Source organism: Silurus meridionalis, chromosome 22, assembly GCF_014805685.1.
Source record: "Silurus meridionalis isolate SWU-2019-XX chromosome 22, ASM1480568v1, whole genome shotgun sequence".
Classification (NCBI taxonomy): domain Eukaryota; kingdom Metazoa; phylum Chordata; class Actinopteri; order Siluriformes; family Siluridae; genus Silurus; species Silurus meridionalis.
The window spans coordinates 15,066,624-15,180,114 of record NC_060905.1 but is presented as its reverse complement, the minus strand read 5'-3'; the positions used below and the strand labels follow the sequence as shown (position 1 = coordinate 15,180,114).

Here is a 113,491-nt window from a genome sequence, read left to right as displayed (position 1 = left end):
AAGGCAGCTGTTCATCGGTTTGTATAAACAGATCCTGCCCTGTGTATTCACTTCTGCGCTTTCCTGCTTTCCCAAAACAGTCATGGTGTTACAGTAGCTCCTTCCAGTTCAGACATACTACTGAAAGAGCTGCTCCAGGGATGTGATACGAATATCTTTTTCCACTCTGTTTTGTTGACTCATAGATGCATGAAGAACCCCAAGGTACCATGTCTCCCTCAGTTCCAGGACGGTCATATTTACAATGTTTTTTTTTCCGTGAGAGGTTGCAATTGTCACTCATGTTGACGTGTAAATACACCTCTAAATGATAACTATTCAGAGAAATACAATGAAGGTTCATTCCAAAATAGTGTCTGAATTTTTATTTTCTGTTTTATTACATAAATATAAAATACTATTAGGGTGGCATATTTTTAGTATGGCCAATTTGGGGGTCCCCACAGCGGATTATCTGTCTCCAAATCATGTTCTCTATGCCCCTCTCAAACCAATCACCTGTATGTCTTTCCTCACCACATCCATAAACCAATTATTTTCAACTGACCATCTAGGTAAAACACAAGTTTGGCTGTAACAAGATTACTTAGTGTAGTTGCATATTACTGTTAACATGTATGAGGACAGTGTGACAGCAGTGAAGTGTGCAGTAGGAACGACAAACTGGTTCAGGGTGGAGGTTGGAGTGCATCAAGGATCGGCTCTGAGCCCTTTCCTGTTTGCAGTGGTGATGGACAGGTTGAAGGACGAGGTCAGACAGGAGTCTCTATGGACTATGGTGTTTGCGGATAATATTGTGATTTGTGGTGAGAGTAGGGAGCAGGTTGAGAAGAGCCTGGAGGGATGGAGGTACACGATGGAGAGAAGGAATGAAAGTCAGTAGGAGTAAGACAGAGTACATGTGTGTGAATGAAAGGGGGGGCAGTGGAGTGGTGCGGTTGCAGGGAGAAGAGGTGGAGAAGTTCAGGTACCTGGGGTCAACAGTGACAAGAGAGAGACAGGAGAGTGTGTTAGAGAAGTGAAAAAAGAGTGCAGACAGGATGGAGTGGGTGGAGAAGAGTGATAGCAGGAGTGATTTGTGATAGGAGAGTATCTGCAAGAGTGAAAGGGAAAGTTTATAGGACTGTGGTGAGACCTGCGATGTTGTAGGTTTAGAGACAGTGGCGTTGAGTAAAATACAGGATGTGGAGCTGGAGGTAGCAGAGCTGAAGATTTTGAGGTTTTCGTTGGGAGTGACAACGATGGACAGGATTAGAAATGAGTTTATTAGAGGGACAGCGCATGTAGGACGTTTTGGAGACAAGGTGAGGGAGGTGAGATTGAGATGGTTTGTAGGAGAATACTGAGGATGGAGCCACCAGGAAGGAGGAGGTTAATGGATGTAGTGAGTGAAGACATGCAGGTAGTTGGTTTAAAAGAGGCAGGTGTAGAGGACAGGGGGGTATGGAGACGGATGATCCGCTGTAGCGACCCCTAATGGGAGAAGCCGAAAGAAGAAGCAGAAGCAGAGGCAGTGATGAAAAGTATCAGAGAAAAAACACACATGCTGTTTACTTGTGTTTAAATAATCGTTTACTGCCAGCACATTATTGGGATTTTAGTGGGGCACAAAATGACCTCATAATTGTGGAATTGTACCTTAAATAAAATAAATGTAGAAATACGGGAACATATGCAACATTTTTTTTTTTTAACTAGAACCTCTGTGAACTTCAGCAGTCCAGGTCACCACTGGTTGCTCCTGGTGCTTTCTACTTTTGTGTGTTCAGTGTGGTGACTGTCAGTGAGGTGATACAGATACAATAATTTATCAAGACCATAATATAATTCCAGGCAGTGGATTTTTTTATACTGTATTTCTAATCCCACTAATGTTGAACAGTGCTTTATGTTGGCTATCTCCTGCTACTCTATAAATAGTTAGAGGGTCTGTGGGTCTGACACTCTGCTCTGCCTGGCACTTGACTGTGCGGATCCGCTGACAGCATGAAGCCACGCTTTCTGTCCGCGCTGCAGCGCAACGACGCCGCTGAGGTGGACGAAATCTTCCGCACCAGCAACTTTGATATAGACACCGTGTTCGACGTGGAGGACAGGGGAAGAGTTCTGGCGTCCTATAAACAAGGTACCTTCTGTCTTTTTTCTTGTTCCCTTTTCCTTTCCCTTATCTTCTTTTTTTTTTTTTTTTTTTTTTTTTTTTTTTTTTGAGACGCAAGCAATGACCGAGTGCTGCCACAAGATGGCGACACCGTGCTGTAATTAAACACTATTCCAGTGGTTTTACTTGGCACCTCCTTCAGGGGCTGCAAGTTGTTTTTAACAAGCATAAACATATGCAATGTTGTCATGAACAACAAAACCAAAAAAAGCTAAGAAAATTGCAGGCCCCTTGCAATAAAGCTAATCAAACTAGGAGTACTTTTATAGACTAAAACAAAGTCAAAAATACATTTTCTATCCGAGTACAATATTATTCAAATATGGGCCATAGTACAGTATTTAGTCTATTTCGTAGAATCATGGTGATTTGATTTCCAGAACATGTATAGGTTTTTATATTTGCCAGGATTAGGCCTATGGGCTACATTGCCAGCTACTGCACTTCCTTGTTTGTCACATGTGACTGGTCTTTGACACCTGCTCCTTTTCACCTTGATTAGCACTTGTATCTATAGCTTTAACCTTCATCACACTCATTGTCTCTCGTGTGTCTTCCATCATAGTTGTTTTTGTCTACAGGCTTAGACTTATTGTTCAGGTTATGGTTGTTCTTTTCTTTGTCTCTTGATTGTTCTTTTAAATCCCTCTTATATTTAACCTAATAATTAAATAAAACTGTTGGTAAATCACTAAACATCTAGAATGACACCAAAATCCTAAGGGACCTGCATTTTTGAGAAACTCTGTGTCACAAGTCATGAATTTGGAGAAGTGTTGAATCCCACACAAGTGGATTGTTCACATGAACTACTGTTCTAAACACGATTCGGAAAGCGGTGACTTAATTTCACGCTTGTGTAGTCTAAAGAAGTTGTGCTGGAAGAAGCACAAGGCTTGTTAATGTTTTGAAGAAATTAAAAATGTGCTCCTGTAAAAGAATTGCTGGAGAACATTAGAGAGAAGGACTCATCTATTTCTATCTAACCAGGTGCTTGTTATAGCTCACTTCCAGCAGGTGTGCCTCAGAGCAACATTTAACCTCTAGAACTGATCAAGAATGCAGCTACGTGACTTGTTTTCAACCGTCCTGAAATCTCCCATGTCTAAAACTCCCTCCACTGGCTTCCTGTTGCTGCCTGCCTGCATGAGATTTAAAACACTGAGGAGAACTCACGAAGTCACAGCCCACTTACCTCAAAGCATGTACTACACCTTGTGTTGATCCACGCTCCCTTGGATCCTTTACCACTACTTGACAGGCACCTGGGTGGTGGAATCAACTTCTCCTTGATGTCACTTGCAGTTTTCAAACAATGTCTACAGGCTTTAAAATTCATTTCAATTAGCACTTAAATAAAAAAAAAGTTTTTTAAGACTGATTCTATCCCACTGTGAACAAGTATCAGGATGTATTTATTAATAAAGATTTGTCTTTAAGTTTCTTTTGATGTGGAAGCTCAAATGTTATGAGGAAGAAACCTTGAGAGGAACCAGACTCAAAAGGGGAACCCATCCTCATTTGGGTGACATCAAGACTGTGATTATAGTCTTTAAACAATACAGAACACTGGAGAGTGAGAACTAACATGAGCACTCCGAATGTGTGATTATGAGTAATGTTCATTCTACAGTCTTATACAGTTATTTAAGGTTGTGGAACCGGGAGCTACTGAGCAACTCATAAAATAGCTCAACATTTGAGATCATCAAAAATCCAATATCAGCTTCTCCGTGCCAGAGCCTTTAAACACTCAAAGAGGTCCAATGTCCAAACTCCACATGAAGTGGAATCCAATTGGCACTGGTACATCTCTAGATGGTAGATAAATAATATTAGACTATCAATTAAAGTGTTCACCTGACATTTATTGATGCTGTTTCAGAGTGGAATTAATGTAATTATTTGTGACTGTAGGTTAAAAAATGGATCCCACCACAAACACAGCATTTGTTGCTCATTTTCATAGAAAAAATATACCCTACAGCATGAGAAACTGCAAAACGGAGATGATTGAAGACACAAGTGTATGTGACGATCCTTTCTGCAGCATGATATGACATCGATTATGATATAATCGATGTTAGGGTGCATACATTATTAGTTAGGTTATTCCGCGTTCACTTCAAAAACAGAAGAATAAATAATTTAATCAAATTTTCTCTGAATTTTTTTTTTATATTCTCCTACTTCTGCTGTTAATTAAACTGGGATCAAGGATATATTTCATATATTTTGATAAATCTCAGTAGTCAAATATTTAAAAACTCTTGTTCTCTTGTGTATCATGTCTCTGTTTATTAGTTCTACCACCCAAACCTCCTTACAGTGTTCTTCAATTTTGTGTTTTCCTTTTTCACTGGATTGTTCACCACAGGCTACTGGCTACCAGAGCATAAGCTGGAGTCCTCCTGGGCAATGGGCATTCACATATGCATGATGAACAATGCGGTGGAGAGTGCCTTAGTGCTTCTGCAGAGAGGAGCAGCGGTGAATAAAAAGCCCAATGGAAAAACACCGCTTCATGTGGCATGTGAAGTATCTCATGCTGACTGTGTGAGTCTGCTGCTTAACTGGGGGGCAAAGATCAACAGTGTTTCTCTGAGTGGACACACCCCATTGCATTACTGCATCAAGGAAGAGTCAGTGGAATGTGCCAGACAGCTAATACTCAAAGGTTTGAAAATCCCAACATGCAGAACTCTAGATTCAAGCTTAATGTATATAAATTTAACAGTTAATGGAAAATTGGCATTTGAGTGCTGATATCGTTTAGATTGGAGTACCACTACTGGTGCATTAGAGAGCCAATTGCCTTAAGCTCTCAAAGTCCAATTCTCCTCGACCTCTAGCCTGTTTTTAAAGGATTTTGTAGTTTTTATATGAAAGGTTCATAATTTTCAGATGAACTATTTCTGATTTGGGCCATGTCCTCCTGGTAATATCTGGAAGTGGTAAGCATGATGAATGAACATTGCAACAGATGGCCTACATTCATGAAATTTGAAGTACAAAGTGACCGTTATGCAAAGTATATATAATAAAAAATGGGCAAAACATTACAGCTGATTCCCATCACATCCCTTTTACTACAGGAGCAGACATAAATAAGCCTAGCCAGAACCATGATGAAGATACTCCATTACATATAGCCGCACGCCTCGGTATCCCTGGGCTGGTTGGCCTTTACGCTTCGCACGGTGCTAAGGTGAATGCTCCCAATGCCCTTTTGGAGACCCCTTTAATCACTGCAGCATTCTGGGCGATGGATTCCCGTGAGCAGACTTACAGTGAGCAGCACCATCTTGTCTGCCGCATGCTTTTGGATTATGGAGCCAAACCAAACCTCCAGGAAGAAGACAAAAAAACAGCACTGCACAAAGCCTCATGGAACTGCGACGAAGCGCTAATGGAGATTCTGCTCGATGCTGGGGCCGATCCCACGATCATGGACATGAACGGCGCTGGAGCCCTTCAGTATGTGCTAAATGCGATACGGATGAGACCTTACTGTGTGCCATATCGCTGCTTCCAGCTCCTGCTTAACCACGGAGCAGCCAGAGTCTACCCAAAACACTTCCACAAGGTTACACAGTTACAGTACCTTTGCTTATTTACCAGTATATTTTCTTCCTTATTATTTGGTTGACTAACACTTTGTGTATTCTGTTCCTTAGGTGCTGCAGATTTGCCATGATGATCCCAAGACAGTGGAGGTGATGGCAAATTCCTACGAGCATCTTACAAGTACCACAAAATGGAAGAATGCTATTCCTGAGACAACATACAAGGTGTGTCAGTGAGGCATTAAATGTTTGGAAGAGGTGGAGAAGGTGAAGGAGTTCAGGTACCTGGGGTCAACAGTGAAAAGTAGAGAGTGTGTTAGTGAAGTGAAGAAAAGTGTGCAGGCAGGGGGGAGTGGGTGGAGAAGAATGACAGGAGTGATTTGTGATAGAAAGGTATCTGCAAGAGTAAAAGGAAAAGTTTCTAAGATAGTGGACTGACAAAAACACAGGAGGTGGAGCTGGAGGTGGCTGAGTTGAAGATGCTGCAATTTTCATTAGGAGTGAAATGAGTTTATTAGAGGGACTGTGCAGGTGGGACGTTTTTGAGACACATGAGGGAGGCGAGATTGAGATGGTTTGGACATGTGCAGAGGAGGGACATGGGGTATAACGGTAGGAGAATGCTGAGGATGGAGCCAACAGAAAGGAGGAAAAGAGGAGAAGGTTTATGGATGTGGTGAGGGAAGACATGCATGTAGTTGGTTTGAAAGAGGCAAATGTGGAGGACAAAATGATTTGGAGACAGATGATCTGCTGTGGCGTCCCCCCAACAAAAGAAGTCATCGTCCCCATCTATCACTTTTAAGCATTCTTTTAAGCACTCAACAGAGGATTTGCCATTTATAAAGGTTTTCTTGTAATCTTTGGAAGCTGAACCATTTAACCATCCAAATGAATTATAAATAACAATTTTAAAGCAGGTTTGCACTAATATTTAAACAATATCTTCTTCTTCTTCTTTCGGTTTCTCCTGTGAGGGGTCGCCACAGCGGATCATCCGTCTCCAAACCCTACATCTGCCTCTTTCAACCCAACTACCTGCATGTCTTCTTTCACCACATCCATAAACTTCCTCCTTGGTCTTCCTCTTTTCCTCCTTCCTGGTGGCTCCACCCTCAGCATTCTCCTACCGATATACCCCATGTCCCTCCTCTGCACATGTCCAAACCATCTCAATCTCGCCTCCCTCACCTTGTCTCCAAAATGTCCTACATGCGCTGTCCCTCTAATAAACTCATTTCTAATCCTGTCCATCTTCGTCACTCCCAATAAAAACCTCAACATCTTCAGCTCTGCTACCTCCAGCTCCAACTCCTCTCTTTTACTCAATGCCACTGTCTCTAATATTTGAACAATATACATGCACATGTACAGTATACTCATTATCAGTAATGAACTTTAAATTTCTCTCCTTCTTACATTAAGAGCCACAGGATGTTTTATGACTCGTTGTTTGCTGCCTGCACCAGTCCACGCTCTCTGCAACACCTGTCCAGATGTGCCATCCGCACGGCAATGTCTTGCCGCTGTCATACGGGTATTAAACAACTCCGACTGCCTCCACCGATCAAGCGATACATACTGCTCGAACCAATGGGAATTATATACTAGAGACTGCATTGGCCCAAAGGTGAATTTCCAATGTGCCAATCTCAAACTCTGGCCACATGAATTCCTTGTGGGATATAAGTGCTCTCAGGAAAATGCTTAGACTTTGCACAGCTAGTCAAACGTTTTACCAAGAACCTACATTAACAATAACAAATAACAGGGTGAGGAGAAATACCCAAGAACTGGCAAGTCTAGGTGTGATGTGTATATCTGAGGTGTGATAAGAATATAAGAATGTATGTATGTATGTATGTGTGTGTGTGTGTGTGTGCAGAGGTGGGAAGTACTTAAGTAGATTTTTCTGGTATCAGTATTTTACTCCACTAACTTTTTACTTTTACTCATTACATTTTTACACAAATATCCGTACTTTTTACTTCTTACATTTTCAAAACAGACTCGTTATTTTAGTTTTAATCCACTGATTTGGTGAAATATAATTATTTTATTTTCACTGCGTGCCGATTTCAGCCGAACAACCGATTTCCTGTTACTGCACGTCTTTTTCAATCCACTGGTGTATAAAGTCCTGACTCTCACTTACCACAGAAGGCAGTAAGAAGTTTGGGGTTAATGTGGATGAGACAGAGGGAGTCAGTGATGTAAACATGACTGAGAACAGAGACATTCCTGATCATCATCATCTTTTCTCTGCTTGTGTTCTATATGTGGATCTTCAGCCTGGACACATTCATTAGGTAACAACAGTTTTAATTAGTTTTGTATTTATATATTTATATATATTTTTGGCTGTCAAAATTAAAATTATTTTAAACGGCACGAAATTTTTTCCTTTCTTTACTTAGATATAAAATAAATAAATTAACTTCAGACAAAAATATTTTTAATCAGTAAACTTTTGTTTTATTTCTGAGTCTCAAATCAAACAGCAAAATCCGCCATGATTCTCACAATTAACCCTCCGGTATCACCTCATTAACTGTCCGTGTGGAAACATAGCAAAGGCTCTAAATGATGTCCACACGTCTCTGCACTGATATAGCCTTTATATTTAATCACATGCTGTAAATATGATACATGTTTAACACCTCCAAGCTACCAGTTTTGGGCACCTGAGCAAGCCTTTAACTCACTACTGCTCATTTAGTAAATGAGATCATTAAGAGTCGCTCGGGATAAACACTTCCAACAGGAAGTGGCTATATCTCGCTATCTTTGTCTCTCTATTTTCTTTATCTATTTGTCTCTGTGTCTCTTTTAGTAAATGTCTCTGTCTCACTGTATATGTCTCTCTCTTGCTGTCTCTCTATTTGTTTCTAAAGCTGTGTCTGTGTCTCTTTGTCTTTGTCTCTGTCTTTCCTGCTTATTTTCATGTCTAACAAAGTTTTGAGTTTTGAAGTAATGCCATTAGTGATCTATATGGAAAGACTTTCCTGGTTCGATTCTTACCTCTAGTTTCATATTGAACATTATAAGAAGTTTTTAAAAACAGAACAATGAAAGATCATTAAAATTGGTTGCTGGCAAATCATGGTATATCAGTGGTGCAGGTGTTGGAGATGTGGTTCTTGTAACTGAGTCACTTCTCATGGACTTCGAGTTACTGAGAGAATGTACAGGAAGGAGACGTTTTGACCCTCTACCATCATGATCTAAGAGAAAACAGTGGTCTCTTAACTATAGAAAAGCCAAGAGTCCAATAAGCAAAGGCTTGTTTACCTCTCCTGTGTTGGTGTAATGGTCAGTGAAGTGGTCTCTGCTGTCTGACTTACCTGGTTCGATTCCTATCCCTTAGCCTTCCTTTAAATTGTTTAAAAAGTTTTAATAAAGAACTATAAAAGGTCCTAAAAATCAGGTTCTTGCAGGAGATCCTGTGGCTCAATTGGAAGAGCTTTACCTCTGGGTTGAGAGGTTGCCGGTTCAAACCCCGGCCAGGGCTCAAAGTTAAGAATGTGGAAGGTTCTGGTGGTCGTAGTAAGGAAGGTGTCAGGAATGGCTGCGTGGAAGGTTGGATGTGGTTTCGGAGGGCGTATCCTGAAACAGGGGGGCAATATCCGGGCATCTGCCCCCCCAGCGTCTGAGAAGCTGAAAACAGGGGGTTATGAAGCAAAAATGTTCAAAAAATTATCGACTTAGTTTTGCATATATAGGGAAAAATTCTGCCAAAAACCTATCACCCTCACTTTTTCTGAGGCATTGAAGCAGCAGGTCTTCACAGCCTTTGTTTAGGGTCAACTACCTCATTGCTCACCAGACACTACTTTCCACACAGCTTACCCAGTGTGGGGACAAGCCAGATTCGAACCAGCAACCTCTGAGCTCAGAAGCAAGGCTTTTATCACAAAGCCATCAAGTCCCACAACACACGTTCTTTTTTTTTGGGGGGGTTTATCGTTTGTTTCAGGCTTCAACGCAAGAAATTCAGACCAAACAGAAACACAGAAAGCAGGATTCGAACCCTGAACCCCACCAACAGCAAAACACCAGTCTTAACCCACTGAACCATCGGGAAGGACCAGCTGCAACAATTGTTTAGAGCAGGTCTATCTTTTCTTTCATCAACACAAGAATATAATGCTAAAGACAGACATAGGAAGCAAACCCATAACGTGACTAGCAGGGACAAAGCAGGATTCGAACCCTGATTCACACCATTAGCAAGGCACCAGCATTAACCCACTGAACTATCAGGAAGGACAAGCTGAGAAGCTTGTTTAGAGCAGGTCTATCTTTCTTTTTAACCCATCAAAACAAGAATATGAAGATGTAGGAATCAGGAATTTAACCTACCTCATGACTAGCAGACAGAAAGCCAGGTTTGAACCCTGACCACCAACATTAGCAAAGTACCAGCCTTAACCCACTAAGCCATCAGAAAAAAACAGGATGGGAAGCTTGATTAGAGCAGGTCTATCATTCTTTTCAAACCATCAACACAAGAATTTAACGAAAGATGTAGCAAGCAAATACAGATGTAAGTAGCACAAGTTGAACCCACATTGTAAATAGCAGGAAGAAAGCAGGATTTGAACCATGAGCCCCACCACCAGCGAGCTACCAACCTTAACCCATTGAACCATTGGTAAGGACAGGCTAGGAAGCTTATTTAGAGCAGGTCTATCTTTCTTTTCAACCCATTAAAAACAAAAATATATCGCTAAAGAAAGATGTAGGAAGTGAATCCTGATCGTGACTGGCAGACAGAAAGCAGGATTCGAACCCTGAACCCCACCAAAAGCAAGAAACCTGATTTAACCCACTGAACCATCAGGGAAGACAGGCCAGGATGGTTGTTTAGAGCAGGTCTATCTACCTTTAAATCATCAACACAAGCATATAAAGCTAAAGAAAGATTTAGGAAGCAGGAACATAAATTACATCACAACTAGCAGGCAGAAAGCAGGATTCAAACCCTGATCTTCACCATCAGCGAGGAACCATCCTTAACCCACTGAACCATGGAAGAGACCAGACTGGGACGCATGTTTAGATGAGGCACAAGCCTTAAACCACTGAGCGACCACTGCTGAAAAGCATGTGTGCTTTTTGGAGGGTTCATACTTTGTTTCATGCCAGCGCAGTAAGAAAGAAGGCATGTAGGACTGGCTTTGAAACCTTATCACCAGCGTGGACTATATTAAGGACCATATTCAGGCACAAGCCTTAACCCACTGAGCTACCACAGAAGTGCCTTTTTTTTTGTGGAGTTATCTTTCATTAAAGACCAGGAAATCAAGAAATTAATCCAACACAGAAAGGACAGAATTGAAATGTTTTCAGAGTGGACAAGGTCCAGAAGTTTTATTTACCAACACAGCAACCATGAATCAAACTCTCAAACTCATCCTTGTGGGGACCCTGACAGTAACCCACTAGGCTATCACATCCATCCATCCATCCATCTATCCATCCATCTATCTATCTATCTATCTATCTATCTATCTATCTATCTATCTATCTATCTATCTATCTATCTATCTATCTATCTATCTATCTATCTATCCATCCATCCATCCATCCATCCATCCATCCATCCATCCATCCATCCATCCATCCATCTATCATGTGAGGTCCAGTTACAGCTAAAACAGGTAGAAGTAATAACTACTTTTTACTTAAGTACATGTGAGAGCCAAGACTTCTTTACTTTCACTTGAGTAAAAAAGTTTAATCAATACTTCAACTTTTACCCGAGTATTTTAAAACATGAGTATCTGTACTTCTACTTAAGTAAAGGATGTGTGTACTTTTGCCACCTCTGTGTGTGTGTGTGTGTGTGTGTGTATGTGTATAAAACGGTTAGGGTTAATCCAGGACAAGACAAATCCAGGTTTATGATTACTAACAGTCTGGAACTGATTAATCAAACAGGAGCACAGTCAATAATGAATAATAATAACCTTAAATAATTTCCTAAAATGTACCATTTTATTTATTTATTTATTTTTTAATACATTTGCAGAGTATCAGTGATAAAAATGCCATTTATCTAAGTCTCCAAACTCACATTGTACATTTATCAGATTTTAATGAAACAGGTATAAGCCATAGGATTACAGGACAGATTTCAGAAAGTAAATCATATCTGAGAGATTACTTCAAAATAACAGAATAAACATAAGGCATGCTGCCAGCAAAGCTTTATAGCTGGTACATGAATGGCAAGTGACTTTTAAGGCACTACCAACCCAGAAGTTTAGGAATAATCAGGGGAGTGATGATGTGCATTCATTCCTGAATAAACACAATGTAATGCAGCTTAGTTTATTTATATCCACTAGTTCCCATTAGTAAACACTGCTCAGACTGTCACTGACCTCAGCAAGCTCAAGGATTCCGATCAACCATTTACTCTGAGCCGATCCTGTTGTGAGTGTAAACTTGTGTCACCTCCTGCTGCTGACTCTCACTGCTCAGAGGTCAGAGGCCTGGGTATGTTTGCGTGTGATCTTAGGAGAGAACGTGTAATCGCCAACACAGTGTTATCTGTAAGTAATGACTTTCCTCAGGGCACTTTTTTCCATTCAGAGCAGAAAAAGCAGCTCATAACCCACCGTCATCCCAAAGATACAGACCACTGCAACAGAACAAAGACTGAATAGCATAAAATATATATAAATACTCAGCTATGTTGTTGCCACTGGATAAAGGTTTAGTCAGAGACGATGGCGTTTTTGAAAACAGCAGCTTGGTGTTGCTATGTGAAAGGTCAGGGAGTGATTACAGAATCAGAGTTAAATAAGATTGTCGTGTGGCCATGTGAGTGTTAGCTACTGGAGGAGAACTGAAGAAACAAATGAAGCCTGACAGAACACAATGTCTAAGGAATGTGGCTGAATTCCAGGACTACACTCCTTAACTCCATATGACAGAATGCTTGCTGTGCTTTTGAAACAGCTGTGAGTGGGAAGGATATGTGAAAGGATGACGAAGCAAAAAGTTTGGAACAAAATGAACACTGTTAATAACAGCAGGTAAAAAATAGCAGGATTTTAATAAAGCTGCTTTCCTCTTTAAACTTTCCACATTTGGTATTGTTGCATCCTGGAAAATAGGTCTAATTTGTATTATTAAATAGCATGGAGGCAAATCGATCGATTTTGCTAAATTATTAACAAATAAACCAAAGGAAAAAGCTGCCAGCTGCCATCCAATGTCACATAATTTACTGTGACCTAAATACACTCGTTCCTAGAACCCATTGGGATTTTTTTTAGAAAGCAAGCTAAAAAACGTCAAAAGTCCAGAACAAAGTTCTAAGAAAAGACAACATTTTGTATGCTGTTTGACCCCGCTCGAATGGTTTCTCTGTGTATTTTGTACCAAAAAAATAAAGTTCAACCAGGGTTCACTCTAACCAGTTAAAAATATATAAATGAGCAGAACCTGGGAATTTACCAGTGCTGAATACTTATTTCTGCAAAATACACCATATTAACAAAAGTATTGGTTTCCACCCGTGTTTTTTCCACACAATTGGGAGTCACACAATTTTTTAGGACCTCCTTGAATGTGGCAGAATTAAATTTTTTCCTTCAGTTCACCACAAACATTATATCTTATAACATTATTTCGGTGGGGGGAATTTTTTTGATGCTATGGGAACATTCATTTTATTTTTTCCTAATTAAAAAAAATTGTACTACGCTGCATTTATAATATATGAACAAAAGTATCTGGACACCTGACTTTTTCAGCTATATGTGACTCACAATATTTACTTGAACTAACAGACCCAAAACTGTTCCTGCACAAATGTATGGTTTACACTGGTTGGTGTGGAAGATCTGCTATAGAGCTCTGTCCTCAACTCTATTGAACACCTTTGGAATGAATTGGACTGCTGACTGCACCCCAGGCCTTCTCACCTCACTTACATCAGTACCTGACTTTACTAAATTTCCAAAAGCACACTCCAAAACCTAGTGAAACATTTTCCCAGAAGAGTGGTGCTTATTAGAACAGCAGATGGGGACTAAATGTGGATTTGGATGTTCACATACGATGGTCTTATGGTCAGCTGTCTGCAAACTTTTTTAAATAGTTACAATTATAATATAATTTGATTATATTGTGAATAAGATATAAACAACCCTCATCACTTCGGTATTATTATTACTTCTGTTCAGACACATAATCCGAATTATATCCATTTCAATTGCAAACATATCAAAGAAATCAGGAAAAGTTGAAGGGAAAGTCGAACACTACGTGCACGTATACTATTACTGACTGTAACCCATCTGTTGCTGTCCACAATATTTCAATGCCCTTTGCCCTGTACATCTAAAAGAGACCCATGTAAGATCACCACAGAGCAGTTGTTATTGGAGTTATGACATTGAAATGGTAGTGTGCGTCATGCTGGAACTATGGGAAGTACTACAGTGTTAGGCTTTTTAAGCAGTGGGTGCATGTAGTGGCCATTTAATCAAAATAATGCTGATTATTCCTATTTACATTGCGTTTTATTTGTGTTTATCGTCCTTTAGCTTTTACCAGCAGCATCCAGTGCAACAACAGACTTCCTCAGGCTTTATCAGCTGTGTGTTCAAAGTATAAAACAAGATCCTGCAGGAGGTAACACCAGGGTTAAAGCCCAATAATGAACTATTTTTTTGATTACATCATTAACAATTTCAACCATTGACTTCATCTGCTTCAGTTAACCCATACCAGTTAAATGCATACACACGCAATGAAACACACAAGAAATCCCAACAGTATTCTCTTCTTTTATTGTATGATTTCAATAAATTCAGTGGAAAAAGAAACGCTACCGTCAAAAAGCACGGCATGTGCAAAACAGTTAAGTGGTTTACAAAACAGGAAGTAAATCACACTGATGATTTGCCTCGACAGTTACGGTTCCTGGCCTGTGTCACGTCCACAGGACTATAAATAAAGATGGTGAGGTAAAAGTAACAACACGCTGTAGTGCACAAAAAGAAGAAAAGAAAGAAATTAACGTCAGATGCTGACGGCATCCACATCGTACAAAAAGGAAAAACGTGCAGCACGACAAAATAAGCTGAGCATTGGCACGTGGATACAAAGCAAAAAGTTTTTTTCCTGTTAATATCGTCGCCGGGTTTCAGCATTTACACTGGCTTGAAAACAAACAAACAAAAAACTCATCCCACAGTTTTTGGACAGTATTATAGTAGAATCCTGTTCAGGATGCATATACACACACGGCTTTTAGAATTCCAACACAAAAAAAGCATGGCATATTTTTCTTTATCCTGAGATCATGCAAATAAACAAAACAAATGCTTGTGATGATTAAAAAACCATATGGAAGTAAATACAATCTTGTTACTTCAGTGTTACGGTGTTAAAATCCACAAATTTGGTAAAAAGAAAATACAAACTTAGATTAGGGAAAGAAATTAGGTTTAAGGTATATACAGAATTTGGCCACAGTGACCACATCAGCCACGACATTTGAAAGACAACATACTGTATATTATTGCATGTTTCTACTGCAGCAATATAAATATTGAACATATTAAACCAGGCCCTTATACTGCATGTTTCTGCTCTCTGACTTGTTTAACACTGCTCATTTGATCACCATTCGGATGTTAGAAAAATAAAGGAACTTGTTTTTTCAGCGTGGTCAAAGCATTACATCCGTATACTGTTTTTCCGGGTTGTTTTAATTATTATTATTATTCTTTTTGCATTGCATACATATACAGCACTCATTACACCTACGACGACATTGTACACTACTCATGGAACTTCTTACATAATATTCACATTCACAGCAAGGCTACGTTCATATTACAAGTTTTATTGCTCAATTTCCTATTTTCCCAGATCGGCTCAGACCGGATCTCCCTGTCTATCTCCCTGTTTTTTCTACATGATGTATATCAGTTATCAGCATGAACAGGCTGGATGAATAATTTAATTAATTTAATGAAAAGAAAAAAAAAACATTTCTTTGGAGGTTTGCAGAAGGAAAGTCTGCGATTCCTGACCAGGTTAAAAAAAAAAAAGGCCGGAAATAAGAGAAGGAAGCAGTGCAATGTGCACTAATGTTGTTATACAAACAAAAACAAAAAAAGACTATTAAAGTTGTATGAATGTATATCAGAAATCTTGAAAGAATGTTTGTATTCACATAGAAGGACAAAGTACGCTACAGTTTATTTAACCTCAGATATGTACAAATGCAATGGAGCGATCATTCGACTGGGGGTCATCCACCTTGACCTTGATGTTACAACATTTTTATGAGCAAACCTGAACATACTGGATCTTAAAGATCATTTCTCGTTACTGATTGTGCACACATTAGTAACATTAGTAGCTAGCTACACAAATACGATTGCTCAAGATGTCCTTATTTTTCTGAGACGAAGTACCAGAAAATGGATTTGTGTCTTTGGACCGTAGTTGCTTTTGCTTGCATATTCAATTTGGTTGCTATAGTAACAGTGCATATACTGAATAATACTTGCTGGTAAGCTGAAACTGAAAGCTGGTAAATATCATGATCAAAGTTTAAATGAGAACTGTAGACCAAGGAGATGAGCTAGGACTGGTGGGATTGTATGGTCAAGAAAGAACAGAAATGCGAAGAAAAAAAAAAACCTTATATGAAATCGGGTTTGAATGATCAAACAGTGCCGAATTCGAGGTTGGATTTTGCCTGCATGCTTGCTGCTCAGAACGATAAGCCAAAACAATAAGATCTGCCCACCAAAAAAACAAAAAAAACGTTTCTACACATTAAACCTTGTAATGTGAACACAGCCAGAATGGAGTGTTGAACAGAATCTAAAATCTTGTGTACCTTTTGTCAATTCTTACTACCACTGCACACACTGCTTCCATTTCTTATTAAATAATAAAATCACATGCATTTTTTTCTTACAGTATGCAATGCTTGCATAATTTATTTGACTGTATTTGGCCATATATCCAAATTTTTATCATCTTGGGAGCTCATATAATTTGCCACATGTTCCAGTAGTTTCTACTGGCTGCATCTCACTGTTCAGCTTAAAGCAAATTTACTTATTAGAGGAAATACATATTTAATCTAATAATCAATATTTATTCACTGATTTAATCAATTTACATAAAAAAATTTCCTTTCTAATTTTGGGAAACCGACTCAAGTACACTTATACACTCCATAAATAGATTTTTAACATTAAAACTATTTTTACTGTTTGGTTTTTATGTCATTTAAAAAAATTTCAACAAGTTACAGGGAAATCCCTCTGGGTCTAGAGAGTCTAAAATATCTGAATATCAACATTTTATTCCTTTTGTTCTTGTCAGTTTCATTGGGGGAGTTAGACACAGGATAAACTTGGACCCACCTAAAACTTGATTTGAACTTCCTATTTTTTTTGTTAGTCATAATTCTGACTATTGTCTTACACCAATATATATATATATATATACCACATTAAGGGAGGGGAACATAAGAAAAAAAATCCTTATGCTGTTTTTGTTCATTACACTGAATTTGAAAGGAAATTAGCTTATATACTGAAAATACATGGATAAAGCAATACATATGGTGAAGTTCAAAACAAATGCCCACGCTCATGGTCACACCCTAATGTAAAGCCAGAATTTCAGAGACTGATAATGAATGAAAATGATAGTCTAAGGCATGGTTGCTTGTCCCTAAGTTTTTATCCCATTTTAATCCATTATTTCACCCTGCTCTTTGTTCTGGAACACTGTAATCATACTTTCCCAGCTTCTTGGGTTCACTGCTCGGGATGCTCCAGTCATCTGCTTCATTGCTCGTCAGGTAATGTCTTAAGGTTGACTTGTTAAAAACCGGTAGTCTCTCCACAGACTCGGAGGATAATGCCTGGAAGACGTGTAGCCAAGGACAGGGAGAAAGAAGCGCAGAAAACAAAACGATCACTTTCTTTTTTTCATGACAGTCATAATCACACAGGTACAACATTCTATACAACTAGACACAAACTATCTTTATGTGCACTGCTTTCACATTTTTTGTGTAATGATACACACAATTTATGGTTTGGTATGTACCTCGGATTTTAAGTTACGGTTCAGTTACAGCTCGGTACATTCAGGGCAAGAAATGCAAACCATAAAATTGCTTGTCATTTTTTATTAATGCAGTTGATTATTAACATATGTCAGCATCAACAGTTTACATTTTCAAAACAATTTTGAAGACAATTTTTATTGTATTTGTATATGTATTTATTTAACAAAATACATAAAAATAATCAAATTAATGCAATACACTTATTATATTGATTAAATAATCGATTCAATTGGCACAAATTAAATTGATTAAATAAAATGTAAGTAATGTGCGTGCATGTGAAATTTACATTTAATGTTTAGTTTTCTAAAGATATGATCTACTTAACTGTTCTACATATTTCAGGATACTTTAACAAATGTCTTCATTCCTTCCATCCTTCACTCATTCACTCCCTCAATATGCAAAATTGTCGCGATTTTCTCCTTTAAGAGAAATTCTTGAACCAAAACACTAAAGAATCCATAACTTTTGCACTGGCGATGACAGGAAGTGGCAGCAATTGAGCAAAATCGAGTTTTATAGCGCACTACTAATCGTATTTCCGGTACGGAGCGAGTTGCCACAGTGACACTGCGCTAACTCTAGTTTCTTTTTTTTTTACCCCTTGCATTGTTGCATATGTTTTCAAGTTCAACAATAATAAAAAAAAAAACCACAGTGACACTACACAACAGTGCAAGGCAGAGACCAAACAAACCTACGGCCTGCCACTTAATACGTTCCCGATATTCTAAAAATATCCTTTCCAGGGAACATCTTTGACCTTTGTTATCGACCTATAAAAAAATGTCTGTTCTATTCAGCAGTGTATACACGTAGAAAACACAACTGCTGTTCCAAAATAAACTTACTCAAGGTCAGGGTTCAACATGCACCAAAAATAGACCTTTTTATTTAAATGTGCACATATGTTAGCCCAATGGTACTAGATGCATTGGTCAAATTTTAGAATGTATGTAATAGTGATGTACCTTTAAGTAAATGACAGCTGATGTGCCATATCCCTCCATTGAGTAGAGCTGGAGGTCTCCCTGGAAGTACCTGGCGTAGAGGCGTGAGATAGGAAGGCCATAACCAAAGCCAGCCTGCACACACCCAGACATTGTACCCAGTGTAAATGACTGATTTAGTTGACAGTAACTCTGCCAAATTACAACCTTGTCACTGTAAATTACCACAGAGTTTACACAGTTTACACTCAGCGCTAGAAAACCATGAATCTGGTGGTTATACACTTCATAAATCATCAACTATGGCTGTTAAAACTGGTTAGGGAAATGAAAATCATTTGTAATGAACTGCTTTCTCAGATCATCAATGTGATAGAGTTTTTCTTATGTAAAATCTAAGCAAATAAATTCTTCATTATTAAAACGCGATGAAACAAAGCAGCTTCATCTCACCAGTGGTGCGTTTCGAGCATTGTCAATCACAGGGCTCGGAGCTGTAGAATACATGTAGCTAAAAAGACGTTCAATCTTCCTTAAAGGCACGCCTCCACCTCTGTCCGACATCTGTAATTATAACAATCATGTTTGTTACGTCATCAAAATGATGTAATTGCTAACAGCACTAACAGCACTGGCCGTATTCCTTGTGCTCAATCACAAGAAGTAAAACAGTGATGGGGAAACGTACTTTTATGGTCAGGTCTTCATGTCCGAGAGACACCCGAACCTTAATGGGTGGGAGATGCAAGCTGTTCTCGTGGGTTTCTACAGTCGCTCTCATTGCGTTCTGTTAAAGCAGATTCAGATTGTGGAAATTTAACATGCTTAAACATTGCTAAGGTTTAATACAATAAGTTGAAACAATTCAATGCTATTAGGTGAAGAGTAGTAGGTTCTGCATTAGATCTTTTTTTTTAACCATTTTCACAGGCAATACATGAGACACTTCTGCAATGATATTGGTCAGAACAAACAAAATAATATTATCCTATATTGAGAGAAAATATCTTGCATTCTTTTTTGTGCAGACAAAATATATCAATGCTGTTTGCATTAAGTCAGCTCTTCCTCTGATATATTCTTTTGTGATAAAGTTCCCGCTGGGATTTTAATATTACGACCTCTGCCTCTTCTTCTGCTTTTGGCTTCTCCCATTAGAGGTCATCACAGCGGATTGTCGGTCTCCACACTACTCTGTCCTCTACAGCTACCTCTTTCAAACCAACTACCTGCATGTCTCTCACCACATCCGTAAACCTGCTCTTTGGTCTTCCTATATTCCTCCTTCCCGGTGGCTCCATCCTCAGCATTCTTCTACCAATATACCCCATGTCCCTCCTATACACATGTCCAAACCATCTCAATTGTGCCTCTTTTACTTTGTCCCTAAAATGTCCTACATGTGTGGTCCCTCTAATAAACTAATTTCTAATCCTGTCAACATCTTCAGCTCTGCTACCTCCAGCTCCACCTCCTGTCTTTTACTCAATGCCACTGTCTCTACACCATACAACATCGCAGGTGTACACTGTCTTACTCCTACTGACTTTCATTCCCATTCTCTCCAACATATACCTCCACCTCTCCAGGATCTCCTCCACCTGCTCCCTACTCTCACCACAAATAACAATATCATCCGCAGATTTCATAGTCCATGAAGACTCCTGTCTGACCTCGTCCATCACCAGTGCAAACAAGAAAGGGCTCAGATCCTAAATGCAATCACGATTACGACCTCTGCCTTTACTTTTCTCAAATACTAATAATATTAAATATTAAAAAGAAGAACCTTACACCACCTTAAAGAGCTCAAAGAGCATGTGATAAAGATGAGATGGCACGTAGACAATATTAACAGGCTCGCTGGAGTCTTTAGCTGCAATAAAATAGATACAGGAAGGAAATGTCATCAAAAACATGTTCGATATAACTGCTTTGTGCAAACTCATCTGCATCTGAATTGTACACAATAAAGTATGGTGTCAGCACATGTGCATTTTCATTATATCTTGTGTATGGTGTCTAATTTGTAACCTATTATCAGTAATGCTGACTGACTGCTGGAAGCTCTGCCCTTTGAGCCTTAGCCTTCTCTAAAACTTATGCTGTTTATTCTGCATAACTGGGCATGAAGGCTGAACTCTACTGAAGGTAGATTGTCAATACACAATGAGCAAAGGTTATTATAGCTCTTCTTATCTAAGCTGCATGGCAGTAAGTAAAAGATTATGGCCTCATTAATAATATGATGGAAAGAAATTATATATACACACACACACACGTGCATATCATATATCATTTAAAAGTTTATTTATTTTAGTTATTCAATAAAAAAAAACTGTCTTCTGGACAACTGTCAAGTCAGCAGTCTTCCCCCATGATTGTGTAGCCTAAGCCAGACTGAGACAACATTTAAAGACTGAGGAAACCTTTGCAGTTGTTTGGATTTAATGAGCTGATTAGAGTGACACCACGAGTCTCCAATACTGAACTTTTCCACAATGTTATACTTTTCAGTATCTCAGAAAAGTATAACATTGTGGAAAAGTTCAGTATTGGAGACTCGTGGTGTCACTCTAATCAGCTCATTAAATCCAAACAACTGCAAAGGTTTCCTCAGTCTTTAAATGTTGATTTGTTGTTATTATAAGTGCATACAAATAAAAGTTTACAGATTTGACTGATGTATTGCTCTTATCTGTACAATCCAAAAAGTTTGTTTTGGCGTTATGAGGAAAAACGATGTCACAAAACGAAATGTTTGTCGACCCCAGAGGGTTAATTGGCAGATGTGGGCATCATGTTTAGTGTTTAAAAAATATACTACTCTGTGAATTTTTTTTAGATATATCTGAGTAAAAAAGGATGTTTTAAATAATAGTGTTGTGTAAACGTATAAAACTCTTTTAGAATTATTTATTTTAATTTTTTAATAAAGATGGTCAAACAGAAATGCATACTGCAATAATCACGCGTTAATAAAACGTTTGCTGTAAAGATTAATTTGCAATAACGTGCTATTAGCAATTTTGACATCCAACACACAAACTATACATAGCACCCTATATTGACAGAAAAACACAGAATTGTTGACAATGTTGCAGATTTATTAAAAAAGAAAAACTAATTTATCACATGGTCCTAAGTATTCAGACACTTTGCTGTGACACTCATATATTTAACTCAGGTGCTATCCATTTCTTCTGATCATCCTTGAGATGGTTCTACACCTTCATTTGAGACCAGCTGTGTTTGATCACTTAAGGTTCCTAAGAGCACAGTGGCCTCCATAATCCTTAAATGGAAGACGTTTGGGACGACCAGAACTAGAGCTAGCCGTCCCGCCAAACTAAGCTATCGGGGGAGAAGAGCCTTGGTGAGAGAGGCAAAGAAGAACCCAAAGATCACTGTGGCTGAGCTCCAGAGATGCAGTCGGGAGATGGGAGAAAGTTGTAGAAAGTCAAGCATCACTTCAGCCCTCCACCAGTTGGGGCTTTATGGCAGAGTGGCCCCACGGAAGCCTCTCCTCAGTGCAAGACACATGAAAGCCCGCATGGAGTTTGCTAAAAAAACACCTGAAGGACTCCAAGATGGTGAGAAATAACTGGGCCGAATGTTTACCTTCCAACAAGACAATGACCCTAAGCAACCAGCTAAAATAACGAATTAGTGGCTTCACAACAACTCCGTGACTGTTCTTGAATGGCCCAGCCAGAGCCCTGACTTAAACCCAATTGACCATCTCTGGAGAGACCTAAAAATGGCTGGCCACCAACATTTACCATCCAACCTGACAGAACTGGAGGATCTGCAAGGAGGAATAGCAGAGGATCCACAAATCCAGGTGTGAAAAACTTGTTGCATCTTTCCCAAAAAGACTCATGGCTATATTAGATCAAAAGGGTGCTTCTACTTAATGCTGAGCAAAGGGTCTGAATACTTAGGACCATGTGATATTTCAGTTTGTCTTTTTTTAATAAATCTGCAACAATGTCAACAATTCTGTGTTTTTCTGTCAATATGGGGTGCTATGTGTACATTAATGAGGAAGAAAAATGAACTTAAATGATTTTAGCAAATAGCTGCAATATAACAGAGTGAAAAATTTAACGGAGTCTGAATACTTTCCGTACCCACTGTGTGTGTGTGTGTATGTATATTATATATATATATATATATATATATATATATATATATATATATAAAATTAATAAATAATTTATAAATTTATAATAATTCTAATATTTTTCGGTACAGGGCTTTCAGTTCCTTTTTATGTGTTAAACATGGTTAAAATCTAAGTTCCCTCAAAAGTTTATTAAGTGTCGGATTTTGTGTTTAGTCTCTGCCTCGCACTTTGAGAAACCATATTACTAGCTGCTAGATACTTCCTATTTTTTTTATATATGTATATACAGTGAGGAAAATAAGTATTTAAACACCCTGCTATTTTGCAAGTTCTCCCACTTAGAAATCATGGAGGGATCTGCAATTGTCATCGTAGGTGCATGTCCACTGTGAGAGACATAATCTAAAAAAAAAAAATCCAGAAATGACAATATATGATTTTTAAACTATTTATTTGTATGATACAGCTGCAAATAAGTATTTGAACAACTGTCTATCAGCTAGAATTCTGACCCTCAAAGACCTGTTAGTCTGCCTTTAAAATGTCCACCTCCACTAGTTTATTATCCTAAATTAGATGCACCTGTTTAAGGTCGTTAGCTGCATAAAGACACCTGTCCACCTAATACAATCAGTAAGAATCCAACTACTAACATGGCCAAGACCAAAGAGCTGTCCAAAGACACTAGAGACAAAATTGTATACCTCCACAAGGCTGGAAAGGGCTACGGGGAAATTGCCAAGCAGCTTGGTGAAAAAAGGTCCACTGTTGGAGCAATCATTAGAAAATGGAAGAAGCTAAACATGACTGTCAATCTCCCTCGGACTGGGGCTCCATGCAAGATCCCACCTCGTGGAGTCTCAATGATCCTAAGGAGGGTAAGAAATCAGCCCAGAACTACACGGGAGGAGCTGGTCAATGACCTGGAAAGAGCTGGGACCACCGTTTCCAAGGTTACTGTTGGTAATACACTAAGACGTCATGGTTTGAAATCATGCATGGCACGGAAGGTTCCCCTGCTTAAACCAGCACATGTCCAGGCACGTCTTAAGTTTGCCAATGACCATTTGGATGATCCAGAGGAGTCATGGGAGAAAGTCATGTGGTCAGATGTGACCACAATAGAACTTTTGGGTCATAATTCCACTAAACGTGTTTGGAGGAAGAAGAATGATGAGTACCATCCCAAGAACACCATCCCTACTGTGAAGCATGGGGGTGGTAGCATCATGCTTTGGGGGTGTTTTTCTGCACATGGGACAGGGCGACTGCACTGTATTAAGGAGAGGATTACCAGGGCCATGTATTGCGAGATTTTGGGGAACAACCTCCTTCCCTCAGTTAGAGCATTGAAGATGGGTCGAGGCTGGGTCTTTCAACATGACAATGACCCGAAGCACACAGCCAGGATAACAAAGGAGTGGCTCTGTAAGAAGCATATCAAGGTTCTGGCGTGGCCTAGCCAGTCTCCAGACCTAAACCCAATAGAGAATCTTTGGAGGGAGCTTAAACTCAGTGTTTCTTAGCGACAGGCCAGAAACCTGACTGATCTAGAGAAGATCTGTGTGGAGGAGGGCCAAAATCCTCCTGCAGTGTGTGCAAACCTGGTGAAAACTACAGGAAACGTTTGACCTCGGTAATTGCAAACAAAGGCTACTGTACCAAATATTAACATTGACTTTCTCAGGTGTTCAAATACTTATTTGCCGCTGTATCATACAAATAAATAGTTTAAAAATCATATATTGTGATTTCTGGATTTTTATTTTTAGATTATGTCTCTCACAGTGGACATGCACCTACGATGACAATTTCAGACCATCCATGATTTCTAAGTGGCAGAACTTGCAAAATAGCAGGGTGTTCAAATACTTATTTTCCTCACTGTATGTGTGTGTTTATTTATATACACACACATACATACACACACACACACACACACACACACACACACACACACACACACACACACACACACACACACACATATATATTTACAGTACATATATCATGCATAGGACAAAGAGAGAAAACCTCTCTGGAAAAAAACTGGATGGAGAAAAAGGTCCACTTACAATTCACTTGTTCGAGTGTCACTTCTGGAGACGTCAGGTAATATTGATCACAGAGCATCCTGGCGCTCTCGTACGCATCTGTAGCGAAAAAAGGAAAAAAATATAAAACTATGTAAACATGTAAATGTTTGCAGACCCTAAAATAAAGATTACATTTAATTTACTGCAGTGTTTCTTTAGTAATAGTAATAGTAACTGTATAAAACAAACAAACCGACAATTTGCATTACTTTTGGATATGCATATATATATATATATATATATATATATATATATATATATATATATATATATATATATATATATATAAAATATTCACAGAAAAATATTCCTGGACAATTCGCGGGTTCTCATTTGGAACCTAACTAAGCAAGTTGCGGATTTTAAAACCGGATGTTTTTTTTCATACTCAAATAGATTCCACCTATTTTCTTTTTCTCATAGTTTTGATGATTTGTGTTTTTCCCCCCTTTTTTGTTTTACAATTTCATTTTTAACATTTTGATTTTTAACAAATTAATTTTTCCCTTTAGATTTTGGATTGCATCCTTTTTGCAAGATAGTCAAATCTCATTTTTATAATTTATTTATTTCTTTATTAAGTACACAAACTGTAATTATTTTTTTTATCGCAAAAGACAAAATAAACCTTTATTCTCACCACTGTGCTACAAGTTCTTATCAGAAAACCAACTATTGACACTGACAACATATAAACCCCATGGCTAGAACATCGAATCTGCTCTTCTCTTGATAACACAGAATGTAAATGTGGAACTCGTGTTTTTATGATTTTACTGCAGAATATACCTCATTACCTTTTACTACCTCCACTACATCACAGTTAGGGTCGATACTACCGATATGCTTCGGGTGAGCTGGATTTGTGCTCCCACTGAAGATCAGTGCTGTAAGTAAACACAAAAGATTACGTGTTTTGGTGACAAGGTCTTTAATATTTACAGATTCTAAGTAAACCAGTACAGAGCAAAGGGTGGATTAAACCCATGTGTGCCTACTACTATCCATATTGAGCTTGAAATCAAGAAATTATCATGTTAAAAAAACAACCAAAAGAGAAAATTTTATAAGCTCAATGATGATTAGTTGCACATAGTTTTCAGAGTGTCATGAAGCTCATCTTAAATACTCACTGTGCTGGTTCATAAGCATACGTGTGGAAATACGACTTGTGTAGAAGCGATCTAGAAAATACTGGACATTCTGATTGGTCACTGGATCCACGCCGAAAGCCTCCTTGTACTCCAGCACTCCCTGTGCCATTGTGGGGACCACATTATTGTGTCTATTCCTCACGTTGATCAGCGCCTCTGTGAAACTGAACGAGCACTCAAACTGTTAATGCACTAGTAAAGCAGAAACAGATACAGTGTGTCACAGGGTGCTTTCACTTCAACCCTCATCCATTCTCCTCATCGTTTGAATTAGGGATGGTAAGATTCAGCGATTAGCAGGTTTCTCTCAGCACCACTACTGCTACGTGAATATGACATATCACAACACTACGGAGACCGAGGCGTGTCCTGAGAGTCACATAAAAAACAGATCAACATGGCAGAGGTAGAGCTGCATCTTTCTGGAGGCACAACAGGAAAAACAAATCTACTAGTTGTAAACGTCTAGTTTTTTTTTGCACTACAAAGGCCTGTTTGTGAAAGGGTTTGTGAAAGGGTCATGCGTTAGAAGTCAGAAGGAACTTGAGTAAATTTATGATTTGCTGTCTGTCTGATCCCAAGACATAAAAGGTACCATATTCAATTGCATAGTATATTTTTCCCATTGCATCATATTGCATTGTGTTGAATCAAATCGGATCACACTGCATCGTAATAGTGGTGAATTGTATCACATTGAATATTGAATATTGCTGTTTCATATGTATCTTTAATGTATCATATCGTTGGCTATGCTTTGAGATGCGAAATCACATCGGCATCATTTATGGAGATGGACATCCCTATTGTGTATGTGGGAGAACACAGCAAACACAGTTAAGTGGACTTCAGAATAACTTGTCCGATATTGTCTGGAGAGGTGGTCTCAATCCAGTTCCATTCGGACTCATGGTTTGTTTGGAGTAGGGCTGCAACAATTAATTTCTTTATTGATTATTATAGATTTGTTGTCAACGAATGCCATTATCGATTAGTTGGCCTGCTCAAGTTACGGGTTAGCATGACGGCAAGATAACACATCCATAAAATACAGGGTCAATCGGCAGCTGAAAAAAGTTTGCATCCTAAATCACGGATGAAAGCGAAACCTCAGCACGGTAAGCAAAAACTGTATGTCCTCAATATGTGAAAATGGTACAGTTTAATGTAGTGCTTTTGTGTAAACTGTTTTTTTTTTTTTTGTTTTGTTTTTTTATTTCAGGCCAATACTTAGTTCATCATGGTCTGAGAATCCTTCAGGTGTCTCTCCTAAAACCTCCAGGCGAGCCGTCATGTGCTGTTTACTGAGGAGTGGCTTCAGTCTACCCAGATGGTTGTTCTTCTGGAAGGTTCTATCTCCACAGAGAAACGCTGGAGCTCTTTCAAAGTGATCATCCTGTTCTTGGTCACCTCCAAGAACAAGGCCGTTCTTCCCCGATCGCTCGATTTGACCAGGCGGCCCACTCTAGGAAGAGTCCTGGTGGTTCCAATGTTCTTCTGTTTTTGGATGATGGAATGATCTTGTTGGGACCTTCAATGCTGCAGAGATTTTTCTACAGACAAATCCTTGGACTTTATGGCATAGTTTGTACTCTGGCATGCACTAACTGTAGGACCTTCTATAGACAGGTGTGTGCCTTTCCAAATCATGTCCAATTAACTGAATTTACCACAGGTAGACTCAAGTTCAAGTTGTAGAAACATCTCAAGGATGATCAGTGGAAACAGGGTGCACCTGAGCTCAATTTTGAGTGTCATGGCAAACGCAGTGAATACGTATGTAGGTGATATTTTGATTGATTTATTTATTTTTGTATAAATTTGCAAAGATTTCAAACAAACTTCTTTCACCTTATCAGCATGTGGTATTGTTTAAAGAATTTTGAATCCATTTTTGGAATAAGGCTGTAAGATAACAGAATGTGGAAACGCTGTGAATACTTTCCGGATACACTGCAAATGTAGTTATTTAAATCTAACCATTTATGTAGCAGAAATTTGTGTGCTTTCTAAATGCACATGAAAAAGGTTTAGCTTTTTCTGTTATGACCAATTAATGAAAAGGATTTATGAACATATTTTCAGCCCTACAAGCCTTTTATCTGTTTTCTTTTTTGCACTTGGTTCGTTTAATTATGTGTAATGATTGGAACCAAAGCAAACATCAAACTAATGAAAGATACTGATTTCAGTCTAATTGAGAATCAATGAGCAAATGAACGAATAGGCGTGAAAGCACCCACAGGGCCTTATTAATAACGTTTAGTGAACACACAAACTCACTTCCTCAAAACACTTTTATCTTCAGGATCTTTTTCCAGGAAGTCCACAAGCTCCATGAGACTCTGTGTATACCTGGTTTAAAAGAAAAATTTCATTAGTAAGAGTGCACTGAACCCTGAAAAGAAACAACTGTAGAGATTACTCCAATAAGTTAAGTATTATATTATTAATTGTTGTTCAATATATTCATTTATTAATTCAATATTCAAAAGATTCATTCATCTTCAGAAAGCTCTTTTTATAATATAAAATAGCTACTTTTTTCCCACGTTTTGAACCCATGGCTTAAACAACGAAGTGGCTTATTTATTAATTTTTCCTGGGTTTTTCCCGGTTTCACAAACTTCAAGCCAAAACACTGAGCCCAATAACATTAGACCAATGAAATTTCCGAACTTCTGAGCTGCACGGCATTGGGAGAAAAAACGTTTTTTTTTTTTAAACGCACGACGATGCCAACAGATAAACTCCCGAGAGAAATAGTTGTGAAAGGAAGGAGGAACAATGACTTTCTTGGTAGGCTACTGTTTAGATACATGCCGTTGTAACGCGTTGAGTCTGGGTCATGGGAGAGCATGACCCAGTTGCAACAGAAATCATATAAGCACAGACAGGTTTCCAAAACTTGTGCTTTTTTATTTTTCTTGGCAACAGCGTTACAGATTAGTCAAAGAAACTTAGAAATGAGCATCAGAAAATAATAAGGACATATTCCTTGGTTTTGCACACATGCAGTAATACCGGAAAAATGCGGCAGCAGGCTATTCCCAAAATGCCGCTCTGCTCTTAAAGGAGCCACAACATATTTCACCCGTTACACCGTGTAACAGACACTGTCATTAAGGCCTGTGTAAAGTTCATTAGTTTCAGTGTAGACATTCAGTGTAGCAGCTTATAGACAGGTGCGGCTTATTTATGTTTAAAATAAAAATCTTTGTCAAATTCAGTGGGTGCGGCTTATATATGGGTGCGCTTAATAGTCCGGAAATTACGGTATAATGTTTCGAGATACCATCTAGAATCTAGAAGTACAACAAAATGAGCAAATTCTTGTTAATGTAAGAACAATTTTATACAAATAAAATGTATGTAAAACATTGTGCTTATTTAGCAAAGGAAAAATTACTCGTGATCAACAATATCCATGTTGCCAGTTTTACTGCTGAATTCTATCTGTCTGGTGAGAAGAAAAGCTATGGCTTATTATAGTTCGAGTAAATTCCAGTCATGGTTTCTGCCTGCATAACACACAAGCGGCTCAACGTACAGCAGAACTTTACTGTCTCCCTGTCTGTAAAAACATCACAACAAAATGATTTATTTGCTAGTGCTGTAAAATGTATTGCTCTCGTTAGACTAAATCTACAACACACCATAAACTGCTCATAAGTCTAGCACATTCATTCACTATAGCGAACAAAAGTATTAGACCACATGAATTTTCCAGCCATATGTGGTTCTTCCCCAAACAGTTACCACAAAGTTTTATAGTCTTTCGGTGTGGTAGCATTAAATTTTCCCTTTACATTAACTGAGACCCAAACCTGAACAAGAATATCAATGCCCCTGTGCAAAAAGCTAGCTACATGAAGATATGCTTTACATGGATTGGAATGGAAAGTTTTTAACTGACCTCTTATAGAGCTCTGACCTCAACACCCACTTTGGGCTGAATGGAATGCGAACTACACCTCAACCTACATCAGTACCCGACGTGACTAATATCCTTGTGGCTGAATGAGCACAAATCTCTACAAGCACACTCCAAAATCTAGTTCTTCCCAGAAGAATGTAACTTATTGTAACAGCAAATGGAGACTAAATGTGGAATGGGCTGTTTAAACAGCACATAGGAATCTAAAGGTCAGGTGTCCACAAACTTTTGTCCATAGAGTATATTGTCTATATAGTATTACCCACAATAATGGATAGAAAATGGCTTAAGAAGAACAGAAATGTCAACAGAAAGGACGGTTTGCATAACAAGCCTGTTTTTTATTTCAGACAGAGGAGAAGCGTTGACTCAATGAAACTTTTCACCAAACCACCAATTCCATTCTCAACTAAGTATTGCTCTTTCAGATCTGGGAACTCGAAACTGTCTTTTAATCTGAATTCATGCCATCTAAGCCACAAGCGTGTACTTTACCAAAGTAAAAGGCGAGTCCACACATCCTCAAACTTATAACAACCAATTCAAAATCTACAGCAGCAGCGTTTATGGTGGGAAGACTGCAAGTAGATATTTACACTAATCAAGCAAAGCAGTGTGAGAGCAATATATTCAGAAGGTAGATTATGTGAAGAAATTCATAACATAGATTAAAAGTCATGAAAAAAAATGTTTACAAAATGTTTAAACATTCAGTTTTAAACTTGAGTTGGTGTCTGTGCAGAGTTTTACATGTTGGTCCTATATTTAATCAGGTCTCTGGTTTCCTCCCACATCAATGAATCATGCTGGTAGGTGGACTGGCAATGATAAAAATCTGTAAATGAGTGTGTAAGTGTGCAGTATGAATGAGTATGCCTCCTGATGTGTATTTTCACCTCATACATTACACAATACATAATAATATGTTTAAGTTAGACTTAGGGTAGAATAAGGCAATGAAGATGAGTGACTGAACAAACTTCCGGCCTTCCTGTATAAAGCACCAAGTTTTCTGCAGTTGAAAATTTCATTATGAAAAATTCCTGCTGAAAACTGTTGGCAGCCACGTTTTTTTAATTAATCATCAGCAGATATTAACTTTAAAGGAAGTGTGTGCAGGTACACTATATGGACAAAGGTTTTTCCAGTACTGGACCTTGAAATTGTTTTGTTGAGCATCCTATTCCACATTTAGTCTCCATTTACAGTTATAATAGTCTCCACTCTTCTGGAAAGAGGTTTCACTAGATTTTTGGAGTGTGCATGAGGAGTTCTCATTCAGGACAAGGGTGATAGTAAAGTCAGGTACTGGTGTAGGTGCGGTGAGGAGGCCTGGGGCACTGTTCATCCAATTCCTGTTCAATAGGGTTGATATCAGAGCTCAAGAGCAGGCCACTCAAGATCTTGCACTCAAACCATGTACATGTATCTTCATGCAGCTGGTTTTATGCACAGGGGCATGGTCATGCTGAAGCAGGTTTGGGTCTCCTAGTCTAAGTGAAGGGAAAAGACATTTTTGTGGTAACATTTTTGAGGAAGAACCGCATGTGTGTCTGGATCGGGCAGGTGGGCCAGTACTTTTGTCCATATAGAGTCAGGTTAATTTGAATACATATTACTACTTGTTTATTGCTACTTTATATGCATTTTTTAAACAAATTTGCAGTGACAATATACCACATAACAAACCTTAGATTTTTTAATAATAGAATAAAAACAAGCAGAATATTACAACAGTGGCATGAACAGGTATCCTACGTCTACAAACAAGTCTGGTGTTTCTTGTTACTTAACTGGCAGAAATAATCCTTAGAGTATAGGCTACTTCAGACAGTAGGCAAGCTGGTAAAGAAAAATACTACTTTAGAGCATGTGTCCTCACTGCGACCTTGACCCTGTTTGGATGAATTCCAAAATGAAATCAGTTCATCTGCTGATTACACAAAACTCCATATAAATTCTACTTACTGTATATCACACTTGTGAGATATTGAACTTATTGCCAAACCGACAACTGAAAACACTAAAAACAAAAGATACACTCTGAACACTCCTATAATGGAAGCTATGACAGTTGCTGGCCCAAGTTGTAGGAAACTTTCCTATCAGCATGTCCTAGCAATATGTGTAGCAATGAACAGTGATAACAACAATACAGGCATGTGTACAAGACTGAAACAGAAAATAGACTGGAATGCTCTGAACTGTTCTCTAAATTCTACTTTCATAACCAGGAAAAAAATGTGGTGCAACAGGAAATTATGATTATTATTTCTTTGTAAACATACGGCTGAAAATCTAGGACTAGTTCACACAACATAAGCTTAATATTCACAAATCGGAACTTACATTTAAAGTTTAGTGGAAAAAATGCTGGCAAGTTTAAATATTAAAAATAAAGCAGAGTAGAGGCAAAAAAGTAGAAGTAGTAGATGAATCCTTATCTACATCAGTCTGTTCAGTGTGATGTGAAGTGCTGACTTTACAGTGAACTCAGGTTCAAGGTTTAAGCAGCTCAGCAATCAATAAAGAGGCCACATGAGACGAAACAAGACCTGGAGCATGGAACTATATTTCCAACAATGACAGAAAAAAGTTAAAAAAGAGGGACTTATTTGGGACCGATCCATCTTTGAAAAAACTTTCACACAATATAAAAGCTGAATTCTGGCATTCTGCATGTTCTTTGACCCTGAGTATCCACACAAAACATGCACCATTTAAAGTAGTCAGCATTAAGTGAAATGCTTCAGGATGCATATTTTAGCCTTTTTGTGGAAAGGTATCTACAACCTTAGCAAACTTAATCCTCTGCTACAGAAACTTGGACAAAAAAAACAAAAAAAAAAAACAAGTTGAGGTGTTTGTGATTAGCCTGATATTCTGCTGGATCAAGGTCTAGGATTGGTGACCTCCATACAAATAAAATGCAGGCCAGTATGGTTCATTTTTGTGACTACTTAATGACAGGAAAAACATAAACTTGTTCTGAAGTGCTAAAAAAGCCTGGAATTAAAAGTTACCTGTATGTTAATACACACAGAATATATTTGTTTAAAAATCAAACAGGTTACACGTAATATTCAATCCTAAGCGTAACCTATCATGTGCCATCCCAAATCTCTATCTCTACCTCGAGTATATCAAACTTGCATGAGCCCATATCAACCTGATCAAATGCTGAAGCAGAGTGAGGCTATAGCTCAATACCAGTCAGCTGACTTTGTTTATGTGGGTTAAATGACCAATACAAACATGACCGGAAAGGAATGGGATTTAGAAAAAAAGAAATATAAGCAAATACTCACTTCCCTAAAACAGTCTTATTTCCACTATTATTTGCCTGGGAATACTCTTCACATGATCAATTGTGGACATTATCGAACATATTCACATCAAATCCTTTTTTTTTTTTTTGCATAACTCTAGGTTACTGATCAGAAGGTCAAGGGTTCAAGCCCTGGCACTGCCAAGTTGTCACTGTTGTCATTTAACCCTCTCTTCCCAGGGGTGTCCTCTGATGATCTCAGTCTCATTACCTGAGGTAAAATTTACTCAGGTTATTTAAATGGAAGCCTCATCATTATCTGTTGAGGACTACTATTTTTCATGCTAACATGAGTGCTAAAAGAATTACATAAAGTCAATTAGTTTTGTTCTGTTGCCTAATTTTCTTGTCTTTTTTGTATTAGGCGATTTAAACACTTAAAAATTAAATTTTACATCATTATTGGCTGCTTTTTCCAAGATTATCTAAAAATACAACACCCAAATAATGTATATTTTTTTTTATTACAGATGTAAAGTTAGTATTCTTTTTACTCTCTGTGCTGCTGTAATTTGTGAATTTCCCTCTGGGATGAATAAAGTGATGTATCTTAAACCTGCCCACATAAATCACATGAACTTCATATCGTGTAGGTCACATGAACAAACCGATTGTAGGCGTCTCAACATTAAAGTAAATCAGGATGATTAATGGAGCGGGTTATGAAATCTGGACCTAATCACATCCACGATGTTGCAGGCCTCCTGTTGATTTCATTTCATTCGAGTATAATTGAACAGAAGTAGCAATGGGTACCTGAGAGCCACAAAAACAGGTGAACTGACCAACTGTGTAGCAGCTGAACGGACGGTGTCCTGATGAGCTTGTCAGGGAGCAAGTCGATCTCCTTCATGATGTTGGCCAGTCTGACAGGAAGCTCCTGACGAAGGAATATGAAAGAGGTCTTCTCACAGGCATTGGCAGAACCTGAGGGAACAAAAATAATGAACATACTGTGCTGGACACAAATATATAGCTTCTTATGGAGAATATGCAAAACACAATATCCTTATTAGTGAAGAATTTAAGTTTACTGCTTTATCGGTTACTCTAACAAAGCTATTACATTGTGGACTCTTTCTTCTGGGAAAGCATTCCACTAGATTTTGGTGGTAGCTGTGAGGATTTGTGTCTTTTCATCCACAAGAGCATTTGTGAGATCATTTGGGTGAGGAGGTCTGGGGTACAATCAACATTACATTCAAATTTAATGGCATTATCCAGAGCGACTTACATTCACCTCATTCATACAACTGAGCAGCTATGTGGTTAAGGGCCTTGTTCAGGGGCCCAGTAGTGACAGCTTGGTGGGACTGGGATTTGAACTCATGACTAGTGTATACAAAGTCTAATGCCTTAACCATTAGGCTACCACCTCCCCAGTTCTGCAGTTCTTCCCAAAGGTGTTAAGTGGGGTTGAGTTCAGGGCTCTGTGCAGGACACGCCAGTTCTTGAACACCATCAAAAACTCCTCAATTAGTGCACAGGAGGATTGTCATACTTGAATATGTTTGGACCACTTAGTTCCAGGAAGGAAACGTTAAAGTTACTAAATACAATGATAACCGTGTGCTTGAAACTTTGTGGAAACACATTCAAAAGTCTACAAATGTTTTTGCCATATATCGTGTTCCAATCTATGATCATGTCATGTTGACTGACATGACACAATTTATACACAGTATAGTCAGTTTGGTTAGTATTTATCAAAAGGTGGCTCAAGGAAGGTACAGTGGTGAACCGGTGACAGGGTCATGGGCGGCCAAGGTAAAATTACTGCTGAAATTAATGCTGTTAATGGTCGATGGGTCAGGACTGTTTAGGCAGCAAAAGGGGGACCAACACAATATCAGGCAGCTGGTCATAATGTAATGCCTAATCAGTGGCCACAAAGTTATACCAGGATCAAAAACGTAAATCGGATGACCGAAAGTTGGTAGCATAATGGGCACTGGTAGCTAAGTGGTTAAGAGGCTGGCCTTTTGTTTGGATAGATGTGAGAACAAATCCCAGCAACACCAAGCTACCATTACTGGAACCTTGTCCAAGGTCCTTCACAATCAACTGCCTTCAATTTAAATGCTGTAAATGTATTGATAATTCAGAAATGAAAAATTATTAGTTACTCTTCCTGGTGAGTCTAAATTAAAAGCACTAGATGTTAACATTAAGTTTTGAGTATGCTTATGAGTTCGGCGGAGAAAAATAAAACCTTTCAAATCAACCACAACACCCTGACATTGAAGGGTGTCTTCGAGAAGGACACTATCTGCTTTCACATGCATGTGCAAGTGGACAAATGATGCTGCATACCTGAGAGAGCAAACACTGAACTCATTTTTAATAATAAATATAGATTTCAAGCTTGCACAATAACTACAGCAGTTTTGCTGTTCTTTATAGTGTGCGTGCATGCGCGTGCGCAGACACGTGACCGCGCCTCTCTTCAAACACGTTGTACCGAACCGGATGTCACGTATTCCACATTTCCTCGCTCGCGCACGACAAACAACCCCTCTCCCCAGAAACAGCGACGCAGGCGCGCGCGCGCCCCCTGACTCCTCTCATTTGCGCTTTTCCCTTATTATTATTATTATTAAGCAACTTACCGAAGTCTATGAACTGTTTCATGGACAGAGGCGATGGTGAGAACTTCGAAAACCTGTCCACTTGCTTCGGTATATTGAACCTCGAAGCGTTCTTCAGCAAGACGTGCGCGAATTTCATGGTTGAAGTCAGGATGCGCGTGAACCTGATCGAGATGGACTGATGGCTGTTCCTCTAAACAGAGCGAGCTCGCGCGCGCTCTCGATCTCAGGCTCACACCTTTTCAAATAAAATAAAGAAGGAAAAAGAAGACTAACCTGCAACTATCATTGCCATATAACCACTATAATAAGTCAAAAACAATAAAACAATAGTCCTGGGTAGAAAACTCAGCAGCTTCTTCGCCATAGAAGTGCAAAAGGAAGAGTGTCGGGTGTGATGTTCAGCATCTGCTCTGTGCAAGCATGAACTGCACCTCCGTCTGCTTTTTCTTCTCTTCTCCAAGTGCTTTTGTTCACTTTGACATCGCTGTCCTCCAGCTGCTGGAAGGAGGGGTCTTCTCTGAAGCCCCCTGCTTCACATTTCTAAAAGTAAAGCCTCAAGTAAACGCATATCTTTAACGCTAGATAGGTCATGGTTTGAGGAGCACCACTACCAACCTCCCTGTTCTGATATCCCTGTTATTTGTCTTCACTATCTATGAAAACATGATGACCGCTAAGCTGCGCATGCGCACTTCCGAATTAGAGCAAAGGTTATGTGTTGGGCATGTGGAGCATGCACGTCCATGCATGGAAACGTAAATAACATCAGCGACACTAGTTTGCCACACTGGTGCCAGTACACCATGTTTTGGTGACCACGTCATTTGAACAGTTATATAGTGCATTATTTTGGTTACTGTTTTAAAGGTAGTGTGTTAGATTTCATGAAGGGGTTTAGTGTTTTCTTTTTCACTGAGGACTGCTCTCCCATCTAGTGGCCATTTGTGAAATCTGTTGCTTTGGTAAACCAAAATGTTTTGCAATTGATGATGATTTGCAATTTTAGGCATTTCAACAGTAACCTGATACCTGTGTATCAGAGAGGACACAATTAATATATACCTCCTGAAGTGCAGAAATGTTACTCTGTTGGTGCATTTTTAATATATCATATAATGGACATGAGTGAAATGCAACATGCATATGTAAGTAATCAGCAGCAGGGTGATGTAGTTGTGCTGTGATCCACCCTGGTACAAAGTGTCCTCCTGTTCCCATCTCACAGTCAATCATTTTCCACTAAAGGCAAATCCGGAAGCGTTTTACGCCTCATAGGTTACAGCAATTTCCCAATTGTTTCAACTGAATACTTTTTTTAATGACCCAAACAACACTTCACCTTTAAGTCGAATGTAGTCATTTTTTTTTATTAGAGTTCATTTTGTTTTTCTTTTGCCCAAGAGCAGTGGTGATTCCAAATGCTTCCTCAGTACACACTTTAATGAGATCACCATACACATGTACACAGATATACGCCGATCAGGCATGATATGACATTATAACATTATAATCGGTAAAGTAAATAACACTGATTATCTCTTCATCACTGCACCTGTTAGTGAGTGGGCTATATCGGGCAGCAAGTGAACATTCTGTCCTTGAGTTTGATGTGTTACTTAGAAGCAGGAAAAATAGGCAAAGGATTTGAGCGAGGGCCCAATTGTGATGGCTAGACGTCTGGGTCAGGGCATCTCCAAAACTGCATCTCTTGTGTTGTTATCCTGGTCTACAGTGGTCAGTAGCTATCAAAAATGGTCTGAGGAAAAAAACAGTGGTGAACAAAAGACAGGGTCATTACTGCACAAGAGGTGCGAAGGCTGGTCTGATCCTACATGCTACTATAGCTCAAGTTGCTGTGCAGTTAATGATGTTAATGTTTGATGGGTCAGGACTGTTTTGGCAGCAGAAGTTGGACCAACACAATATTAGGCAGGTGGTTATAATGTTATGCCTAATCAGTGGCTATAAAATTATGCCTGGTCTGTGTATGAATATTTATACACACAGTTGGAGCTTAAAATTGCCCCTTCCTCATGAACTTTCACATCACACAAAAAAGTTCGAATATTGAACCTTCTAAAGTGTTCGATATTGGACTTTAAGAATCCTGTCACTCTCATTTAGAAAATAATCAAAAATATTTAAATTAGTGACTATTAAATTAGTAGCTGTGTTGTTGATTGATTTGCTCCTAGTAATGGCTTCAACAGCTCCATTCCAGACCCTGTTACACTACTGAATCATGTCTCTCAAGACTGATTGGTGCAGATTATTATCATTAAGGCTCTGCTGAAAAAAATTACCTTGTTGAACCTTGAAACCCCTCATTGTAAGGTTAGATTCGTAGTGTCAGTATGAGAAACCAGAGAAAGCAGGTGTGTCACCCTTGACCACCCAGCTGCGAGCGCTAATATTTTACACAGGTTCACTGCAAAATGTTATATATGGAAAATAGATAATCAAGAATACCAAAAATGTTTGTCATATATATTTTCTTTTGTCAAAACAAGACTTTATTAATAGGTGAAAAAATGCAATACTAATGTAGCTAAGCCTACTTTGTTTTCATATACAGATATTTGTCTGACATTTGTTTAAATTCAAGTGAATTTAGTGCCTTAACAGGGTCCAGATTCACCTGTTAATATAATACACTACCTAAATTTATACTGTTGCATATCAAATGAGCTTGAACAACCACATGAGCATGCTGTGATTACACTCTACGGAGGTTAATGTTCTACTGGCAGTAAAACAGATGCAGCAGGTTGTAAAGGATTTACAGTTTCTACAATACAGGAACATAACAGACAAACCCAAGGCTCTGCGGCAAAGCAGGCAAACCCTCTGTTTTTTCTCTGATTTCTGTTACTGTAAATGGGAAACAGATTTTGCTCATGTATGTGTGTGTCACAGTTAAAAACGTACAAACTCACATTAAAGAGGGTTGATTTGAGCTTTAACACCTCCCTGTTATTTGTGGGAAAACTCTTGTTATAACCCTTTGGATTAGATTTGTTGGGGATTTCGGGATATGAAGTGCTTAACACAAAGTACACCGGGGTCACAACTAGAACATACTGTATGAAAGGACCTTTCTATTATGCATGATACATATGCTGCTAAATCAACTGTTGTGGAAGTTCTACAAACTATTTCTAAGTTAAATTATACTGAATTTTCCTAAAGATTTGCTAAAACAAACCTGGTCTTTAGATATTTATTGCAAAAGCTTACTGAGCGTGACTGCATGGAACATTTATTTCCAATGTAATGGTTCAGAGGTCTGCCCTTCAGTACACTTTCATTGATACTTTACATAGCAAATCTACTGAATGAATCTAAGGAACAAATTTCCATATAAAGATTTATTTCAGTATACAGTTATCTTAATCATTCATTTAAACAGTTTCACAGTTATAATCGGCTGCTATATTACTTGGTTATGATCATATTTTGTTAAATTTTGCTCAATCTCATCATGCCTTCTGGGATGAGCTGCACCATATTGACCTGCAAATAAAAGAAATTGTAAACACCTTGTCTTTTTGTTTTTTGGGACATGCATTCTGTCTCTTTTTTTATGTGCAAAAAGAAAGAAATCTCCAGCTAGCAAAGTGGCAAGTTTTACAAGAGGCATAGCATTTCATCTGAAGCACATGCCACAGCACATGCATTGTTTATCTATAAATGTGGTTTGAATAAAGCATTAAAGTATCAACATCCAAACTACCTGGAAGATTGCCACATTTATAGAACAATAATGTTTGAGAGTTAGCCATGCTGTTTGACTTTGGATCTCTGAGATTGAACATGTACACATGCTGAGAAAATCACAGGCTAATTATTTCAGTCTGGATATGTGTGGGTTTTCCCCTGCACCCAACACCTCTAATTCAACTTATTAACAAATCCATTATGTCCTTAAAAAGATGAATGGGTGCTATACCAGTAAAACCCTTTATACTTAAATGTTTTATATACATGTATATATAAATATACAGTGCCACTTCATTTTCTGAATGCATCACTAAACAAATGTTTGGTTTATCATTGTTTTCTTTTTGTATGTGGGAACTATTTAATAGCATTTTAGGTAATATTCTGGGTAACAAAGTCAGCACTGAAATGTTGTGAAATGTTCTGGAAAGTTTAAAACGGAATGATGTTAAACTGAACTTTTGCTATGTTTCACACGGACGTTTTAAATTGCCGGATGTGCGCATCAAGGCGGATTTTGGTGCTTGATTTGAGACTTGGTGTATCAGTAAAACAAATGTTTAGTGATAAAAAAGTATGTAAAGAAAGTAAAGAGCAAAGAAATGACATCGTAAATAAATGTTTAAATGTGATAATGATTTTGAGTTTTGCGTTTTTTTATATTTATTTGTTTTTTATAAAAAAACTGAAATGTGCACTGCATTAATTGTGCGTTACTAAAATTATTGCCTTAAAATTACTTATCATTAACACGCTATTAACGCATTCATTTTGACAGCCCTAATATATATTCTTTTGACTGCTCTCATTAGGGGTCTCCACAGTGGATCAGCCATCTCCATACCCCCCTGTCCTCTACATCTGCCTCTTACAAACCACCTACCTGCATGTCTTCATTCACCACATCCATAAACCTCCTCTTTGGTCTTTCTCTTTTCCTCCATCCTGGAGGCTCCATCCTCAGCATTCTCCTACTGATATACCCCATGTCCCTCCTCTGCACATGTCCAAACCATCTCAATTGTGCCTCTTTTACTTTGTCCCTAAAATGGCCTACAGGTGTGGTCCCTCTAATAAACTAATTTCTAATCCTGTCAACAGCTCTGCTACCTCCAGCTCCACCACCTGTCTTTAAGTCAATGCCACTGTCTTTAAATCATACAACATCGCAGGTCTCACCACAGTCCTATAAACTTTCCCTTTCACTCTTGCAGATACTCTTGTATCACAAATAACTCCTGCTATCACTCTTCTCCACCCACTCCACCCTGCCTGAACTCTTTTCTTCACTTCTGTAACTCTCCATTACTTTGCACTGTTGACCCCAGGTACCTAAACTCATCCACCTCCACCACCTCTGCAAACGCACCACTCCACTGCCCTCTCTCTAATTCACACACATGCACTTCATCCTACTCTCACCACAAATCATATTTCATCCACAAACATCATTGTCCACTTCTTTCTGACCTCGCCCTTCAAACTGTCCATCAGCACTGCAGACAGGAAAGGGATCAGAATCGATCCTTGATGCAACCTCCACCTTGAACCAGTCTGTCGTTCCTACTGCACACTTCAAAGCTGTCACACTGTCCTCATACATGTCCTGCACCACCCTCACATGCTTCTCTGACACACCAGACTTCCTCATTCAATATCACAACTCCTCTCTTGGCACCCTGTCGTACGCTTTCTCTTAATCCACAAACATGCAATGTAACCCCTTTTTGACCTTCTCTATACTTCTCCATCAACATTCTCAAAACAAATAATGCATCTGTGGTGCTCTTCCTCGGCATAAAACCATACTGTTGCTCACAGATGGGCACCTCTTCTGTCAGCCTGGCTTCCACTACTCTTTCCCATAACTTCATGGTGTGACTGATCAATTTTCCATCCTCTCACCTTTCAAGTTTTTCCACTGCCATCTCTTCTAAACATATCCATGTTTTTACCGGTATGTCATCTAGTATAACCGACTTTCCACTCTTCATCCTCTTAATCGCTCCTGTCACTTCCTCCTTACTAATCCTATCCACTTCCTGGTTCGCCATCTCCACAACATCCAACCTTCTCTCTCTCTCATTTTCCTCATTCATCAGCTACTCAAAATACTTCCTCCACCTTCTCAACACACTCTCCTCACCAGTCAAAACATTTCCCTCTCCATCCTTTATTTCTCTAACTTGCAGCACATCCTTCCCAGCTCGGTCCCTCTGCCTGGCCAATTGGTACAAAGGGGTACCTAACACAAATACACTTACATTTTCTCCATTTTTGAACTTGATGCTATTTGATGTTATTTATCATGTAGCATAAATAAATAAATAGAAGGCTTCAAATAGATGTGATTCTGTGAATTCTGTGAATCTATAATTGGCATCAGTATCAGACGATACAACCTCCAATGATCGGGGATCAGTGATCGGCCCCAAAAATCCTGATAGGAACACCCATACAAGGTACACATGACCAATTTAAATAACCAATAAGCCTCTGTTTAATATCCATATATAAACACTAATGGTGTTTTTTAACCATCCAACCATCTAGTTGTTTTTTTTTATTATTAAATTGTTCCTCTATATCTGATTAATCAAATTTATTGGTGTAAAATATATTTTGTTTACACTCATTCTTGTTTTTTTTCTTTATTATTATTTTTGATGAGAGGATACAGTTTTTGTTTTTTATATATAAATGTAACAGAAACTTTGATCAGGTCTAACAAGACCTAACAAGTGTTTCAGGTATACACCAGGTTTTGATAGGAATAGTTCACAAAATGTTTCTCTGAAACCTTCTCCAGACCAAACTGTATTAGGGCTATAGTTTGAGAGGTTAAAAAGATTTCAAAGTTTGTGAAAAATTATAGCAGATTAATGTGTCACTGCAAGTGGTGGCCTTCAGGTCGAGCAAGGCCTGAAACACCTGCTGCATGAGATACCTGTCTGTAATGCAGTGTTATGTTATACTGCCCTTCTGCATATTATTGAGAGTTTCTATATAGGTGGTCTTATAAATAGAGGAATTAATGGGTGAATTGATAGAGGTAGGATGCCACTAAAGGCCTAGGTGTGAAATGCATGGCCTGCCACTGAACCATGTGCAATGAAATTGTTATTTTCCATAAATAAATGCTGTTCTGGAAAAGAAAGGGTGCGAAATAAATATGCATTTAGAACGCTCTGGAACCAAAAACAAACGTTTTTTTTTTAATTAATGGAAATTAAAAGCATACATCTGGCAACCTTGAGTCTTGTGGGTCTCAAAGAAAAGGATTGGGCGACACTGCTGTGAAAATCCCCCGGATTTATGCTAGGGGGCAGTGTGAACAAGCCGACATTTACCAGCTAGTGATAGCGGATAGAGGTGGTGCTGCTTCCTGCCGTCTGGACCAGAGAAACGGCGCAAGATGCACATATGAAAGGAACAAAAAATAATAATTGAAAGCGAAATCCAGCGGGTTATCATGTAGCTTTTATTTGCATTTATAACCAAATATAATCAGCTCCAGGATGCTTTAAGGCCATCGGGTTGGATGCAAGATTGTATATAATAAGAGCAAGCAGTGATACAGCATCTTCAAAGAAAGCATCATCATCACCATCATCTATCCGGCCATCAGGTGAGCTGTAACATGCCTTCCAACGCCCTAGCACGAATACTGCTCTCAGATCATCAGCATGAATGGACTATTATATCTATTATTTTACAACGACATGATTGCGTTTTATTTATATTATAGATTATATTGCTGTATCTGGGTACCCTTGCATTTGACTATGGAGCATGACGTCATTGGCTGAATGAGCTGCCTACTTTTTGCATCTTTTTCACTCTGTAGAATAATAATGTCTAGGTTCTCAGTTTACACAGTGACAACAACAACAACAATAATAATAATAATCATAATAATAACTGGTCTGCTTTTACACCCATTTACAAATCCATAGGATGGAATAAAGATTTTATTAGAGAAACTGACACAGGTCTATTTTCCTTTCAGATAATCAAACTGCTAATTGTATTTACTAATTGTATATTTTTGTTATTAAAACATGTTTAAGAGCTGGTGTTTTTTGTAACCCTGCCCTGTTTTCTTTAAACATGTGCTCTTGTTGCTCCATTCGGCCATCATAAGGTGCCTAAAATGCTTTTTTATTGTTAATGCTTGTTAATATTTTATTTTTATTTTTATTTTCCGAGACCAGATCTACTGTGTTCTACCTACACTATTTGCTGTGTCATATATTAATGCTTATCTGAAATTATAAGGCCTAGCATTCAGACTTACTCACATTTATCACACAGCGATTTATCCCGATTACGGTCGAGGTTTGGTCCAGAGTCTTTTCCAGGAACACTGGGAGTGAGTTGAGAATACAGGCTGGTTGGAACATTTCATCCGAAAGAACCATGCACACATATTAATACTTAGCAGGGTTTTGGGAGGTGGGAGAAAATTTGAAAATGCTAAAAGAAACCAAAAGTACACTATATGGACAATTATTAAGACACCGGAAATTTCCAGCCATTTGTGGTTCTTTCCCAAACTGTTAGCACAAATATGGAGGTCCACAATTTTATATAATGTCTTTGGATGCACTTGAAAATTTTCCTTCACTTAAACTAGAAGACCCAAACCTGTTCAAGCATGACAGTGCCCCTGTGCACAAAGTGAGCAACATATGGTTTACATAGTTAGAGGTTTTAGGACAGCCTGCTATAGAGTTCTGACCTCATGTATTTTGCATCCCAACTATCCGTCCTAAATAGTATCCGAGATTCATCTGTCCCAAATCAGAGTATGTTACAATGAGCATTCCGAGGGTATCTGGAGTATTAACATTTTTACAGTTAATATAACCCATACCCACTGAGTTTACATCTAATAAATAAGTTGCAATCTTTAACATTTCTCATAAAAAATGAAGCAGGCAGTGAAATGCTTCAGAGCTAAAAGCATTGCCCATTGGGCAGTCACAATGTCATACCAGTGGTTCCTGAAGATGGTGGCACTTGGGGTAAAAACTTTCACCAGCAACTTTTTGGGGGTGCAGGGTCTGCTGAAAATTCCTGTTCTGTCACATGTAGTTTGTGCTCAGCTGGACAGTGGCATGAACAAAAGAGTAAGAAAGAGTACTTACTAAAACCCCTTCTCTGTGCGCATTAAAGTGTTTCAAACAGGCCACAAAATTCATAACATCATTGTGATGATTCATTTAAAATGCCAACAGCTCTTTAACTCCCACTCATGACACAGAATATTAAACTTCATCAGATATTGGGCATTTATAATTTTCTGCTGAAAATCTTTGAACTGTAAGAGTTAAGGCTTAAACTTGGGTTTTAAAGGTTTAAAAGTGGGGTATCCGTCTGTGCCTAAACCCTAAACGCCCTGTGTCCGTTTCTCAGTGAAAGGAATGAGCCTCTAACCAACCCTGCTCAACTCCTCTCAAGATTTAGTCTCCTGATACACTGTTTTAGAAAAGTCTGAGCTTGTGTATAGGGCTATTGATGTGATACCACTTAATACACTGAAATGGATTAATGGGATGTACTGAATCAGTGACTATTATCAATCAATATTTAGAAATGTGACACCTGAATTATTAAAAAATATGGCATAATGTGACATAAATGTATGGCAAATCCCATACAAGTAGAGCTTCATTTGTTAGGTTGGAAATCTATGTAAATAAGAAGCACCATGAGCTAGTCTCTTCTGTCTTTTCTGGTAACGTTTTAGATCAAAATGGCTGACAAGAGTGACCTAAAAGCTGAGCTGGAGCGCAAGAAACAGCGTCTAGCTCAAATCAGGGAGGAGAAAAAAAGAAAAGAGGAGGAGAAAAAGAAAAAAGAGGTAAGGTCTCTGAAGACAGTTGACTGGTTTTACAAAATATTATGCTAAATGTTAGTGAATAATTCATAACACTGATGTAGTAATACACATTATGAGGAATAAAATACTAAGATGGATTAAAAGGGTTGACGTACGGTATGATTCGACAAATTTATTTTGGATGTGTGTAAATCTGTGTGTGTGTCTGTGTGTGTGTGTGTATGTGTGTGTGTGCTTGTGTGTCTCCATTCACAGTCGGAAACACAACAGAAGGCAGAAGCTGCTCCTGAGGATTCAGATTTGGACCGTAAGCGCAGAGAGACTGAGGCGCTGCTTCAGAGTATTGGAATCTCCCCTGAACCACCATTAGGTACAATAATCACCACAAAACACTCACTTTTCATCTAATACACTTTGCAGGAAAGTCCATCCATTCATCCATCCATCCATTCATCCATCCATCCATCCATTCATCCATCCATCCATCCATCCATCCATTCAACCATCCATCTATTTATTAATTGATTGATTGATTCAGTCATTTACTGTATTATAGGTCATGATCTGGTCAATATCTGGTCATGAATTCCATTTCTGAAGGCTAGGACAGGATTTATTTTATTTTATTTGAATATTTTATTAAGTTTAACTAAATGCTTGTTAATAGGTTCCCTGGTGGTCTAGTGGTTATGATGCGGCGCTCTCACCGCTGCAGCCCGGGTTCGATCCCCGGTCAGGGAACCGACCCCAGCCATTAGGGTTGCACATGTCTTAGTGCCGGTCCCAAACCCAGATAAATTGGGGAGGGTTGCGTTAGGAAGGGCATCCAGCGTAAAAACATGTGCCAAATCAAACATGCAGATGATCCGCTGTGGCGACCCCTAATGGAAGAAGCCGAAAGAAAGTTTTTAACTAAATGCTTGTTAATAATATGTTACAGATGGTTAAAATGTTATTTTACATTAGGGCTATGGGATTTAGAGTCACTCTCATTTTCAGTATCAACTTGTTTTTATTGTTCTTTCTTTTGAAATTAGACCTGTCTCAGTCTTGGGCAGTTTTCTTACTAAATGTGATCTTTGTCTTTTCTATACACATCAGTAAAATAGTTTTTTTTGTGTCTTTTGTGTCTTTTGTGTATTTCTCTGGGTCAAGGAAAGACACAAATAAAACCATTGAGTTGGAGCTTGGACTTGGCAATGATTTGATTATTTTATGTCTTGATCTTTTAGACTTTGCCTTAACCACCTTAACACCTTAAGAGTCTTGTCTTAAACCTGCTTATCCCGCTCTTGGACTTGTCTTTACTTGACACTGGTGATCTTGTCTATTTCTCAACTTAACATGCATATTTGTTTACAAAATTGCAGGATTTAATGATGTAAGAAATTCAGCATATATCATGTCAGGACCTTTTCCACTCTCAAATTTCAATGAATAAAAATGACAAAATATAGAAACATTTAGAAACAAAAACAAAAAACTGCATACATGTGCACACCAATAAACTAACTGATTTTATTAAACCACTCATTCTTTTTGACTAAGAGCCTATCATGTGTCACATCATAACCTCTAGATCAATCAAATTGCAAGGACATCTGCGCAAAGCCAGCGTCAGGTCCACCTATAGATTTTTAGATGGATTCAGGTCTGGGCTCTGGCTGTGTCATTAAAAAACCTTTTTCTTATTTTGGTTTGATTTATTTTAATATTATTATCATTATTATTATTATTATTATTATTATTATTATTATTATTATTATATATTAGTATTTATAAAATAGTATGACTATAATAATTATATGCTTTATATATTAAATATTATTTACATTTTCTTACACTACATCATAAAAACCTGCTCTTCTATCTATCTATCTATCTATCTATCTATCTATCTATCTATCTATCTATCTATCTATCTATCTATCTATCTATCTATCTATCTATCTAAATTTGTTTATTTTGATTATCCAGTGGAAATGTAGAGCCACCTAGTGGACAGATTTGCTAATAACAAGAGTGATTATTGCCATGTGACTGTTGCCATGCTTACATGCATCTCAATGTGCAGCTGTTGTATGTTATCAATAACTGGTCAATATATTACACACAGTCATGTCTTATAATATGTGTGTTTTTAACTAACCTTTTCATTGTATGTGTTTTAGTCCCAACACAAATGTCTCCGTCGAAATCAATGAGCACACCGAGTGAGACCGGGAGTCAGGACTCAGTGGAAGGAGGCACTGTGGGCAGGTACGTCTCTCCTTTATGTCTCATATCTATTTTGCTTACTAATTCTTTTAACATTAACATAATTATTTGCTTGTATGATAATGTTATAATAATCTACATTTACCTTTCTAACCTTCATCTGCCTCATACTGCAACATCACAATACTACTAATTTTGCCACACTGCACTGACTTGTGTGACTGAGAGATCAGTCCGTATATCACATCGAGAAATTACTGTTGTTACATCATATCACCTTAACATGAATGAGAGATGCTATCTGAAAGAAGAATCTATTATTATTTTAACTCTATCTCTCCCTTTTTTTAACCGATTCCTCTGTTTTTCTTTTTTTTAATGGCATCAACAGATATAGGTAAGAACCAGTGTATGTGATTCTAAATGTGTTTCCTGTAGCTCCTAGATTTGTTTGTCATTTGTGACTTTCCATTTATAAATCTTCTCGAGTAGTCCAAAAAATAGCTCAGATTTTCATTTACTCAATGAACATATTAGGCAATAGTCACATTTTTTTTATCGGTTTAGAAAGAAAGTAAATTAAAATTCCACATTTAAACACAGTGGCTGGCAGTGCATTTCACACCCAAGCCTTTAGTGGTGTCCTACCTGAATCAATTTACCCCTTAATACAATCATTATGACACCTTTATTATGACACATTATGTAGAAACTATCAATGTTATAGAGAAACGCAGTATAACAGAGCGCCGCATCACAGACAGGAATCTCATACAGTGAAAATTAATGCAGTAATAAAGCAAGAAACCCAATAAACACAATTCACCAAGTCTCCTTTCACTGCAGCCACAACTGCACCACCTGCATACATTATCTTTAGCAGATAAATCAACACAGACCTGAAAAATGAGTTTTCTGTGGATTTTTGCACATTATTTTCCGTGCATATTGGTTTTCCGGATATTGTGTGTTTTTGTGCATATTCAACCGAAAAGAAATTGCAAAAGTATAAATGGTTCAAGAAAAAGATAAACAACTGTTGTGAACCATTTTAGCTGACTTTTCCTTATGATGTCCAGCTTTTCTTGAAAAGTCAAACAAATCAATTTCCTCTTCTCTGTCAGCCATTGTGAAATGGAAAAAACTGCTAATAAATCCACATATATTCGATCTTGTGCAGTTTGCAAGCTCTGTTTAGTGTGTTCTCTGACCATCCAATCAAACGATGTGAAAATGCTGACATGTATAGACACCTTCTAGGGGGCTTTGGGGTGACCAAATCGCAATCTGATTGGTTAAAGCAACAATTTAAAGCAGCATAGATTTGAATCATTAAGACACCTGTAGTGTTTACAGAGCTGGCCTTAGATTCGTGATGGCTGAAACCTGATTGGATAGAAACTCTAACCGAAATGAAAAAAATGAAGAGAATAGACTATTGTAAATAATTGAATACATATTCATAGATAACTTTTCTTTCGGCTTCTCCCGTTAGGGGTCGCCACAGCGGATCCTCCGCACGTCCTCCGCACGTTTATTCATAGATAAAAAACATTAATTAAAATAAAAATATATTAATATATTGATTCTAAGAAGGACTTGCTGGGTGTGACGGCCCACCACAGATCAACCCTACTTATGACCATTGTGGTCATGTAGTTTGCCCTCCAATTCAGGATCCTGTTAATCACCAAGCCATATGCTAATCTAGGTAATGATGCTAAATATATGGTTTTCTCTTGTGTCTGAGACAGTAGCTGTGATATGAGTCACAATGACCACTTATTCTTCTCATAGCATTCTCAACATACTGAGAATTCTTAATCATATGTAAGTATATGCATCATTATAAAGGATATTTGCACTATATATATTTAATTGACTATTTACATTTAAGAAGATTGAGTAAATCTGAAGTAATTCTGAATAATAAATATATATTGAACAGTTCTGTCAGTCCGTCAAAAATATTTAATGGTTTAAATTAAAAGTTAACTCATGATTAATTGCAACTTAATCGCACCTTTTTATACTAAATGTACCTTAAATAAATACTTTTCAAGTTTGTAATACTCTAATCAACATGGGCATGGACAAATATAGATGCTTTATGCATATGTATGTTTATTATTAGTGAAACCCAAATTCAACATAGAGCATGAAGACAAAATAATCTTGTTAAAAAATGTTTGAAAGTAACTATCGTGTTTTAAAATGATGTAAACCATCAGAACACCAAACAGAACTTTTGCTATGTTTCCACATGGACGGTTTTAATTGCCGTATGTGTGAATCATTATGGATTTTGGTGCTTGATTTTAAACTTGGCGCATTTACCCAATGTCCCTCCTCTGCACATGTCCAAACCATCTCAATCAGGCCTTTCTAACTTTGTCCCCAAAACGTCGGACAGTGCATGTAGGACAATTTGAGGACAAAGTGAGAGAGGCCTGATTGAGATGGTTTGGACATGTGCAGAGGAGGGACATGGGTTATATCAGTAGGAGAATGCTGAGAATGGAGCCACCAGGTAGAAGGAAAAGAGGCAGGCCAAGGAGGAGGTTTATGGATGTGGTGAGGGAAGACATGCAGGTAGTTGGGTTGAAAGAGGCAGATGTAGAGGACAGGGGAGTATGGAGATGGATGATCCGCTGTGGAGACCCCTAATGGGAGAAGTTGAAAGATGAAGAAGATTTGGGACTTGGCGCATCGTTAAAACAAATGTTTAGGGGTTAAAAAATATTTTCCTTGGAGTTATATATATGTCTCTTTTTTAAATTTATTAATTAGGATTTTTCATAAAAATGGTCAAAGAGAAATGTGCGCTGCATTAATCGCACGTTACTAAAATGAGTGAAAATAACGCGCAAATTGTGACAGCGCTAATTTTTTTTTATTGAACAGCACTGTGGAAATGTCAGCAATTCTTTTTGCATGGCTGATTTGGAACTAGTCAAATGATGTGCCAACATTTTGTTCTAGGTGTTTTTTTTATGCTGTCAGTATTATTGGGTCAGTATGAAAAGGTGTCATAGTTACAAACATTATTTTTCCAACAAAATAATGAAATAATACAGAAAACTTTTATATCAAAGTGCAACAGGCAAAGTGTCCATAACAACTGCAATAGATTTACCAGGGTAGTCAGCAAAACTTACCAGTTTCTTTCTTTATAAATATCCCAAATTGGCATTCTATAGTTTATTAATGTTGACTACGCTTTATATATATTTTTTTTAACATAGAAACATTCAATTACACTGTTTTTTTGTAAGAACACATTTTAAACTATTTTTTTAAAGTAAGTATCAAAAAGTGACTGAAGTAAATGAAAATTCCATTTTAGATTTTGGGGTGTAATACATTTTATTTATTCACCAGGTTTAGATTTAGCAGTTGATGGACTCATGAGTGACAGAGTGACTCAGGGGTAGAGTTGCCTGTGTGTAGCTTCTGTACATGTTTTTTCCATTTTCATGTGGGTTTTCACTGGGTTTGGCAAAAAAAAAAAATAAAAATACATGAAAGTGCATACAATAGCTAAGATAAATTGTGTTTGTGTACGTGTACGTGTGTGTGTGTGTGTGTGTGTGTGTGTGTGTGTGTGTGTTTGTGCATGGTGCCTTGTGATGAAGTGGCCTTTCATCCAGCATGTTCTTTTGTTTCATGTCCAGTGTTCCACTGTAACCCCGACCTGTATAAAGTGCATTAGAATAGTAAGTCCACCTGATAATGGGCATGTATATTTAGCAGACAGGCTAAACTCACTCTATGCTGAGTTTCTAACTGGTTAAGCGAACCAGCCGTGATAATGGACCAGAGAGCATCCTGAGGTAACAAACACAAGGAAATCTTCTCTGCAGCAGCAAAAGATGTTTCAGTATTCTGTTCTGTATTCTCACTTCACTGAAGTGTCTCTTAAGAGTTGTGTGGTGAAGTGAGGACTGATGTAGAGGGTGAACTGCTCGTACTGTATTCACCAGACAGGCCTGTAATTAAGCCTGCATGACACATGATGGCTGTGCTCAGCCCTGTCACTGCTCTCTGTAGGGATCCAGCTTGTACTCAGCATCGCTACACTGCACTGGTTGGATGGGAGTTTAAACCCATCTTTAGAGTACTTTGTACTTGTGAAGAGGCCGAAACATTGCAATCATATGGCCTCATATGTAGTGGAGTAGCGTATCTACTTGCCATGATGTGCATGCAGTAGGATGTAAGTGCAAACTTGTCATTCAAAACCAGATCGGCAGACAAAATTATAAAATCAGATGGGATATTGAAATAAATTGACAAACATGGTCTCTCTCTCTCTCTCTCTCTCTCTCTCTCTCTCTCTCTCTCTATATATATATATATATATATATATATATATAGAAAGATAGATAGATAGATAGATAGATAGATAGATAGATAGATAGATAGATAGACATACAAACAGTATATAAATCTGAAAGAATATAAATGTGAGCAGCTGTGTGCATCAAGCAGTGTCAAGGTGACATCTGCTTGATGCCTGCTGTAGACCGCCTCAATCCCTGACTTCAGCGATTTCTCTTGCATGGTTAGACTGGAGCCATTTAAAATAACGTGTATGACAATCCAGTGTCATCCCATAGAGCGTGTGTTTGACACTTCCTTTTGACTGGGCTTGTTGACATGAAGGAATAATCAGCATGCTCATGATTTGTACTGAAGGTTACTCGGAAGTTTAGAAGGTCAACACTCCCCTTTCACAACTTGTTCCTGTACAGGCTTTGTGTTATCTAGAAAGTCTGAAGGGTCTATAAGAGGTTGCTCCTTAATAACAGCCTGAGAAAACTTAAATTAAATAAAAAAAACACAAAATGGATCACATGATACAAAATGGACAACACAAAGCAGCTTCACACATTTAGATTTAGATCTTTAATTAGCAAGCCAGAGGTGACTGTGGCAAGAAAAAACTGACACAACACAAGCACGAAACTTTGCAAGAAAAACAGGGACTAAATAAAGAAACATTTTGTCATAGCCTGTGTGTGTGTGTGTGTGTGTGTGTGTGTGTGTGTGTGTGTGTATGTGTGCTTGTCTTCTTAAATAGTGTCAATTTACAATACAATTAAATTTTTTTATTTTAAATTAAATTACAATACACAAAAGTATATATTTAAAAATTGTATATTTTATAAAATTTATAAAACAGTTTGAGAAATTCAGATTTACAGATAATATACAATATATGGGCAAAATCTTGGGAGACTTTAAGATTCGTATGTTATTTTTGAACATCCAATTCCACATTTAGTCTCCATTTGCTGTTATAATAACCTCCACTTTTCTGGGAAGGTGTTTCACTAGACTTTGGAATGTGCTTGTGAAAACTTGGGCTCATTCAGCCACAAGAGTTTTAGTAAAGTCGGGTACTGATGTGGGGAGTTGAGGAGGCCTGGGGGTGCAGTCAGCATTCCAAATCATCCCAACATTTTCAATAGCGTTGAGAACAGAGATCTTTAGCAGGCAACTCAAGATCTGCCACTCCAAACCATGTTAACCATTTCTTTATGGAGCTTTGTGCACAGGGCCAGGTAATTATGATAACAGTTTGGGGAAGAACCACATATGGCTTGAAATGTCAGGTGTCCCAATACTTTTGTTATTATAATGTAGATGCCACCCATGCTTGTATACAGCTGCTGTCATATATAAATACTGCATTCATATATGCGCAGAATTGCTGTCAATTCATCTTTGATCTTTGAAGAATCGCATCAAAGTTTTAAAGATGACTTGCTCTTTTTTTTGTCATTTTATCTTTTGTTCTTTAGTTTGTTTTTTATTCTTTTTTATGCAAAACAGTATTTATATAGAAAACCAGAGGACTGTCCAGATGCCCATAGCTGTACATTCTATTAACACTGTCTAATCATCTTTCTTTTCACATTCATGCAGTCATGTTCCATTTAACTCAAATGCAATCACTTGTGTGTGTGTTCTGTCTGTCCTGTGTAAACTGTTTTGTACATAAAGTGATGTCCTGTGATTTAACTAGTTTTGGAATGGAGTAAACTACTTTTTCTACTTTTTCAGTAGTAATTGAATGTTTATTCAAAACCTGAATTATAATTTTATATAGCACAAATCCATAGTCGATATGCAGATAGGATATTTGCATGGGCATACAGTAGCAAGACTCTAGCCAGACCCAGACACTGGAATGGCCTAGTTAGACCCTGTAAATCTACAGTGCATACGGAAAGTATTCACAATGCTTCAATTCTAATAACAATACCCCATAATGACAACGTGAAAGAAGTTTGTTTGAAATCTTTGCAAATTTATTAAAAAAATTTATAAATATATCACATGCTCATAGGCATTCACAGCCTTAGCCATGACACTTAAGATTGAGCTCAGGTACATCCAGTTTCCACTATTCATCCTTGAGATCCAGAAAGGCAAACACCTGAGGTCCCACAGTTAACAGTGCATGTCGGAGCACAAACCAAGCCATGAAGTGCAAGGAATTGTCTGTAGACCGCTGAGACAGGATTGTATTGAGGAACAGATCTGGGGAAGGGTACAGAAAAATGTCTGCAGCATCTGGAGTTTGCCTAAAGGCACCTGAATTATCTATCTATCTATCTATCTATCTATCTATCTATCTATCTATCTATCTATCTATCTATCTATCTATCTATCTATCTATCTGTCTGTCTGTCTGTCTGTCTGTCTGTCTGTCTGTCTGTCTGTCTGTCTGTCTGTCTGTCTACAAAATACACATACAAGCAAGTGTAAAATATTACAAAAATTCAACTTCACAATTTGAATTGAACTGAAAGCACTGATTGCTCAGACAGCAGCAAGTCAGCAGTGAATAATAGCCATGTGGAGCCATTTCAAGGTTTCTATGACACATTAGACAAGCGATTTGGTAAGCGTGCACACTTGAACATGTGCAGTGTTAGGATTTTTAGCATTACTGTACCTGTGGGGCCACAAATTATTTTTATTCAGTATTAGCAGTTCTGGTGTTATCAAATGAAGTCATAGTTGCATATTTACTAATTAGACCATGAATTTGTGATTTAAAAACTACTAATATATCTCATTGTGGATTGATTTCTGATTACATTTCACAAATCAATTATTCCAGTAATATCCTTGTGACTGGTTTTCTGGTCTTGCATGTTGTGTGATGGTGTGCTTAGTGTGACAGTCTGTATTATTAGAAATGAGGCTAATCATGCATGTTCTCTCCATCTTTGATCCCTGTGTGGCGCCCCCTGCTGCTCATTCCAGGACCCTGCAGTGGGACACTGACCCTTCTGTTCTCCAGCTGCAGGCTGATTCCGAGCTCGGGTATTTCCACCCTCCTCTTTGTTATTTCTATTGCTTTCCCTTAATTATTTTTCCCGCTTGCTCATTTTCTCTTTTTTGTCTTTTTTTAAAGCTCAGTACGGCATCTTTCAATCTTTCCCTGTCTGGCCTTTTATTTACCTTCCTTTGTCTGTCCCCAACGTGGCCCTCCCATTCTCATTCTCCTTATTTTTTAATGTTTTTGTCTGGTTTAAATGCTTTCAGCTAGATACTCTCCAGCTGTTTGCCAGGGCCTGTGTATGACATTGATTGATTTACCCAAACCAGTACAGGTGCAGAGAGCTTTTTTCAGCCTATGTATAAGATTTTCTGTATGAATACAAAATACATATTTATTTGAATTTCACCAGACTTATTTGTTATATATGTAAATTATGCATTAATAGTTGACAGGGACACATTAGTATCATTTTATTCAAGCTGAGTATGAGTACATACATACTGTAGTGACTATGATAGGTTAGCTTTTAAACTCTTTTGTTAGCTAGCTGGTGTTTAGCCACACTGAGATTAAAAAGGTGAGTACTTTGGAAAAGTTCCGAACTCTATAAAGCTCTGAAAGTCCTCTTCATTTTGTCAGGAATGATTCATTGTGAAGAAAAATATCCTGGGATGTTCAACTGACTTGCAAGCAATGTGTAGACAGTTTTCTCACTGCTCTAGGTCTACACTTTCCACGATCGCTCATCCTGTTCGGCATACTTAAGCAACCTGCCCTCATTCTCTCTATCAATAATGAAGTCCAAATGGTTGCCGGTATTGTAGGAAGAGAATGTTATCACTTCCATTCCATATTTTCCATTATTTTCACGGAGCTCTATGAAATCTGCTTGCCATCTTTCAACATGATAACCTGTCCAAATCACTGAAATTTTATGCTGTCTGTTTGGTATCACAAGATATCAGATGAAGTCAGAGATGGTTATATTATGAGTAGTAAGGAAGTAGTGAGTGAGGTGATAGCTTAGTGGTTAAGAGACATTGGATCTAAAAGTCATGAGTTTAAATCCCATGCACACTAATCTGCCACTCTAGGGCCCCTGAGCAAGGCCCCTGAACCAATAGCTGATCCGTTGTATGAATAAGTTAAATGTAAGTTGCTCTTTATAAGGGAATCTGCCAAATGCCATAAATGTAAATGAGTAGGATGTAATAAAACAGTATGAGATAGATACTAATGCCAGTATCAGTAATGATACATCTCTTTGTATTTATAAATAGAAATGTATCCAATACCAAAATTGTTTTGGGTTTGTTTTTATGTTCCCAGCCGCCGGATGCACAGACTGGGGGCATCCAAGATAACCCAGGTGGATTTCTTGCCCAAAGAAGTGGTTTCCTACTCTAAAGAGACGCAAACTCCTGTAGCAGCACACCAGTCTGAAGGTACTCACTGGCTCATATTTATAAAATCTGCTCGCTACAACATGGACTGCTGTTATTGCTGGTCATAGCAGTCCACCAGTCTGTGGATTATTAGTGGTTCTATTTCGTCATCAGCTGCTATCACGGTTTAAAAATTCAATATTGTCTGCTTCATCCTGTCACTTATATTTAAGCTACCGTAAATCAGTGGCCATTCTATTCCTTTTGGGATTCACGTGAAACATGTTTTTATGTTAAACCTGTCTTGTGTGGCCCCGCTTTAAAAAAAAAAAGAGTAAGAAGAAAAGTGTCTGCCCAGGGAATCGCTTTGATTTTCATAACCGTCAGATTCGCTGTCATTTTGGCTGTCTGGTTTCATTGGGAAGCTCGAACCCGGGTGGATTAAGATTCATTTGACCAGCGGTGGCCTCCATTTCCTAAGAGGAAAGCCAGGCGAATGGCTCTTTGAAAGAGATGCCTGCCCATCAGTGGCTCTGCCTGGAATACAGAACAGTAAGGGCATTGAGACGGCCGTTAAGTGGATGCAGACTGGGGTAATTTCAGATGTCTTCTATCATCAGAGCATCACCTGAAATTGTGCTGGTGTCTCGAGGGAGGGCCACTGGTTTTACTTCCACATCTTGCAGAGATCATCCCTACGGTGTACTGTATATCAGTTAAGGAGCTCCAGAATGTCAAGGCTGTTGTATAATAAGCACTAAATATAGTGTGTAGAAAATCTGAAATGTGGTCAAATGCCTTATCAATGCCGACGCTCCTTTTTTAAAACATTGTTCTAAACAAGCATATAGCATATTCAAGCATTCTATTGTAATGGTATTTTTAAATGCATGACCTTGTTAAAATGAGGCACATATACGGCTCAACTAATTTGATTGCATCCTCCAGATTCGGGAGCCAGGCCTGGTATAAAACACAGATGGTTTCCAAAAAAGCGCCCTAAATATCTCCATATGGATGGTACCCCTTAACAAGCGCCGGCTGAGGTTTTTTTTCTTTTTTTTTTTACATACCAAGCTTGGTAGATAGAATGCAGAGGCATGCAGATTTGCTCTGCCGCTTTGCTCTCCCATTCCTTCTGTATTGTAATGCGATGATCAGTAAGCAGTGCACAATAAATAGGAATTTTGGCAAAAAGAAAGAAAGAAAGAAAGATAGAAATGAGTGCTATCTTCCTCTTCTTTCTCTTAGACTTATCTCTGTTTAGTTCCATCATGTCTGGATTCTACACCATCTTCTCATGGCTTCTTGATCCCTGTGTTGGCAACAGCTGCTTGCCATGTGATTGGAGACTTCCTGTCATTATAATTGATGTGTTTTTATTCTTTCCACTTCCTTGAAGCCTGATCAGAATTAAAATTGCTCGTGGAATTTCCTGTCAAGGCGAGCCATTTATTCAGCAAGTGCAACTACTGACAAGCCTTTGATTGGCCGCTGCCTTTATTGATGTTCATGTTTTGTGCAGTTTGTTTGTTTTGTCTTTTTTTTTTAACCTCCGTCCTCTGTCTGCTTTGGTCTGGATGCAGCGTCGGTTGTGGAGTCGAGACTGCCACCTGGTGAGAGCTGCATGACTGTCAGCAGGTGACCCTGCTTTGGACAAAAATGAGGAAAAATAGAGAGAGAGAGAGAGAGAGAGAGAGAGAGAAAGAGAGAGAGAGAGAGAGAGAGGGAGAGGGGGGTTGATGTATCACTTCGCCACCTGCTTGCACTCTGTTTGTTCAGGCCATTCAGGAAGTTTCTTTCACTTATTGTTGAACATAAACAGATCCTGCGTGTGTTTGTGTGTGTGTGTGTGTGTGTTGGTGGGGGTGTGGGTGTGGGTGTGGGTGTGGGTGGGGGGTTGGGGGGGTGTAGCAGATCCTCTATTTCTGGCAAATTCCAGTGAAAGCCAGGTGCAAAAATTCCCTGATATTGAAAACTCTCACGGTTATTAACAACAATACTAACAGTGACAGTTGTGCAAACCAGAGTTCACTTTCAGCTTGCCAACGGTTTATATACCTTAAAAAAAAATACTTCGATTTCTACCCAGCTTTTGGTCCTGTTGACATTGCAGTATGATGATGATGCGAGATGATTTCAAATCAGTTTTCCTATTGTACTATTTTTTTTTTTTAACTAGGAATAGATTCTATGGTAAATGTGGTTCCCACACAATTTGTTAGCTACAGTCCACATAAGCGCAAAATGTTTTTCTCTAAACTTTTTTCATTGGGTTGGATCCGCATTCCAACATTTTTCAAGTGCACCAAATTGTTTGCACGTGCACGCGTTACTTGATTGGTCAGGAATTTGGCAGGGTATGTTTCAATGGACACTTGATGTTGTTTCTCATCAAGGGTGTTTTACTTCTGTAGATTATGCATGTACTAATGCTTTAATTGATCATATATATAATAGAGGTCGACTGACAGTGTATTTTACCCAGTGGCGGGCCGTGCATTTGGTACCGGGGCCTTCAGTGGGGACTTACCCAACTTAATCCACCTCTTAATACCACCACTATCCTGTTGCAATTATAGAAAGCATCAATACAATACAAAAACGAGAGAGGAATTTCACATATGGAGGCTGAATACTATTTCACTAAAGCAAGAAACCCAGTTAGGACAACTCCAAAACTCTACAATACCACCACTGTGCACCTACATCATCTGAAGCAGTTCAGAACCAATATTTGTCTAATAACATAACAAAAACATAGAAATTAAAATAAATACTACCTACTCACAAGAGATGCAGACTCATAATTTGCACCACTCCTATCCTGGCCTGAGACACCCTAGCTAGCTTTGGGGTTGGCCGACCTCTCCTCATGATGTCTAGCTTTTCTTCAGAATGGATTTTTAAGTATGTTTGAGACCAAATCAATTTCTCCTCCTCCGTAGGTATAAAAAAGTCTAATTTAGATGTATTAATGTGTGTAGTGCTTCACACGTGTTTTGCCAGTCGAACTTGGCTGTAACAGTTGGAAGAAAAAATGCTGACGATATTCCGGGCCAGCTAGCTGCCTTGTGAGGCGAATATGAAATCTAATTGGTTAAAGAAACAGACCCGTTGGTAATATTCTCTATGGTAAAAGGGCCAGCAGTATTGACTTTGCAGGCCCTGGGCAGATTAGATTGACATGGCAGCACATAGAGGCTGAAATCTGATTGGACAAAAAATCACATACACGTACTGGAAGCAGTGCAGCCAAGAGAAACGCTACAAACTGAGAATAAACTGTTGGGAATAAATTAATACAATTTCATGACCGCCCGCCACTGATTTCACCGATACTGATAGCTAGGTTGGATTGTACTTGCTGATAACTGATAATCAACTGATAGTTTTTTTAAATAATACTGGAAAAAAAAAAAAAATCCCGATAACACTCTTTTAAAAATAGTACTGAGCCTTTTTACAAAAAAAGTTCTGAATCATGAAAATGTGCTAAATGAAGTAAATATTCATGCATTCAAACTGAAAAAAATTTAACACTTGAAATAAATAAAAAACATTTACACCCAAAATTTATAAAAAAAAAAGACAGAAATAAACAACAGTTGACATCAGTAACTCGCCTTTAAAAGGCTGTTCTTGCACTGTATAACGCAACCCGGAAAAACTGTCAGTGTGTATTTTTGCTGATAGCTGACAGTTCCAACTATCAGTGCTGAATAATCAGCAAGACCAATGAATCAGTAGACCTCTAACATCCAATTAATATAGGACAATTATTGCCATAGTTTAAATAGAAATTAATTGTGGAATTTATTGATAAAAATTTGACAGCTTCAGATATTTAGGTAAATCCCAGTTCAATTACTTATGGCTACTTAGATGTGCAAAAGTCTGCACCGAAATGCTATGGATCACAATAGTAAAGTTAATTAAATGGAAAATAACACTGTAATACCTTGTACAGGGTTACACACAGAGAATAATGCATGCCAACTGTTTTATAGTCTCAGTGACTGTCTGTTTGTCAGAATTTAAAAGCCACACCCCTTGTTTTATTGCTTCGCCCATATCAATGTACATGCATCTATTTCATGACTAAAAAATATCCGATCAAATGATTAATATACCTGCATAATGTCACAAAGTTTAATTCTTGTACATGATAGTTAAATTATGCTTTTAATCAATTTGTTTTTATATCAGATCTCATGTTACGCATGTGTAGAGCATATGCAGTGTTTCCCTTTCAGACCAGGCTCAAAGCCAATGTATAATTTATGAACAAAAAAAATGTGTGTAAATAATGTCATTGACTTTACCCTGTGCATTATACAGAATAATTCTGCCATTTTTATCTTTATGTTTTACAATTACAGAGATAAAATCAACCGTATGAGAAACCAAATGCCAAATCAAAGTCAAATAACACAAGCATGTACTGAACATGAACATGCACTTAGCATGACCCCCTCATAGTGTTCACGGGGTTATGCCAGTTTTAAGCTTTTGACTTTAAGCTATGGCTCTGTGTTTGCATGTTACTCTAATAATCTAATGCAATTGTTTGGAATTGATTTCCTGTCGCATCGTTGCTGTACTAAATATGAGTAGTGTGAGCTGTGACCAGGTTCCTGTTAGCTGGTAGCTTAGAGATAATTCTCTGCTTTCTATGCATTGTCTGTCTACAGTCAATCAAATTAGCCAACTTGGATTGGCTGTATAAACATGGATTCATTGTGGGGGAATTAATATGATCAAACTTATAATTGTGAAAGACATAGTAGAAGCAAAGCTAATCCAATAGATGCGAAGCGAGGGTCCGTTTTTTCCCAGCTGTATTTGTGTTTCAGGCTGGCTCACCTTACAGAAAATTTATCATTAACTGAGCTGAGTCTAAAAATGAATACGAAAAATGAATAAGGTCTGCTTTTTTTTACGGTAACAGCTGATAATTACGCATTTATGAAAGAGCTGAGGTTTCCTTTGAATAAAAACTTCCACATGGATTTTTCCAAACTCATGTTCTTCAGAGTTAAGTAGCCATATCACTGAAGCATGGCCAAAACCAGTGGACCTTAGCGTTGTGGGAGAGCCAGAACGCTGACATGGCATTGCTAGACCCTCCGTTTGATTTTCATCAGATATCAGAGATAAGTATCAGCCATTCTGCTGTAAAAATAAAAAAATTAATTCTCAAAAAAGAAGCTTTCAGCTGAGCAAGGATGTGTCGAGGCTCACTAAGTCTGGCAGAGGGTCAGGGTGGAAAGCGGGCCACCGTTGCTAGGCATGGGTTTCCAAAACGAGTCTCACTCAGAGAGAACCCCCCTCAATGAGCCGTGCTGGACATGGTCGAGGAGCTGCTGTTCTGCATGCAGGGGGATGGCTGCTGTGATATCGTAACTGTGATTACTGTTACTGAACCACAAACGCCACTTAACCATAGTTTTACAGTTTTCACATTTCCCCACCTTGGAATTCGACGCAAATAAGGTTAAGGGTTCACATGGTCACAGAAGCCATTTTTTTCTGTTAATCTCAGTGTGTGGTTTGTGTGTATGTGTGGGTGTATGTGTTTTCGAGCTCATTTCTGGATCATTAGCTGTAAAATCTCCACTGGGAGTATGTATAATTCACAGACCGACTTTTTATTTTTATTTTTTTTTCTCTCTCTGCTGTTTTAACTGGTGGTGGGCCTTAATGTTTCCTAATTACCAGCAAACTCAGTTTGAACTAGTTTGTCTGTAAGGCATTATGGAGCATTGACCGAGGGCATGTCATGCCACATAATAAAGTAGTTAGCAAACTTTAAAATGCAACTGGCCCCACATTAATTTTATTTTTTATTTGCAAACATTCTAAAAATGGTTAATGACCAGACTGGACTAATTCCTAACCTCTATAAGCATGTGTGAAGATTAAAGTCAACCATTACTTGAACCAGAAAACGTACGCAATATTGGCAAGAATACTGAGTTCTCAGTCATCAGTGAGCTGAATCCAGGTGCTACACGATCATGCCGTTTGCTCTTCTATGTGGCTTGTCATGTAGGTTCCCTGCGTTCTCCATAGCCAGCAGCGGCATATTGACCCTGGCTCTTGGTTTTTCTGGGAGCGCAGCTGAGCCATGCACCCGGGTCACATATGGAAGTGTTTGGTGCTGCCGTGTTGTTTCAGCTCTCTCATGCGAGCGAAAAGCTTTGGGTGTCAGCATTCACAAAACTAAAGGTTAGCGCCAAAATTCCCCCTCTCATGCTCATGGCTTGTTTCTCCTCCCAGAGCTCTGTCTGAGGGTGCAGCAAGAGTCATAGTGAATTGAAATGCCGTTACGTTTTTACTTTTTTTGATCTGTATTGTCAGAATTAATTGGTGACATCAGAGCCGGCAGTTACCTCTACGCCACATAGTGTACGTAGTGTGATTTTCATTCAGGGCTCCAGTTTCATGGCAAAAAGAACGTTTGAATTGAAACAGTATGCCAGTCAAATCCAGGAGAAAAAAATGATATCAGATGAAATGGTGTGTTTCAGAGTCAACAGAACATGCCAAGCAGGACCCAGATGCAATTTTTCTCTCATACCACCACATATAATAGGATACATGAAACGGTTCTCTGCCAAAAAGCGTCTGCTGTCCACCGATAATCATTTTTGCCGTCTGATGTGTGTTTCTGATCGAATGGAATGTATTTTCATTCCTATGAATACTCTTGCTGCAATCCTTTTTCTATGTACTGAATTGAACTTTTAAGGTTTCCATGGTCTTTTGGACTCCCTGAAGGATTGATGTTGAGTTTAAGAAAGGCAAAAAGCAGGCCACTGCACTTCTTTTATTTCAACGTCACTCATGCCATACGTCCGCAAATCAATATCTCCACATGGTTTGATCTTAATACAGAATATGTCCAACATTCCTCTGAAAATATCTTGTCCTTCAACAGAAGGAAAATTGTTCTGGATAGAGTAACACCAGAAACAGATTGACCTCTACACACACGGAACGCACACATTTAAAGGATATACACTACCGCACACGGCCATCAGAGAGCACTCTTAGCACACGAGACGTACGAGTCTAGTTCCAAAGGGAACAGTATAGAGACCTAAGAGAATAATGTACTAGACGTTTTTATTCATAAATCCTGGGGCCCAAATACTTTGTCACCTATGACTTGTATGAAATGCAAGAGCTTTTTAGTTGTTAAATGAATCTGCGCAGTGTTTATTTTCATGGCAGACCAGAAATTGATCCTATATGTGATAAATTTCTCTCTTTTTCCATTTTCTTTTTTCTTTTTTATAAAAACACATCCTGTCAGACACATTTCACACAGCGTTCTATTTGATATATCATCACTTCATGCCTTTTCCAAATTCTCAGCGAAACCGTCCTTTCTTAGGCGACTTGGTGAAAAGTGAGTTTAGCTCAATGCCCTGGTTGAGTGGCTCATTTTGACAGGCCAGTGTTTGGAAAGTTTGAAGTCATGAGGTTTAATCATGCTCTGTGGCCGGCCTGTGCATGGCGTGGCATGATGGCTCTCTTAAAGATGTGGTTCTGGGAGCACGCCAGCTCCACTGGCACCACGGTCGCAGGCCGCAGAACCAATGCAGCTTAGAGCCTCGGCAGTTCAAAGTGAAAAAGCTGAGCAATGGGAGAGCTCAGTGTTTCACTCAAAGTTTGTGTTGACTGTCATAGACTGTATTTCACGCATTAGTCCTTTCTTTTCTTTTTTTTTTTTTTACTTGTGTCTCATTCATTATTTGTCTTTGATTCATTTAAAAAAATTCTTTCTGATCCTTAAATAAATGCTATGGGTTGGCTGAGGTTATTCCTTAAATACCAGCTATCACTTGAACTGTAGACAGTTTCAGTCGTTTCTCTTTTGTATTAAATGATGTGGTTTTAGTTAAAAGAAGTGAAATTGCATTGGGACGTTGCATTACCTTGACTTGAGTAATTAAAATTAAGACGTATTTTATAACTTTAAAAAATAAAAATAAAAAACTGTCATAATTACCTGGAAAAAAAAGATGTTCTTAAAAGTGTTTTATGTTTGTGTTTTTTGGATCCATTATCAGTATTTAGATTTCTTAAAAATAAAAGTTAAAACAATGTTACATCTGTTGTTGAATCTGTTGTTATATGAAAAATTTGATTGAATATGTTTTTGCTAAATACAGGAAAATAAAAGCAAATGCTGCAGCTATTTATTTATCTATTTGTTTATTTAATGTATTTCTAGTATATGGCATTACAAATGCAGATTTACACTTATATTATATACAAAATCAAACTCATTTGTGAAGTAAGTACTTTAAAAAGTTTCATACTGAATATTCGAAAAAACACACATGCACACACACACACACACACACACACACACACACACACACACACACACACATTGTTCTGTGACATAAATGATGAGTGTATTTGTATTGTATTGTTATATTGTCTGGCCCTGCTCTTTAGATTTATAATACTTTTTAGTTATATATTATATTATTATATTATATAGTTAGTCTTTTAGAAGTAATTGTTTATTTATTATTAAATTTCACAATAAGAAATGATTTGTGCATATTTCATACAAATGTCATTATACCATGACAATACCACCTCTATTATTCTTAAAAAAATAACATTTTACTTTTAAAATATATGTTATAGTAGTATTTAATTAGCACAACAACAAAAAACTAGTAGTAGTGAAAATTGTTTTTTTGGTTATCCTTTAATTAGCCACATATATAAAACCTTTGCTTTAATAAAATATAAAACCTACTTCAATTCTGTTTTTTTTTCTCCCCTCCAAATCAGACAAGGCCTCAAAAATCACTCAATCTGGAGCATTTCCTGCATGCGTTAGTGGAGGTTCAGAGTAGTTATCTGTGTTCAAAGTGACTCGTTTGTTTATCTCTGTTGCACTGAATATTTCCAGACCCCAGAGCACTGAGTCGGAGGGAGAGGCAGATTTGTGCCAGCAGATAAAGGTTTGATAGTGCTGCTATAAAAGGCACAGCGGGTTTGATCTGAGACGTTTGTCATGATGACAAATGAAAATGAGGATGCAGAATGGCACCGAAAGGCCGAGCCCGAAATCTGTGCTTTCCAGTAAATAGTTTAGTTTTCCACAATGCCCCACTTCTAAAGAACTTTCGAAAAAGAGCAGATATGGAGGAGAGTGATTGATATGCATGCATTTGATAGCGTTTTGGTTCATTTAGAGATATTCTTTGTTGATTATTTGGAATCTTTTAATTGGTTGCATTTACAATGTAACAGTGTAGAATAGGAACACTCTATGGCACTAGATGTGTTTATGCTAGCTATAAAATCATGTTATAACTTGATTCAATTATTACTTACGCCTCTTAATTTACAGTATTGTGTGCCCCTTAATACCTTATAGAGACTTAAAATAAAGTTTATTGTTCTGGTAGAGTTCATGACTTTGCTTTGCCTGTCATTTATATGTAAAAAAAAATAGTAAAATAAAATACATTATTTAGTAACTACATTACAATCATTAGTTGTGAACATCTAGAAATCCCAGCATTCGAATCTTAAAGGATTAATAGTGACCAATTTTGCATATTTTATCTTTTAAGTTAGAAGGTCGTCTGATATTAGTCAGTCGCAGTATGCTGGCATTCTTGGTGGCTATGTGTATATGTATGGAGATGAGAGGGGGGCATAGGGCGCTTTTAGCCCACGAGTGCACAGCTGCAGGAGGCCTGAGGGGGAAGAGTGGCTGTGAGTCAATTAAAGGCTTGCCTTCTTTTTCTGAGCTCAGTGTATCTTTTCCTCACTCTACAGTACGCATTTGATGAGCACGGCCCAGAGAGAGGAAGCAGGCTTTGCCCCCACAGCTTGACTTCAGAAAATCTCACACGGAGTCCTAGTTGAAGTGTGAAGAAAAGAGAAAGATCTTTTGTTGTCTAGAAGTGGATGAGTCATGGTGCAGAGACTGCAGCAAAGCCATCAGCATGCTTTGCAGAAAGAGTTGAGGTAGTGTCAAGAAACAAGAATGAATGATCGATGCTGTCATTTGCCCATTTATGGTCAGCATTGGTAAAGGATAGCTGAATTTTCTTCATGAAAGCATTTAGAGATTTCAGATTTAATACATTAATATGAAGTAGCTTGTAAATTGTGGCAAGTGCTTCTCAGGTGTTAATGAGCTTTTCTAGAAGGGTTTAGAAGCTTGAACTGACTTTGTGTTCTGTGCAGTGATACAGTGTTTATGTCATGCTTGGGGTGGCGTGCCAGTGCCACATTAGAGACTTCTTTCATGTCCACATTTGCTGCCGCCTCCTCCTCCTCTGCTTTCTGCACTCTGCCTCTATTGTGGTCTGCAGACTGCTTGACACCCAACTTCTGAGGCGCAAATTGTGTCTGAATGTCAGTACTGGCTCACAGCAGAATAGATACACAGTATACGATGGACAGGCAGAAACAAGGTCTTCCCCCTCTTTCGCCATCTTTCACCCCACGTGGAAATACCCCTCATGCTCATGCTCATACTCAATTCCATTTTCCCTCTGTATTGAAGAAAAGACATGGTGAGGAACACCAGCCACCCCATTCTTGGCACTGCACATTAGAAGGAAAACTCCCTGCTTGTCAGATGACGGGGAATTTTTTGGATTGTGTAATGAGCTCCATATCCCAAATGGGAGGCCTGGAGTTGCACAGCTTGGCCCAATAAAAGGCTGGATGAAAAGCTGGGGCTCATCCTCCTGCCGTTTAATGGATGGATCCCATCCTGCGCGTGTGTATTTTTTTCACTAGCTGTGCCACTTTGCGCCATACCTTTGCGCCTTTTATGAAAATGCTTCGTGTCAACATCTATCTATCACCAACAGGACAGGCGTTGACCATTATACTGGATGCCCTCCAATTCACCCAAACAAAACCACAAGTTTAATATTTTCACCATCACACATGTTTCCTGTTTCACCTTTGTTTTAATGAGAGATTTGAAAGGCAAAAAAAACTTTCTTTCACATCATTGCAACAAATTTTATTTCTGGGGTGATTAGATACACTCGTCTATCTTTAACGGCTCAGTATTTACACCTTGGTTGATGATATAGAGACAAAGCCTGCATTCATCTGGTGTCCTGGCATACAAACTGATGGCCATCATCATGTCTGGCTGAATGATATATAAGCAAGCTGAGCTACTGGTTTAAGATCTTCATCCTGAGAACACTGTGACCCAGTGTGGATTTGAATTGACACTAGCAGCATGAGGAAGCTGAAGGAAGATTGAACAGCTATGAGATGCTGAGGATGTCATTACCATGCTATGTAGGCCCAGAGTTTCATCAAACTGGCAGGCAGGGAAGAGTGAGCTTAATACGCTGCCCCACAGAGCTGACTGGTATTACACGGCAGGTGGAAAGGAAAAGTATCTTGTGACTGAAGATTACATGCCCAGCGACTGTGTTAAAGCTGCCCCTTCGCATCTTATGTATCTCAGAGAGATCTTTTCTTAATACCCCAACACCCTGAAGGTAGTTCAGTGTAATTTCAGATGGCATGTAGAGATTAGCTCCTTTTAAACTGTCACAGCATTATGTTTTTTTTTTAATTTTCATAGTGCCTCAGCTCTTTGTCATTTTACGTTCTTCACCTCTATGAATGTCATGAATGTTGTGCAGACACTGATTTTATGATTGGCCTATTAAAAAGCATAGCTGTAGCTTAGACAGCAAACCACAACGACTTATGGTATGTTTCTGTCATGTTGTTTGTGAACCTATGGCCTCTCAGCCGCAATCCTGAATCAAGCCTAGTTTACGTTGTTCCAGTCTCTGTGGTTAGTGATTGTTCTTAGCCTGACCACTTCACATTGTCCAGCCTCTCAGCTTTCTCTTGTTTCCCTCGGCTTGTACCACATCATCCTCCCCCAAAAAACCTGGTCAAATCAGGTCAAGTTTAGCACAGATTTCTTGTTGTGCCACAGTGGGATCTCGGATCTTAGCCATGCAGTGCCTTTTAAACTCTCATTCATACATAATTTCTGTCCAAGTCTGGAGGAACAGTTGCAAAGTCTTCGAATGGAGAGAATGAGTCGTGTTGCTTATGCAAAGAGCATCACCTCCAAGCCCAGAAGAGTACAAGAGAAAAACAGATGGAGAAAGGATCTGGCCGAGTAGTGTGGTGTGGTGTTGTGTGGTATGGTCTGGGTTGCTTGGCTGGCTGCCCGTCTGGGCCTAAGGACTTCTTGGTTCCCCGCTGGTCTCTGGCTCAGAGGTCTGGTCACATTCAGCAGTGAAACCACATTTGTCTCAGGCCCAAATTGCACTCACATCACTGATCCGCATTCACCAGAAGCCTCTCGGGAAGAAACTCAGCACTGATATGAGCATATTAAACCTCAGAGTCAAGATTTCAATTTACCAAAGCTGTTTTGCCAGGAGCCACAGGAGTTTTAGGTTTCAGATTATTCACCACCACCTAGACTGCATCCCCACTGTTACGGAATCGGGGAGTACTTTGGTCTGATAAAGATAAACGCAAGAAAAATATTATCGAATAAGATAAAACTATAAATGCTTTAAACACAGCAAGTTTATTATAAGAGCAGACATTGGCCGGTAGTGTAAGAGGACTAATTCTTTAGGTCCAGACACTCAATTGTCGAGCAAAAGCCCTGAGGCACTACGTTCCGTCTCAGCGGGTGTGAACACAAACACGCTGGTGTTGAATGCGTGAGCCGTGCCACGTCTGGTGCAATGGGATCACTTCCTCCTCAGAACTGGGCGCCTACTGTCAGCATGACCCATGCCTGTTAACCTCTGCCACACAGGGTCAATGAGGAAACAATCCCACAGAGGCTTGTGTGTGTTAGATTGTGTCTGCGAGGGCACTCTGTTATGCACAGGTGTCCAGTGGGTGTTAAGCATCTTGGAGCGCCTTTGGCATGTGCAACCATGGGTCATAGGGGTGGGGAGGGTTAGGAACACATGCCCAGCATGCAGGGTTGAGCAGGGGGTGGGGTACAGAGGCAGGTGCCTGTGGGAGATGAGCACTAGGCTGCTTCTTTGACTGGGGTGATTGGGTTAATTGTGGGGTGAGTCGTCATAGCCCGGAGGCACAATGCAGCTGAGGGGGGTTAGGAGAGAGCACAGAGGAGGCATGCCACTCAACAGTCTTGTTTCCGGTTTGGGTATCTGTACTTCTCCTCCCAGCAGACATCTTGATTTACTCACAGACACATGTATAGCACACATGGTTATCAGAACTCACAAGGTTTTCTTTTATCTCACTATTTAACTTTGGCTCAAATTTGTGCAAACGCAGCTGCGCAAATCCGCATGAAATTCTTCACAAATAAGGCATGTTGATCCAAAACAAGTTAAGATTGTGATTATAATTGGAGGTCATGATTTGTGTGCTGTTATATTAGTGAAGAGTCTGGCCTGTTTGTAAGCTTGTACAAGAGATCTGTAAGCGATTAGTGTGAACGCAGCCAGGGCTTGGGTTCAATATGGGTCACTGGAAAGGTGGGGGTGAAGTTTTGGCAGATGACACAGAATTTTCTTTGTCTTTAAACAGAGGATGAAGAGGAAGATGAGGATAATACAGAACCCAAAGCAGGCTTGGAGTCCGATCAGACGGAGGATGAAGAAAGCAAGGATACAAAAGAAGGTAAAAAGAAAGGTTGTACATGTGTGTGGGGGGGATACACATTTTTTTGGTGAAAACGTTCTTTCTTTATAGAATGATTTTTCTAGTCAGTAAAATATGTCAAAGGAAAAGCTGCTTTTTTTATTTAAAGTACAGTAAAATTTGTTTTTCACCCCAGCAATCTTAGGAAGCTGGGGTCCAAAATAATACAGTGCGTTTGGAGCACAGAGGGTTAAGGGCCTTGCTCAAGGGCCCAAGACTGGCAGCCTGGCAATACTGGGGCTTGATCCCCGACATTCTGATCAGTACCTCAGAGCCTTAGCCACTGAGCTGCCACCTCTCAGCCGTGTTAACATTTGATACATTTGAGTGTCAGAGTATATTTATATATGCCTGATTATTTTATACATGCTCATGCTTTTCCTGTTTAAATAAACAAATAAACTAACAACAAAAAGAACATTTTAATCATTCATATGGAACATATAGAGGAAAATGGAAATTGACTAATGGTTTCCATCAGCTGGACCATACAACTATTAACACCCTGTGTGGCATTTATTTATCCTTTACTGAAGGAGTCTTTAGTGTGATGACTTTTCTCTCTAATGTGACCAGCTTGCATTTTTTGGTCTTATTCACATCAAAAAGAAGGACTGGTCAAAAAATTACTATTTCTTGTTGTTACTATGTAAATAACAGGAATACGTAAAGGGTTTTACTAATGTTTCACATTAAATGTACCTCTTAATGAATAAAAAGTAGATTGGCCTTTACTTTAAATGATAAAATTTTTAAATTGAAGTGTCTTTGTAAGCAAATTGCCGTGCTGTAATTTTTACTATGTATTGTTTTAATAGAATGGCCCCAAGGGGTGTAGACCTTAAACATTAAATATGAACAAAAGTATTATGACACCTTAATGTGATTCTTCCCCAAACTGTTACCACATCTCTGCACACTGTACTGTATATTGTACAGTAGGTTTACTGGTGGCACTATTTTGTCTTTTGTGTATTTGTCCTACACTGTTTTGTGTTGTCTTTGCACTGTCTGTCTTGCATTGTTTGCAATATATTTATATATACTTAATAGTCCTTGGCTGCTGCTTTTTTTTTTATGTAGCTTTATGTTGTGCTATGTAGCACCAGGGTTCTAAAGGTTTTGCGCATATAAGACAACGCTAAAAATTCCATAGTGCAAGCGTTAGCCGCTAACCAGGTAGTGGGTAGCCAATAATGCTAGCGATATGGATTCTTTAGCGTTTTATGTACAGCTTCAAGAGACTCTCTTAAAAGGAGAAAATCTTGACAATTAAGTGGAACAGTTAAGTATAACATAGCTTTAGAAAATTAAATATTAAATGTAAAACACACACACACACACACACACTTACATAACATATGTATTACTCAAATGGGGTCTAACAAATATAATCTATTTAATTCAATTTTTCCATTTATTGAATTTTATTTAATCAATTTAACCAATATAGTAAAAAGTGTATTGCATAAATTTGATTTATTCTATTTTATTTTAATAAAATATCATAAAATAAAAATGTATATATTATTTAACCAAAGTATTTTATTTAAAATTGTTAGAAAATGTAAACTCTTGTTCACAAATCTTAATTAATCATGATCTGCGTTAATAAAAAACGACAAGCAATTTTATGTTTTGCATTCCTTCCCCCTTGAATGTAAAGAAATTGAACCGAACCGTGACTCAAAAATTGAGACACATACTGAACTATAAATCCTGTTTATACCCCTAGTATATGATAAACATGGTTGTCATCATTCACCGTAGTACAGTAACAGCAGTATTCTGGTTGTATGTAAGCAGACGGGGAACTTAATGTAAAAGCAGGGATTAACAATCTTATTGATTCCTATTTCACAAGGTTTTATCTTAATGGCATTCTTAAATGTTGGCCTGTACTTGCAAGAACAAGGATATAATTTTCATTTTCACAAAGACAAAACACTTGTATAAGCTACTTTGTTTAAAGACATTTGTAAAATTTAGACCTTTGGTGCGTGTAAGTCTGATTCATCATGTCACTGTTAATACAGACCAATAGAAACATAATTTAATGTGAATTAAAGTTTACAACATTTCCATTCATCACACACTCCTAACAAAGGTGAATCGGCGGCATGAGCTCAACGTATGTTTCATCTACCTCGTGCCGCCTTTAGCACGGCGTCTCACAAGTTAGGAATCTCTCAGTCACCAAACAGGCTCGTTGGAGCGTTGCATGGCTATTCGCGTGTGACCCCAGCCGCCATATCAGATACCAATCTCTGTGGTCAGGGGTCCTGCTTATCAGCTCGCAGCATTGTGGGTCAAGCCCGATTCAAAATTAATGTCACTTGACCCCAGCAAGTGGACTTCAAAGGCTGCACAGAGTGCGTTCTTTGTACGTGTGTATTGAGTAAATAAGTGTAGCAGGCTAAGGAGAGGCCTTGTCGGGGCTGTACTGCGAGAGAGAGCGCATGGGTGCATCGACTCCGCTGGGACTTTGATCAGGCCTTCGTCTTCCTTATGAGTCGACAAAAAAAGAGAGCCATGAGAATCAAGCGGTCCGAGATCAAAGTGAAGGGCCTCTAATGGTCTGGGAGAAAATGGAGGAACCCAATAACATCAAAAAAAGAAATAAGTGACCGCATAGTCATTATGAAGAAATGGACTAGGGGATTTTGTGTGCATATGAGTGTGTGTGTGTGTGTGTGTGTGTGTGTGTGTGTGTTGATATATTTATTTCTTTATTCACTTATTAATTTGTGCTTAATTACTTTCTTTGTAGTTTTTTCTTGAGCATGTTATCTCTGTAGTGGATCTCTGTAACTGGTGTCATTGTCCTTATGCTGTAAAAGAACGTCTGCTAATGCATTATTATGAGTAGTCTAGGGTTTTTTTTAGTTAAGGTAGGGAGCTGCAAACATCATTTTCGAAACTCATGGCTCTGTCATTTGTGTAAACGTATTGTCCGTCCTGTTTATTTATTCTAAAGGTCTGTATATTTTGGGTGTTTGCATTTGTATTCACATAAATCAATATATACAGTATCTGTGTGTATGTGCGTGTGTGTGTGTTAGGCCACCCGCGAGAGCTGACGGAGGAGGAGAAGCAGCAGGTCCTGCACTCTGAAGAGTTTGTGATCTTCTTTGACCGCAGTATTCGTGTGATGGAGCGAGCTCTTTCTGAAGACTCTAACATCTTTTTCGATTACAGTGGCCGAGACCTCGAGGATAAAGAAGGGTAAAGAAGGGCGTGTATGTGCATTCATGTGTTCACAAGTGTGCGAGCACGAGTGTGTGTGTGTGTGTGTGTGTGTGTGTGTGTGTGTGTGTGTGTGTGTGTATCCGATGACTCATACGTTTGGACCCTTGCACTGTGCTTCTGTGTTCTTCAAAGGAATACTCTCATTCATGCGCAGCCTCTTATTCAGTGCGGATGATTATTCCAAACACGAGCTCTTAAAAAAACGTGTCTGCAGATAGCACAGTAAATTGCACAGTGAGCCTCAGGAGTACTTCTGATACCAGGTTATTATGTGGTGTGGAACTGTAGATTTAGAAATTAGTGGATTTTTTTTCTAGGAGTGGTTAAGATCCTTCCCTATTCAGATGATGTGTCTATCATTCGCTCTATATCTTTTTCTGTATCTCTTTCTCTGTGTCTGTCTCAGAGACCTGCAGGGAGGGTCAATTCTGTCCTTTAATCGTCTGTTCTATGATGAGCACTGGTCTAAGCATCGGGTCATCACCTGTCTGGACTGGTCCCCTCAGGTAGAGTCATCTCACCCTCTGACCTCTCATACCTGTCAGCACCTCTTCATTTCATCTCTCAGGGGCATCTTCCCTCTCATCTGCACATCTACACTCTCCGGCTTCTGTTTTATATTGTGACTACTATTCTGTACTTTTGTCTTCCACCTGCTTGTCTGAAAGAAATACTCCAGCATCAGTCTAGCTGATCTCCAGTCACTGAATCTGTTATGTATACAGTATGTGATTACCACAGTTTGACATGTTTCTCTGTACTGAGAAAAGTGATATATTTATTGAACGCCTGTGACCAATGTTTTGTTAAACATTGAAACTGCAACTGGCATGCCTTCAGATGTGGAAAAACGTATCCAGTAGATAAACCAAAGTGTTTGATCTGTTCATAGTAATATGAAGCACCAGAGTGAAACAAAACATCACCACTTTAAATGTACGAGTCTTGAACTCATAAAGCCGTGAACTAATCAAGAAACTAGACCACTGTTTGTTTGCTTTTAGAACTTTGCAAGTAAGGAATTTTAAGTAACTTAAAACTTTTACTTTTAAAACATTTTAGTTAAATATAATTGCTTGGAAAAAAAAGGACTTATAACACAAATTACTTTAATTATTCAGCTGAAATACTTCACCATGCCTCTTGTAATACAGTGCATCCGGAAAGTATTCTGGTGGTAGTTTGGAGATCCTTGCTTTAAGCTGACTATACTTGTATCATTTATTTCACCCTATAAAATAGTTTCTGCTATGAAATAATTACAGCGTATAAATAATAGTTGAAGACTAACCACTATTTTGTGTCTAGTTAGAACCTAACCCTTGGCATATTCTATTTATATTGGAGCATATTACTTATAAAGAGTATGATATATTTATTGATTACAGTGGAACTAATAGGAAAGGTATGCGATTAGAAAAATAAGTAGTACTAGTCTTGTATTGACATGTTCTAGGAATTTAAAGAGTAAAGGGGTATATTTATATCAGCATTCCCAAAAAATTTAAATGTGTTTACAGATTTATTGATGTCCCAACATGTTCCCTTGTAAAGTTCCCTGGAGTAAACAGGTTGTTATTTCTTTTCTCAGTACAGAGAAATATGGGAGTTGCACATTGGTGTGACAGTCTGAGAAAAACTGTCTGTGGTAGAAGTCTGGCAAACAGCCCAATGAGAAATTGGGTTTTATCCAAAATTGGGTTTTTCTGCCTATAATATATTTTGACACCTTGTCTTTTAAGAAACCAAAACTATATTTCAGCAAAAACCCACATGGAAATATTTGTATTTACTTGTTTAATCTTGCCAAGGCTATCTTCCTGTAAAAAGTCATGTTGGGTAAGGCGGCATTTTAACAAGCATGGTGGTAAAAAACACAGTGTGATTTCTTCACACAGTGAATGCCAGAGATTTGCTCATGGTTGAGGTGCAGAAGATTAACATATTTTAGTTCAGCAAAGTGTGCACTTTTTCAGAACTATATATAGAAGACATCACGTGTACATGTTCTTTTTCCTCATATGACTAACCAAAATATGCGTATGGTATGCCTGGGTGTAGCGTTCTCTCACTCTCTCTCTCTCTCTCTCTCTCTCTCTCTCTCTCTCTCTCTCTCTCTCTTTTCTTTCCAGTACCCAGAGCTGCTAGTGGCCTCTTATAACAACAATGAGGATGCTCCTCATGAGCCAGATGGCGTGGCTTTAGTGTGGAATATGAAATTTAAAAAAACCACGCCTGAGTACATCTACCACTGCCAGGTAAATATAACTTCTGCACTACAGTCATATGCAATTTTGTTACAATCCAGACTTCTAAATACAAAAAATGTATATCAATAAAAATATAATAATGGACGTACTTATTTGATCTCCATCATTGCACACTTTAACGTCATTTAGCTGTGATAAATAGACATTCGGTGCCACCCAGAATGGTTTTTCTATTGAGTCTGGTTCCTCTCAAGTTTTCTTCCTTATGCCATGTGAGGGAGTTTTTCCTTGCCACATTCGCCACCGGCTTGCTCATTAGGGACAAACTTAGACTTATATAGAACATTCTTATTAATTTATTCTTACCTCATTATCTTACCACATGTAAATCTGCTCTGAGACAATGTCCATAGTTAAAAGTGCTATACAAATAAAAATGATTCAAATTGACTTGAACCTGCTAAGTTTTTTCTCTGTTTTCGTCATCCATTCGCACTGAGATGGCATTTTTAGTCAACAAAAATCACAGTGTGGACTGTAAAAAATAAGCCTTTAAAAAATGATAATTAATTTCTAGTTACAGGGAGGTTTCCTCAATATTGCAGCGATGTTTCAAAGAGCCACGAAAGTAAATAACAACAGATAGAGAAATAATGCAGGTTGATGCATATTTCCTTTTACTCATGCACAGTACAGGAATGTAAGCGTTTTCATACGTTTCAGTGTTGATAATCAGCTTTAGGGAAATGATTGAAAACAATAGTGTGAACGGTAAATAAAAACAATGTTTTTCAAATTTATCCAGATTAAAAGATGTGGCTCAAGGTATTAAAACTGCTTCTGAATATTTGATATACACTAACCAGGAATAACATTATGACCGGTCATAGAATAACACTGATTATCTCTTCATCATGGCACCTGTTATTGGGTGGGATATATTACGCACATTTGAACATTTTGTCCTCAATGTTGATGTGTTAGAAGCAGGAAAAATGGGCAAATGTAAGAATTTGAGCGAGTTTGAAAAGGGCCAAATTGTGATGGCTGGACGACTGGGAAGAACTAAGCATCTCCAAAACTGCAGCTCTTGTGGGCTGTTTCTGGTCTGCAGTGGTCGGTATCTATCAAAAGTGGTCCAGGGAAGAAACAGTGGTGAACCGGCGACAGGGTCATGGGCGGCCAAGACTCATTGATGCATGTGGGGAGCGAAGGCTGGTTCGTGTGGTTCGATCCAACAGACGAGCTCCTGTAGCTCGAATTACTGGAGAAGTTAATGCTGTTAATGCTCGATGGGTCAGAACTGTTTTTGCAGCAAAAGGGGAGCAACACAATTTTGGGCAGGTGGTCATAATGTTATGCCTGGTCGATGGTCATAATGTTATGTCTGACCTGTGCATATAAATATATGTTTTACAGGGTGTGCAAACTTTTGCACTTGGCTGTACAATGACTTTTTAATGCATATGGAATATTGCAGTTAAAATGACAGCATGAACAGGAGGAACTACAAAAGAAAAGTGTTATTTATCGGTTCCTAAGCAGAACCCAATGTTTTTGGATAGTTTCCAATTCTTTCTGAAAAAAAAAAAAATTATAATCTGCGTGTGAAAAGCAAGGGGGTAGGTTTTTTTCACTAATTATAAAAGAAACCAGATGAAGTGCAAGAGACGCCCGAGTAAGCAAGTCTGCAAGGCGACAGCCTGGTGCGAGGCTCTCCACACTCCTACGAGAGCCAGATATTATGGGGATATTTCAGTATAAAAAGATGTGGCCTACCACTTCCTAATCCTGCCAGCCACATATGTTTGCCCACCCACACGGAGTGCCGTCACATGTGCCGCTTTGTTTAATACGCCCAGCGTGCTTTACACACATACTATACGTGTAAGCACACACAGAGCTTTACGCACTCCTGTAAGCACCCGTGTAACGTTTTTAGACGTCATAAATAGGCCTAGTTTGCTTTTCAGGCAGGGATTTTAATACGCTGCAGCAGGACTTTTCACATGTTATCACATCAATGCATTATTTTATGGGCAGGATTTTTTTTTTTGCCATAATTAAGTGCAACTCGTTTTCAAAAATGCTTAAGGTTTTATAAAAAGCCATTACTGTTACATTATCTGAGTTGTTATTTTACGGTTCGGAAGCAGACGTTTTTAAAATTAAAACCAGTCCTCGGTTTGAACGACTGAACTGAGAATCATCAGAGAAAGTTTCAGTGTGTTGAGTTTGGCTTAGAGAGAATTTGAGTGAAGGGGATCATAAAGTTCTGATCTGTACATCTCCGTGGTCACTAACTGGTGTGTCTGCACCTCTCTTTCAATCCGACTGCTCACTATGATGGCAGGAAAGAAGGGAGGAGGCGAGGCGAGGGAAAAAAAAAAGGGGGAGAAAGGAAACTAAACACAGTTTCACCTCTGTTACTGTGGCCTGGGCCTTTGCCAGTAGTCTTCTGTGCAGAGACAGAAATATAGAAGCGTGAGGGAGAGAAGTGAAAAGGGAGGTGTGGGGAGGGAGGAGGGTTGCGGAACGGGAGATGATTTCAATTTCCAGTCGCTCGGCACGAGGCCGCAGCGTTCTGCCGTTTGGCTGCGGATGAAAGGGCTCGGGGTGATTTGCACAAACACTGCTTTCCTCCGTGGGCTAGACTCTTCACCAGAGGCGTTTGGTGCTCGTTAGGCAGGAATCAGATGGAGCTTAATGTGTGAGCATGTTCTGCTGTTAAACCCACCGAAACCACACTATTCCTCCTGTTCTCCTTGAGGAGCGGCCTGAAGAAGCCATATGCTCATCCTCAGACTCTCTTCAATACATTCCAATCCTTGGCTTCCCTCGCTTTTGATGAGCCCACAAAGCAAGATGGGTTGGTAAGAATAGCCCAAACTTGTGAAAATTAATAAATGAATAAATAAATAAATAAACAAATAAATAAATTAGAGCCCTGCATTTTTGTGATCGCGGCATAAAAAACAAGGCAGAGCATTATGATATTTTTTTCCTCAGTCATGCTTTTAAAAATGGGCCGGTTTTGAATAAATATCGTATAAATAAATATCAAGTGCACTAACAGCCAGTCAGGGTACTGAGGTTTTATATTGACATACCATTTAATGGGGTGTCAAACATAATATCAGGCTAATGCAGAGATCTAAGTGCATATTATAGTCAGAATGTCAGTGAATGAGGCTCAAGCATCATTATCATACAACCAGGCTTCAGTCATAACATTGTAGATGTTTTTAAATAAAATTACGTATTACTCGCATTAATAGGGGTCACAACAGGACAGTAACATTAGCTCCATTTTTAACTGAAGTGGGATGGAAAATACCATCATACAAACTGCTTTCCAGTGTCACGCCTCCTGTCAGCGCTTCAGCGTCACTGAATTTACCTGGTTTCACTTGACTGCTATATTTTTCGCAAATCTGTTTGTAGAACAAGTCCGATCACAGCACATGCACACAAACACACAATAGGTAATACGTTACTTCCTCCAAACAGGTGTGTGTTAAAAAGGAAGTCAGGGGAGTATAGCGTTAACGTCAAATGGTAAATTTGAATTGATTTCTAAGATGTTAATTAAATAAAATCGTCTATACGCTGTAGTAAGACGACATTCTGGAACGAGATAATTCTAAAAAGTTTTATTTTATTATTATTATTATTATTATTATTAAATCACCCCTTATGAATTACATTATTATATTAATTGGAATTGACCTATTTAGCTTTTGGTGTCACTTTATTTTTTTATTGGTACAAATCTATTTTCAGAATAACATGGGATCAAACGAGGGTGTGCATTAAACTTAGGCCATAAGTAGCAGAGAGTCATATTATTTTTGGTGGTTGTACAGTTGAGTGCAAAAGTTTACATCCCCTCCTTAATGTTAAACATGGGGGTAAACATTTACGTACATAGCAAACGCCCTTGTATATATATTCTGAGCAGTTGTGGGTTAAGGGCCTTGCATAACATGGCCTCTTGGTGCCTGTAAAGGGGCTGAGGGGCCAGCAGTAGCAGCTTGATAGTGGTGGTATTTGAACTCATGACCTTTTTATCAGAAGCCATCAAAATCTTAACCACTGATCTGCAGTGTTCTTCCTGGTTAGACCAGCAGACAAGCATCTGCAAATATATGCCACTTATTTAAAAAATGTTTTTTTGTGGTAAATTCAAAATGAAATCTAAGATATTAATGAAATAAAATACAGGTAGTCCCCGAGTTATGGGGGTTCGACTTACGATTTTTCAATCCTACAATGACGAGAGCGATACGACAAAAAAAGCATTTGAAGTTTAACACGGCAGGCAAAGGCAAAAGCGTGTATGAGGTACACCCGCCTTCTGAGATGCCTTGCTAGACCTCGCTAGCGGTTTACGGAGTTTGGATGTCTCTGTGTTAGAGCGTGTACACAGTGTAGACTTTCCCCTTTTCATGGTTCCTTTTCAAGGGGAATTGTACTGTAAACTTAACAAAAATTGTGAATTTCTTGTCATAAATGTTTTATTTACTACTTTAAATAAATAATACAATAATAAAATAGTTTTTTTAACATTTTGATGTAATTTATTATTACAAATTCTGTTTTGAAATGTTACTCCGAACTTTCGAGCCACTCGCGGCTTCTCGCCAACTATCAGATATTTCGCAAGTTACTCTCAGTCCAGTTCCAAATGAAAAGTAACGAACTATCGAGGTCGCGAGTGTCAAGGTCGTGAGTATATACATAGTATTTATATACTGTAAAGTTTATTCAATACGGTACAAAAAAATTTATCTGTTTTGTTAAATTATATACTGTGATTATTAACTAATTATTTTTTAAGTTACGATGGTGTCATCGGGAAGCATCTCCATCGTAAGTCAGGGACTACCTGTACTCTATATACTATAACAAGACACAAGGGAAACACAACAAAAGGATTTTTTGCTGAGCTTTACTATGATTTCTGGCCATGAAATTAGCAACTGTGCACAAATGGGGAAAAAAAATTCTCACACCCAACCAAATTAGCAATTTAATGACATCATGTCAGCAAATTAAGCTTGTGTAATGACTCATGTAAAGGGAGTCAAACAGAAATCTCAGTAAGAATAAAAATGTACTGAAAACACCACTCTTGTTTTATTCTTCCACTGGATGTAGTAGTAGTAATGATGATGATGATGTTGATGATGAAAACCAACAATAATGTGGACCCATGCAATCAAAATATAGCCTGTGGTACATAGGTGATCTTTCACAAGAGGGATATTTAACAGAGACCAAAATCATTTATTCAGTTTTAGGGAAGCTTTTATCCTGCACAGGGTAAACTGTTCATGGAACAGCAGTTGATTGTCATGCACACATTAACACACATAAGATATTAACAGTACAGCAGTTAACAGTGGCTAGTTTTGGAGGAACCCCACGTTAGCACTTTTGAAGAACGCTGAAAATTCAAACACACTCAAGAGGTAACCTTAGCTCAGGTTTGAACTGGGGTGAACAAGGTGGCAGTGCTGCCTGCTGTGCCATTGTTTCCCACTTAATTCACCCAATTATTTTTTGTAAATCACCCACTAAAAGGCTGACTATTTATTATGTATTTATCCCATTGTACACACAAATTAGCGCTCATTACTTTGGATTCTAGTAAATCAGTGCCATCGGAAGGCAGAATTGAAATGAGCGGAGTGCTCATGAATATAATTTTCATCCAAGCGATTTACAGTGGAGCAGAGCAGATGAAAATAAAAGTCCTTGCTCAACTATTGCAGCTTGGTGGCATTTGGGATTCATAAATCGCAAGATTCGCATCAGTAGTCCAGATTTATGACCATAATGGCATAACCATAATTCTGTTAGAGAGAAGGTTTTTAGAAAAGTAATACTATTTGAGATTCAGACTTGGAATATAATCACCAAATACAGGAGGTCCCGATGGAGATGCGTTTCGATGATGCCATCATAACTTAAAAATATTGTAAATCGAGACAAGGCCTGGCCTACCCAGGAATATTTAAAAATAGAAATCAGTATGGGGTAGTATACTGTATTTTGATCAAATAACTGTAAATTACCGAACATAATTTAGTAAAACAGAGCAATTTATACTACAGTAAGTTATAAACTTTATAGTATATATGTAGGTGGCAGCGAGCAGGTGCATTAACACTGAGACAAACAAACTCTTTCGACCACATGCAAAAGTAATGCATGTTACAAAGTGGAAGATGCGCATGTCCAAGGCAGCATTCCAATGGATCGCACGAAGATTTAAATGGCGTGTAATAATGTAAATATTTTTACAAATGTTTTCGTATCGTAAGATTGAACTCAGGGACCTGAACATCACGTGTACCTTTTTTGTCTTTAAATTTTCTTGGTCAAAGTATCTCTCCTGAAACTGCTCTTACATGTACACTTTCTGCAAAAAAAGATTTATTTGTATCATTTTAGAACAATCTGATGCTCTTGATATGATTTTGGTTTTCATGAGCTGTTGTCTTGTCCTAAGGCATTCAATTCACATTGGAACAATTCTGCACTGGGTTCTGGACTGGTCATGGATTATTTCTGAATGACTTTTGCTAGGTTCAGGACTGGCTGTGCTGTGCTGTGGTTTGGTGTGGTGGTTCTTTCTCCTCTCTCCACAGCTCTCTTGGGGCCTTCAGCATGGAGGCTCTCCAGTAACATCACATGGCCTTCTCAAGTGGGCTGCCACCAACCACATCAAGCGCACACCCTGAAAAGCACTGGTCCTGCTGCAGATACTGTTAGCTGCGCTCCCCTACCGCACTGTTTTTATTGCTAACTTTCATGTCTTTCGCCCAGGATGACTCAGGGTGAAGCCCTGCTGGATGCCAGAGGCTTTGAGGAAGGGTGTCTAACTAAGGGGGAGATGTATTTGTAGGAGTTGGGAGAGTGGCCTGCTTGGAATAATGGCAGAGGATTGAGCTGCGTTTGGCTCGCAAAGAGCAGTATGGAAATGCTTCCAAACCACACACAGCTCACAGAGAGGAAGGGCAGAGACCTCCACTTTGCTGTCTGTTTATTACACACCCATATAGCTGTATATAGTCGTTTCGCCTGGCCACTACTGCTGCTGTTCAGGAATTAGACATGTTCGGGTGCCAAAATGTGACCTTTTAGAGAGAACTATATAATCCTTTTAAATTAAATTCTTAAAAATACATGTCTTTTTTTCATATTTATAAATGACCCCTTATAAATTAAATTTTTACAATAATAATTCAAATTTATCTACTTTTGGTGTCACTTAAATTTTTCAATATTGCGCAAGTCTATTTTCAGAATGTTAGGTAATATGGGACCAAACAAGGGTGTGCATTAAACTTAGGCCATAAGTAGCAGAAAGGCATATTGCTTGGACATAACAGTTTGGGAAAGACCACGTAAGGCTGTGATGGTCAAATGTTCACTTATTTTCAGCCATATAGTGTATTTGGGTCTTAGTATTTGGGCGTGTTGAAGTGAAATGATAGTGAACATCGGAAAAAAAATGCACTCCACTGCATTGTTGCACCAAAATGGGTCAAAATGGGTAAAAAAAAATCCAATTTCTCAATCATAAGCATCAAGGTGCATTTTACATTTGTTGCTGCTCTATACTCTATGACAGGGGTCACCAGCCTTTTTGAAACTGAGAGCTACTTCTTGGGTACCATTAATGTGAAGGGCTACCAGTTTGATACACACAGTTTTCAATTTGATCTGAAATAACAAATTTGCTCAATTTACCTTTTATTATATGTTATTATTAATAATTAATGATATTCATCTATGTGAAGACACTGATCATGTTAATGATTTCTCATAATAAGTATCAACTATGATTTAACAAAGTAGGAAACCGCGGGCTACTCATGTGGTACTTGCGGGCAACCTGGTGCCCGCAGGCACCACATTGGTGACCCCTGCTCTATACTCTCTGGTGCTGCTAGCAATAAGCTTCGTTTTAATATTTATGTTGAAGAGTATCTTTACCAGCGCAGGTAAGGGCATCTGTCTTAGATATGCAGAGCAGCAAATATAAAATAATTAAATGAAAAGTGCCTTGAATTGGACCGGACTCAAGTAGGCATGCATATGTCAGTGCTCAGTGCTCGCAGAATTAAACTGCTCTCATGAAACTTTTCTCAGCACACTCATGTATGCACTACCTTTGCATGAGCTGAATTCATTTCACCTTATCTGGTTGGCTGCTGTAGTCTCTTATATTGATATTTTTACAAAGCACAGTTTGCGTTTTGCCATAATTTATTATGAAATACATTAATGTCATTAAGGCTGTTGCTTTGCGTTGTCTGTCAAGTTGCCTAGAAACAAACACAAAGCTTACATCATATAGTATCACCAGGGACCAGATGCTTATTATTAATATTAAAGCATTTGATATTTTTAATGATTAACAAGAAGTTGAGCAGTGGTCACAAAATTATATTTGGCATATTATGTAAATTCGATGTTAGAATGCATTTGAAGTAGCAATCAGAATCTCCTCAAGAGGTTTTGTGAGTGATGGTGGATAAGCAGCAGTTAAGATGTTGGACTTCTGATCTGAAGGTTGAAAGTTCAAATCCCACCCCATCCACTGGGCCCTTTAGCAAGGCCCTTAATTCTTAACATCTCAGTAGTATAAATAAGATAATTAGAAGAGGATCTGCCAGGTGCCGTAAATGTAAATCTATGAATATTAAAATACCTGTAGACATGGTGATGGTCAGTAAAAATCTGTCCTTAATTTCCTAAGATTTTCAACAGAAGAAATCTAGACACAAGTTCTGTTTTGCATATGTTAATTTGTGCAGCACATGGATAAACTTTAATGACCATCATTTAATTGAATTGATATCAGGTTGGGACTGTGAGTGGTTGTGAATCAGGAGGTTTCACTTTACTGTCCTGACTGCAAGAGTAAAATAATGAACTAGCAAAAAATATGGAGCAAAAAACTTGAGTGAGGGAGGATGAGGGAGGGAAAGAAAATGACTGCTCACGTTCACTGGCTTCTTTTCTTTCTTCTTCGAAAGGCAGATATGGTATTACATGGCCTCGGTCAGTGACCACAGAGTGACAAAATCTGTGCGGTGTCATTAGGAAAGAAAAAGAGGGAGAGAGCGAGGGATGCTGGTCGAAGATGGAGGAGTGCATCTGGAGCTGATAAGCTCTGCTGGGAACCATATGATTGTGGTAGCGAAGGAGGAGGCGGTGGATTTGTGCTGGTGAATGCGCTGTCTGTTGCGCACTCATCCCCTCCCAGTCTCCCTCGTTTTTAACAAAGAGCGAGCACAAAGACAGGAGTGTTTCCTTCCGTGATCCCTCTCTTCATGCCATCTTTCATCATCGGGTAGCTGTGTGTATTATTCTATAGCGAGCACTTCCCATTAATATAAAACCTCATCTGACAGAAGTATGTAGACCTGGAAAAGTAAAGCTTGAAGATTAAAACAGTTGGGCTGCTGCTGGAAGATGGAGTCAGTTTTTTTTTTCTATTTAAATTTAGCAGAAACCTGCTGTGAGATTGTGTTTTTACTGAACCTGTCAGTTTGAATATCATTACCGGATCTTGACTTCACTGAAGAGAGCCTCTAGCTGATGCTACAATGTGAAATGGGCCGTTTGACTTAACTCTTTGTATTTCAATGACCAAATAGCTTTCAAAAAAAGACACAACTGAGCAACCTATGGTGCATTTATGGTAGGTTATAGGTGCTAGAGCATTTCTGCCTAAGTAGGCGCACTGTAGACCTTTTAAAAGTAGTTAAAACTCTTCAAGTATGAGAATGGCAGCGACATTTTCAACGATGACACATGCACAAGGAATAGATTGTAATCTAGGGCCTAATTTCCTATTCTGCAGGATCAGGAAGTCCTCCTACTAGAGCAAATTGAACTAATAGCAGTAGCGCATTTACTGCGTGTGCATGGCACCGAACCCCATGTTTATTGAGATTTCAAGTAAATCTATGGAGTTAAACACATGGTTCCGTTAGTTAAGATGAGGGGCCAGATAGGGTGTAATGCATGGCTCTCCATATGGTGTGAATATTCAGGCTTTTCATCCTTCAGCATCTCTGCCATGTTTACATTATGATTTCAAAGAGTTCATTGGAGTAGTCACACTTATCTGTGAAATGAACAAACCTTTTAGACTTGTGGTGGCAGGAATGAAGAAAGCCCACAGCATCTGTATATAACTTTGACATTGCAGCCTGATTATTTATGATAAAAACTAACCCAAAGTGACTACAACTTCCATATAATGGCTGTGCATATGTTAATGTTTCACATGGCCACACTGAGTATGAAATATATGAGAGAGCTGTGTAAAATGAGAACTGAACGATTTTTTCCCCTAAACATATACATTTCTCATGGTTCATTTTATAAACCTGGAATTGCCACAAGATTATTGACAAGAAATGGCAACAAAATTATATATAAATCAGTGTTTAATAGGTTTAATACTGGGCATAAAAGTATATCATCTTTAATTAAAGAGTAAAACAAGGTAAAATGTATGCTTACGTGAACATTGTCCACATTTAAATTTTCTTACACACAAATATATAAAAGTATTTGAAAATTAAGAGCAAAATAAATTAACAATCAACAGGATCACTTTGCATAAAGGTTCTCTTTATGCAAAAAGATAACTTTTTGAAGTATTATCAATTAATTACTAAAATTGCAGTGTCATGTAACAAAGTAGAAGAACTATTAGTATTCAGTGGACAATTGAAATTTAAATAAATAATTTTAGTCAATGTAAAAGCAAATATTTAGAGCTGGCTGACTAAATGTAATTGGTAATAGTCATTGTAAAGTAAATTAAATAGTACATATATTAAATCATAAATGAAAAAAAATGTAAATAAATGTAAAAGTTGCTTATGTATTTGATACTTGGTAAAAAAATATATAGTAGCCAAAAAAATTACTTGAGCACAGTAACGAATTACATTTACTCAAATACTTTACACCACTGATTTTCTGAACATCTTATTAAAAATAAATATTGATTATAAATCATAATTTTAGATACTGTAAATACTACTATATTGGTTTAATATGTGTTTATTGATTGTTCGTTTGTATAAAAAAAAAAAGATGTTATGGAATCAAATTCTAAAGTGTAAAAAGTGTGTTTTTTTTGTTAGTTAACTTCAATTGAGTAATTTAGTGCAAGTTTTAAATTTTTATTAGAATTATGTACATTATAAACCATATAATATAGCACTTAATTATAGAAGGTATGTACAATTATTTAAGTATGTTTCACCTGTGATGTTGGCTAATATTTAGCTGGTATTTAGAACGAGATTTTCTTTTTAAAGCTCCCTTAGATCAAGCCAAGTTCAGACTTACAGATGCAATTAATCGGATCATAATCTAGGCCTTGATTCTGATATTAGCGATGGGGCCTCAGAGCAGAAAGCATATTGCTAAAGCAGAGGCTTGTGGTAGGGCTAGAGGCCCAGAGTTAGCCGTGCCTGACTCCACTGAGGAGGTTTTAGGTTACAATACTTCATTAAGTCTTTGATTAATGGCTTCATAGCAGAGTTATTACCCTCTTGTTGTGGTGACCTGGGCTTGTGTTCATTAGTCTAGTAATGAAGCTGCAGTCTGAGGGAGCGTGTCCCTGACACATGACTACAGAAGATAGGCAAGAGAGTTTATGAAAGTTTAGAGAGAAAGAGACAGAGAGATGGGGAGAGAGAGAGAGAGAGAGAGAGAGAGAGAGAGAGAGAGAGAGAAAGAAAGAGGAAGAGGCTGTCAGGGACAAAGAAAGACTATAATGAGGAGGGTTCAGGGGTCAGGCCTGAGGCTGTTGCTGAAATGGTGTTTAGGTGCTGCTGTGCCCTGCTGTCACTCAGCATTAACGCTTTACTGATCACTAATCGCAAAGAATAGACAAGCATTTCAACATGTCCACGGGTTACAGCGATTCAGATAAGAGTTACAGAAAAGCCTTGAAGGCTTTATTAAATTAAATGCTGCACTGTATACCAGTTTGAAACAATAGATGTAAATTCTATGTACAGTATCTGTAACATTACAGATGCTGCCTCTCAGCTTGTATTCAGTGGAAGGAAAGGTTTTAATTAAATATTGATGAGATGTTTTATAAGCATTTTTTTTTCCTAAGCAAAGCCCTTGCATCATTCAATGTCTTGCATGTTTACTAATCTTGTCCATTAGTTCCAGGTTCAACTTTTGGTGTGGAGAAAATTAGCACTGTAGAGCTTTTTCTGCATGTCTAGAGAGGGCAGTTTGTTGCCCAAATGTATTATAAGTTTGTTTTCACATAAGAATTTATTTCTGTCAATTCTAACAATAAACTGTTGATGTACACTCCCAAGAGAATTAGTTCAAGGGTACTTTTATAACCTTTTTGTCCCTCTGGTTGATCACCCCTATTAGGAGGTTACAGGTTTAAATCCCAGCACCACCAAGCTGCCACTGCTGGGCCTTTGAGCAAGGCCCTTATCCCTGAACTGCTCAATGTAAGTTCCTCTGGATAAGGGTGTCCAGAGGCATCTGCCAAATGCCATAAATGTAAACGTCTTAAGATTCCATGTAGAACATTATACCAGCTGTTTTTTTTTTTGGAAAATGTTCCTTCAGAAAGCTGTAGTTTTCCCAAGAAATCTTAACCCTTATGTGTTCTTTTGGGTTGTAATTTTGGGTTTGAGATTTTGTGGAGGAAACCTGCAACACAATGTCACTATCATGAAGCGCACTTTCTAAGAATGTAAAAATAGAACTCGAACAATATTTTTTGGTTTGTCCTTCTGGGGGAAACCCTTAATTTGTGTGTGGAAGACTATGAAATTGGATACAGGAAGGGTTCCAGAACATTATTAGATCTTGAACACCCCGTGGAACCTTATTTTCCAGAAGTACACAAATTTTTGAGATAAGAGTTTAATATCATTGATGTTAAATGTTTTTTTGTTTTATTTCAGACAGGAAATCCTTGTAGGCTCTATGTTGGGTTTGGAAAAGTACAGTAGAACCACTCTAGCCATGCTTCTTTCTCCTTCTCCCTATAGTGCTGTATTATAAACTTTTGTTCTCATAACTATTCATGCATCCTTTTTTTCTAAAAGCATACTTTTAGGAAACATTTTAAATCCAGAAGCCTTCAGTGTTTGGTTCATCTCAAGCAAACCGTAATGATTCTACTGAAGCTCTATTCTCAGATGCTGACTTGTAAATCTGCAAAAGCATTTGGAAGAATAACCTAACCATCTAATATTAAATATGCTACTATACAGAATGTTATGTTATTATCTATACTAATATGCATGAATTCACAATCTCATAATTGACAATATATGCTTTGTGTTTTCCCCCCCAACTTGTAGAGTTTAAACACTTATGTTTTACTATAGTGGAGCTTTAAACAGTTTTACTCTGGGTGTCCTGTGTGCATATTTTGATGGCCAAAGCTTCAACTTTATTTTTACCCCTCCAGCCTGGTTTATTTTAAGTCCAATTTTAAAATACCGCCTCACATCTGAGGCTGGAAGTCTTTGGAAGCCATATATTTTTTTTTAAAGGGAGAAAAGGAACGAAGAAAAAGAAAAAGCATGTTTTCTTTTTATTCTGGTTTGTTTTCCAGTCACTTTAAAATGAACTCTGGTTGCATGACTTGGCGGCCGCAGCTGGTGCGGTAAAAGAGGGAGACAGCAGACGACTGCAGAGCGCTGAGAAAACAAACGGGTCACACTTCATTCACGGTGCAGGTCCATATTTCACTCAAGTGGGAAGAAAATAATTGTGCCATGGAGCTAATTGACAAAAATACCTAGCAGGGTTGATCAAAATTGTAGTTTTGCATGGTGATTCTTCTTGAGGGAATCCATGTGAGTGTATGAAAGCATAAGCTCACTTTTCATTTGTCGGGCATTCATGAGGAACGGAAAACCCAATAAAAGTGAAGACAGAGGGGAAGTTCAAGGCCAAGGCTGTCACAACAAAAGCCACGTTTCTCGCTCCGCTGCCCACTGCTTATGGTGCTGTAATCTAAAGCTTCTGTGCCCACAATTCCCTCCATTGTTACGTTTCTTACCCAAAACCCGCCCTTGCACGTGATCTTTTGCGTGAACTTCTCATCATCGTCATGCTCCCTCTCTTTCGTTTTTATTCTTTCTTATTTAATCGCTATCTTCTCTTAATTATCTTGTCCTTTCTTCTTCTTCCAAGTCTCCTGTGGTGTCCGTGGGCTTTGCCCGTTTTCATCCTAATCTGCTGGTGGGTGGCACGTACTCAGGGCAGATCGTGCTCTGGGACAACCGCAGCCACAGGAGAACCCCGGTCCAGAGAACGCCGCTCTCTGCAGCTGCACATACTGTAAGACAACACCTATCCTCCTTATGCTCTCAGACAGACATTTCTAAAAGTGCTCCCATGCTATGAATGCCTTTGTCCTGATATTAAATTCATATCAGTCAGAGTCAATGAGCCTCATCTAACTTCATGCTATGTCGTATACAAATGGAGGACAAAGGTAGTCTACAAAGGTGCACAGACCCCACTGTATTGCGATGTCACACACATGATCAACGAGCACCACACATGCTGAAGGTTTTAACTTCTGAGCCCTCAATAAATAATAAAAGCTTAGGTCCCGATCTCAAGCTCAACGAGCCTTCAGTTCTCTCAAAGAGCCCATTGTGGGCCAAAAACAAAGATTAATTTGGCAGCAAATCATCTATATTTGCACAGTATGTTTGTGTTGATTTTATGCACAAAAGAACAACTTTTTCCATTGCCAGGCATTACAGGTTATATAGAGAATGTACCCAAGCTTCCATAATATACAGTATGTAACAGATAATCCACTGCTAGGTGTGATTCATAGGATTTTAATGCATGATCTGGAAGGCAACTAACCACCCTCCATGTGCATTACAATTGTGTAGCGCACACCTAGCCGTGAATTATCTTTCTTAGAGCATTCTAAATTTCCAGCGCTGACAAGTTAAAGTAGCATTTGACACTGTAAAACTGTGGTATTTATTACATTTATTTGAATTTATTTTATTCAAGCTAGAATGAGAGAGAAATTTTGTATGTTTCTGTGTGATGTCTCTACCAATAATAAAGCTGTTGGTGTTAACACCTTGTGCTGTTTTCCGAATTATAATCTCAAATTTGTCAAATTCTACTTCTTGTACCTCGGCCCATTTGTACCATATTTCATATGGCATATAATATAAATGATACACAAAACACGTCTATGCATCTAAGTGAGTTAATTAGGAAATGCTTTCAGTGACTTTCTCACTATATATAAAACTGTTACTGTGTAACAGTACAATTGTTTAAAAGGCAATGCATTTATTTAGAGACATGAATAAACTGGCTGGAACTGACTTTAAAGATTTGAAGGCACCTCTTGCAGCCAATGAGAATCAAGTACTTAGACTGACCATAATATAATTTAATATCTTTCAGTGATTTTTAATGCTTTAAACCTTTGTGTGCTCTTTAACAATGTAGCATCCAGTGTACTGTGTGAATGTGGTGGGAACCCAGAATGCCAACAACTTGATCACAGTGTCTACAGATGGCCGGATGTGCTCCTGGAGCCTGGATATGCTCTCGCAACCACAGGTAAGTGCTGCTTCAGGGGCACTTTTTACTCTTTCCACCAACTTAAACCTCTCTATGGCTGGATTTGGATCGATGAAAGCATCTGTGAGCTTTTGCAATCTTCCGTCTTACTGCGAGAACTGACCTTTAAGCCTCATCATTTGTACCAGTCTTGTGCAATCTGTGCCCATACTATAGACAAGTATATATTCTATATTCTATATATATTTTTTTTTCAAATTCATAATACAGATGAAACTCCTATAATAATTTGAGTATCTAATCTTGATATCTTAATAGTTACATATTATGATTTTCTGTTTATCATTAATAAATTACCAAATTTATATATATTTATTTATTTATTTATTTTTTTTTTAACCAATAATGTCTATATTTTTCCCCAATTTTCTTAACAGTCTGGTATCTTTGTCAAAGCATTAGCAAAAGTTGTAACATTGATTCAGCAGGGTTTATTTTTAAGTAACATTTGAAAAAAATTTATAAAAATCTGTATTCTACGTTATTTTATTATTCAGGTTAGTTTCCTTATCATGTTAATTGAGCATGTTATCTTCTTTACATATCTTATTTACATAATCTTGCACAGTTATACTGTATATTACTATATACCGATCAGGCATAACATTTTGACGTTATAACATGACAGGTGAAGTGAACAACACTGATTATCTCTTCATCATGGCACCTGTTAGTACGTTGGATATATTAGGCAGCAAGTGAACATTTTGTCCTCGATGTTGAAAAATGGCAGAGCGTAAGGATTTGAGTGAGTTTGACAAGGGCCAAATTGTGATGTCTAGACGACTGGGTCAGAGCATCTCCAAAACTGCAGCTCTTGTGAGTTGTTCCTGTTCTGCCTTGGTCAGTATCTATCAAAAGTGGGGTCACAGGGTCATGGGCCAAGGCAGATTGATGCATGTGAGAAGTAAAGGCTGGCCTGCATGGTCTGATCCAACAGATGAGCTACTCTAGTTTAAATTGCTGAAGAAGTAAATGCTGTCAATGCTCAACAGGTCAGACACAATATGTTAGGCAGGTGGTCATAATGTTATGCCTGATCAGTGGCCTTAACGTTATCAAAGGTACATGTATACCTATCCTTTGCACCTTCTGTACATTAATCACTTTCATATGGACCATACCCTTATTTAACATATTGCAATTTATTTTAAATAGGCCACTTATGCACTTCCGGTTAGGTGCTAACTGCATTCCATTGGCTCTGAACATGTATTTTTTACAGTGATAATAAAGTTGAATTTATTGTAATCTAGTTGAATCTAATCTAAATGATCTAATCTAACGCTTTTTTGTATGTTGCAGGAAAGCATGGAGTTAGTCTATAACAAGTCAAAACCAGTAGCAGTGACTGGAATGGCCTTTCCTGCTGGAGATGTCAATAATTTTGTGGTGGGCAGTGAAGAGGGGACTGTGTACACAGCCTCAAGACATGGCAGGTTAGTGAAGTGTATAAATACACCCATATTTAAACTCAAATGTTTATAAAATCTATGGGAAGGTCACACAAACTTTATTTGCATACAAACTAAATTCATACATTACATTCAACTCTATACTGACTGCAATGCTGTGTTTAATTGCAGCAAAGCTGGGATCTGTGAGATGTTTGAGGGCCATCAGGGACCAGTGACTGGCATCAGTTGTCACAGTGCCATGGGTCCAGTAGACTTCTCCCACCTGTTCGTCACCTCATCATTTGACTGGACAGTCAAACTCTGGAGCACAAAGGTAAGAAGGGGAACATGTGCCCCACTTTGAAACTATGCTGCCATTGTCTGGTGTCCTGGTTAATTTCTGCTGCCATTTTCTGTTGCCTTCGCTCATTTTTTATAAAGTTCATATGCAATGTGAATAGGTGCATGGTAAGGCAAGCAAATCCTGCAGGTGAGCCTGGGGCATCATGTTAAGAACTGCCCCTCAATTGTACCATCTTATTATGTATATGCATGCATATATACAGTATTTGTAAATGAAACTATGATAAGGAAACAGGAGAGAAGTAAAACCTCTACCTGTTTTTGTTTGTTGGCACATGTTGCAGTACAATGGTTTGTAAAGTTTATATCTTATATTTTATGCATTTTAGTTTGAAGATTTGTATGGTTAATTTAGTTTATTTTATGTTTAGAGTAAAAGTTTTTTGTCCCTCTGCAACCTGCTAGACAGATTGCAATTGAAGTAAAGAGACCAACAAGCTTTTTCCTTCCCCCTGACTGACAACACCCCCTCTATGACAACTACATATGCAGGATAAGTCTTTTGAAAAAGAGGCAAGGCTGAACAGTTTTGTTCTGGCTGTGGAGTGGAGTTTATTTCTGTGCTGGAAAAAAGACAGCCTTCTTCCTGAAATGAAGAAGAAAATAAACAAGTAATTTTCTAATCAATGTGGAAAAGCTAAGATTTCGTAAAAGTTTATGTTTTCGACACAAATATTAAAAACCTGAGTTTTAAACAATGAGATATTACTTTTTGTTATAGTACACTATGTAAGAAAGAAGAAAATAGAGAAAGTGGAATGAAGTGAAAGATTTTGATCATGCATCCTTTCTTTTTTGGGTAAAGGATGAAAACATCTAAGAGAAAGAGGGGGAAAAGGCTAAGAGTAGATTAAAGAACAGAGAATCATGGGAAAATAAAAGTAGTTTTTTTTTATCAGCTGAGGTTCACTAAAAGTAAAATCTTAACATGAATAGAGCAGATCTAAGACATTAGTTTGCAGCTACATTTATCACATTATTATATGTTTATTATATGGATTCTTATAAAACTAATATATGCGTATTTCAAATTGAAAATTTGCAGTCGCTAAAACTAGACATGTCCATAGAATCTTCTGTAACTTGTACTTTTTGACACGTGAAAACATTCCAGAGATGCTCAGGATGCATAGATGTTTTTTCAGACCCAGGGTGGGTTTCTTGATGGAATTAAGGACAGCCACAGGAATGCTGGCCTGCTTCCCGGGCCTGTGTGCCCATATCTTGAGCCACTTAATGCTTGTTTATCCAAGGCCACCTGAACACAGTGCGTCTATCAGCAGAGTCATGTTTGAGTCATTTGCTTATATTGATGTGCATAAAGGACGACTCATTAAAAAAATGGATTAAAAATCATTTTGGAAGCAAGCTGATTGTTTGTGTTGAGGAATTAGGTCAGTTCTTGGCAGGTTCCTCGATTATTCACGAACATTATCCGCAAGTAATTGGCTTCATACTCCACTTTCCTCTGTCTGCTTGTTGAATAACCAATGGAGTCCTCTCCTTTTTGGCATTACTGCTTTTTATTAGTGCCCTCATAAAGGATAACAGAGAAAATGAGAGCGTGTCTCACCAGCTCGCCGTTCTCTGGCTGGGAAACATTCACAGTGGCCTGATTTGAACCGATGTCCCACTGTGGCTGTGGCACAGCAGCTACTAATGATTATTCTGTCTGTGGAGCATTTCTCAGCCAGAGCTTCGGTAGACACAGCATGTTTGCTTGGAGGCATGACTCTTAGAAATAGCTCTGCATAATGAAACCTCAAGCACAAAGATGATTTTATTGGTTGAGATGGACAGTAAAGGAACGTTACATCATTAGGTAAATGTATGAGTTGTATAGTATAGAAGGTGGGATTAGTCAAACTTCCTGCAGGAGAGAGTGGGATTAGTCAAATTTTATGGCAAAGAGGGTGGGATTGGTCAAATGTTCTGCTGGACAGGGTGGGGTTGGTCAAACCTATTTTAGACAAGAGGGAGGGGTTGGTCAAACTTTCTACAGAAGAAGGTAGGGTTAGTCAAACATTCGGGAGAAGAGGGTGGGGTTGGTCAAATTTTCTGCAGGACAGGGTGGGATTGGTCAAACTTTTTAGAGAAGAGGGTGGGGTTGGACATTTTTTTGCAGTACATGGTGGGATTGGTCATATTTTCTGCAGGAGAGGGTGGCGTTGGTCAAAAATTTTGCATGAGTAGGAGGGATTGGCCAAATGTTCTGCAGGAGAGGATGGGGTTGGTCAAATTTTCTGTAGGACAATTGGTATTGGTCAATTTTTCTGCAGGACAGGATGGGTTTGGTCAAATGTTCTATGGGAGAGGGAGGGATTAGACAAATCTTCCTTCAAAGATTATGAAATTGGTCAAACCTTTTGTGGAAGAGGGTGGGAGTGGTCTGAAGTATCTAGAGGAGTGGGTGGGATTCTGAGTGGACAGAATTTCTTCAGGAATAGGGGAATATTATTAATGAAACAGTCCTACCACCTATAGTGTATGTTATGACATTAACAATGGAAACAATGTTCAACAGTTTATATCTTTATTTTTATATAAGATATAAATATTTAGTAATAAATTGTATTATCCTTCTTTGTCTTCATAACTACCGCTTTTGTGTTCCCAAAAGGGTGTGCAAAATATTTCACATAGATGTGTGCATTCGTTTGTTTGTGTGCATTTTAGTTAAGGACCTTAAAGTCTGGATTGGTCTGGGCAGGCATTACTGCATCAGTGCTGGTGCCTGCAGGATTTGGCTGCGGTGATGTGGATTAGATCTGGTTGCACATTCAGGTTTGCTTATATTAGTTGTGGCATACAGTATAGCGATGCCGGAATTCATATCCATCTGTTATTTTTTCACAACTTTTATTCAAACTGGATGTACTTTAGTCTAGCGATATCTGTGCATTTTGGTGTCTATGAGTTTGTATGTGATGATATTTGGAGAAAAAAGTGTGCACGGATCTTAATCCGGTTTAAAGGTATTTGTATTATGCTTTTAACAGCAGACATTGTGACAAAGAAACTTTAAAAAATCCAAGACCTCTAATTTGCAAGCCAAATGTTCCAGTGGAAGGTTTTTTGTAGGCAAAAACCACTTGGATCGTTTATGTGAAATGATAAAAACCCTAAAGCAGTAATCTGAATAGTGAATGACAGAGGTGCAAGAAAGATGTAGAGAAGCGTGATTTTGTAAATGTTTTTAGTATTAAGCTTTGATTTAAAATCAAGTAGCGGGACCTTACACTTATTTACCCTGTCCTACTCTATAAAAATGTTATGATTAGGTTACTATCTGTCTTGAGTTTTGCACATTGTCTTCTACCACACTATATAATACCAGTGGGTGGGTGGATTTGCTATGCTAAAATGCCTAACCCTGGGTGTGAATGAGTGTGTGAACAAGCAAGCTCTATGAAGATATGGTTTACATGGTTTGGAGTGGAAGATCTTGAGTGGCCTGCAATAGAGCTCTGATCCCAAACCTACTGAACACCTTTGGGATGAATTGGAACGCTGACTGAACCCAGGTCTCATCACCTTAACTACATCAGTACCTGACTTTACTAACACCTTTGTGGCTGATGAACACAAATGTCCACAAGCACACTCCAAAATGTAGTAGAAATTAAGAGTAAATTGCATATACCATACTAATGACCACGTGTCTGCAACCCTTGGTAATATAGTGTATAAATATCTATTCGCAGGACATGCTCTATATTCGCTGTGCTCCTAAACACATACAGGAGATGAATGGAAGAATGGGAATGATCTAAAAGATCAGCAGAGCAGCATATACAACATGCTATCAGGCAAATAAGAACTGCAGGGAATTCGAATCTTAATATAATTATTTATAGTTTATTAGTCTTTAGTTTACTAAAAAATCAGTGCACACAGTCATCATGCCCATCCAGGCAGCCATGTCGCAGGTGAATAACATAAAAGTTTTGATTGAATTTAGTCAGATTTATAATTTTTTTGTCTATGAATAAGCAATCTTGCAGACAACGTGCACCAGCATGTACATGCATCTACACATTAATTTGTAAGTCATTTTTATTGGTCATGGTGGATCATACTATACTATACTAGGAACACTGGGTTTGTAATACGCAAACAGGTGGCAGCACAAGGCTGCACACACAATCACAGGGAGCACGACCTTCATAAATCAATGTGCCAAAAGACATCGTCCTGTGTACATCGTGTACAACTGGTGCTATTCTGACCACGTGCGTTACCACCTCTACTATTTAGACCATGTGCGCTCTCTGTCACTCATGAGTTTCTCGCCGTAAATAACTTGATCACACCTCCGCACACACCCTATTCGCCAGATTTGGCTCCTCCGGACTTCAATCTCTTCCCAAAAATGTAGATCCAGCTCAAAGGTCATCGTTTTGAATCCATTGCTGAGATTCAGCACAAATTGCAGAAGGTGTTTCGAAAAGACATCCACAACACATTTCAGAAGTGTCAGAAAGGCTGGGAGCGCTGTATTGCTGTGCAAGGGAACTTTTTTGAAGGTGATGGTGTATAAACTTAGATAAAGTGTTTTCTTGTAAACAGAGCTGGTCTCAAAACTTTTAGATACCACCTCGTATACAATATGGATGGAATACCAGTCTATTACAGGGTCCAGTATGTAAAACAATGTTGTGAAATAAAGTCCTGCACTTCACTTTAATAGAAAACAGACAAAAGATGCTATGTGCCAGAGGTATTGAATGTAATAGAGAATAATTGAGTTGTATACACTGTACTTGGGAATCATTTACATCAATATTTCACTAATATTGATTTCATTCCATCATGAAAACCGTTCCAACAACTCTCTAACTTCTCTGTCACTATTTTTATTGTTTCTTTAGATTGAGTTAGCTCTTAACATTACGCCAAAGGATCCTTGAACTTCTCTATTTTGTGCTAGTTCTGTTTTGGGACGAGTGTTTGTTTGGCTCTTGGATCCATCCCAGTGCTATGTGATACACTTCCCCTGGTCAACCAGTCCTTGGCTTGACTCACAGCACCACAAAGTCTGAGATTTTCAAGGTGTCCATGTTGCCTTCTCTTTAAGCTATATTTACACATTTAGAACCCTTTCTGAGTCTCAATGCATGTGCAACTCTTCAGAAGTGTAAATAAGCACTTAGATTGCAATGGATGCACCGCATCCCACCCCCTCTGTAAAGGGGTTCATTATTGTGCTGTGGTCTGGGAGCTAAACAAGACACTGACTGCATTCCTCCTACCCAACTGTCTGCTCTGTACCTGTTCAGCATTCATGTGGCCATCCTCAGGAATTCTCTCTTCCTCTCTCTCGCTCGCTCTTTCTTCTTCTTCCTTGTCTCTTTCATTCTGTTTTCTTTTTGTCTTTTCCCTAGACAGCTGTTACACTAAGGTTACAGTACACCTTTGGAGAGACTTTCATCTCATGTTTTTATGACACTGCGTGAGTGTGCAGAGGTTTTAATTAGCCCGTTCCCAGACAGCCCCAAGGCTGCAGCAGCGCCACTGAGTCTACTCTCATTTTCTCTCTCTCTCTCTCTCTCTTTCTCTCTCTCTCTCTCTTTCTCTCTCTCTCTCTCTCTTTCTCTCGCTCTCTTTTTCTCTCTTTTCTTTCTCTCTCTCCTCCTATAACATTCACATTTCTGCCTTTTTCTTCTTCACTGATTTTCTCTTCTCTCTGTCTCTCTATCCTTCTTTCCTGCACTCTCTTTATTCTTTTTCTCCTCCTCCTCCTCCTCCTCCCAGCACAACAAGCCGCTGTACTCCTTTGAGGACAATGCTGACTATGTGTACGATGTCATGTGGTCTCCAGTGCATCCCGCGCTCTTCGCTGCTGTGGACGGGATGGGCCGTCTCGATCTGTGGAACCTAAACAATGACACTGAGGTGAGGCCACACACACACACACACACACACACACACACACACACACACACACACACACACACATACACACACACACACACTTGTGCACACAAACATTTTTGCACACACCAGCTCTAGGTTATCCCTGCCCAAGACCCAGGCCACACCACTAGCACCTCTGTATAGACACACACACACACACACACACACACACACACGCACACACACACACACACGCACTTTATGCTATAACAGTGCCAGATTAAAACATCAACATCCTCCTCTGTGTGTGGGTGTCTTTCCACACACTGCCTTTAAATCAGGCCTCGGATGGCTCACACCAAGCACACACACACACACACACACACGCGCGTGCGCGCACACACACATAGTAAAATTACTTGTGTGTGTGTGTGTGTGTGTGTGTGTGTGTGTGTATATATGTGGATTTTATTTTCCCCAGTGATTCAGAGTCACTAATTTCCCATGGGCAGCTGCCCAGCTCAGTGGTTTAATCTGGTCTTCTGGGGTCACTGTGCTTTAAGACGTCCAACAACTGCACTAAACATCTCATCCCTTTAGCCACTGATCCCCATCGCCATAGTCATCTGAGACTGTTTCTGCTTACTGTTTATCCTTGTTTGCCACACGTGGTTGAACTCATTAATGCCTTGTTAATTACACAATTACTCGAGTCAGGTGTGTTGGAGCAGAAATGCGCTGGACCAGTTGTTTTTTTTTTTCTTTTTTTTTTAAAACACACAAAACACTCTATATGTGCAATATAATAATATGTATGGAAAGACACTTTCAGCTACATTACTTAATTTTATTTCTTTAATTTCTTGCATTTACATTTACATACATGGCATTTAGCAGAAGCTCTTATCCAGGGCGAAGTACAAAAGTGCTTTCGGGTCTCTGTCGATGAATACATTAATACTGATTGACTAGATTGCAGACTTAGGATACCATCAGCCTAAAAGTTTATTGGTAGGGAATAATAGCAAAATAAAATAAAAAAAATACATAAAACAAAGAGAGAAATAAAATAACAAACTGACGTGCCTGTACTTATAAAAAGTGTGTGCAAATACATGAATTCTACTGTATATAACTGTTTTGGCAAAAGTATTAGAGCACTTTTCCAGCATAATGCGGTTCTTCCCCAAACTGTTACCACAAAGTTGGAGGCACACAATTTTGTTTGATGTCTGTTTAGTAAAACCTTTTTCCCTCACTTAAAATAGGAGACCCAAACCTGTTCCAGCATGACAATGTCCCTGTGTACAAAGTGAGTTCTATGAAGCTCTGACCTCAACCCTATTGAACACCTTGACTGCACACCAGGCCTCCTCATCCTACATCAGTACCTGACTTTACTAAATCCCTTATGGCTGAATAAGCACAAATCTGCACAACCACTTTCCAAAATCTACTGGAATATCTTTATAGAAGAGTGGAGGTTTTTATAGAAGCAAATTAGGACTAAATGTGGAATGGGATGCTCAATCCATGGGAACTTCAATCCATATAGTGTAGTGTAATGTGAAAATACCTGAATAGTTTTCATAGTATTTTACTGTAACAGCAGTTTTTGGGTTGCAGTTGCCTGAAATAGGATGAATCATCGGTTTATATAGTCTTTTTTATTTTGTTTTGTAATTCATGCTCATATCAATGCCAAGCACTATTGTAAGCTGTAACCCTGCTAGAAAATAAGATGGCATCACTTCTGGATTCTGCCTCAGAATTAAGAAAACTTGAATAAAATCTGGATGAAACTGTTTTCTTTATTGTGCATTTAGGTGCCCACAGCCAGTGTGACAATTGAGGGCGCTCCTGCTCTGAACCGTGTACGTTGGGCGTCAGGAGGCAAGGAGGTGGCGGTAGGAGACTCAGAGGGCCGGCTCTGGATCTACGATGTCGGAGAGGTAGGTGGGACACACCCATGACCCTGTCGCCGGTTCACCACTGTTCCTTCCTTGAACCACATTAACTGTAGTTTTGGAGATGCTCTGACCAAGTTGTCTAGCCATCACAATGTGTCAAACTCGTTTAAATCCTTACGCCGGCCCATTTTTCCTGCTTCGAACACGTCAACATTGAGATCAAAATGTTCACTTGCTGCCTAATATATCCCACCCACTAACAAGTGCCATGATGAAGAGATAATCAATGTTGATCACTTTACCAGTCATAATGTTATAATGTTATGACTGGTTGGTGTATTTGGAATTGTTGCCCATGTGACCCTGGTGACTGTTTGAGTGACTTGAGATAAGCAATGCCTCAAATTTAGATTCTGTCTCCTCCAATGTCTTATGTACAAAAAAAATAAATAAAATTCATTTGGATGATACTGATTAATTGATTATATTTATTTATTGTATGTATTTACCCTTGGCTGTAAATTGCATTCCATTTGCATTTTTTATAGCTTTATAGCCCTGGGACATGTTTTTTGCGTTTTAATAATAATAATAAAAAAAGCATTAGTTTCATTCTGCATCGCTCATTGTATACCTGAGGTGAACCGGGACAAGCTGCAGCTTGAGGGGCAAGCTGCTACCCGTGCATTAAACCCTCTCCGCTCACTATAAGGTGGGAAGTAACAAAGTCTAAATACTCCGTTACTGTACTTAAGTAGATTTATCTGGCATCAGCACTTTACTTCACTATTTATTTTTAACTTTTAACTTTTACTTATTAAATTCTTTACACAAATAGCTGTACTTTCGACTTCTTACATTTTAACAGGCTCGTTAGTTTAGTTTAAATCAATTTGATGAAATTTCAATACTTTCTTATCACTGCACAACATTTTCAGCCCATCAACCTTTATTCTGTCATTGCGTGGCTTTTTCAATCTACCACTAGTGTATTATTTCCTGGCTTTCAAGCACCACAGACGAGGATGGACAGGAGTAGAAACGAGTTTATTAGAGTTACAGCGCATGTAGGACGTTTTGAGACAAGGTGAGGGAGGTGAGATTGAGATGGTTTGGACATGTGCAGAGGAGGGACATGGGGTATATCAGTAGGAGAATGCTGAGGATGGAGCCACCAGGATGGAGGAAAAGAGGAAAGCCAAGGAGGAGGTTTATGGATGTGGTGAGGGAAGACATGCAGGTAGTTGGGGTGAAAGAGGCAGACGTAGAGGACAGGGGGGGCATGGAGACAGATGATCCGCTGTGGCAACCCCTAATGGGAGCAGCTGAAAGAGGAGGAAGAAGAAGATCAAGCACCACAGACGTAGGCTGCTTTACGAAGCTAACAAGGAGCAAGGCAGAAGGCAACAAGATGTATGGGACTGACATGAATGAGACGTTGATGAGATCGAAGAACAGAGACATTCCTGTTCACCTGATCATCATCTGCTTGTATTCTGTATGGTAGTTGTTCAGCCTGGATACATTCATTATATAACAACATTTGAAATTCTTTTGTTTTAATATATAAATATGATGTGAGGTCTCTGTACCTCTACTTAAGTAAAGGATGTGTATCCTTTTGCCATTTCTGACTATAAGAGGATTTTGCATTAAAGGCCTTGCATGTTTACCAACCTTTTGGGCCATGCACATGTTTGGGTTCCATTGCTTTTCTTTACCCCACTATTTTAAAACAGCTTCTAGCTTCCTAACCACCACAGAGCAGCGAGCCGCCACGACTCCTGTGTTTGCTGTGCTTGTTTCAGAGACTGGGTTTTGCCTTATGTGTGGGGTTTGACTAATTTTAGTGTGTGGTAATTGGAGAGTGTGCTGGTCGGGCGTGTGGTCTCTCAGGCTTGATGATAATGGTGGGTCATCAATAAACTGACTGAAGCTGAAGGGTTTTATGTTGCAACAGAGTATTTACCAGAAGCTTTTCATAAAGAGTGCAAAAAATGTCTGCAACATGGCCTATGCTATGTAAAGAGACAATAGCAGGGGCACTTAAGTACTTCGGGTCTGCCAGTTCTGTCATGTCATGTTTGAAGTTATTCTGCATCAGTATTTATCCCTACATACACACACACACACACACACACACACACACACACACACACACACACACACACACACACACAAAGGTACATTTTCAAAAGATTTATGGTGCAGTATTTGTGCAATCGCAACACCAGAAAATTCTGCTATTTTGAAATTTAGCCTGCAAATACTTCAGTCATTTAAGCCAAAGAACTAAATCAGGTTTGACTCTGGTCTGTTTGTATCTTACAAGAAGTGGACAAGCTGCTTGATGTAGAACAGATTTTGGCCTTGTTGTGTTCTTAATGTTGCTTCTATACTGACACACATGGATTTTTTTAAAGAGAGGGTTTTTTTCCTCTCTGCCTGCAAGGATTTAATTGTTTGCAATGTTAATAGAACTAATGATTTAAAATAATGGTGTTTTCCTGTTAAGCTCACAAAGGTCAAATTCTTATGATTGATGAAGACCTCATGCAGCGCTGTTTAGAAATTTTTTTTTAGCTATGGCCTTTGGTGTAAATGCAGACATCATCTCCTCCCACCTCTCTACTCCTGCTTAATTACAGCCTGCACATCTCTTACTCTCGCCCTCGGCCTGGGTGGCAGGCAGTCATCGCTTCCCATCCGACTTTCCCGGCAGAATGTGATGGCAAAACCTAATCAGCCTGCCTCATGATCTCTATTCACCATAAATATTCAGCCGAAAAACAGTCTTTGCTTTTTTCTTTTCTACAATCAGGATGCGCACTTTTTCCCTTCTCCAGTGTAATATCAGTAGTCAGCCTGATGAATCATGAATGGTCTGTGCTGGTGGTTGGAGGGATTTTAATGTGGTAGTTCTGAAGTTTTCTGTATGGTCCACAGCTGGCATCGGCACACAGCGAGGACTGGACACGCTTCGCTCGCACGCTGGTTGAGATCCGTGCCAACCGAGCTGACGGCGAGGAGGAAGGCCCTGTGGAATTGCCGTCGTAGAAAAAAGTCTCCTCGGACCATCACACTGAAACTGTCCTACATTTATGATAAGTCCAGCACCAATCCTTCACCTGCTGTTCACCTCGGCTCAGCTCACAATATTGTTATTATAGGAAACACATATTAGCATCACCTCGCTTTGTAATTTAATTGTGCAAAGGTCTACTGTTTGCATTCACTTCATCATTTCATTATTTATAGTGTCTGGTTCACACCAATCGAAGGTCTAGCATAGCCGACTGAAGACGAATAGATTCTATGCTGCTACAAGGGTTCATAGTGAAGGCCAAAGAGATTCCTTTGCACCCTGTGATATCCGCAATGCTTGTGTTGTGTGTTGTATGCGTGTGTGTCATTTTTGTATTTATCTCCTGCATGAAGTACAGTAATGGAGTGTGTCTATAAGCAAATTTATAATTGATCAATATGTAAGAGAGTTTTTTTTGTCAGTTGATGACAGTGCGATTCTCTCTGTCTGTCTGCCTCTCTCTCTCTCTCTTTCTTTCTCTCTTTCTCTCTCTCTCTCTCTTTTACACACACACACACCTTGCTGGTGGAGAACTCAGAGCCTATTTCTAAGTGTGGGATATGTGCTCAATGATTACAGCTAATGTCATTCCCCAAGGTAATAAACTAAACTGATACATGCTTTCAGCAGCAGCAGCTCTTTTATTGAACATGTTATCTAAATCAATGCTATACTTACGAATACTCCAGGTATGTGCACATTGTGTGTGTAGTGTGTGTACAAAAACAAAAGTTGTACTGATAAAGGCATACAACACTAGTTTGTGCTTTAATAACTCGAGTGACCTAGAAACAACCTGTGGCTGGATTGTTTACATTTATGGCATTAAGACACCCTTGTCCAGAGCGAATTACAATTGAGCAGATAAGGATTATGGGCCGGGCTTGGTGGTGCTGGGATTTGAACTCATGACCTTCTAAGCAAACATCTAATGCTTTAACCAATGAGCTAATACTTCCTACTTATGCATTGACAATTAGCTCAATTTATAAGATGATTGCCAAATGACCAGAATGGCCAGATTGTGTGGATTTAAACAATGGATGTTTAGTTGTGGTAGTAGCGAACTACTGTACTTTTGAACATAAAAGCTTTCAACCTGGTGTCAGGTGATTGATTTCCATGATGTCATAGCTGTCTATGAAGTAGAAATATCTGGAATGGAGAACTGTGTACAAACTGTGAACAAGTTCCTGAGACCTGACTCATTCAATCTTTTTTACATTCCTAAACATTTTTTCTATCACTGTAAAAAAAAAATCCCAGGATAGTTCAAGTCCTTGGCCAGGTAGAAGGGTTTATTCCCTCACTGAAATTTGCTCCTCTTTCCAGGAGAGACCTAATGGTGTTGATTTTCATTCCATCCAATTCACACTGAGCAGTCTCAGATTATTGTAGCATCTTTCACATAGAGACGAAGCTGTTAAAGTGGTTTAGGTACCTTATAAAAAATCTTACCAGGTTGGCCCACAGGACAGAGTATAAGAGACTCTAGAGCAGACACTGGACCTGCAGTTGGCTTAGAAACATCTCTTAACAAATAAAATCTAATTTTATTTTTCACATACACATTATTACAAAGTGAAATGTTTATTATGACTGTCTAGCATGTAAATAGAAATGTAAAATATATATAAAAAATTTAATTTTTATTTACTTTTATTTTTCTTGGCAACAGCATTACGGGTTAGTCAAAGAAACTTAGAAATAAGCTTAAGAAAATAATAAGGACATAATCCTCGTCTTGAACACACGCAGTAATAGCGGAAAAATGCAGTACCAGGCTGTTCCCAAAATACCGCTGTTTCTAAAGGAAGCGCAACATATTTCATTTTTGTAATTAAGTTACAGTTGAAAGTGAAGGTGCTGTCACCCACATAGGAAAGCTGAAATGGCAATTGATTCCAATCCCATAAACAAATAAAAAAAAAAAGGTTATCCTAAAAAAAAAAAAAAAAAAAAAGAATAAAAAAAAAAAAAATGTGTCATGTTTCATAATAGAATTGTTGCTTCATAATGACTCATTTCTTTGTACTTTAATGCTGTTATATGCCTGTAATAGTAAAATAGTTTCCAAAGAGTGAACAAGAAGAATAGGCATGATTTGCTCTCTCTCTCTCTCTCTCTCTCTTGTGTGTGTACTTGTGTGTGTGTGTGTGTGTGTGTGTGTGTGTGTGTGTGTGTGTGTGTGTGTGTGTGTGTGTGTGTGTGTGTGATTTCGACCTAATGTGCAGTACTGCCACCCACAGGTGGACTGATTAGCATCAAGGGTGGTCCCGGGGGTTAGGGGGGAGTAGTACCTTGAAATCTTGGTAAATGCAATCCAAATTTACTCTGGATGCCAGCAAATGTGGCTACGGCTAACCTGGATGCACCGCATCAGGCGCCAGCAGGCTGATTTGAGACATAAGAAGTGGATGTGAGCCAGAGACTTACTGTGGTAGGAAGGGGGGTGGGGTAGTGGGTTGGTGGGGGAGCAAGGTAGAGAAAGAGAAAAGATTTGTGTATCCTGCTGTGTCTCTGCACAAAGCATAAAGCTTCCAAGGAAATAGTCAAGTCATGAAAGTAAATTATTTTGCCTTTCAATCAATATAAATGAAAAAAAGGCACGAGTTTCTCTAAAGAACCCATAGAATTGAGTGTACAGTATGTAATCAAGAAAGTAATGAATTCACATGGCATAGCACTGTGTGAAACAATCAGGACACTATAATTTTAAATATTCAGATAATTTTCGAAAGTTTTGAAACAAATGTAGAAAAAATAAACCTAAGTTCTCTTTTTAAACATGCTGAGGCTAGAAAGAGTGCAACATAGCAATTACAAGTTATGCAGTAGAGTCAGATAATCATGCTTCCTTCTCCTGATTGGTTAGATTTTGGTGGTGCATTTTATTTTATTTTTTATATTAAATGCAGGCTAATATTTTATTGCTGCTGTCTTGCCAAGTAATTGTCAAATCACAGACCCTGCCTTTAAAACTAAGTTTATCTTAGACCTTAAAAGGCATCCCAGTTTTGCAGTCATATGATGTGTCTGTTTCAGTTGCTATATTTCGGACAGGATTTCTGGCTTCACTGTACAACATGACCAAAGGTTAAAACTGGCCGGAATGACTCACCACAATCTGGAAGCGAATACTTGGTATTTAGACAAGGCTGATCAAATATAAAGTGAGCCTTATGTATGTTACCCAAAACTGCTGAATCCACTTGGAAAACAAATCTTGGAAAAGTCGTAATCTTTTTAATGAAACACACACACAAATAAAGTGATGAAGCCAGTCTCCTATTCGGCCTTCCAAATAGCATCAGTTAGACAAAATGCAAGGATATAGAACTACACTAATCGTGGCCACACATTGTGTGTTTTTATACTAATTCATATTTAAAGATCCAATGGTAAAGGATAGGGTTATGGGCAAGGTCAACTATGATTAAAAAAATAGTCTCTAGTGTCAATTCAAGACTCCTGAGCTGTAGAGTAGCTCCATTTTTTAATATAAAGGGCAAAACTTTTAGCCCAAATTGCGAGAAATCCATTCTCCTCAAAAAGTCTCTAAAAAGTGTTTCTTCTTCTAGAAATGCCAGAGACACTCAACGATTCTAGCAAACACCTCTAAAACACTGCATAGTCGCAGTGCTTCATGGCCTAGGAGGGGAAAAAAGGGGCACACTGAAGAGCTTTTAGTCAAAATTCTTACTCTAAAAAGGAAACATGCTCTTCTAGGAAGGAGTCATAATGAAGCCATAATGAGGCACCTGTGAAAATGAAAGTCTTTTATGTGAGGCCGGCCTTTTCTAAAGAGCTATCAATCAGCTTGAGTTTTCCTGACATTTCAGTTCTCTATACAACTATACTGGGTGTCCTGCTCCTTTTGCCCTATTTGCTCTTTTTTTTTTTCACCTCCATCTCAGATTAAAAGCCTGCAGAGTCTGGAAAGCAGCCTATTAAGAGGCTATCATCAAGCCCTGAGTTCAGGTGAAAGGGAAAGGGGGAAGAGCAGAAGAAAGAATGAAAGACACAGAAAGAAAAGGAGTCAGAACTGTCCACTTACTGTTCAGCAAAGTAAAGTCGATGTAGAACCATCAGAGGTCACCATCGTGACACCGAACTGAGTCCAGGTGCTGAACACTCACGCTGCGAAGAAAGAAAAAAAATCAATTACCTTTAATTAAAGGATCAACAAGCGGACGCTTCAGAGGTCACCTCAATCAGCTAGGTCACACTTATCCTGGCCTTATTCAGAGTCCTAAAAGATCCTTACAGAGGGGTCGAGGGAACCTGGCAAATGATAAAGCACCATCACACAATTAAGGTGGAACTAAAAAATAAGAGGTCAACCAGATTGCCTCTGATGAATTATGAGGCATTATTTCCATGGTTAGCATCAATGGCTGCAGGTGACCATCAGCTCCTTTTTCAGAAGGCGCAAAGTCCCTCCTCCTGCAGAATCTTCCAAAACACTCAATGCGGCCATTGTGCGAGGTTTGGCCCGGCACCAGTTGCCACTTGGAACTTGGTTTCGATAAAATCGACACAAGTTTATCCCAGGAGCACTGGGCACAGGGTGCGAATATATCTTAGATGGGGCGCCGCTCCACACCACACACATTCACACCTAGGGGCAATTTATGAAGGGAAACATTCTCATGGCATGTTTTTGGGATGTGGGAGGAAACCAGAGAATCTGGAGGAAACACACAGAGACAAAGGATATTATGACACGCCACACAAATAGTAACCTGATTAAACCTTATTATTGACCCAGGAACTCACATGTGAGCACCACCAGTAATAATAAGACCATGAATGATATTACAATTTGATCGAAAAACCAATATAATTCATTGAAATTTATTTTGTATAATATTTGGACATTTAACATTAAAACGGCTATTTTTAGAATACAAAGTTTGCCAAAACTACACCATGCTTACACTCCATATATGCTCTGAATGCTCTCAATCATCAAGCATCATCTACGTGCACATGCACCAGGAGTTTTAGCTGTTCTGCTCTGATGAACCCCACAATGCCCTACTTCATATGCTTATTATGGAGAAGAGCAGAGCCCCCATATATGTTACAGGCTTTATTCAGGCTTAGTCAACAGGCTGTGCTTCTAGTTGATCTTTATGAAGTTGGCTCCAGCTCTGCCTGTCGAAGCAGTGAAAGTGGGTCACATGTATAGCTTTATGCTGATGAGGATCCGGAGTTCTGGCACGCCAAAATAATGGGCAACAAACTGAGCATGTAATTCAATTTCCTGAGCCGGGTTTAAATCACTAATTAGCTGGGAGTTTAGCTGCTGATAAATGGCGAAATGAGTGATACATGCTGCAAAGCCATACCTAATCATAAAGTGAGTCTTACCCAGCCGATGGCGCTGACGGAAATAAAATGCTGGTGGAAAGCAGGAATGCTGCGCTTGCGTTGCGAGTATGACTTTTCCATCTTGCTCCACGCTCAGGGCCAAGACATAGAGCAGTAAATCAGACACATCCAGTGGGCAAAAAGGATTAGAATTAAACATTAATTTCTCCTTTAGTGCCACTCCAAACCATTCTGGCTTGGCATGTAGTGGTACCTTTTAAATCATGTTTTCTTTAAGATATACCACGAAAGTAAAATAGCTTCTTTTTTTCAAACACCTCCACATTTAGATCATATTTTACATATGATGAATAAAAGACAGACCTTTTTTGCATGTTTTTTTGCTTGGTCCTGCCAACTTTGTAAGATCTGTTTATTGCTCTTGCAATGCTCCTACGTCAGGACCAAGAAGCATTTCTTTTTTTTTATTCACTCAAAAGTTAGAATCCAAGAGCTGCCAGTTTCTATATATTAGCAATGGAAAATATTCTGACCCTTGGCAGGCACGTGTTGCTTCAAAAATCACCCGAAATCACTGCGCACTCTAATTAGGGTCGACCACAGAGGAGTCAGCGGTGGAAAGCAGCTAGAGGAGAACGAGAGCATGGTGGCTTTAGCAGCAGTGGGTCTGCCAGGCTTTAACCAGGCCTCGAAGCCATTAGAGGAAGTAGACGGAGGAGAAGAGGACGTCTCTCAGGAAGTAGGCTTTACACCCCGAGGCTTATAGAGGTGGGAGAGGGAGGAGACAAAGAGAGACACTTGTGAAAGTTTAAGTGGTAGAATTACATCCGTTTTTACCATTTTCCATGTCATCTAGTAGTGGACGTAAAGCTATTTGGCAACTGATGTCATGTAATGTCTGCTGATGAACGGTCTTTGTTTCTATTCTAGCCACAGGAGCATTGTAGGTCATTGAGATCTTCTGGCATCTTGATATTCGAGTTTATAGTGTGTTAATGTCAGAATTTGGAAATGACAACTCCCATTCCTAAAAATCCCACTAGCTCTGTTTTGTCCCTTAAAAAATGTTTAGTGTTCAGATCATCTCAGATCTCTTTCAACTGTATGTCAGAGAGAGATGAGAGATTTAAGAGAACATGGAGCATTGAACTGTGCAGTTGCCTATCACAAACAAAGCAATACTGTGAACAGGCTTCAGGTTTCTCCAAGTCCACAGACTGGGCAGGTGTCCAGAAGCGGAGTCTAAGATTCTGAAGAGCCTCAGTGCTCAGCCCAGGGCTTTAGCTCCAGCCTGAAGTGCTCTTTAGACAGGCTTCATTTAATTCCCAGCTTAATCTGCCCCTCCTACACAGGTAGCCACAGATAGTATTATCTCCTTGTGCAAGTGAGGCTGTCTGTCTTCATTCAGAGAAGCTCACCTCCAGAAAAGCAGCAGGGAAAGAAAAGATTTGTGAGGCTCTGACAGGCCTCAGCGTGCTGCAGGATTCACGGGCACAGCTGCATTTGATAACACGGCAACACCAAACCAAGCAGCGGCTTCACAGTTCAGAACTTCTAACTGGCGCTATTTGAACACATACAATACCACTTCTGCAATTTCATAATGGACAGCAAGTTAGAACAATGAAGAACAAACGTGAAATTTTGTGTTTGACATGACGTTTGACATACGGCGATGCTCCAAAGAGTCATTTTGAGTGGCATGCACACTTCACTTGAAGACAAGAGATCAGGAAGTCCTTTAACAAGCTCAACTCCTAAAAATGTCGAAACCGTTCGGCAACTTGTGCATGATGATCATCAGAGAACAATCAAAATGATTTTACTTCGCACCAACCCTACTCGTGAGATTTGGCTCCAGCAAACTTTGCAATCTTCCCAAAGATGAAGATCAATCTCAAAGGTTGCCTTTTTGAGAGAATTGAGGAGATCCAACAGGAATCGCAGAATGTGACTGACACGCTTCAAAAAGAAGATTCCCAGGACATATTTCAGAAGAGGCAGGAACACTGGGACCACTGGATTGCTGTGCAAGTTGACTGATTTAAAGGTGATAAATAAATAAAGTACTTTCTTGTTTACAGCGCTAGTCTCAAAAGTTTTTGATACCACCTTCTGTATATATATATATATATATATGTGTGTGTCTTTCATGCGTGTGTATGAGATTTGGAGTGCATACCCCCCCCATGTAGGTCTTCATCGACGGCTGGAGATGTTGGAGACTGCTGCAGCACAGCAAAGGCGGAGTATTTGAACTGACAAAGGCGGCTCTGTGCCTGCATCGGGCCCCAAGGAGCCAGGCCGTCTGGGACATGCAGGCTGCAGCGCGTCTCCTGCACTCATTGTGCACAGAGACTCGGAAGAGGCACACATGGAGAGCCGGATTTGACATTCTTGCTTGCACACACAGACACAGACACACACACAGACACACACACACACTACTGATGTTCCCACGACAGGCTGACAGGTGAGTTCCGGAGACAGCTACCCAGCACAGTGACTCATGTACACCTGACACACATCCTCCTCCCCCATATATACACACACACATATATATATATATATATATATATATATATATATATATATATATATATATATATATATATATATATATTTTATTTTTTTTTTTTGCTCAAGTAATATAATAATTTCTTTACTTTTTGTTTCTAGTCATAAGTCTGGGTTTCAGTCTATTGTTCAAATTCTGCACACTATTTTAAATCATTGGTGACACCTGAAACAAATGACAAAACATCTCCTCCCCTTTCAAGCTACACCAAGTGTACTTCTAATACAATTGCCAATGTGTATAAAAAAACAACATGAAAATTCTGTTGTGAAAATGTAACGAATGCCATCACACAACTTCTACCGTGCTGTTTACACCAAAACACATACACTGTACTCTTCGTCTGCTCTCCAAGCCTCAGGAATGCAGTGGCTTTCTAATGGTTTGGTCAGATTCTTGGAGCTTCATATACAGAGACAACACAGAGCAAAAGAGCAATGTCTACACTGCAGCCTGCAGGGAGTCGATTGAGTGTTCATGTGGTGAACATGGTGTGTGCTTATGTACATATTAAACCCTGTTTAAAGAGAACCTTAAGAAGAGCAACCAGATGTGTGTAGAAATCATTTTGAGACCAAGAGCATCTGAATGGCCAGCAGTTTGGAACAGAGTGTCTACTACACAATGCAGTGCTGGATGGAACGCTGAACATCCAGATTTCACAACTAGGACAGATGCATTTATTTTACAGGTTGTAAGTGTTTGATGGTAAGTAAATAAATAAAACAAAAGAAAAGCCATCTTGCGTTTAAATTGACAGCATTTGGCAAACGCCCTTTTCCGAAGCGACAGTTATCTTACTCATACAACTGAGCAGTTGAGTGTTAAGGGCCTTGCTCAAGGGCCCAGCTAGTAATGCTGGGATTTTAACTCATGGCCCTCTGAAACTGAGGTGACAAAGAGGACAGCTTTGCACCTGAAGCAGAAGCTTCATGTCACTGGTATTACAAAAAAATATGTCCAAACTGGGACTATGTTATGTTAGACTTAATGGATGAAAGTGTGTGGACAGCTGACCATAAGAATTGCGCTTTATGAACATCCTATTTAGCTCCCATTTGCTGTTATATAAGCTCTATAGCAGGAGATGTTACAATCGAACCCATGTGAAGCATATGTTCATGGAGCTGGATTTTGTGTACTGGGGCATTTTTTCATGCTGGAACGGGTTTGAGTCTCTGGTTCAAGCGAAACACACATCCAAAGACATACTATACAATTGTGTACCTCCAACTTTGTGTTAACAGTTTCAGAAAGAACCACACGTGGCTGAAAAAAATCAGGTGTCCTAATACTTTGTCTTCATAGTGTATATTGATGGATTTTAGCAGCCAGTAAACAAAAAGCAGTACATGTGGATGTTCCTTGTCATATAGGCTAACAGTCAAAAGAACATTAATTGTGCTATGACTCGTGATTGTGCTATGGAGCAAACATTAGAACCAGTTGAAGCATTCAAAAGTTTAACAGTTCATCGAAGGAACCTTTGCCCACTCCTGTAAAAGATAGAACAAGTACCACAAAGGCCACAGATAGATAACAGCATCAACAAGTTGTTGTGTGAGATAATGTTAGATGGATTCGTGCCGTCCCTGCCACAGACAGACAGTCAAATCCAGAGCTATCAGACATACTGCCAGCC

General features: G+C 38.7%; 3 protein-coding genes across 6 annotated transcripts; 2 read left to right on the top strand and 1 right to left on the bottom strand.

Moving 5' to 3' along the window:
- Positions 1-1,760: 1,760 nt before the first annotated feature.
- On the top strand, positions 1,761-14,739 carry asb4 (ankyrin repeat and SOCS box containing 4). 3 transcript variants are annotated; one of them, XM_046834542.1, is made up of 6 exons: positions 1,761-2,125; positions 4,536-4,835; positions 5,254-5,744; positions 5,836-5,949; positions 7,150-7,354; positions 14,289-14,364. In XM_046834542.1, exons 1-5 carry the CDS (start codon positions 1,987-1,989, stop codon positions 7,333-7,335), a joined length of 1,230 nt encoding a protein of 409 aa, XP_046690498.1. In that variant the 5' UTR covers positions 1,761-1,986; the 3' UTR covers positions 7,336-7,354; positions 14,289-14,364. The 3 variants fall into 3 exon arrangements, with proteins under 3 accessions (XP_046690498.1, XP_046690499.1, XP_046690500.1); XM_046834543.1 differs by lacking the exon at positions 14,289-14,364 and adding an exon at positions 7,885-7,921; XM_046834544.1 differs by lacking the exon at positions 7,150-7,354 and having other exon boundaries at positions 14,289-14,739.
- Positions 14,512-36,705, bottom strand: pdk4 (pyruvate dehydrogenase kinase, isozyme 4). Its single transcript, XM_046834541.1, has 11 exons — positions 36,061-36,705; positions 34,237-34,378; positions 28,470-28,541; positions 26,166-26,350; positions 25,830-25,919; positions 25,012-25,089; positions 20,607-20,683; positions 19,496-19,594; positions 19,261-19,371; positions 18,829-18,942; positions 14,512-17,644 (listed from the first exon to the last, which is right to left on the bottom strand). Exons 1-11 carry the CDS (start codon positions 36,176-36,178, stop codon positions 17,483-17,485), a joined length of 1,248 nt encoding a protein of 415 aa, XP_046690497.1. The 5' UTR covers positions 36,179-36,705; the 3' UTR covers positions 14,512-17,482.
- Positions 36,706-43,106: 6,401 nt separating this feature from the next.
- On the top strand, positions 43,107-104,566 carry LOC124376290 (cytoplasmic dynein 1 intermediate chain 1). Of its 2 annotated transcripts, XM_046835301.1 has the most exons (18): positions 43,107-43,390; positions 45,515-45,628; positions 45,863-45,977; positions 47,779-47,866; positions 48,216-48,221; positions 55,106-55,165; positions 56,454-56,569; positions 70,082-70,174; positions 73,258-73,420; positions 73,851-73,950; positions 75,577-75,702; positions 89,890-90,036; positions 91,189-91,302; positions 92,629-92,762; positions 92,910-93,054; positions 98,838-98,978; positions 100,766-100,891; positions 103,796-104,566. In XM_046835301.1, exons 2-18 carry the CDS (start codon positions 45,521-45,523, stop codon positions 103,904-103,906), a joined length of 1,893 nt encoding a protein of 630 aa, XP_046691257.1. In that variant the 5' UTR covers positions 43,107-43,390; positions 45,515-45,520; the 3' UTR covers positions 103,907-104,566. The 2 variants fall into 2 exon arrangements, with proteins under 2 accessions (XP_046691257.1, XP_046691258.1); XM_046835302.1 differs by lacking the exon at positions 48,216-48,221.
- The last annotated feature ends 8,925 nt before the right edge of the window (positions 104,567-113,491 follow it).

What these genes read in the sequence shown, in the direction of transcription:
- asb4 (XM_046834542.1), top strand. Translation starts at nt 1,987, where the DNA reads ATGAAGCCACGCTTTCTGTCCGCGCTGCAGCGCAACGACGCCGCTGAG. An exon ending in ACCCAAAACACTTCCACAAG is followed by an intron (nt 5,745 to 5,835) that starts GTTACACAGTTA and finishes TCTGTTCCTTAG; the next exon opens with GTGCTGCAGATTTGCCATGA. An exon ending in TTCCTGAGACAACATACAAG is followed by an intron (nt 5,950 to 7,149) that starts GTGTGTCAGTGA and finishes TCTTACATTAAG; the next exon opens with AGCCACAGGATGTTTTATGA.
- pdk4 (XM_046834541.1), bottom strand. Translation starts at nt 36,178, where the DNA reads ATGAAATTCGCGCACGTCTTGCTGAAGAACGCTTCGAGGTTCAATATA. An exon ending in GAAACAGTTCATAGACTTCG is followed by an intron (nt 34,379 to 36,060) that starts GTAAGTTGCTTA and finishes TTGTTCCCTCAG; the next exon opens with GTTCTGCCAATGCCTGTGAG. An exon ending in TGTAGTGGAGGTAGTAAAAG is followed by an intron (nt 25,090 to 25,829) that starts GTAATGAGGTAT and finishes TTTTCGCTACAG; the next exon opens with ATGCGTACGAGAGCGCCAGG.
- LOC124376290 (XM_046835301.1), top strand. Translation starts at nt 45,521, where the DNA reads ATGGCTGACAAGAGTGACCTAAAAGCTGAGCTGGAGCGCAAGAAACAG. An exon ending in ACCTAAACAATGACACTGAG is followed by an intron (nt 98,979 to 100,765) that starts GTGAGGCCACAC and finishes TTGTGCATTTAG; the next exon opens with GTGCCCACAGCCAGTGTGAC. An exon ending in GGATCTACGATGTCGGAGAG is followed by an intron (nt 100,892 to 103,795) that starts GTAGGTGGGACA and finishes TATGGTCCACAG; the next exon opens with CTGGCATCGGCACACAGCGA.